At 32.0% G+C, this 105577-nt stretch overlaps 3 protein-coding genes and 1 long non-coding RNA gene across 4 annotated transcripts; 2 read left to right on the top strand and 2 right to left on the bottom strand.

The window, feature by feature from the left end:
• The first annotated feature begins 26970 nt into the window (after positions 1 to 26970).
• stw (laccase) lies at positions 26971 to 37532 on the top strand. The gene is made up of 7 exons (XM_088231700.1): positions 26971 to 27366; positions 27830 to 28114; positions 29198 to 29673; positions 32294 to 32478; positions 34352 to 34547; positions 36249 to 36461; positions 36791 to 37532. The coding sequence occupies exons 2-7, from the start codon at positions 27933 to 27935 to the stop codon at positions 37177 to 37179; spliced, it is 1641 nt and encodes a 546-aa protein (XP_088087826.1). The 5' UTR covers positions 26971 to 27366; positions 27830 to 27932; the 3' UTR covers positions 37180 to 37532.
• Positions 37533 to 39122: 1590 nt separating this feature from the next.
• LOC148278239 (multicopper oxidase 3-like) lies at positions 39123 to 46740 on the top strand. The gene is made up of 5 exons (XM_088231692.1): positions 39123 to 39137; positions 39326 to 39521; positions 40021 to 40233; positions 43282 to 43512; positions 44933 to 46740. The coding sequence occupies exons 1-5, from the start codon at positions 39123 to 39125 to the stop codon at positions 45094 to 45096; spliced, it is 819 nt and encodes a 272-aa protein (XP_088087818.1). The 3' UTR covers positions 45097 to 46740.
• A 2247-nt stretch (positions 46741 to 48987) lies between these two features.
• LOC148278240 (multicopper oxidase 3-like) lies at positions 48988 to 105081 on the bottom strand. The gene is made up of 9 exons (XM_088231699.1): positions 104439 to 105081; positions 94631 to 94978; positions 81857 to 82067; positions 62819 to 62982; positions 57713 to 57864; positions 54961 to 55174; positions 53041 to 53244; positions 50984 to 51119; positions 48988 to 49661 (listed from the first exon to the last, which is right to left on the bottom strand). Exons 1-9 carry the CDS (start codon positions 104560 to 104562, stop codon positions 49427 to 49429), a joined length of 1788 nt encoding a protein of 595 aa, XP_088087825.1. The 5' UTR covers positions 104563 to 105081; the 3' UTR covers positions 48988 to 49426.
• LOC148278241 (uncharacterized) lies at positions 98451 to 102995 on the bottom strand. The gene is made up of 4 exons (XR_015823240.1): positions 102219 to 102995; positions 101878 to 102121; positions 101172 to 101469; positions 98451 to 101085 (listed from the first exon to the last, which is right to left on the bottom strand). It is a non-coding gene; the product is annotated as an uncharacterized LOC148278241 (long non-coding RNA).
• Positions 105082 to 105577: the final 496 nt, after the last annotated feature.

The raw sequence follows: 105577 nt of genomic DNA on the forward strand, positions 1-105577 counted from the left end.
TCTCATTATAACTGTGAAAAACTTTAACTGGATGTATGTACTATTTTTTATATTTTATATTTTATTTTTTTATTTAACAACTATTGTTTTTCCTAAATAAGTCAAATAAAAAAATAAAAAATCCGCTAAGAATTTTCCCGAGGGAGTGTTTTTTGGGATGAAAAATAACCCATGACACTTCACACCTCTCCGGCTGTCCCAATGCAAAATACAAGTCGATCGGTTGCTCCGTTGCGACTTGAAGGAAACAAAAACAAACAGACAAACACACTTTCGCATTCATAATATTAGTATGAACTTTCCGATTTTTTGACAACACAAATCAACATATTACAACAGAGATGAAGAACATCTTAGAGAAGAAAATGTAGAAGTCTAGGCATCCAAATGGCTTAAGATTTAAGTGGCCACCTTACACAATGTATTACATTCACCATTCTGCCTCCTTGTCCCTGTCTACAAAAATTTGGACAAACTTAAAACATTGTTAATACAAACAAAGTTATTAATAACGTAAGAGTATAGAGTTCATATTAAAAAGAGAAGAGAATATACAAGTGTATGTATTTGAAGAGCTTTGTGTGAGTACTCATACTTATTATTCAAAACTTCCATATTACCTTCATAGTTGATTTGCTCGTTCATACTTAGATACCAACTTGTCTACTTAGATAAATTCCTTAAGGGTATATTTGTTGTTTTAAAATAAAGCTCGTCCAGATTTGACAAATGAGTAATATATTTTTGTATGCATTCTAATCGATTTTAGAAATTGTTTTACAAATGCGTATTAGCATTCTTATGTTTTAAGAAAACATTTTAAGTTTGTGGCATTTTACTGTTAGAAAATAGAGTAAAAGTTGTGGTGGAACGGGGTTCGAACCACTGAAGTCTATGATACTACCACTGGACCACTACTCGTCTCAATTACTCTAGTTGGACATGCAGTTTCATTGTTGCTAAACACTGTTGTTTTTAGAACGGATACTAGTTTTAAATCTTTTTTAAATAATTATAAGTGTTGTATTAATTTAAATCCAGCCATCCTGACTGCGAAATATCCGAATAGTTATCAGGAATTAAAATCTCGTAAACGTGTTTCATTGTCAAAACAATTAACTTTGCTAGACATGTTTAAGCGACTTTTAAATGTGATTCCAACGAAGAAGATCCACCCGACGGAAAATTGTACATAAAAAATATTTTCTTACGCACGATAGAAATTAGAGCATTAAATTGTACGACAAAGTTTCATGGAAATATATGAAGAAATAAAACAAAACATTTTAATAAAAACGAACTAGTTGGAATGGCGTCACTAGTTCATATTAATCAACGGGAGACGACTAGAGATCGCAGATGCGGAGGTTTTTTTAGAAATCTAAAATTTTAAAAAGCACATTGCCGATAATACGATATATATTTATATTTTTTTAATTTTGGCTTAGTTTAATAATTTTTTAGCAAATAAGAAAAAACTACTGAACTTCCTCATTTGCTGTATTATTTCAAAAATAATAAAAAAAGCGATCTTACACTAAATTTTGCGTTTTTTTTCAAAAGATTGTCTTTGTTCAAAGGTTAATTCAATAATCCGGACTTCTCCATATACGGATAACGCCTGGAACTCATCAATCCGGATAGTTGGAATTTAACTTACATATTTTTTATTTTTAAATATTTTTATTTATTATTTTATAACAATAAACGTTAAACGAGAAACATCAATAATAATATAACATATTATTTCAATAATAACTGCCGCAAAGTTGTTTTAATAGCAAATTCATTTTCTATTCGTTTTGAAAAAAAATCCGTAGTTTTGTTTACCGCTATTTTACTTTTTACTAATTATGTATTACGCCTTTTTTAAAGCATGTTATGTTATAATCAATATATTTTGATAGCGGCATTTTTAAAGGTCACTTAGTAAAAAGCATTTTAGAATAATAATTAGGACATATTTGCGAACATTGAAATCAAATACGGCAAAAATATTTGTCTCGTGTCCTCGAAATAAACTTTCACGTGTAATATAAATCAGATTCTGATTTACTGTACCAATAACCAGAAATAGCGGATAAATTTAAAACACTTAAAACCAGTCAATTAATTAAATATTTTTTAATTGATTACTTAATAACAAGGCGTGAATTTTTGAACGGTGCACGGGTGATAAATATAAAATTGGATGTTTTATTGCCATTAATGATGTCCAAAAACTGTTAGACTTTTACCGATGTTTATCGATGTAAGTAATCAACTAAAATTTTCCAATTGCCAAATTTGTTTTATCTAATAATTTTAGTCTATAATATAAAGAAATATTAAGTGAATTTTGAACGGTGCATGGGTGATCAATATATAAACAGATGTTTTATTGCCATAAATTATGTCCCAAATCGGTAAGACTTTTACCGACGTTAATCAATACAAGTAATCAACTAAAGTTTTCCAATTGTCATTCCAATTTTTCAATAGGTACTATTCCAGGCGAATGGAAAATACAGTTATGTGTGTGAAATAAAAACTGAATCCTGGACAAGTGTTTTTGACTCTACGTCTGCTCTTTGGTTCAAATCCTGAAAATAAAAATCGAGTGGAGATAAATCCGCGTCGTTGCAAAGTGGTGAGTGCATTTGTTTACTTTTGTTTTGGTGAATTACAGCACAAAACGCCCATGTAACCGGAATCGTAAGACTAATCACCTTACCTTACGTGTGACAAAAATGATCTAGACATGCAGCAATCGAAGTGCCAATGCAGTGCCTTATTCACCACTAGTTACTATGTAATCCACAATAATTTTAAAGTATAAAAAACTTTAAAGCATTTTTTCACTAAGCGCCTTTACGTTACTTATTTAAATCCACCACCTGTGGAGTGAAAAGTCATGTTATCAGTAAATTAGCATAAAACTTTCAACTGTCTCCCTTAATTAGTTACATATATTTTGATACGCACAAAAAGCCTCTAGCTCCACGCTACAGGAAGTGCCGCTTGTTTGCACGATCGTAAACGGAAGAAGAACTTTTTATATAAGATTCCATGCGAATGATTTATAATTTTGTATCCGTAAAACTGGATCAAGCTACCGTGGCTGTTTGAAAAAGATTCTCTTTATTTGTAGAATTTTTTGTAAAGAAGTACTTAGTTTTTTATTCTTAGGGTTTTTTTTTTCATTTTTTAAATTTATTTAAGAATTATATAATCCAAAGTAATACATATGAATTTCATTCCCAAGAGTTCTAAGAGCTCAATTTGGGACTTAAGTAATACTTACATTTTTTTTTAAAAAGCACCTTAAAACAGCAAAGAATCAAAGCAAGTTACCTTTGTAACTAAATAACATAAAAATATTTAAGCCATAAAACTTTTCTTACACTAACAAAATATATACATTAAAACGCTTTCAATAATGGAGGAAGTGGTAAATCTAGAACAAAGGGAGATAGGGTCGTTAAGATCACGTGCTAAATACGTTTTATTACGATAAATACACTGGAACCTCGTTTTACACAATTTCGAAATAAGACGGTCCAAAAATTAAACTTTTTACATTATATTTTTTTTACATAAATTTAACAACGGGTAGTTGTATTATAATGATACTACTCATTTTTTTAATATCTTGCATAGCTCATTTACTTATTTGACATTTAATATACCAAATATTTAAATGATGATGGTGATAGCGAAAAATCTTTGAAGCGGTTTTTTTACAATTAAAAGAAAACAATTCAAAAAAATTAAATCCTGAATTGATTTTTATACACAGAAACCTATACAGCATTATTTTTTTGTTAGTGTGCTTTTTTTACACGGTACTGTGTGGAACGTGCCCCTCGAGTAAAAAGAAGCTCCAGTATATAGTAAAATTACTGTGTAAGTTTGAACATTTATAATCCTTGTAATCCGTCATTGACTAATTTAAATGATCAGCGATCACAGCATTTTTTTAAATTTCCACACGAAGTTCTCATTTCTGATCCAAAAAAGCGATATCAAAAAGGAAAATAATTTTAACGGGATTTATAACACGCGTTATCCTTATTTTATTCACATATGATCCAGAGTCTACCTTGAAAAATGACACAATCAAATATCTGAGTAAAAGTTCCGATAACAAAGGCAGAATTTGATTGACGTCTTTCATTATAAAAATTGCTAGACCTTGATGTGTGTCACTGAAATATTATTACTCTGTGTTGAATTAATATTCTACTCCCATTTTCATCTCTTCCTTATTAAAATATGGCCACGTACTAATATTTCTCGTGTGTCCTCATTTACATAAATATACATGAAATGACTGTTATTAATTGTATCGAATTAATTACGTGTATTTTTTAGTTTTGTCATTGATAACGTTCAAACATTATTTAATTGGCCATATTATTTATACAAATAATTTATTTTAAACGTTTGAAAACACTATCAAATGAAACAAATATCCAACAAACAAAATACATTGTAGTATATCCACACTAATGTTATCAATTCTAAAGTATGATTGTCTGTTTGTTTGTGTTTCTTTCACGTCGCAACGGAGTGACAGATCAGCTTGATTTTTTGCATAGGGATAGCAGGAAAGTTTTCAAGTGTCACAAACAAATTTTTATCCCGCAATAAAATTGCGATTCCTCTGGAAATTTTTTACCGAAAAAATGAATTAATACGTCCCCATAGACTAACGAATAGTCGTTTTTTTGCATAGCGATAGTTGAAGAACCGGTTTTTGATACAGTGGCATTATGCTGTAACTAATTCGTTTCATTAATTCATAAGTATCGCATGAGAGGAAACGAGAGCGAAATATGGTTTTGATTGTGTTAGAATGAGATGGATATATGACGAACGAACGAACTTACGAAATGAAATTGTGACAGAATAAGCCTGCAGGTTTTTTTTCATCCGGATAGAATATGGGGGTATTAGAAGCTAACTTAAATCTCTACTAAAAACGGAAAATTAGTTATTGATGCAAATATAAACCATACATAAAAATCTACCTATCGAAATAATAGCGTAATTTAAAACCGTCTCTAAATCTTGTGAAAACAGATTTCAACTATACTACTTGGCACCACAAACTAATCATTCTCCATTGAGTTAGTAAAGCATAATTAGAAATCTAACAATTATTTTTTCAAAGTTTTTCGCAAATATTTCAGTGCCGCCTTCAATGAAGATTTCTAAGTGTGCTTCTCATACCCTCATATATCATTCCATACGGAAAATTCTTATTGTGAAACGACAAAACTAATTAAAAGGTGTGAAAAACATATTTGAACTCGAAATAATAGACGCTTTGATTTGTCGTAGGAAATGCTATAATAAAATCCATAATCATTTCCCTTTCTGCACCCAGTGGTGCATAAAGCACTGTATTTGTAAACCAAATGCAGCGCATTTCAATCATCTTTTACAATTATGTGGGTGGTCAGTCTAATGCCAATCTATGAGCAATGAAATATTGTAGATCCTTCAAAAGCTCACATCCACCCTGCTAAGAATTAAACCCAAACCCTCAAGAATGGTAGATGGACTCAACTCCACTTGATTTCCTTCTTCAGTATTTTTACCTGAGAGCAGCCATTAAGTCGAAAACACTCGTCCAGGGTTCTGGACCCCGATTACTATGGGAAGTTAACAGAGTTATCTTCGACGGCCTATATATATATTGTGTAAGAAAATGAGTATATTTTCATGCACAATTAAAGTTTCTTCGTTGGTAACTTTATAATTAAACGTGTTCAGAAAAAAAAATTCATGCATATTCCGCTTTTCATACAGAAAACTTAATTTTACTTTGTAGATAAAATCGAAGATAAACGTTAACTTTCCATTGTAATCGGGGCTCTGGTTCCATTTCGCATACAAAACTGTATTTTTCATCCGCCTGGACACAATTTTAAATAAATATTTCATATCAAACATGTCGAGAACTGAACCCAAGACGGGTAGGCAAACGCGCTGACCATTACACTACGGGGCAAACTCGCTGACCACTACACCAAAGTATTTATTTTTAAATGAAAAAAATTTTTTAAAAAAATTACCGCCAACTACACTACAACTACTACTACTCTTACTAACATCACGCCATTTCCCCGTAGGGCTAAGGAGAGCAAATAGACTGCCGCACACGTCCATCCTGGTATATATTTCTGGCTTTTTTCACATTCATACATATTGTCACACATTTCCTTCGGTTTTGCCTGCTTTTGACATGGTCAGACTTGTCATTCTTGGTCGTTCTTATCCCACGTTACCGTTCATTCTCATTCATACCTGACTCATCATTCATCAATCGTAACTCTGTCATACCTTGATTCCCACACATTCGTCTGAGAGATTGCAGTTCGACCGCGTTCACTCGGCTTTCATCCTTTCTCTGCCAGTGTCATGTGTCACTTCCATTCGTAAGTATTGGGACCAAAACTTCGTTGCGCACAGCCAGGTTAGCTTCGATTGAAATATATATTTTACTAGAAATTACTGTACCGAGTGCACCGTTTATATTGTTGCCCGCATTCAGTCTCCTCCAAACATACTTTTTTTTTTCTACTCTTCCATCCTCAAAAACACGCTTCCCCGATACACAAATTCATCTTCTTGTTCGAGACATTCGTTTACATTTATTATGCAATCACTATACGGAGAATAAACAAAAAAACATAATATTGTTATTATAATTTTGATTTCCATTTAATATTTTTGATTCAACTAATGTCTTGAATATCGGTCATAAGCTGGAATTAAGATAAGTTGCATTAGCATAATCACTTACATAATAATTGTTACACTGATTTATAACAGTATCATAAAGGAATCGGCTCTTATTAGTATTTATACATATCTGATATTAGACAAAACTTACTTGTGTAACGCTCAGTTGAAAAAAGATCACATGCTGTATTTAAAACATAATAAGCAGTTATATAATCTTGGATTTTATTATCTATTTTTCTAATCATCACGCATCCGTTAGAGACCAGAGAGAAAACATACCAACAAGAGTGCAACTTTCAAATCTCCTTCGTTTAAAACAGATTGATTCTAGTAATCTCGTTTTGAGCACATATTATAATACATAACATAAAGAATAATAACAGTTAAAATTTAAATGGTGTATGTAAAAGACATGACGTAATTTAGGTATCATTAATTATACACATAAGATACTTTGATATAATCACAACTTTGATATAATCACAACTTTGATATAATCACAACTTTAATACTTGGGTTTTTTGACGGGGTTCACCGTCCCCTTTGAGTAAGTTATTTTGATGAGCTACAAAACTACCACTTCTCCATTAAAATATGTTTGTTTCTGTAAGGATCACATTCATTGAACCATACATGTCATGTACATCTAGATTTTGCTTAGTGAACATGAATCGAAATTGCCTATTGCCCGTGGCCTTTAAAACTTCTAACAACGTAAAGTATAATGCATAAGCCTTTTGCATTGCGCCTTTTATTTTATTTTGGGTCTTTAAGGTTAGCTTGCCATAGTGTTTAGTCAACAAAGAAAAACAGGAAGGTTTAAAATAAAGCTGTTTTTTTTATATAAATTACCAAGATTAAATATAATATAACATGTTAAAACATTTATTAGTAGCATTTTAATAAATAAAAGCGAATTTTTTGACATGCTTCAGATTTCAATTGAACTAGATTAAAGACAAATTTTGACAAATAGCATCAATGAGGAAGTTCAGTGCTACAGGGAATTGGGTACAAAAAACATTTTCTTTCACTCTTTAAAAAATGGAGCATTTAATTGTATCGTGAAGTTTCAGGGAAATGTATGAAAAAAATAACAAAAATGAACTGCTTTGAAATAAGTCACAAGTTCTTTGAAACCAAACAATGATTGAGTGTTGCGATAGATTTTCGGTTCCCGGGAAGCCAACTCACCAGTCAGCAGAACTTTCAAACGAGAACAAGTACGGAGTAATTTCAAAATTACAAAACTTTAAAAAATTAGGTTTTATGCATTTTTTTGCTCTCTGGTCAAGTTTGATTGTATATTAACAAATAAAAATATTTTTTGCAAACATTTTTTTTCAAATGTTGAAGATATTCTGTATTTTTAATATATCTATGATTATTAGATAAAAAAAACATTGCAAACCTGACAAATGTAATAATTTACCAAAAATGTATTGAAGGTTTCATAAATACAATTTATCTCACACAGTAATATTTTAGTTTGGGGTTTTTACTTCTCACCGCAAAAAAACAAACAACGTTAAAATGCATACTACCCTGTTTGGTTTCTCGCCAAATAGGAAATATACTCCGTCGTAATTAAGCAATCTCCCTTACCTGTCAAGTACTGTTAATTATGTGCTGTTTAAGTAATTAATCATTGCAAATCAAGAGTAATTGCATATAGTTATGTCGATAGATACCAGGTAGGTACCAGGTAGGTACTATTGCATACACAGCAACACAATATTCTCTTGTTAAATTGCTCTACAAACCTAAGTCAATACTTGACTAATAATTATTTTAATCTATGTGTTTTATCTACCAAAGGAATTTTAACGAACGCTTTTCAGAAATTCAATTTTTTACACTCCATAAAAGGCGTTGAAATATATACGAATAATCAAGTCTGAAGTGTTAACACATGCTTAATTTTCATATTTTTATTTTCTTTCCCGTTTTATCTACGCCATACATATTTATATTTATTTGATGGACTTATGTAGTCCATTCTAACGATGGTTAATACAATTTCTTATAAGAAATACAAGTACTAATAAAATAAAATACAACTAAATAAAGTTAAAGCTAGGACAAAAAAAAATTACCATCTCAAGACAAGATCCGGTCTATCTTAGTATTTTTTTAAATCCAAAAAGACTTACACCAAAAAAGTTTAGATCTTGTCTCGAGTTTACAATACGACACAATCGGGACATTGGTGCATGCAAGCCATAGTTTGTGCCGTGTTTGAACCGGAGGATTGGAGCATTGAATATTATATGTTTTCCACCATCACTAATAAAATTTGAACATCTACTAAAAAATCTATCACCCATTTGACACTAAAGTGCCCCTAAAACGATTTGTAAAAAACCGAACTGCATATGCCTAACTAAGTAATAAATTGGCTACGATTTAATAACGAGTATTTATGTAAATAATCACAATGGCGTCTTCCAACAGGGGTTAGCAGAGAGGGTAGAACTGATTTGCAATAATTTCACTATATTCATGCATTTTATCCTGGTGACCATCAAAGGAACCGTCAAAGCACTCAGTACCTACTTAGGTCGTAGTTACGCGAGTAGCCTTGCTTATAAAATACTAATCCCACCCCAAAACCATTGCATCTTCTATTTCCATATTTTTGACGTCATCGACGTTTTGTTAAGTTATTTTATTATGACTACAGCCCTCAACTTTTAGGCCAAATAGTAGCGTAACGTAGATTTGTAATATTACGAACGTTTTTGTTCAAGTAAGCAATAATTGAATTTGTTTCTTTCAAAATACGTAATTTTTTTACTCGTTTCACATTAAAATTATTCACTCAGATCTGAGAACAACGGTTTGATATCGTCAAAGTTGCGATAATTGCATAACATGACAAAACGTTTTGCTTATTCATTCAACAGTTTCTTGCGACATTTTGCGGCAAACAACGCTTTATAAAACAGAATGACTTTTAGGATTTTATTTCATTACTGCAAAGTGTAATGTTGAGTTTAAAAATGTAGATATCAATCGCCGACAGTTCTATAGTTGTCGGCTATGCGTCAATCCTAATCCAATGAAGCATATGGCATCCACTAATCGCCTCCAGACAACTCTGTTGAAATACAACCGTGTCGAGTTTGGGAGATATTGTAGGAAATAGCCGGTTGATTAAGGGAGACATTGTGATCGGGGCCAGAAGTTTATCTTTTAAACGCTGAGGTCGGCTCGTCCCACCCACTCTAGGTGCAATTATGGATCTTATGCGGGGTAGGTAATAAAGAAATTTTGGGATTTCATTTTTTGCACGCAAATATATATTTTGCTTCATTTATAGCTACGCTGATTATTTGCTTCAAGTGATTTTCAACATTGTATAAAAAACGGAAAAAAACGAATACGGTTTGATCAATTCAACCTTATCAAGTGTTTTTGGTAAAGCTTAGGGCCGCAATAATGTTCTAAATGAAAATCATAATGTTTGATTGTACGTGTTCATATTTATTTGACGTTTAATGATCAGTGTTGCCATATTTGAAGGAAAGTGTAAACGCATGCAAAAAATAAAAAAAACCCAAAATGACCATTCTCTAGGGGGTACTGAAGGTTCAGAATACCACCCTTTGTGTGGAGCGTGGACTATCTTTTTTAGAATTTCTTAGCACCAAAACTGTTTGGCTAGTTATTCTTTTCCGGCAATAACACTACCGCGTATCCTGTTCAAAAATAGAAAAACTGAAGTTCAGCATCCTCACCACAACAAAGTAAAAGTTTTGAAATGTATCATTGATGAGTCATCAGCTGTTTCCGCCAAATTATCGTTAACAAATTATTATTTGGACTGTATCTACCTCGCGCCTGTCTCGTGGTCTGGTCAGCGCGTTTGCCTACCATGCTCCCGGGTTCGATTCCCGACATCGTTGACATGAAATATTTATTTCCGAAAGAATTTATATAATTTATTGATTGAAATGTTATTAAATATTAATATGTAACTACTTACCGACTTGTCTATGTCAACCGGTTTTGAGGCGTATCCGTATCTTCGTCAGAACACTAAATAAACCAACGTGCAAAATTCACTTTACACCTTTTCCATAATTGTTGCACAAAAATATAAAACCAATATGACATGCATTTAAATAAGCACATGCACTGATTAGGACAAACATGCACTGATAAGATTATGAAAATATTTTATTTTGTTTAAGAAATAGTTCGATAAAAGGCGAGGGGATAAAGATGTTTTGAATGGGATTGCATGTTGGTTCAATTAATGTCTTGACAAAGAGACGGGTACGTCTCGAACCCGGTAGAAATGGAAAAGTCGGTAAGTGGTTATATAAAAATATTTAAAACATTTATTATAAAAAAACATTTATTAATATTATTCCACTGTCTTAGGACTTGCACGTGAAGCATAACACTGATCATCGTAATTGTAACAAAAATGATCAAGATACGCTGCGGTTGGTATATCAAAGCAGTGCACTATGCATGATTTTACATTCTTTTAACGTGATATTTACAAAAAAAAATAAATTGTAAAATGATTTTATAAATAACGCACTCTTTCACACACCCAGAATTTGTACAAATGCAAGTCAGAATTCACCCATTAATAGAACAATTCGCTTGCTGAATACGGCTTCTGCTGATAATATGGATCTATTTTTCTGTACATATTGGCAGTTTAGCAGCTATCTGTTTTCTATTCATTAACTTCTAACTTGTATTTATAGTCTGCATTACATGATGAGTTAAACAGCCAGTAAAGTAATGCAGACTACATTTGTCAAATAAATAACAATCATATTTAAATTATTTTTTTCATAGTCTTCATTCAATAAAATATACACATTATTACAATATTAATACATTATAAAGAAAACAAAATATTTAAATATATTTTGTCCCGATAAACTATTTAATAATAGTTTGTCATCGGGTGCTCAGACATTAGTTTTAATTAATAATCAAATAAGAGAGTACAGACATAATACTGTATACTTATAAAATAATGAACACATATTATTTTGTTTTTGATGCTTTGAAAAATATTATTAAGAAGAAAAAAACTCAACAAAACCAGATAAAAATGGTTTAAAGAAACATTTTTTTGAAAAGTAAAAAAATAGAGTAAATTAATACACTTAAAATTCAAGAATAGCAATTTACTTGGATATATTTTAAATATAGGAAAAAATATAAACACATATGTAAAAAGTGTGTGCTCATAAATGTAATCAAAACAAGATAAAAAATAAAACAAAGTAAATCCAAAATTTTTATTTATATCTCCAGAAAAAAGAATAATAATAAAAAAATTAAAAGTACCTATTAAAATTAAGATCTAAAAAATTTAAATAAAATAAGAAAGAAATAAAAGAAAAGAAAAGGTTAACCTAAGAAAATAACAAAAATGTATTCAATGAGAGATAAAAAATGTTTTACATAAATAATAAATCAATATAGGAACGTTCTGTCTACTAACCACTTTCGTAATAAAAACATAATTTTATTTTTATTATGATATGTTTTCATGTCAAGTGGCTACATATTAAATATTTTTGGAACAATATAATCCAACGTACGTTGTCCATATTTATTTTTAAATTTTGGTACAACAAGGCCATCATGAATCGAAAATGTAATTTGCATAACACAAACAAACACTTGATACGCGATGATATACGAATTAACAGCATAACTGCGAACGAATTCGTAATATAAAATAACGTAAAATTAATATAATATGGACTACAAATTTACCGATTAAATCAAACGAAAAACTTTATCTATTTTTTATCTTTTATATTTAAATATTTGGATAAATAGCAACAATTTTCGCATAAAGTGCATACATACAACAAGAATAACATAAATTTGAATTGTAAAAAAGTATATAAACATTTTTCAAAGGGAATGACATAAATTACTTATTAATTATATGAAATATGATGCCATAATACATAACACAGTAATAAAATTAAATTATTATTAAAATTTTGAGGACGTCATGAATAAAAAGGATTATTATATTATATCAAACCATAATAATGAATACAATAGCAATATTTAGTAGTAAAGTTAAATAAAAATCAATCTTTTTAAATTATAAAACGGTGAATCTTATTTGAACTTCTTATATAATTATTAAATTATAATATAATGTCTAGTAAAACAAAACAAATCACGTTAATTTTATTGGCACGTGCATACGAATTATGTATTATTAAATTTTGTTGCAAATAAAGTTAAATATTTAATTCTCAAAGTTGAAAACGTATGAAAGTTTGTTGTGACGGAACACTTAATTTTTTAGTGACAGCTAGTTTACGTGATTTTGTAAAACCGGTGATGTAATGAGATAACGTAAATCATGACTCATCCATTTTTTACTATATCTAGCTTTCGCTTTCAATCAGCAAATAATTAATTTTATCATGTTCAATAGGGATTTCTCGATCAAAGAAAGTTAATAGAAATACCTACTATCATTTATTTTATATAGGTGCACATCAGCAAACCAAATTTTAAGACTATTAAAAAAAGTAAACACGACTCTACACTAGAGGTATTTTTAATTCTAGGACACCTTTTTTGCTTTGCAAAAAATAATGGCTGTAATAATCTGAAGCGTTTTGACAATGGAATTATTTTAATTATTTTTCTATCTCCCCAGGATTACATTAACTTGAAAAATGCACTGTTTTATATTTTTAAACAGTGGAACTATTTACTTTTGGGGTGCAAAAAAATCTGATTGAATGATTTAAAAAATAATTATTAGGTTATTATTCTTTATTCTGTGTTTTTTTCATTAAATTTTACCCCGCAATATATTATGAAACGTTCATAGTCGATGTTTATAGTATACTCTCTTTTCGTAATGGATGACATTTTAATAATTTATAAATTGGCATAAACACAGCAATTTACAATATTGAAATAATCTGTTATATACCAGTTTTATTGAAACCTCCTTCTGACTTCATTATAAAAGCTTCCGTGTTTTAATTACGTCGCGATCACCAATAACCTCCGCAAACAATTTGTATTATTTAAAAAATACACTTGGATAATTTATAAATACCCATAATTTAAAAATGTTTAAAAGTCTGTCAATCAAAATCATAACATAATAACAAGTATACGTTCTAAAATAAATTAAATTATAGTTTATTGTGTACGGGTAGGTTGCTCATAAAGTAATCACACATTCGCCACAAAAATATTATCTTTATTTTGATGATTTTTTTGGTTTCATGATATAAATCACTTTATTTAGGTTTTTTTGTTAAGACAGAAAATGGTGTTTTTTTGCATTGTGTTGATACAACAACAAAACTCGTGACTTTGCTTTTCTGATTGAGTTATTCAATTATTATTAAAATTTTGCATGACTTGATTTAATGCGTTTTATGACTGATCTTCAATTAATTTTTCTATATTCTGCATTATTCCGAGTGTATGATAATTCAGTCGATCGCGGACAGGTGTAATTGGTAAATTTGATTTATGTAACCTCGTGACAAGCATCCATGGCGTTATTTTCATAATTTTGTGCTTGACAAATACAACGTTATATATCTTTATAAAACATGTTTCTATCAGTTTCGAGTAAAACTGACAGGCAAAGTTTTTTTGAGATGTACCTCGTTTCAATAACGTTTTTTACAGACTGAAAAGTATTTTTGTTTAAAAATGTTTCAAGTTTTTTAAATAGCTATTTGTCATATTATGGAAATTTCTATTTGTTTTTTTAAAAAAAAACGGTTTATCTTTTTCATTTTGCTATTAAAATAAGTAATAAGTGGTCTGTCTCATAGTAATCAACAATAATGAATTTATTGATTTATTTGTTCATGAAAAAAAAACTATTTAATTAACTACTTTATAGATGCATTTTTAACTATAAGGTGGAAATCGCAAAATTAACAACTGATATCTTATAAATTAAGTTATTTTACTAAGCCTAAACGCACAGAAACGCTTAAGCCTTCAAGCCACATTGGAATAATCTTAATTTTATAATTTATTTCCAACGTAATCATTATTTAAAATAAATTACATACATTTTGTATCGAAACCAGTTTCCATGAAAGTAGCTGTTATTTCATTTAAATTACTTTGTTTAACGAATACTTTATGCAGACGAAGAAAGTGATCGTAATAATACTTTATATTTAAGTAATTATTGGAAGTACTATCGATCATAAACTTTATAAAATGTTTTACGTACTTTCTATGGTGACTTGATTTCGCTTTCGTTTTCCATTATTTATTTAATAACTGAAATTTATTTAGATATTGACTTAGTCTGGGCGTGGGTTATCGATAAAAACCTCTACCTACTCAAAATTATCGTTATTTTTAAATTCCGTTATTGTTGTGTGAATTTATAATAGCTTTTTATTTATTTTAGAATCGTTCGATGGTTTAGTAAAAAGTAATTTATTTTATTTCATGTAATATTTGCGTTCATTGTATGTAAATTGATTTTACTTTCTCATGTCTATTCAATGAGTTTGACTGATTGAATGTTATTGCGAATTATTTTAGTGCTTTTTTTTAAGTGGTGGGGGTCAACCATTGTCCAGCGTAGATAGCCTGACCGTCTGTCTCTAGGACAATGTATTGGTCTATTGTCCTGCTATTTAAATTTTGATTCACACTAGGACAACAGGTTCTAAGCTGGAATAAGACATTGTATTGTACAAAGTATTATTGTTATGTCCTTGTGTGATATACGCATAACGTATCGCAAAAAAATTGGAATAGTTGGGGTAGTTGCTGTTTGTATATTGAGTGGTTTATAATATGTATATGTACCGCATGTAACGTATATGTTTGTGTATGTTTTATATATGCATGTAGATGTGCATATGCATACATGGATGACTCAGAGTGTGCATTCGGTATTTTTATTTATTACCAATGGAATTCACCTCCAATAAACACCTCCATGGACGCAAACGCAAATGTTAACGATTATTATTTTCTCATTTAAGTTGTTTTTTTTTGTGACTATTGATGTTTACATCTTTTACCTTATTTATGAAAACTTAATTGGTCTTTTTATGTAAGAAAATCTTTGTTTTTAATACTTTTTATGTGTAATGTACGTTTTCTTAATAATTTTTTTTTTTTTTTTTTTTAAATACCCCAGCAACCTCTATCAAATAAATTTAGCATTACAAAAAACCAGATATTTTATGGGCGTTATTGTATTTTAGTAATGCACAACAATAATTAAATATTATTTAAATAATCCAGTCTAGCAAGTTCCTCGCTCCTAACTTCCTCGTTCAGTGTTCAGACCTATAATTTAATGTATTGGAGCGAAGTACCTACACAAATACTTAGGCAGCAATTAGTTCAAGCTGTTTTCTGGTCTCTCTCACCTCCGCGGCGTTTTCCCTGTGCGGTTGGTGATTTGAGGTACACAGGTGTGCAAATTTTTCAGCATTCTGGGCCTAAAATACTTACGTGCAATTTTGTATCTTAAAAATACCATTTGTTTCATAATGCGTTACTACAGTTTCTCTGAAATTATAAATTGCAATCAGGCAAAGATATTCTACGTGTTTCCGGATTGCCATGTTGCATAAATATGGAGCAATATTTATAGTAGTTAAATCGTGATTTTATAATTAATTTACGGCGAGTTTGTTTAATTACCGCTAGTTTTAAAAACCTACTTACAATGTCAAAATAAGTTCCACTTCTTGACCATCTGATTTTATCTAGACGTTTTGAACTAAGTAACTACTTGATTTTCAGTAAGTTTATTTTCTATACTCGCCTCGTGGTCCAATGGTCAATACGTTCGCCTACTATGCAAGAAGTCCCAGGTTCAATTCCCGACGTGATCGACTTTAAATATTTCTTTCTTCTTTCTTCTTTCTTCTTTCTTCTTTCTTCTTTCTTCTTTCTTCTTTCTTCTTTCTTCTTTCTTCTTTCTTCTTTCTTCTTTCTTCTTTCTTCTTTCTTCTTTCTCTTCTTTCTTCTTTCTTCTTTCTTCTTTCTTCTTTCTTCTTTCTTCTTTCTTCTTTCTTCTTTCTTCTTTCTTCTTTCTTCTTTCTTCTTTCTTCTTTCTTCTTTCTTCTTTCTTCTTTCTTCTTTCTTCTTTCTTCTTTCTTCTTTCTTCTTTCTTCTTTCTTCTTTCTTCTTTCTTCTTTCTTCTTTCTTCTTTCTTCTTTCTTCTTTCTTCTTTCTTCTTTCTTCTTTCTTCTTTCTTCTTTCTTCTTTCTTCTTTCTTCTTTCTTCTTTCTTCTTTCTTCTTTCTTCTTTCTTCTTTCTTCTTTCTTCTTTCTTCTTTCTTCTTTCTTCTTTCTTCTTTCTTCTTTCTTCTTTCTTCTTTCTTATTTCTTCTTTCTTCATTTTTCTTTCTTCGTTCTTCTTTCTTCTTTCTTTTTTCTTTTTTCTTTTTTCTTCTTACTTCTTTCTTCGTTCTTCTTTTTTCTTTCTTCTCGAGCATGTGGACATCACCAGTTGCCTCCAGGAGACCCTGTTGCCAGCCAGCATTCTCATCTTCTCCCGCGTCAATCCCGACTCCCGTAGTTTCACCGAATAAAGTTCAAAGTTGGCCTTCCAGGACGGCGTGAGCCCGCAGATGTAAAGAAGAGGCAACTTGGGTTCAGGTTCTCTTGAGCCATGCACAGCACGTGTTCAATCCAGGTCCTCCGCCGCATTCTCGAGACGCTCGTTGTAGGAGGCTGCTACTTCCGTTCTCGGACTTCAATGTTAGTTATGAAATCGAACCATGTTATGCCTAATACTCCTTAAAAAATTACTCTCAAAACTCATAAGTTTAGTGTTTTAAGCTTTAGTAAGATGCTAAAATTCGCACCCATATAGGTGAACTGGCATTTTACGAAAATATTTATTTAAATGGGTGATTTTTCAAATACAGTTAAAAATATGCAATACCGCATGCAAGTCCATTGGTTTTATCAATCAAAAAAGTGATTTAACATTAATTTATCGCAACGCTTTAAGCTTTTATCACATATGAGATATCTCTTTGCTCTAGTGATGGAATAACCCGTTTAATATCATAATATGTACTGAATTACTTGTTTGCGTCATATTTCATGGCAAAAGCAGCTTTGTTTCGAAATAATTTACCATCACAAGTAAAAACGCCCCGCCATTGTTCGTGTGCATTCAAAATATTATGTCCAATCCACAATGAAGATTCAGCGGTTTAAAAAAAAAATAGATTTGTGAATAGACTATCTAACCAAGCAAAAAAATATTTTTTTTGTATAGTATCTATTATCATCGCTACGATTTTTTAAAGTTTCGTAAATTTTTAATTACTCCGCTCGTGACAACACTAGTTCTCTTCAGTGAGTTGATCTGATTGGTGGGTTAGCTTCCCAAAAACCGGAAATCTATCATAACAATCTATCATCGGCTGATTGAGAAAAACTTGTGACGTCATTCAGTTTTTTAAATTATTTTATACGTTTTAGAGAAACATCGCCGTAAAACGGTTTCATAATATTTCTAGTTTTTTGCGAAGTTCATACATTTTTTCATAAAATACTATTGCGAGATGATGCTGTGTGGCATCACGCCGCTTTCGCTGTGACGTGTTCAACAGCACTGATCCAATGTCGCGCCTCCCGTTAGTGTGGAAGTTCAGTGGAAAGTTGGGAGGGGGAATGCATGTAAAATGTATTGTATGTGAAAGCACGAAATCCGAATGTTTGTGGTTATGGCTGGAAATTAAAAATAGCTAAAGTGCGCGTGCAAATTGATCGACATATTAAAAGTAATGAAACTTTGAAGCGTTAAATTGTGATGTTTGCTAATTATTATTGAAAAAATATGGCAGAAAAATATTTTAATTTTTTAAATACATTCTTAATATAATGAGGTAGGATTATGCAAAAAATGTGACGATCAAGAAAAATTTCAACAATGTTTTGAGTATGTCCAAATGTTTGCAGACTGGCTGGATCTAAAAGAAAAGTATACAAATTGAATAATTGTTTCGGAAGCGAATTGGTTCAGCCGGATGAATTTCACCCACATGATGAAATTTCAACTATTTTACTTCACAAAAGTCAACAGATAAAAGAGTTAAGGAAATGTGGATGTGTAAACATAGGCAGAATGGTGATTGATACACAGTGTGTAAAGTGGACACTTAAACTTGCCAACGATAGGGCATAAGCCCTGTTAATGCCTAGACTTCCATATCCCTTTCTCAAAAATGTTTTCTTTCTATTGAAAAAAAAAAAAAAAGTTATTGAAAAAATATGCTACCTGGGGGACCCTAGATTGACCGTTTTTTCACCGTCCATTCCTGTAACATGTTAAATCTAACGAAAACTCCTTTCTTGATTTTATCTATAATGATTGTTTCAGCCGGATCTTGACAATTGTGCACCTATCGTACATAGTTTTACCATATCTTCGCCTGAGAGATATACTTTCGACAGCATTCAGCCAAATAAAAATGTGACAATAATACGCCTTGCTTAAACCGAGGTACAAAAATATGTTTTCCAAATAACCTTTTTCAATTAAATCTAAAAAACGGTAATTTAGAATCCATTTCATTGTGATTTCACTATTATTAAAATATTAACAATCATTCGATCTAGTTTCATAATTAATTGACACAACTTTGGAAATAAAGATCATTAAGTATTGTTTAACTATTGAACGTTTTTCCCATGATCATAGTTTAAGTGATGAATGGGAAAATGTGTAACAATGCGTACAATACTCGATAATTATAAATAATATTTATTTGCTATCTCGTTCACGTAACGATTGAATTTTTTTGTTTCAAACATCTTGACATCTTTCTCACATTGCCTACATAAAAATGCACTCCGCATTGCTGATTTTCCAAACATTACCATAAAACTGTATATTTCATTGTACAATAAACTAACACAAAAATACCGTATTGAGTGCATGTTCGCATATTTTAATTGGTATTTATGAATACCGATTGGAGCTTCTCGCTACTATCCGTGGCCCTTTTATAGATCCCGACGAATTTACAGATCTGGTGGCTTCCAAAAGGAATTTCGAGGCTTTTAAAAAGTTTTGTATTAATTTCGGCATCATCATTTTAATGTAAATCCGTGAAGAATTCGCATCCCTCATTTCCTCAATCCAATGAAGTCGCCAAAAATATAGCAATCTACGAGAGCTCCTTTGGGAAACTCTTCTCATTCGGCAACGAGCAATTTTATCTTCTATGTGGGCTCCGCCAAGGAGACTTAAGTCCTCGGATCCGCTGAAAGGTATGCGATGGGCAAGATTTTATCATGAAATATTTTCACAAAAAATAAATCTTATAATAAAAGTATATTAATTTTTAGCATTATTAATCTTATTTATTTATTTGACGGACTTATGCAGTCCATTCTAACGATGGTAAATACAATTTCTTTTAATAAATACAGGCACTTATAAAATAAAATACAACCCAATAAAATTAAAGCTAGGATAAAAATAAACAAAATTACTACCTCAAGGCAAGATCCGGTCCATCTTAGTGATTTTTTAAATCTATAAAGACTTACACCAAAAAGGTCCAGATCTTGTCTCGAGTTTATAATACGACACGTGCATGCAAGTCATAGTTTGTGCCGTGTTGATCGAGGAACAGCACATTATTTTTTCGCATCCGGCGGATTGGAACATTGAATGCCATTTGCTCAAGTAACGATGGTACATTAATTAAGCCATTCAGTAAATTAAACATAAATATGGAGTCAATGGTATTTCTACGTTTGCATGTTGCGTAAATATATTTTTAGTTTTACAAATTACAAGAGGGATGGAGAATACCTTAAATAAGATAATATGGAAGTCTAGACATTTACAAGGCTTATGAACTGCCATTGGCTGGTTTCAGTGGCCATTTTACACACTGAGTAACATTCACCATTTTGCCTACGTTTGAACATCTATATTTCTTCAATTGTTCCATTTGTTGATTTTATTGATCTTTTTGGCTATTTTTATCTGGGAAACTTTACGATTAATTAATGAGCATTAAATCAAAATAACCAAATTATCTACCAATTTGGGTTTGCTGATGAAGACAATTCTTTTTACTTATCACTGGCTATAAATTACATTTACTTCAACAAACCAGTTGTTTTTTACATTTGAGGTAAGTGCTTTATCTTAGTCAGAAATCACGACAGCATTTAACTGCCGTTTTTTGTACTTTCATTTTATGTCGCTAGGTTTTTCAGAGACTTGGCTGCGAACATAATTCTGACACGATTTATAGTTACGCCTTCCAATGATATACTGAAGAAATGCAGTTATTGCATCAATTAGAGCGGATGTCTGAAGTTAACGTTGACATTGTGTCATGTATCTTGCATTACGTATATAGTATATAGGCACCACATAGGTCTTAAATCTGTAATGAAAATAGCTTTTTACGACCTAAAGATGAGGAATATCCCAATATTTAGCACACCTTCCATGAATCACTGATCTATTTTGTTGAATGACTACTCTTTCTAACGATTATATTCCTATTAATAATAACATGCCCTATAATACGATTTCACTACTTTGAGAGATTTGGACGTTTTAATTTAAATTTCAAGTTTGTAAATCTAAATATGTCCGTTACACAGTGTGTAAAGTGCCCACTTAAACTAGTCAATGACAGGTCATAAGCCCTGTAAATGCCTAGACTTCCATATTCCCTTCTCAAAAATGTTTTCCCTCTCTGTTGAAACAAATTTAAATATGAATAACTCCCTGGGAGGAAATCCAGCCAGTCTGCAAGCATTTGGACATACTCAAGCAATGTATAACTTCTCTTTGTAATCCTTGAATTATTTATATTAAATCTTCTTAAACATGTTTTTATTAATTTGACTTTTTAACCTTTGGATAGAAGGCATAACTGCTATTGTGTGTAGACTTTATTATGTATTATGTAAGCAAATATGTATTATAAAAGCTTCCTGGGCGTTTAATATATAAAAAATAAAGAAAATAAAAAAAAATCCGTAGTGACGCTGATTAAAATGGCGTCATATGTAAATTACTTTTTAATTTTATTATCTCTATACGAGTTTTGAAGTTTTCTCTCTGTCAAATATGCACGAACATGCTTTATAGTTGTGCGTATCTTGTAGGTACACAATGCACAATTAGTCAGCTTTAAAAAATATTTACTGCCGAACGTTAAATAAGTTCCAATTAACTTAACGTGTTCTTGATTGGTGATTATATAACATACGTACATGATTGGAACGAGTTACATAAAATCTAGCGCCACAGCTTCTGTTATTATTGTAAAATTAAAGTAGGTACCTATAAGATTTATTTTTATAACTTGCAATTTAATTGCAAATTACAACGTTTCCGTAATTGCCTACTTTTACAGCGAAAGTAATTTACGCAGAGTTCAATGATTGATATCTTTAAAAATATGGCAAAAATATTTAGAGTAATATAATCATAATTTATTTTACCGTATTTAGATTAGTTATTGTTAGCAGTGTTTTATATTTATTTTTTTGACAAATTGTAGTCTGCAGTTCTTTACGGGCTGTTTAACCCATTACGCAATGCAGACTGTTAATATAAGTTAGAAGTTAGTTAATTGAAAACAGATAGCTGCTAAACTGTCGATTTATACAGAAAAATAGATCCATATTATACGCAGAAGCCGTATTCAGCAAGCAAATTACCCTATTGATGAGTGAATTCTGACTTGCATTTGTACGGTTTCTGGGTGTGTAAAACAGTGCATTAGACCTCGTTCTAGGATAATTATTGGGAACATACAAACTGATATCTCAGCTCTCAGTATATTTGGATTATATATACTTCCAGAAATCAGCTTATAGAAATGTTTCACAAGAAAAATTTTATGACGAGATTTGAGGGTGTTGTAATCCAGCATCCCTGCTAGAAATAACGATGGATACAAGAATGGATAATTATTATTTTCTTTAATATATAAGTATCGCAAAAATCTCTTTTAAACCTTCTCTATTTAAAGGATGTGGTTTGATTCAGAAAGACCCCAAATTATGGAACAGTATTTTAGTATGCTGCGGACTAGTGTATCATACAATGTGCGAATCGCAGTGGTATTATTAAAATATTTACAGTTTCGAAGTACGAATCCGAGCATTTTACTGAATTTATCTACAAAACCAGTAATATGGGAGTTAAACATGAAATTCGCTTAAAAAATAATAGCAATTTCTTTAATTTGATAATTGCGTGGTAAAACTACATTATTCAACTAACCTGGTCCATGAAGAAGTATAGAAATTGAAAAAATAACATTTTCAGGCGTTGCCTAGTATGTAGGTGAAATAATTCAATTAGATGAATCTCACCCGCATAAATAAAGGTTTCAGCTCTTTAACTTCACAAACATCAACAGATGAAAGAATTGAAGGAATATATATGTTCAAATATGGGCAGAATGGTGAATGTTACACAGTGTGTAAAGTGGCCACTTAAACCAGCCATTGACAGGTCATAAGCCCTGTAGATGCCTAGAATTATATATTACCTTCTCTTAAATATTCTTCATCTCTGTTGAATTATGTTAATATAAACAGCTCCCCAGGGAGTTGAATACAGTCCTTGTCTACAAAAAATTGGATAAACTCAAAATATTGTTGTTTTACATTATTCATGTTGTAAGGAAATAAAGATGTCTCTTTGGAGCACCTTTAGTACACCAATCACAGAGTAAGTGGGTATTTTTTAATTGAATGCTTATAAAATGATTAATCTCGAGTGCCAGTCCAGCGTCGAACTTTAATGCCGTCCATGTCGATAATCGAACCCGAGACCTCTTTCACAGTTGGCAGTAGGTGAACACTTTGACCAAATTGACCACGAAATTCTAATATCGCCTACATTAATAAAGATTTTGGGTCTGATACATAACAAGTAATCATTATACAACATTATGGATAAATTGAAAAAATGTGCATATTCAATGACGTGTTGGTACGTAAATATTCAGTGTGTACAATACGGTGATTACTTAAATCAGCTCGTAAGATCTGCAAATTCTCGGACTAGTTACATTAAAAAAAAACTGCATCTAAATATATACATAAAATATATATTTGTTTCTGAAATAATTATACAATCGAATTTATAATCTATAGGTTCTACAGGTTTGATATATTAATAAATCAACTCGTAGAAATAAAGCTGGTTTTATACGGTTGTCTGGTCACCTTATGACTTAAAAGCTTTCTTTCTTAGCCCAAATAAAGATTGTGGGGATTATAGAACAATGCATAATTCAAAAACTTCACATTTAAGAAAGCGCGGATATTATATTTATATGCTATAATAATACTGAAGTAAAGTAACGCAGTCGGACCTAATTGACATGACGTATGACGCTTTGTGCGTAGGATCATAATATACAAGTATGTCAAAAGCTAAAGTATAAATAATAACATAATATAGTATACAATATACAAACGTATATCCGATCGTGCGATTCTATCAAAAATGATAAACGAGGTGTCTTTCAAGAAAGTTGGGCATGCGCAAATCTTACGGAAAGCCGAAAGCAATTTTTGTTAACATCGTAAAATTGAATCAATCTTACACAGCTTACAATGATGAATTAATAATAAATTTCAACACCTGTAAAAAGTTGCAGTGTCTTTAAAGCCCACGATTCTGATTGAGTTATTAGTTTCTGAGCTCACGAGGTAATTTCAGTGGAACTTTTCTTTTGTAGCAATTATTTCATATTGACAAAATATTTTTAAAAATATATAAATTGGTTAAAAACTTACTAAATTCATTTCAAGTTATCAGATACCCACTACATTACAGTTCGAAATGTATGATATTACATAAGGATTTTATGTTGTTGCTTAAGGGAATTAAATTATATGTATAGAAACTAAAAACAGATGCAATATAAACCCTAAAGATTATGGAAATGGGGAACAAATGTTTAACATTATTTAACCAAATCAGTATGACGTATAAAGATGTTCAAATATAGGCACAACGATGAATGTTACACAATGTGTAAAGTAGCCACCTAAACCAGCCAATGACAGGTCCTTATTACTAAGTCCTGTGAATGCCTTGACTTCTATATTCCCTTCTGTAAAATGTTCTTTATAGCTGTTGTAATATATTAATACTTACAGCTCCCTAGGGGGTTGAATCCAGTCTTTGTATACAAAAAATTGGAAAAACTCAAAACATTGTCAATGATTTATTTGTTTACATAAAATTTACATTACAATTTTAAAATTGTTTAGTTGCAAAATTATTTATTTAAAACTTCAAGTGCGAAGAATAATCACTTTGGTGGACTTGTTGCTAAATCAATATGTTCCAGCCAACCAAAAAACAGACTGATTTAAATTATACAGGGTTTTTTTAATAAACTTTGCAACTGTCAGTTTATTTTACTTATTTTTTTCTTTCTTATAATTTGAACAAATAGTTTTGTTAACATTGTCTGGTTTTTGTTGCTTGCAATTTAATTACTCGTATCAAAAGTTGTAACTCAAGTCAAGTGAAACAGTTACAATGAATTGTATATGAATCACGTTACTTACCAAAGCAACGCTAAAAAACTTAAGGGTGCTTCATAAATCATAATAACACTATCCGCATTGTAAAGAAATAAAGATATTCTTCAAATTCCTTCAAATTGTGTAACGAAATTATAGTAATCTTTACATGATGCTTTTAATTTAGTTTCCAATTTACATATATTATAATATGCTTGTAATACATCTAAGATATAATTTTTTGGAATTCTTAGATCAAAGCTGAGATTGTGTGTTGTTACTATTATATTAATTTCCGTATGGCGCTGATGAAATAGAAAGCGCTTTACTTTTGTATAAACATCTTTAAGCAATTTTAAAAAATGCATAATTCATTTATTCTTTTTTACTCAAGTAACCAAATAAATCTTACCTGTACAACAGTTATGACATAACATATGATTTATATCATATCACGATATGGAATAGTTTGTCTCTGATTTATACGCGTGATCATTGACAGATACAGCGTGAGATAAAAACTAAAACAAGCATAACATTGTCATATTTTCCTGCAATACTTAGGATTACACAATGAAATATTACCATATCGATTTTGACCGTCTAAAAAAGTGTTTAACATTGTTAGGACAAGACTCGATGCGTGTTTTCAATGGTCACAATAAAATATGTGGCAGTTAAAAAGTAATTTAAAATCTCTTTTTAAAATATTATGTCTGTTGTAAAAGCATTAATTCAAAAAATGGCTACGAACGATCGTCTTTCAAAAAGACCAAAAATTGTGTAATTTTTTATATTGAGTTTTTCTACCGACATTTCTTTGTGGAACTGCATTTTTAATTATAATAATAAAAAACGTACATACTTTTATTCCACTTTTATTTTTTTAAATTTATCAGTGACCGGGTTTCGTCGTGACCGACATCGTCTGACGAAACCCGGTCACCGGTAAAAATTTATTAATAAAAGTGGAATAAAACTATATACGTATTTTTATTATTATAATTTTAAAAATTAAGTTTTTGTTAATAGGTCATCTATTACAAAAATTAATGTACATATAATGATTATTAATTTACAAGGCTTAGTTTTGGGTTCTAATAACATATGCTTTCTTCCAAAAATTTCACTGTTATTGTATTAGTTAATTTTTTTTTTTAATAAGTGTTTGACGGATTATCTTTTCTTTGTACCTTAATAAATGTAAATATTCAATTTGTTTTATTTTTATTTTATTTTATTTTATTAGGTAATACATACTAGAAACATACAATTTGAAAGCATTCGTCAATACAATTTTGCATGCATATATATCTTCAATTATAGAATTACACAAAATCGATTTATATATTAAGTTATAATACATATTTTTTTATACAGGATACAATGCAATAAAAAAAAATTGTACGTGTGTACTTATTGAATAAGATTTATTCCTAAGAGATTATTCGCAAAAGCTGAGAGAGTATCATGAAAAATGTCAATTTTATTGTTTCGGCAGTATATATTATATTCCATTCCAGTCATATTGCTACGGAAAATATTTAACGAGACATTTTCACTGCGTGTGTGAAACGTGTCATTATTTTAAATGAAATAAAACTCTTTTTGGTCTAACAATTGTTTAAGAAAGAATGTATATTTTTCAAAACTTGTGTGTTGTTATCATAATCCTTAAATTAAAGTAATTTATTCATTATTTCACAGAAGTCCTTCCTACTGATCAATCAACGTCCGCATCATGGTGGAACGGGGCCACTTCTCCTTCTGACCCGGACTTCTTCTCCGCCACCCACGGCCTGGTGCAGACCCACCCTGGGAAGGCTCCGCTGTCCACCGCTCCTTCGGGATCCTTCAGCTTCGGGGGTGGTGGATCTGGCAAACTGAGCGCTGGGGTCCGAGACAACCCCCTGCCTCCTCTTCCAGCCACTCCGGACTCCAAGTCTCCCTTCAGGCACTTGGACTACACAAGCAGCGCTACTGCTGAACTGAGAAGAAACCCACTGCTGTCAGCTCCTGACGAGTGCGCCAGAGCGTGTAGAGAAAACGAACCCCCAAGAGTTTGCTACTATCACTTTACGCTGGAATACTACACAGTTTTGGGAGCGTAAGTATCTAACTTCCTTTTCTACAAACGGTGCAAACACCTCATCAAATATTTGCCACGAGATCTTGTAAAACAACACATTAAGACCAAACATCTGAATAGTTAAAACGAGAAATATAATTTATGGTACTAATGTCACTTGCTTCTTTTTGAGTGATTTTTCACACGAGTGTTTTCATTGTGTGTATTTTGACTAATATACTTTCTCCGGTCATCCGACATACGAGTACCACCCGTCAGAATATCTTTGTAATGCCTTCGGACATATTATTTCCCGTTTCACACGTTCAAGTTTCACGTAAATTAATTTGAATTTGATCCATTTTACAACCATCATTATCCGGTGTTTATCCGGTGTAGGAGAAAACTATAAATTCTAATAGATCTCTCATTCGGCTCTTTAAACACGTTTTATCGCCGTTTGGTTAAAACAATCAATGAGAAGGTAATGTTTTTGTTTTAGGGCCTGTCAAGTTTGCACTCCTAATGCCACCAACGTGGTGTGGAGTCACTGTCAGTGTGTGCTGGCCGACGGTGTGGAGAGGGGAATCCTGACAGCCAACAGAATGCTACCAGGACCTAGTATCCAGGTTTGCGAGAACGACAAGGTCGTAGTAGACGTGGAGAACCACATGGAAGGAATGGAAGTCACCATTCATTGGCACGGAATCTGGCAGAGAGGATCGCAGTTCTATGATGGAGTACCCTACGTCACCCAGTGCCCCATTCAGCAAGGCAATACTTTCAGGTAAAAATCTTTATTTTAAAAATATAAATAATTAACTCATTGAATTTGTGCAGGAGTACAAGTATTTGGGTATTTTTATAGATCATAATTTTAAATGGGATCGTCATATATTTAAACTTTGTGATCGATTGCGGACTCTTGTGAGTACTTTTTATAAGTAATATTTTATTTTGCCTAAAATCACTCTAAAAATTATTTATTTTTCTTTAGTAGAATCAATAATAAGATATGGCATAAAGTCGTGGGGACATTCGACCAAAACTAATATTAAAATGATCCAGGGTCGTCAGTACTCTATAGTTAAGTGAATTGTACCAACAGAGATTTATGAACAAAGAAGTAATAATGATCTCCTATACAAAACAATAAAAAATCTGCCTGTTCGAGGATTACTGTGGCTTTGCATCATTTTAGAACAATTTAATAGTAATACATTCAAGTTTCCTCTCAATCATAACCATAATACACGCTTCACGTCTAATGATGGCTTGGTAGTACCAAAAGTATGTAATAAGTATGGTAATAGAACTCTCAAATATTTAGTACCTAGCATTTTTAATTTATTGCCGAAAGAACTTAAATTTAACTCACATTGTAACAAGAGCAAAATAAGAGAATGGCTACTCGATCAAAAGTTTATATGTGAATAGTAGCTTATGTGTAAATATTTTAATTTTTCATACATTTTCTTGTATTTCAAAAATAAATTTATAAATTATTACTTGTATATACATGTTTATTCTGATCTTTCCGGCTGTTAATTTACACCTGTTGTTCATTGTTTTTATAAATGTAAATAATATTATATAAGACAATATAAATATAATCTCCACCAACAAGCTACAGAAAGTGGCTTGGTGGGATTTTAGTTTTAGTAAAAAATATAACATTTGATTTTTTTTTTTTAAATTGTAAAAATGTATAATTATATTATTTAAATATAAAAAAAAAATAATAAATGGATCAATACTAATTGTTTGCGCGGTGTTGGTACTTTACCTGCAGCATATATTTTATTTTTATTCAACCGGTTTCTTTTATATGCAGCACGCCAAATCCATTAACACGATTAAATCATTCTAGATATCAATGGACTGGAAACGCCGGTACCCACTTCTGGCACGCGCATACTGGATTACAGAAACTGGACGGTCTCTTCGGAAGCATCGTGGTTCGTCAACCTCCATCTAAGGACCCCAACAGCCATCTCTACGACTTCGACTTGACCACTCACGTGATGTTGCTTAGCGATTGGATGCACGAAGATGCCGCCGAAAGGTACCCCGGAAGGCTCGCCGTCAACACCGGCCAAGATCCCGAGAATGTGCTCTTCAACGGAAAAGGACAGTTCAGGGATCCCAACACCGGCTTCATGACCAATACTCCCTTGGAAATATTCACCATTACTCCTGGAAGGAGGTACAGGTTCAGAATGATAAACTCCTTCTGCACCGTATGCCCGGCTCAGATCACCTTCGAAGGACATTCGGTGACCGTGATCGCCACCGACGGAGAACCTGTCAGACCTGTTCAAGTCAACACCATCATCTCTTTCTCAGGTGAGACTTCGTTTATATAATATAACTTTATATTCCACTGCGTTGCGGAATTTCCAAAATCTTTTGTTTGGGTTAGCGATACAGTTATTCATTTCCGATTAGCAAACGTCGTTCACGGATGAAGAGTTCCCAATTATATTTAAGGCTACCGGCGGAAAAAATTCCGCACTGTGCACAAGTAGATTTATTGGGATGTTGTTACAATTATTTCATTATTTTAGCAAAAAAGTCGTTACTTCATTTATAAGTACGTACTCGTAATAATCGTAACTTAATTTGGTAATTGTAAGTAGATAATAATGGGGCTTAAGTTAGTACACGTCATAAAACTAGGTTTGAAATTTTCATTCCAAAATAGGTATTAATAAAATTTGCTTTACTTTATTTTTATTGTATTCCTATGAGATCATGATAGAGAAAATTGGTTAATCCTGCTTTCTAAACCATACATTCTTAGCGCACAGTTCACAAAAGGTATTGCGTCATTCGAAGAATGACTATCTATTTTTTAAGCTGCCTGTTTTGATAATACACACAATTTTGAAACCCAATGTTTTTATTCCAATCCAGTGAAGTATGACCGACAACCACTAATTGTTGTAAGCTTTTAACTTTCACGGCCATTACGGCTACCGAGAACGAGTCTAGTGATTCGGAATGGCGAAATTCACTCCGGGAACACGAATAAAGCAACGAACACTTAGTTATTCATAACGTACCATTAAAATGATTTATTGCCTGAATTCTGATACATTCGCAAGATTGATGCTGCATGCTTCCGTTCACAGCTGTATATCATATTATTTGTTTAATCTATTTTCACTTTTATTACTATAAGTGTCAGTTTATATTAGTATCCTCATTTAATAATGTAATCAAAGGCATTCTTATTTTCAAATACCCGACTAGTGTAACTTTCCATTCAAGACATAATCATGTTTGCCATCCATAATAAATAATTACTATCTTATTTTCGTCGCTACCGACTGCGCTTTTTTATCCTTCACTTACTCGTGACAAACTCACGCGGAGCTTTCGAACGAGATTTTTTCATTAATTCAAATGTCGGGAAATTCAGCGTTTTACTTCTGAACCACAATGATTTATATTTCACGATCGGTTACTTGGGCATTCCGGGTGTGGCTTTAATAATCGCGGCAATCCTTTATCATACTTATCCGTTCAATAAAATGTGACTTTGATTTTTCTTTTATGTAAATATTAAATCGGTCGCATTGCCATCTACAAGAACAGTTAATAATCCCTCGTGGTGAAGTCGTGAGAGCGCACCTCGCACTCTGCAGGCGCAACATTCACTAGTAATACTTGTACCGGCCATTGTCGTTCCCTTATGTCACTCGTAATTATTAGCAATTCAAAATAAACGCATTGCCAATGCACTCCCGCTATCCAAAACATTGAGTGCACCATTCGTATGCAACAGCTGCCGTGAAACGCAAACCGTTTTGCGATTTTATATATTTTTCAGACACGAGCGTTAATTCCGTGAAAGCCGCGCGGTGTTATGAAAACAAAAAGATTTAAAACAATAACTGTATTTTACAAGCCTACATATTGAAATATCATTTACGATTTTAACTCAATGCGAGGCTTGTCTTTTAACTTTATGATCTCAAATGGAATTGACATTATTACGCCAGATTCCCTTTCCTGTGTGTCTATGGATATTTAAGCATGAACGTACACTAGAATGTGCTAATAATGTATTCCTTTCCCAATAAGACGTAGGCAAGTATTTGTAGAAAGTTCGTGTAATATTTTTTATATTATTTATTGTTCGGTCAGTATATTCTGGAAGCGTGGGTGAGCAGCGGTAAAACTCTTCCAATATCGTGACAGCCGATAAACTCGGTGCCTTTAACCGCCCGCGCCCTTCGTACTTTCGTAGTCCAGGCGAGTCGTGACATTTTAATACAATTGGATAGATAGTATTAAACCTTCACTTTTCCTGCGATCACTCTACAACCCACTCGAACGAACTCCGCAGGATAATGGCCGATATCAAATTATGTGCATTAAATTATAATATCAATTTAGGTAATAATTGAAATGTTAACTCGCCTCCATAAATCGTGAAAAAGCACGCTTGCAAAACAATGAGAAAAATAGTTCTTTGATTGTATCTGTGAAACCGTATTTGCGGATTATTTAAATAAAGTGGTATTAAGCATCAACCGTTTAAAACAATCACAAAAAACTCATTTGTAAGTCCCGACTTAACACCGATAAGCAAGTCGGGACGTGAATATAAAAACAATGAATTGAATATGTATAGGATTCAGTTTCAGTGCTTTTAAGAACGGCATTAATTAATTTAAAAAATACTCGTTAAAAAAATACTCTACAATAAATTACATAGTATACACATACATATAGAAAACAATTGTAATAATATTGTAAAATTCAGTAGGCATAATAATACTTAAAGTATCTAGTACCTATAAGTCAAATATAAAAATGATAATTAAATTTTTATACTGTAATCATTATTTTTCATATTTACATAAACAGTGTGTATTACAGGATTATGGTACAGAGTAAGGAGACAAAAGTACCTAAATATGTTTTGCATCTATTGATATCGTGATTATTATTTTAGGCGAGCGATACGATTACGTCATCGAAGCTAACCAACAACCCGGTGCTTACTGGATCCAACTCAGAGGTTTGGGAGAGTGTGGAATCAAGAGAGTACAACAGTTGGCAATCTTGAGGTACGCCAGAGGACCTTACCAACCATCTACACCAGCTCCCACGTACGACAACGGTCTTCCCCAGGGAGTGGTAAGTCCCAGCACGATATCTCTCGCACCGGTTCAGATATGGGCTTCACACTTTACAATGCCAAGCGTTTTTTCTTCCGCAGATTTGCTTTCGTTATTCAAGTCATGACGTCAAATTTTGCAAGCGTTGTTATGACATGAACTATCATTATATCTTTAGCTTGTTCTTGAAATGAATTCCAACATAAAGGAAGTGCAGCGTCCTTTCATGTCTCGTTGCTGAGAACCCTGATTCTTAGCTCATTGCGCTATACAACCAACACACAATGACTGTCCGCACTGCTTACATTATAAACACATTGTGAAGGTACTATCTCTGAATCATACCGAGATGCATATCTATAAATATTGTCGTGTAGACTCGTTGTTGCATGCTCTTATTATGTTTGTATTTGTCAAATAATTACAAACTGTTTCATACACTACATAGATTAAACCTTTCCGATTAGGATATTGATTTCGCAAGGCTTGTAGAGAAACGTTCATTATCCAACTGTTGTATCGTTTATTACTACTTACTTACGTTTTTCCTCGACAATGCCGTATATTGTTTTTAAAGATACCGACTTTGGAAGGTGCTAAATATTTTATTATAATAAGTCAATGCGCTTTGTGTCATTTATTTCGATTTAATTAAGTATTACGAAATAATTAATTGATGAAACGGCTTTTCGATAAAACTGTAGTAACTTTTTATCCATTTTCAGTGTCTGCATGAACATTAGTATTGCAACATTTTCATCGACTCGCGCTCGCTACAATAAAAGATGTGTAACGTTCTATAGATACAAAACTGTCGAAATCTAATTTCATTAATGTTTCAGTTTAGTGAGTCCTTCAATTAGTCATAGTTTAGGAAACATATTGCCTCCAATTACATTGATACGTCATACTTCTTGCGCAATAGCAACTAGATTACTAGCATTAAGTTCCTATTTCGAACCTAATCCTAAGAGACGTGTACCGGACTCGAATAAAATATTGTATTGAGCAGTGGCGTCTTTGATACCAAATTTCTAGTCAAGCTCAGATTTTAAGGATAAGTATAATATGCGTAAAAGTTAAGTAGGTACCTATAGTAAATAACACAGTACGGACCATGTTTGTAGGCATCTTTGAGCATTTTTATATTGGTTGCTAGTTTTTTATCTTCACAAAGTTTTGATAGAATGCGAATTAAAATACATATTAGGTACTGGTGAATAGCAATGATTTCTTAGTGAGGCTCAGCCTTACTTGCTTCATATGCTCCTTCGTCCCTGGTATTGAGCAGTCTTTTTTATGGTTTATGTTTGAATCGCTGACTTTATCAAGAGTAAAATTAAATCAATTTTCTATTTTTTTTAAACTCTAATTTTGTTTTTTTTTTTAATTGTATCATACAATCACATTTTTGTAGTTAACAAGAAGTTCAATTGTACGGGTTTACATCGACACTTATTTGACTTTGTAGGTTTTAGTGTATAAATATATATAAAAATGTACATTATTTATCATTTGAATATATCATAAGTCACCATGTAGCTGTACATTCATATTATATGTATATAATACCCATTTATATCTTGCTATTTTTATAATACGTATATAGAAAATGTGTGTAAATGAGAATATACCTATAAACTTGTACAAAAAACACGTAACTTAAAATTGGTAGTTAGAAAATTTTAGCATGTAAATACCTACCATCAGATGTGAGGTCTAAGATTGGACATCCGCTGGTTCTGTTATCGGCAGGGTGTGATTATAGGGTGTGACAGACATGGCCGACACCGACGCGACGCTACAGCACGCGACGCGACGGATTTGTCACTTGGACACTCAAGTAAGACCTGTAGAGGGTGTATTTCAGTAGAATGTTGTGTGATGACTAGGTGATGAACCCGCTGGACGCCAGGTGTAACGTTGACAGGGATGACGCCATTTGCGTCAGTCAGCTGAAGAACGCCAGATCCATCGACCCGGCTGTACTTCAGGAAAGACCAGACGTGAAGATCTTCCTCCCCTTCAGGTTCTTCGTGTACAGACCTGAGATGCTTTTCCAGCCAAACACTTACAACAGATTCTTAGGTGAGTTTTACACAATACAAATAATAGTTCAAATCAATGCGTGGGCGGTATTTCCGGGTTCCTACGACTTGCGTGATTATATAGTGTTAGACAAAACTTCCTGATTCTCCGATGTTTTTAGTTTTATTTTACTGTTTGGCCTAACATGGCATAACATGACTTGACATATTTTTTATAGTATGTTTAATGTAACCCTATCGGGTTTTTTTATGATAATAAATCAATTATGAAATTTAAAAAACATGTATGCGATATTTAATTTAATTTAATAATAATAATAATAATCTTTATTTGGCATTTAATAAAATCACATTTACGTAGCACAGAATACTATTATAATATACAATGCATTCATTAAAAAAAATGTTTAACCATTGTTCTTAATGGTACAGTACAATGTACCATGTATACTTTTGAATGTTTGTTTTTGTTGCATCTATCTATGTAGGTAAACCCGTACCAAGATAAATGCATGATGTATGTTGTATGTGTATGGTGTGGTATCAGTAGTGATCACACCAGTAGGCAACACAGCAAAAAGCGATCCACAATCACTCTCTCAAATATTTTTATATTCGCTCGAATGACAGTGGACCTCTCCGCTATCACCACTCACCAAATCTCCCACAATTTCGGTACATGTATCTTCAGATGGGAGTGGATCTCAAAGAAAATTAAGGAAAGCTTTATGTTTCAAACGAATTTATAGTTATAACATATAATAATTATTTACGCGTTTTATTTGCATTTATTTTTTTATTCTTTTATGGGTAAATCAAAATAACCTAAACTTATTGTATCTCAACTGAAAACAGTTTAGGCCTTACAAGAACTGATTTGGCGTTTTTCTATTTTACCGAAAGAGGAATGCCTTAGAATTCCTGCCGAATAATGATTAAGGATAATGATTTACACTTAAACGTTCTTGTCAAGTATAACATTCATTGTAATACACAGGTAGCATCATCATGTCTTGTAATTTATATTATAGGGGTTAGATTGTAGATCTATCTGCTTATCGGTTCGAAGTTTTCGCGTCTTACTCTCAATGCATATATCGATTTTCAGATGTTTATATCACTCATAGAAAATAAATAAATATAATTAACTAATATTACAAACCCACGCCAAGTGTTATATTCACAGATAATATAAAATTATCTATTCAGCGGTTATAACTATAAAAAAGTAATAAAACTTAAAAGCTTTTTTATTAAAATCTTTCATAACTTAAAAGCGCGGCAATAAAAAAATCGTAAGTTTAACAATATGCTCTATTATTGCGTAAGTAGATGGATAAAGAACTCGACGTGACAGTTTTATTGCGATTACGTTGTTAAGGAAAATAATACAGTTTTACATTTGCTTTGATGCGTGTAAAAGAAATAGTTGCGCTTTAACAACATTTCCCACGATTTTATTTTTATTTCACATCCAATGGCAACAACACACTGTGTCACATAGAATACATTAAGCACATTAAGAACATTATTTATTACGTCTGAAAATTATAAATTTATTGTTGAGCGAAATATTTTACACATTATGCTAAAAATACAAATTAAATCGTGAAATAATGGGGTTTACGTGGGTCACGATATTTTGCATTACAAATTATAAAACGTACGAGTCGTTTTTAAGTTATCAATTCTATGATTAATTTTCTTCTTCGATAAAAGTTAACGTCTCTTTTAATTGTAGTGGCACCCCAAGGAGACCACGTGATCAGTTTGGTGGACGAGATCTCTTACCTTTCGGCTCCTGCTCCTCTCCTCACGCAGTATGACGATATCAATCCCGAACAGTTCTGTAATGGAGACAACAGACCAGCCGACTGCGGACCTAACTGTATGTGCACACATAAAGTGGACATCCCCCTCAACGCCATTGTGGAAATTGTACTCGTAGACGAAGGTGGGTTTAAGTTCAGAAAACTTTTACATTTATTGTTTAACTTTTTCTTTTTTATTCGATTCTTCCTATTTATTTACTTTAATATAAAACGTCCGATCTATTTCCGAGGTTTTCATAAATAAAACAATCCAAACTCATGCCTCTCTTTTTTTTTGCACTTGAGCGTACATGTCTGGAAATGTTAAGGTATTACTATATGCAGCATTCATGGGCAGATTTGTTTTGAAATTTCTGTTTGGAGATTTTAAAATTAAACATGAAGATTTGCCTGGTTTCTAGGTAAACAATAGAGGCGAGAAAATGGTTAAATGTTTTTTTATTTGTTGCAGTTCAAATTGCCAATCTGTCCCATCCCTTCCATCTCCACGGATATGCTTTCAACGTGATCGGTATCGGTCGCTCTCCTGATAAGAATGTGAAGAAAATCAACTTGAAACATGCCCTGGACCTCGACAGACGCGGTCTGCTGCACCGCCACCTCAAGCAAGGAGACCACCCTCCCGCGAAGGACACCATCGCCGTCCCCAACAACGGATACGTCATCCTTCGTTTCCGCGCTGACAACCCCGGGTTCTGGCTCTTCCACTGCCACTTCTTGTTCCACATCGTCATCGGAATGAACCTCATCCTGCAAGTCGGGACCCACGCCGATCTGCCGCCCATTCCCCCGGGCTTCCCGACCTGCGGAGATCACCTGCCGCCAATCCCCATCAACTAAGCGCGCCGCGCCATGTATAGAAAAAGACTTATGTGTTCCGAGAGTTTGTGAGTCGGTTTGTTTTTAGGTAATTTTCAAATATACTTCAGATAAGTAAGGGAGATTTTCCGACCACGTCATAGACCGGTTGTTGCCAATTATCTGTTCCAAAGATTCGTCATTCATCCCGGTGCCACTTACAACACATAATGTGCACTTGATATTATTATCCTCTCATTACCCCAACTCTAAACCAAGTATTCTTCATTTCTGATCTTTTAGGGAAAGTTTTGTAAATGATTCACCAACTTAGGAAAGTTTTACAACAGTTTTTTCTTCATATAACACCATCGATCGAATCCTTATTAACAAAATTACGTAAAAATAAATCACACCTAATTAGTGTAATTAGATAATAAAACCTTACTCTACTATTTCTATATTTTCCGTCTTTGACTTTCGTATCGACAGCTTTATTTCTTTTTAAAGTTTTCTTTCTAGTGTTCTTTATTTTTATTTCTTCACTACTAGTTATGTTCCTTTTACTTTTTCTTCTAAATTATGAAATAATATTTCGATGTATTTACTTAATCATGTGCTTTCTTTTTTCAAGTTCTCTACATCTCTACTATACCTTTCTCTTCTTCAACAATTAACACTATTTATATACGTATTCCTATTTCTAGGTGTGTAAAATACTCCATAATTTAAGTGTCTTGTCCGTATTTATTTGGAGGCCCTTATTTATTTTGTTGCTGGGGAAGATCCACTGACCGGCGCCTTACTGCCATTTTGCTATTAATTTTATTTTCATGTTCATCGCAGGTATATTTACGTAGGAGTTTTTTGTGAACTATGTAAATTACGTAATATATCGTGGTGACAAGATAAATTATACGTTTTTGGTGCTTTCTACCTTTAACATAGTAATCTTCTTCCTATTTATAATGAACACCATTGATGTATTTTGTATACATAAGTCGGTTGTAAATATTACGCGTTGCGGGTGCATATAATGCGCTCGGCTGGACCCCTCGGTGGGTGAGTAGTTATGTAAATAATTAATTAGATTTCACTTGGATTAACTTTCATTCTTTATTTCAGTAATTAAAACAATACGAGATTTTAACTTTATATACATTTTTTCCAGGAAACTTGTTATATACTTACAATCTTTCGCCGTAATGTTTGTAAATCTATTTTTACGTTTTCATACTTGTACATAATATTATATTGTTTTACGTGTTTATATTAGGCATCTAACTCATCCATATTTTAGTGCATTTCGTTCGCCATATTTAAAGATGTCTATGTGAATACGATGATTCACCATATTACTATTTAAACTGTTATATTAGTATTTTTCAGATATTTATTAAAATTACAAATATCTGCCGGCTACTAATATATAACAAGGCATTCATGTTGTCTGAGGATTGAGCCTAGTCATCCGACACATCGAAATTTTTTCATGAATTTATAATATAATATTGTTTTTGATAACAATAAAATTATAAAAAAGTTTTTATAAATAAATAATCAAATGATAGTGTTTATTATTTTTATCACCATTTTTATGACCTGAAAATTTGACCTGTCTTACGCAAACTATGTATGTACTGTGTTTTGAAAAACCGTTTTTTCATGGTTTCATTATCCTTATCCTTAAACTCAATAGTTAGAATATCTTATACATTTTTTCAAATGAATTAAAATGAAATTTTTGATACATACCTATAAAGTTTACGTAGAAAGAGTTGAAATATTTACCTGTATTGTAAAGTGCAAAATAAAAATATATATATATAAATATATTAATGCATGATTATTTATCTACACATTGATGACAATATTATTTTTGCTAAATCTTAAACCTTTCTGTAGATATTCTAACTACAGCACACATATTTCCAATGCACTGTGTATATTTCCTAAACCTTTGTATACAGAACAAAATCGTAGGCATGACAGTTCATGTGGTAAAACATGGCCATCAAAAACTTGTAAGTATATCATTTCTGTAAAAAAATGTATAAAACTCAAATATAAATATCACTTTTATAAATACCACGTAGTAAAAAATTAGTTCTGATAAAATAGATTTTGCACTTAATAAAAATGGTGGCAATTAAAAATAGCAATCTGACGTAACGTTTTATTTCTGTAGGTGCTCAATCCTTTGGACGCCATTTGCAATACAAAACGCAAGGATGCTGTTTGCGTGAGCAACTTGAAGAACGCCAAACATATTGACAAGGGTATCCTGCAAGAACGACCGGATGTGAAAATCTTCTTGCCTTTCCGGTTTCTGTTTTACAAACCCGCTGAACTGTTCGAAGCAAACAAATACAACAAATTTTTAGGTACATTTTAATAACATTTTTTTTTGTTTTTAAGATTCAACAAATTCAGCAAATTCATCAAATTTAACATTCAGGTTATGTAATAACCATATAACATTTTCTTAAATATTTATTTATTTAGCTCTATGATAATAAAAATTGTCTAATATTTTATTTTTGAAGAAATATTTGCGTTCATAAGAATTTCATAATCATAAGATTTACCCAAATTTTGGAGGCCATTTTCAACGAATTGTAAATAACTAACTATTAGAACATGGGAATCAAGATGTTCACTTTTGATATCGTGAATTAGATTAATATCTCACCCTCATCAATAAAGGTTTTGGTTCTGTTCTGGTTAAGTCCACAAAAACCACAACCACAACATATAAACAATGAAACCATATGAAAAACCATAATTAAAAGAATGTCAAGAAATTTGTCGACCCTCTCTATGTCGTAATTGAATTGTTGGGTCTATATAATCTGCTTATAATATATTAAATGTCTTCCATAGTTGCTCCCGGAGGGGACCACGTGATCAGCTTGATAGACGAAATATCGTACGTGGCTCCACCTGCCCCTCCCCTCACCCAACTTGACGAGATAGACCCTCAACAGTTCTGTAACGGAGACAATAGGCCAGCGGATTGCGGCGCCAACTGCATGTGCACACACTCCATTGACATTCCTCTCAATGCCATTGTGGAGGTCGTTCTTGTCGATGAAGGTAGGTCCAACTCTGCCAATCATGTCGTAGTATTTATTAAACACTTTATATACATATAAGGGCGGACATATTGCCTTAAGGCAACTTCCTCCTACCTACCTAAACCGTTTAGTTTGAGAAAATAAGAAGTATACAGACATATTCTAGGTATTGATACAGCAGAATCTTTTATACAAAAATCTAAACAAAAATCAACTTAAAATCACTACACTATGAAGAGAGGGGATGGGAAGGAATGAAAGAAAGAGAAAAGAAAAACTCTTTTTTTTTATTAAGGAAAAACAACAGTTGTTATATAAGAATACAAAATATAAAAAATAGTACAAACATCCAGTTAAAGTTTTTCACAAATATAATGAGAGAACATGTTACACAGTAAAGAGAAAACTAATATATTATATGAAACATGAGAAAAAAAAAGAGCTCGTAAGAAGGCGAAGGGATGAGGAAATAGACTGGAGGAGAGGGATTTTCATAATATAGTTGACCAATGTAATATTTTGATATCATAATAAAATAAAAATATTTAGACATTTAAATTTTAGCACATATTCCCGTACCTATAACTTGTAGTGGTGGACGTACGGCAATCTATGGCACTCCCTCCACATACTTGAAAACCATTTTAAAGACCGCGTATCTTCCTATTGGTTTCCATCGTAAAAAAAATGACAGTAAACGAGTTACTCTAAAAAAAAAAAACTTTATAAACCGCGATTTAAATTGAATTTAACTCTACCGCTTTCATTGCCCCTTTCACTGTGAGTCTAGAGGGCTCACGTCGGTTATTGTCATTCTTCGTCACGAGCATATTGCGAACACGAATGTTAGCCAAAACTGTGTTTGCTTGTATTAAATTTAATTACAAAAATCTGTTCACACTTTTATCTTTTTAATAAAGTTAATAACATCAATTAAGATCTGTTATGGCGATATATATGACAATATGTTCAAATTGGCCGTACTAAGTAAGGCTAAGGTCGTAGTAGGGACTACGGGTAGGTGCCCGCTAATAAATTTGTTTTTTTCATTTTTTTTTTGCACCACAACAGGCCAGGAGGCCCAATTACAGTGGTGTAAATACACCAATTAAATAATTACAGAACAACCAGGCTTGAGAAAAATCACATTTTAATTTTTGTTCAAACTCGCCGCATACACCAGCCGTCAACTAGTTAGATAGCGAATTCAATTTCAGTTTCATCACCCCGAGTTCATTTTCCACGTGAATTTAGCAAAAAATTTAGTCAGATTACACTATCCATGTGGTTTTCAGTGGACTGATTTTTTTCAAAAGACACACATGCAATTTCATAATGCTGTATGGATTTTATAATTTACTTGACTTTTAATGGTGTCATAATATATTATATCTCCTCATACCAGCACTTTTTCTGATTGGGAATATTTTGTACAAATAAAATATGTAATTTACTTTAATAAACCACCCTTGAACCGGTAACAATTGCACAGAAATCTTTAATCCGAGTAATTTAAAAAAAACATTTCGTTCTCCGAGTGACTTACTCTTCAAAGAATTTAGAGGGTTTCATATTATTCAACAGTATTTATTTATTACACTTTATATACATATACAATATATATACATATAAGGGCGGGCATATTGCCTTAAGGCAATTTCTTCCTACCTACCCGAACCGTTCAGTTTGAGAAAATTATAAATACATGGACATATTGAATCTTACAATTTTAGACAAAATTAAAAGCGAAGATTAACAAAAATAAATATATAAATATACATATATATATGCTCGTATTGAGAACAGTAGTGGTTACACACATAAATAGTGACAAATACCCAACCTTCAACCAAAAACGTTTTACAAAATACTCCAATAGGGATCTGATACTAAGAGAAGGGGTCAACACTGTTCTGGCATCGAGGCAATACTTTCAATAAATTACGTTGGCCAGAAGGTGTATATTTTTTTGCCATAATTTTGGAAAAGCGGCAGTGTTGTCAATTTAAAGAAAGTGTTGATCTCGCTCTTTCACGACATTGGTCGTAGGGAGCCAGAGATTGATGCATGCCGTGGATTGGTGACTGGATGGTGAAAATAAAACATAATTTAAAAAAAAAAACAATTAGCAACCATGAAGTCTAGCATTTATTAATTAAATTGTGTATCTTTTATCTATTGTTGTGTATGTGCAAAGGTATATTCATATGTGTGTATATATGTAGAAAGTTTATAATTATATTTGTCTGTTCTTTCTTTAAAATAAATTAACTAGTAAATTATAATTATGTATTAAAAGGCTTAGCTTGGAACGGGGAACCCTTGTTAGCTTTGCAAAGTTTTTAACAAATGATAAAATGTCTAAATAAATAAAAAATAAAATAAAAATATTTTATGTAAAGTAAAACTATTTATTTTGTCATAAATAAATAAATCTAAATCTAATCCCGTCTCGGCTATGTAGTATGTATATACCTATCTTTATTTACACCTTTGCATCTTTATAAGTCTTCCTGTTCTGGGGTTGATCGGCCTATTTTCTGGACAAGTAATGATTGATCTAACGGACGACTATTCGACACTATAAATAGTACATATTTGTGTAGTATACTGAACTTATAAATGAATACAACGCAGCTTAAACGATTGACGCCTTCTTATTGTAGTATCACACAATACGCGCAACGTGTTCGTATTACGTAATGAACTAACAAGGAGTAAGCTATCTCGCATAAAAACCAAAAGCTCCATATTTATATGTATTTTCTATCAGATTATAACACTAACTTTGTTTTTATTTGAACCATGTTGACATACGTTTTTATTAATTTTTAACTAGGTAGGTATGTGTCAGAAATAAAATACATATTTCTTTTAAAATGTTCCTCAATAAAATACAAGGCTCTTTAGATAACAAGTCAGATTAACCTAGATACGAACTTATATTGAAAAAAAACATATTTGAAAATTCCGTAGAAAAGTAGAGCACCGCCTTTTTAAAGATAATGTAACTTTGTCATCAAAAATTTAAATTGAAAACGTCAGTATATTTATGTCTCTTTTTCAGTTCAACAAGTCAATCTTTCTCACCCCTTCCATCTCCATGGGCAGGTGTTCACGGTAATTGGGATGGGAAGATCTCCAGATAAAAACGTCAAGAAGATTAACTTGAAGCATGCACTTGACCTTGACAGAAGAGGTTTGCTTCACCGACAATTTAACTTCCCGCCTCATAAAGACACTATCGCAGTTCCTAACAATGGATACGTAGTGTTTAGGTTCAGAGCAGATAATCCAGGTACGCATCATTTTCTAAAACATTTTATTTATTACTATTAGTTTCAATGGTTGACACGTTAAAACCATGCTGTGCAATAAATTGATCCCTGTTTTCAAATATGAGACATACTTTTTCTACGATCGCCAGGGCTTCCCTTCTTGACACAAATTTGAGTCTCGAGACAAAGACCAGACTTGGGGACCAAATCTTGAAAAAATTTCGTGACTTCTTAAGACTTCGAGACTATATATAAAAATAGTGCATGTAGTAAATAATTTACATCGAAGCATACTTTTAATTAAAAGTTTTTAATTAAACTTATTATTAAAATAAAAACAAAACATCCCAACCAACTATCCCTATATCACCAGACGACCAGACATAGATCACAATAGCCTAACTTAAATAACATAACAGAAAAATCTCCATAAATTAATGACTAGTTAAGGGTGAAGTCGGCTAGCCACTTGCAGCTTTCATGCTCCAGATAGAGCTAAGGGAAAATATGTTTCCTGCGCTAGCACATAGATTGTAAAATTCTACCTACTCTTGCATTATTATATTATATAATATGATATTGTCATCATTATATTTTTTTATTAGTATATAAATTACGTTATGGCAATGCATTCTCTATCTCCTCGAGAGAGTTTAGAATCGTCCCGCTAGTCTTGAAATTTCGATACTAGCATCTCGGAAGTCCTCGATACTGAAAATGTCTCGAGAGTCTCAAGTCAGGAATGGAAGCCCTGACCATCGTCCCATTTCCCCGTTAATGTAGACAGAGAGAATGAAATGCCAGATGCATCTATTGTGGCACATATTCTTAGGATTTTTCACTTTTATTCGGCGCCCTCCGTGGTGTAGTGGTCAAGACGTTTGACTCAAGCACGGAAGGTTCCGGGTTCGATTCCCGGTGAGAACGCAAAAATCAAAATGTGATTTTTCTCAAGCCTGGGTGTTCTGTGATGTAATTCACCACTGTAATTGGGCTTCCTGACCTGTTGTGGTGCAAAAATAAAATAAAATACCTTCCCTTTGAATATGTCTAGTTTTGACATTACCAGATTTGTTTACTTGATGCTAGATCTTTTATTAACGTCTTTTACCTTCACTATTGCAATATTTATTGGTTTTACCACTCTATGATGATCCATTCGTTCCATTGGTTCGTTGATGGGAAGATTACTATTTTTCGACAACAGTACCTACGATGCATTATTATTATTATTATTATTATTAAGGTTGTAATTACAGTGAGGTTTATTGAAATAAACCTGAAGGTTCTGCTCTGAAGGGCAATGTTTGTGTTTGAGAACATTTCATTTCCTATACAAATTAGATCTTTTAATTTACTATGTTTTTATGCAAAATAATTTACTTAACCACTTAAAATTTTTGGACTAAATCATTTAAGAAAAATTCATTTCTATTTCAGGTTTCTGGTTGTTTCATTGCCATTTCTTGTACCATATAGTAATAGGAATGAATTTAATTCTACACGTGGGAACACAGCACGATCTTCCACCGATACCTCATGACTTCCCCAAGTGTGGACATCATTTACCTCCCATAGAAGCACCATCAATCGAATACCACTGACCAGTCATCGTTTAGGATCACTTAAAATTATTTTTTAAAACACGCAATGCTCACCAATTTGAATATCATAAGTATAAACTATATTCCCTTCCCATTTAAAAACCACCATGTAATTATAGAAGAACCTTTATTTTTATAATGCTGGTTTAGTACCTTTTAGATTTCTACATAAGAGTACACTTTTTCATTAACACAAAAGTGAGACCAAATTTGTATTTAATTTCTTTAACCACGGGAGCCACTGTTCTAATACAAATTAAATATATCATTAAGTTATAATTATTTATTGTCCCTTAAAGCTAAGAACCAATCGATTCTTATATTTTGAAAGCTTCCTTATATTAATTTAGCCAATGATTCTTCTTTGTTACTTATGACATGTTTTGCTTTGCCAATTTAAACAATTCGCAGATGGGTTAGAATATTTTAATATTAAAAATAAGAAAATATGTAAAGAGCTTGTGTTTATACATTAGTAAATTTGAATCGGGTTGTGGACCTGTGCTCAAAGACTCAAAGGTCAGTGTTTCGAATCGCACTCTACTCCAACTTGATTCCCATTTTCTAATAGTAAGTAATTCACAACTCGTTGGAAATGGCCCTCAAAATTAAAAATTAATATTTTTTTTATTAAAATCATAAGAACGCAAATATTATGTAGATTGTTGTTTTTGAACATTACTATAGTATGAATGAATCGATGAATGCGTTTTATATTATATTTGAATGCGCAAAGTTATGTTTGATATTTTTTTCACAATATTTATCTACTTTGTTACCTTTTTTAAACTAAAATTTACTAATAATTGTGAAACTGGATTCAAACTGAAGTTTGGTTGTTTTGTCTTGATGAAGTTGGTGGCATTGAGATGTTTTTGTATAAAATTATTTTGATTAGTTTAATTTGATAAAAATAATTGTGTATGTTTATATTTGAATTGTTTTTAGTTAGACCTTGTTAAATTTGAAATTGCTCAGAAAATAGTATTATTATATGTGTTAGAATATGATTGTAGCTAGTTTACACAATGATAATATAATATTAATATGTATTATCATTACCTTATAAAACATTAATTTATGAACCGAATAAGGAATTCTTTTTAGTTAACCGTGCAGAATATCGATTCTAAACATTATCTACTCTACAAGGGTGTCCCGTGTCCCCTGTAACATATTATTAAAAGCGAAGAAATATTTGTGCTAGAATCCACCTTATGCTCCCTAAGCAATCATATTACATATTTTGATCTCGCTAATTCCGCATACTAAAAACTGTATATTTTTTTAAGATGATTCAATACATGATCCTAGGTGTGATTGGGCCATATGAATAAGTGTGTTTATTGAGAAACTTTTATAAGAAACCAAATTATTACTAGAACATACTTACGTTATATTTTATAGTGTCGTTTTAATTCTTGTTTAAAATATTTTTTGTATCATAAAGTTCTATGATAGATCCATTGTTTTTATTATGTAAGTTGGTTGATAGTCATTAAAAAATAATCCAGGACAACATCAATACATATTTATACTTATCACTGTATAAGTAACTTATCTTCATCTTCAAATAAATTAAACATTTAATGTGTATATTAATAATGTGTTTGCCATTAAGAATAAATATGTTTTTTTAAAGTATTTTCTTGTTTTATTCAAAGACAACATGATGATGCATGCTATGTTATTTTTATAGATATTTTTATCTTTAGTAATAATAATAGGGTCTTTACAAGATTCATTATTATTTTTATTTTTTAATACGCAAAAAACTGCAATGGTAACGGTGTAACTATTATTTTTGTGTGACTCCGGATAACTTTTCTACCAAGGTTTAAAATATGCATTTTTTTATTTACCCGAAAACGAGACATATCACGCCTCGGAGAACAAACGACACGTATGACTTTTTGGTGCCAAACTTGTAGACAATGTTTATAGAAGTGCAGTCGGCAGTCATAACGCGTGATGCCAACTGCGAGCCGTTTTGTATCTGCTTATTTTTAAACCGAAAATTATAAATAAAAACTTGTTTTGAATACATTGATAGTTATCATTAGAATCGGAAAAATCCAGTCTAAATATATATTATATTTTTAATGTTATTCCCGAGTTGTGGAAATACCCTTTTATCTTGATAAAACTATCTTGATAATTCAGCAAATCAGTGCTTTCTTTAATTTATCAACTCTTGAGATATTTTTATACTATCATATTACCACTTAAATATCTTTTTATTTAGTTAACTTTTTGTACATAGTGTTATTTGTACATTGGCGGACTTATTGCCAAATGGCAATTTCTTCCAACCAACTGTGGCAATATCTTTACACTCAATTTAAAATAAACAAGACACTGCTAACAATAAACAACTATTTTGTACGGAAAATATTTCTAACTAGACAAATCTATTTTTCTTGAAAGAATAAAGTGGTTAAATACATATCACTCTAAACAAATGTACACTATTTAGTATCACTCAGTTTTTGTTATTCCTATTGTATACTGCTGATAGTGTAATATCATAATACTTATTAATATTGTGTCCCTGTAGGGCAATAGCTAATGGTAGTTATTGTGTTGTGTTGTTTTTTTCGCTATCTGACGGATATCGCTTCAATGTATGTATTTTGTAAGAACAGAATTACATCGCTTGAGTGTCATGTTACGCCAGCAATAATTATTCAAGTCTGCGCCGGGGGGTTATGGGCACGTCACAACAGACTTCAACAATATGTTTCTCAAAATTTCTGGCCTTAACACTTTGAGTCACATTTCACTACAGAAGCCGTATCAGCTACAGAAGCCTGTGTTTTTAGCAATTACATTTTTTTTTGTTTGTTTTTAATACATAATTAAGGCAGACAAACTGATTGAATAAACTACAACTTATAGGAATGGTTAAATCAAAGCATTTTATTTTATGGTGAAGTTTCTTAAAAATGCATGAAATATTAATAAAAATGGTTTTAGTAAAAATGAACTACTTTGAACAACGTCATAAGTTCTTGTGAATCAACCAATCAAAACTACAGCGTTGACATGTGTTGTGATAGATTTCCAGTTTCCGATAAGCCATTTTTTTCAACGTTTGGTATATTTTGATAGCTACAGGACAAGAACTAGTGTCATAAGATGTTTTTGGTATAGTTTGATAGTCATTACATCATTATTCTCTTTCCGCACCTAATGGTGCATAGGGCATTGGATTAGTACACCAATTGCAGCGCATCTTAAACATTTTCATTACATGAAGGTAAGGTGATCAGTCTTACGCTTAGTCCAGGGACTACGAAATATTCTAGTGTAAAAACACACTTTTACATAAATATTTCATTTATTTCAACCATGCAGGGAATCGAGCCCGAGACCCGTTGCATGGTAGGCAAACGCGCTGACCATTACACCACGAGGCCGAATCCATTACAATATAGACCAATTTTTTTTTAAAACCACTGAAATTCCTATGTATAATAATATATTAAATTTTATACAGCAAATTTGAATTAGCTTCTATAGACAATTGAAGATAACTCTGTTAACTACCCATTCTAATAAAATCCCAGGTTATTATGATTATCAAATAATGGCTGTGAAATCACAATATGTATGTAATTAGAAGTGACATTTCTAGATTTGGATATTCTGGACTATAATATTAAAAAGATATATTTAAAGTAAAACGACAAGAAGAAAAATTAAATAATACATATTTATTCAAATATATGTACCTACAGATTGCCCGTCAGCCACCACATGCCGCACTCCACACCTGAGGATATGTCTACTTGGCAGTACCCACATACATGGAAAAATTTCTCCTTGCACCTACAGATAAAACTTACATGTAAAATAACTTAAAATAACAAAAATAATAAAACCACATTATTTTTAAATATCTCTGAAACATTTCTATTTATATTGAAATTAAATTATCATATTATCACAATGATAAAAAAAATTATGAAATTGCATATTATAAATGGGTTATATTGTATTTATGTAATTATATAATAATTAACACTGAATAAGAAATTTTGAGTAAAATGCTAAACATAGATTAAGATTTTACCTAATTATCACATTTGGACCTAATAAATAAATACATAATTAGGTACTAATAAATTAATAATATTATCTTCCTTTTATCTCTAAAATTTATTTAATTATTGACAAAGTGTGAGAAAATTTGTAGTAAAAGAAAATTATTAAAGTTACATTGATAATTTAAATGTAAAATACATGCATTCCACAAATCATATTATATCCAAAAAATAAATTAAACTATCTAAATATCATAAAGTGCATAATACAAAACACGATTAATTTAATTGATCAACACATCAGGTGGTTTATAGTTTCCACATTTAGGGAGATTGTTCAATATTTTACTAGGGATTTTGGATTTCACTCTGATGATGAGGCCAGTTGGCAGTGAGGAACCACTACACTCCCGGCACTCCAGAAGCCAGGTTCCAGGATTATCAGCTACTAGTCTAACAACCGTGTATCCTTTATTTGGTACATATATGGTATCTTTCTGCGGTGGATTCCAAAGATTCCTGAAACAGAGCGATAAAATATTTTGTATGTTTTTACTAAGAAGTAAATCAAAACAAATAATACTCAGAGACATTGATATCATATCACCAATTCCCTATCCATACCCAGTGGTGCAAAGGGCACTGCATTGGCACTCCAATGAGGAAGTTCAGAGCTACGGGCAATTAGATATAAATATTTACTTATGGATGTTGCGATACATTTTCGGTTTACGGAAAGCCAACTCACCAATCAGTCGAACTAACCAAAGAGAACTTGTGACATCACAGGCGGAGTAATTTCAAAATTACAAAACTTTAAAAAATCATAGCGCTGATAATACCATACATAAAAACATTTTTAAGAAAAATTTTGGCTTAGTTTAATAATCTATTAACAAATAAAAAACCACTGAACTTCCTCATTAGAGCGTATCTTGTTTAGTTGTTTTTTTTACGTGAAAGGTAAGGTCATCAGTCTTATGCTTCAGTAGCCAGTCCATGAACAATGGGGTTTTTGGTGGTTAATTGAAAAATTCTGATTTTGAAGCTACCTAGTTGTAGGAATAACCCCACAATATATTTTTTGGTTTAATTATTTATTGAAGAAATATCTCAAAATCATCAAAAATGCTGTTAAAGTACTCTACGTGGTCACATTGATATTATTTATATTTAAAGCATTTACTATGTAGTCAATTATTTCAATAAATGTTAGTAAACATTTGTTATAATATAACTTCTTATCGACTTGTCTAAGTCTACCGGTCTTTTGCGACATATCCATCTCTCCGTCGGGACACTAATTAAACTAACCTGCAAATCCCACTATACACAAAAAACCATCATAGGATAGGACACACGCTATTAGAAGCCAATGCCAATGTGCGCTTATAAGAAAGTAAATCTTGTGGGAGCAATAGTTGAAAAGGGGGAATAAAAAAATAATCACATAACCTTTCAATATAATGCACACCTATACATACAATATAATGCACACCTATACATACAATATAATGCACACCTATACACACAATATAATGCACACCTATACATACAATATAATGCACACCTATACATACTAAATTCATGCTCCTTCTTTCTTCCTCTCCCCTTTTTTCAACCATTGCTTTCCAAGATAAAGCATTTTTATTGGAATCGGTGCCAATTATATTATATTATCCTACAAACCACTCTAATTCAAATATAAGAGTTGCATAGAAGGAGAGAAATGGTTTCAATTAAAGGTTCATTCATCACGTCTGTCTCGATTGAAGTTTTAAGCTACACATAATTTTTGTCCCGATATTTTAGTGGGTATGTGAATAATCGTCAGCACGAACCTGAGTATTTTTCCTTCACTATCAATCTCTTCCACTTTTTCTTTGGTCAATCCTTTGTTATAAGACTTTGATGTTGTTAGCACGTACATTGGTTTACCATGAAGGTGGAATGTTTTTGTCGTCTCACTTCCGAAACCTGAAAATATTCAGAAACATTAATGGGTCAAATTGTGGTACAGTGGAACAGTTTTGGAATACAAATCGCCGTGACCATAGAACACCGACAAATGTGCGAAAAATGTCACCTTGACTTTCTTTTATATTTGATCTTGAAAAGGTTTTATAAAGGATATATATTCCAAAAAATCAAATATATAAAACTCACCCAAGTAACAAATGATATATTTTTGTACTTATCAAGGTGGGCGAACAATCACATAATTCAAAATGCCTTACTTTTCAGAAGACAGTTTTTGTGTCTCAAACATTGCGGGAATCAAATCTAACATTAAAAAAAACATCATTTTTCTCCATACTTATAGGAATTGGATTATTGCTAATAATTGGTAATACATAGTTAGGTGATAACTCTCCAATGTTACGTTGTTTATGGTAAAAAGTTAGAAAAGGTTCTTCTCCGAGAAAACTTTTTTTGCAGCAGTTAATTAATAATTTTATTTTGTGTAATAAAGTACATTGATAATATTATCCTTAATAATGTTATTTGACTTATGTGTTTTGGAATTTATGTGAAAATAGTTGCATACTACAAGATAAGCAAATATATATTTTAAAAAATAAAGTTGACTTATGTGATTGTTCCCTAGAAGAAGTAGAAGTCATGACAAAATGTAGAAAAAAATTGTATCACGTAAAGTTGAAGAAAATCACAGGCATCGTTATTCTACAATCATGTCAAAATTACAGATAAAAATTTCACTGTCACCTCTACCACAGCAAAACTCTAATTTTCAAATGAAGTTGTTAACGATCAACTGAAAATAGTGTCTAAATTTTAATATTTATTTGATTCTAATTCTCATAACAAAAATATTTCTTTACACTTAGTAATATCTTGCTTTTAAACCTATCCAAAATTCAAAATAAAAGCCAGTGTATTATTAAATCAAGTTTATTAGTAAGTTAATCAATCGAAATTAGCAGTTCACAATGGAGTCCCGGCACCAACCCTTATGTATGGAAGTGAAATATGGAATTGGAAAAACAAGGATGAAAAAATAAAGTGAATACTCTCAAAATGCATCTCTCTGGCAAATGTGTGGTAAAACTATGTAGGCATAACAGGTGCACAAATGTCAAGATTTGTACATTATGTAAGGCTGAGATAAGCATCGGCCTCGTGGTATAATGGTCAGCGCATTAGCCTGCCATGCAAGAGGTCTCGGGTTCGATTCCCGACATGGTTGATATGAAATATTTATTTAAAAGGGTGTTTTCACACTAGAATATTTCATAGTTCCTGGACTGGTACCTGAAGCGTAAGACTGATCATCTTACCTTCATGTAACAAAAAATGATCTAGATACGCTGCGATTGGTGTTCCAATGCAGTGCCCTGTGCACCATTAGGTGTAGAAAGGGAATGATTGATTGATTGATTGAGATAAGCATCATCGACAAAGTCAAAAAAGGAGTTCTAAGTTGGTTTGGACATATAGAGCGAATAAACGGCAAAAGAACGGCTAAAAACATTTACAGTGTGAATGGTGATGGATGCAGAAAACGAGGAAGACCGAGAAATACATGGCATGCCATATTTAACAAATACTCGAAGATAGACATGACAAAAGTCCGAATAATTGGCATGCGTGCATGAGAAGATGTATGAGTGCAGTTCCCATTACACCATTTGGTGCGTAATAAGAATGATGATGATGATAAATTATTACAAATTATTATTATTTATATTTCAACAAATGCTGTTATCAGATTCCCTCACATTACATTGCACGGCCAACCCCGAGGTAGACGACCCCGGGTAGACCACTAGAGAGATGGATCGGCAGCTGGAAACCGACCTCGCAGGAGGCTAATCCCTCTTGAAAAACAGGCCACAAGCACAAGTTATGGTTTTTAATTTTGTTTATTTATATTTACCTTCATCCACAATAACTAATTCCAGCGTAGCCTTGTAATCCACATCGAGTAACTGAACACATTCAACCACTTTGGCTCTGTATTCTAGGCCTACAGGACATATTGTTCGCTTTATTACGTCACTGTCTTGTGTCAGTATTGGAGCATTTGGGTACATAAAGCTTTTTCCGTTTATTTGAATCACTTGAGTTATATCATCCATAGCTACAATAAAAAGTTTTATATTAGTTATATTATATAAATAACCTTGTGTAAAATACAAATAAGACAGGCTGTGGTCATATGGGTAGTATCACAGAATCCGGAACATAAGCCCGAGGTTCTAACCCCCCTCTAATACAATTTATATCCTATTTTCTAAAACATTTATTTGCGACTAAAAAAGAATGGGCCCAAAATTAAAACATTGTTCTAAAAAATAAGAATAAGAAAAATAAAATAAACATTCTTCTTTTGTTTCCGTTTTTTTTAATTATTACACAAATACTGAAATCAATTTATATCAGTTTATCCGTACCTAAGAGGATAAAACACGGGAGTCCACTTTTGCCGTTTTGAAGTTAAAAATGCATAAATTATTGCAATAAGCTATTTTATACCTGAATAAAACACCGAAGTCCACTTTCATCATAAAAATGATTTTTTAAGTTGAAATAAATATCCGAAGTTCACTTTGTTTTATTACAAAAAACATCATTACTCCCAAATACGCTATTTTAATACGTATTATTTTCAATGAAAGTTACCATTATTTTTCATTTAACTTATAGGTTGAAAGTATATCATTTGGTTCAAAAGTTATGATGTTTTGGAAATCGCACAATCACAAAATCTTCTTTCCTGAACATTTCATTTAATGTGACTCCCGTGGTTTCTCCTTTAAGGTACAAATATTATTTAACATAAATATTTTGATCTAACTGTATCCTACAAAATTAACAGCCATATATAGTTTTAGGTTAATATTCGGAAAGATAAATTAAGCCAGAAATCTTGATTAATTTGAGTTGGTTGTTCTATGTAAATCCAATGTTTGTCTCTGTTTGATTTTTCTATATTGATATGCTATGTGTTATTTTTTTATTTATGTTCCTATTATACTTTAATATTATATTTTATTATTATTGTATCATTATTATTGTTCTATACAAGCTCCTGACGTCACTGTGACCTTTGAAGATCTATTGTGACGGGTCCCCGTAAATAGTTTCTTAAGCCCGGGTCTATAAAGAGCCTGGCTACTGTGTGGAAGGCAAGAGTTTACATTTTGCTAAATCTCCCCCTCCAAGCCCAGATTCATAAAGTATCGGGCTATTAGGCAGGGAGCGAGCTCTTCAACATCCTCGGGTTTAACTAGTGGTCCCTCCGAGGATGAGGCTCCTTTTATGATGCAAAGCATTACACTCACATAGAATGTGAATAGGTGTTTCCTCATCTGTACTGCAGAATCTACATCTAGAAGTTTCGGAAAGATTCATTCTAGCAAGGTGTTTGTTCAATCTGCAGTGCCCTGTAAGGGTTCTAGTGATAACCCTTACTTGATTTCGGCTGAGCTTTTTTAGGTCGAAGGCAAACCTTATTACTGTAGTATATTATTATTCATCCCAACTCAACACAGGTAATTAGTTCCATGGAGTTGAGACTTGTTTCTCAATAAAGTTGATATGAAATATTTATTTAAGAGGATGTTTTTATACTGGAATATTAGTGGAAGCGTAAGACTGATCATCTTACCTTTATGTGATTAAAATGATCAATGCACACAGCGGTTGTGGTGTGGAAAAGGAACGATGATTGTTTATCTAGAAAGATTTGTGCATACCCTTTTCTTCATAAGAATTTCTTTATTTGGTAGTATTATTTTTTATATTTATATTCTGCAATTAGGTTTAAGAGTTCAAATTTTGTTTTTCTACTTACTGATTTCAGATGGATAGAAAGGTGGTACGGGCATGGCATCACTAAGATACCTATATTCATTGTCTTCATCATTAACACGAATTGATTTAGCATCGACTTGGAGATACACTCTCTGTTCACCAATGGGAGAAACGGTAAGATCTGCAGGAGGACCAGTGATGGAATATAACTGCTGACCATATGTCACTTTTTCTTTGATCGCTGCTTTTTCATCCTGTAAATTTAAAAACAAATTTATTACGTCTTTCAAAGCCATTGTAAATGTTTATAGCTATCCTGAGAAATTTAAATAGACACATAATATTATTCCTGATACTGCAATACCGTGTTACTTTTTTTAACAAAAATGTCACACTGAAATAAATTCATTATAGGGACTAAGAACTGTTAGTTTTTAATAATTGCTATTTTTACTCTAAATAATGTTTTTTTTTTTATACTCCAGTGGTATTTTGGTTCTTTAAAATCGCAAGTAATATATTAACAGAACACTTTTTAGGAACCCCAGTCAAAAAAAAAATTTTTTTTTTTAAAAGGAAATCTTGGCATTCTTATGATATACCTAAATATTTCATTTTGAGGGCCATTTTCAACGAGTTGTAAGTAACACACTATTAGAAAATGGGAATCAAGTTAGGGTAGAGTGGGATTCGAACCACGGACCTTTGAGCTGTGAGTTTGAGACGATAATTCAATTGACAGTTACGCGGTATTGAAGTATCACCGAAGGTACGCATAATTACTCACTTCTAAAACATCGTGCTTAAAATGAATTTGAACTATTTTATCTTCTTTTTAACATGTTACAACAGAGATGGATACATTTGACATCTGTAAACTTCAAAATTTTCGAACTCTAATACAGACATTTTGCTTCCAATGCCAAAACCTTGAGCCTAGAGTCTAGATAGTAATGGTTAGATCTACGGGGAGCTAGAGGAAGTTCAGTACTACGGTAAATTGTACATGAAAACTGTTTTCTTACGCTCGGTAAAAATTAGAGCACTAAATTGTATGTGGAAGTTTCTTGAAAATGTATGAAAAAAATGTACTACTTTGAACAACGTCAGTAGTTCTTTCGAATCAATCACTGATAGTGTTGTGAAAGATTTCCAGTTTACTCAAAGCCAACTTACCAATGAGCAGAACTCACCGAAGAGAACTTGTGACGTTACACGTAGAGTATTTTCAAAATAACAAAACTCTAAAAAATCATAGCGCTGATACGATACAAAATTTTTGAAAATATTGCATAATATTTATTTCTTATTAGTCACAATAACAGGTTTTGATATATTTAAGCACTTTATATCAATCATACTGCAACACAGCGGTAAAAAACGGTAATTCACATGAGGCAATATCCATTCTTGGCAGTTAAGTAGTTAATTCACTATCCAAGGTAAAATGAAATCAAAAGGAAAACCTAATTAACACAATTTGAAATGTACGTATTTTTGTAAACAAATACAAAACCATAAAGTGAAGAGGGATTTTATAAAGAAATAAATGGACACAAGTATCTTTGATATAAAAAAGTAGTCATTAAAGAATAATAAGATTCTGAAAATGTGATTTTGTTATCCTGGATTTATCCCTGTAAATGGTTTACAGCAAACACTCGCATCTTCCTTATGGGTTTCGGTTCTCAGTGACTTTTTTAAATATTAATTTTTTTAGTATCATCATTTTCCTATCACAATTGCAGCGAATCACGATCATTCAGTATGAAAATCACGTTTAAATATTTACATCCCCGTCGACCCTGCCAGGAATTAAACCTGTGATCTCAAGGTTTGTAGGCAAATGCTCTAACCGGTACATCGTGATGCGACTTATCTCCACTCGAGGAATTTAACCTAAGAGTAGTCATCGAGTATAAAACACTCTTTCGGGGCTAGAGCCCTAGTACTAGAGTATTATTTCACATACAGAACTGTACCTATTCTTTGTTTAGCCCGGCCATGGGAAAAATATTAAGATATTTCTTTTAGGTGAAATAAATACTCGTTGCAATTTCAGATCCATGAATTAAAAAAAATTCAATTGATTTAAAAATAATGAAGAAATACGGCCGTTCAAACATAAGCAGAACATCGAATGTTATACAATGTATAATAATTGTCGGCCACTATGACAATTCACAACAACAACAACAACAACAAACCATCACGCCGTTTCCCCGTAAGGGTAGGCAGAGAGGAGAGAACGCCACATCACTCTATCTTTGCATACAGATCTCGCTTCTTCTACATTCATACATTTTCTCATGCACGCGCGCCGATTATTCCGACTTTTGACATGTCCATCTTCAAATATTTGTTGGATTTGGTCATGCCATGTCTTTCTCGGTCTACCTCTATTTCTGCATCCATCAACATTCGCATTGTAAATATTCTTAGCCGTTCTTTCGCTGTCCATTCGTTCTACATGTCCAAACCAGCGCAGAGCTCCTTTCTTGATTTTGTCGATAATGCTTGTCTCAGCCTTTCATAAGGTAGGGATCTCAACATTTGTGCATCTATCGTACATAGTTTTACCACACATTCGAATGAGAGATCGCACTTTGACAGCATTCAGCCTACTTTCATCCCTGTTTTTCCAAGTCCATACTTCGCTCCCATACATCAGGGTCGGGACCAGGACTCCTAATTTTGCCTCTTGCGACAAACATTTAATTCACAGGCCTAGTAAATACCCAGATTTAAATAATCCTTTTGTTTATTTGTTTTATTTTTTATTCAATACGTACCACTTCCATTATTTCTTCTGTTTTTTCCTCTTCTCCTTCATAGGTGATGACTGCTTTGTGAATTAAGTTCTCACAAACAGCAAGTCCTTTTATCCTCAGTTCATAGGTAGAAGGTTTCTGATTTGCATTCAAAACAAAGTCCATCCTTTCCCCTGAAAATATTTCAAATTTCAAATTATACTAAATATTTTCATCATCACACCCAATCGTCTGTTTTGTGAAGGTATGATCAGTCTTACACATCAGGCCATAAAATATACGAACTATAAAATATCACAGTAAAAAAAACAGTTTTTAACATTTAATGTGATCTATGTACTGTACCAATCATCATCATCATTTCTCTACCTGGACCCAGTGCTGCAAAGGGCACTGCATTTGTATCTGGATATTTTTTTTACAATTCGACCACTTGGAATAACAAGGTTTCATATGACAATGATTATTTATTATTTAAAACAATTTGTGAACCTTCTTTACAAATTATATTAACCGTTCGAATGCCAGAGCGTATTCGCTTTATTTTCCTTGTTATTGTAGATTTTAGGGCCTAAAATGGATTTTTCGTACTACTTTTTAAATAAAATAATTAATACCGGTCATTTGGCAACGTCGTTAGCGTCGTAACAGTGCTGAAAACCACATTCAACGAATCGCGATTTTAACTTTTAGTGTTTTCCGGTTTTGTGAAATCAAAGTGCAATAAAACGATAAATGTAAGTATTTCTTCATTATTGGTTGTATTTAGGGATACATTTAAAAAATAAAATCAATTAGGTAGTTTTATTGAAATAAAGTAATAGTTGGCGGAATAAATTCTACATGGGTTGTTTTGTAACACAGTTTAGACATTGTTTTTTCCGGTTTATATAAAATTTTATAAATATTTTTAAAATACATAATATTATATGATATGATCACGAGTGGGTAGATTGGTTTGATAATGAACGCCATAAAGAAGGTGCTCATTTTATCCAGTATTTGTTTAAATACCGTTTTACTACCTATTTACTGATGGCCTGAATATCCTACAATGATTTTTATTGAAAAAAAAAGCATGGTTTTGAGATGCAGTCTTTGTCGTTTTTCCGAAGACAAAAGTACAAAATCGCTCTAAGAATGTCGTGCTACAATCGTATAAAGACGTCATTGCAGAGTTAAAAGCACGTAAATACAGTTTATTCAGGTGTTCATTAAACCCTGTCACATCCGAAACCACTATGATCAGTATGAGCCAGAAGACATATTGGCACATTAAAATATTTTTTTAGAACGAATATTTTTTTTAAAAATAAAATATCACAAAAATCAAATAGTTACTTACTTCTGCAGGGCAGAAACGAGTAGCGGGAGGGGGGGGTCTGATACTGCGCCGCGCTCCCCTCACTTTTCCCCTGCAGAAGTAGGCAACCATTTGTTTTTTTTAATATTTTTTTTTTTTTTTTTTTATATTTGTCCTAAATATTTTTTTTAATATGCTAATATGTCTTCTTACCCATACTGGTCATTGTGGTTTCGGATGTGACAGGGTTTAAAGAACATCCTATAAAGGCCAACCAAGAACTGCAATCCATCAGCAATTATGTTCCGTTTGAACGTAAAAATTGCGTTCGCAAAAAAGGCTCAAAAACCAGTGCGCACAGACAAAATGCTCGACAGTTATGGTACATTTTGCGTTCCGTTAGTTTGACATTCGAGCGGTTAAATAAATGGACGCAGTTGTAACTTTTAGCACTTCCTGATACCTTTAATATCCAGTAGGTTGTGTTAGTGTGTACAAAGGAGTAAAGCCTTATATCCAAGGGGTCGACATAGAAGTCAGGTGATCAGTCTTATACTTCTGGTGCCAATCCAGGAACGATAGAATAACATCGGTGTAAAACCACATTTCAAATTAATATTTCATGACGACCTTACAAGGAATCGAACACATGAAGCATGGCAGGCGAACGTGCCAAGCACTACACTGCAAGGTGGACTTATATTTACTCGATTTATTTCATAATTTTCACCCAAAAAAAATCATCGAGTCAAAAAACCGGGATTTTCCTAGATTATATTTCGTACATAGAACTGTATTCTTCATTCCCTGTTTGACATTAAATAATTAGATGTCTTTTACTCTAGAATATTACATTTAACAGTATAGAATTTCAAGCTACCTACACTTAATTGAGATTTGTAACAATACATTTAAATTTAAATCAATGATTTATTGTATATTTTACGTAAAAAGTCTATTCTTTGGGTAAAAATAAATTAATCAAACTTAACTAAAATTATAAAATGTCTTCCTCGGCACGGGTTTTCCCGATGAGGAATACATTGTTAATTCAACTATATAATGTATTGCGTTGCTAGTATTGCGGATTCACAAATCAAAAGTCCGAGGTTCGAAGCCCACTCTACTCCAACTTGATTCTAGTTTTCTAATAGTGAGTTATTTGCAAATCGTTAAAAATGCCCCCTGAAATTGAAATATTTGCGTGAATTATAAGAACATGCATATTGATATTTTTCTAAAAATAAGAAAAATATCGAGATATGCCGTGGTTAGTGTATCGTGCAGTGCCTTCTGCACCATTGATGCGGTTAGGGAAACAATTATGATAGATTTATAAGAAATTGCTCGAAATATTTGCCAAACAAACCAGTATCTAACTGACATGCACTCAAGGTAAACCACGAGTATAAAATTTTTCCTGTATATTTACACCTAACCGGTTTTTAAACATAAATACGAAATGTTTAGCAATAATGCGCCGTACCTTATTTAAAAATTAGTCAATCTACGCCCTTGAACGTGTATAAAATCTACTTGACCTTAGGTACCACTTAGTATAAAAATATTATCAACATATACATAATCCACGTGTAAAATTTCATTACGATTTGAAAATTACAGCCCAAAGTAGACTACGTTTCATCTTAACCCTTTCAGTCGTGAATCTGAAAAATTGTTTCGTATCCGAGCGGATGAAGGACAGTTTTAGTACAGTTTTGTGTTTTCTAGATTATTTATTTATTTATATATCAACGGTTCAATGAACCTTTTACCATAAAAAGTTTTACAGAAATAATCACAGCAGTGAACAATTCATTATGTAATATATAATATGAAATATAACTATATAATTCAACTGCATAATCAAAACTAAACAAATTAGTTAAATAATTTATTTTTTTAAAACTGCAAAAAAAAAACATAACATATCTAAGATAACAATTAACGTGAGAAAATCTTATGTTCTAAATATAAATATAACAAAGTTAAATTGAGAATAATTTAACATGGGTAAACATAAAGTGGCTAGTATTTAGCTAGGTAATAATGAAAAAGAAAAATAATGCTACAATAATACTTTATAAATAATACGTTTTTTGGAGCAATATGAAAGCTTAAATAATCTTAATACCACCTTTATTTTATCAGTTGGTTGGAAGAAGTTGGAATTTGGCAATAAATCCACAAATGTATAATGTAAATATAAAGAAATAAACAAAAATACGTATCCAAGAAAACAAAGTTAATTTTAATAATATATTTTTAAATAAATTCATTCCTTTTCTAAAAAATAACGAGTGAGATTACATTTTAATGCATTAACAGAGTTTGTATTGAATTATGTTTGTAACTATGCATAATTTCCATTTTCATTATTTTTAAAGCATTTATTGTTATTTCTTTGGATTGTTATTCTTATTATTGCTATTGTATTATGTATGTATGTATTTATTAACAAACGCCTTTATTAATAATTTCATCGGGATCGTAGAACAACGACGGATGTGCGAAAAATGCGTCATCAAGTTGTGACATAGTGTCAAAAAAAAATTTAAACCGCTCTCCCATATAAGCATGTTTATAATTTTTTTTTTCTACTCGCATACAACTGAGTATTTATGGCAACACTTAGAATTTTTATTTTTTATTAGCATACATATTTATATATATATAAATATAAATATATTTATATTTTTAAATATGTTTTATTTCTAATTCGATTCTGTGAATAAAATTAAATTTTTAAAATATTCAATTTATTTTTTTATATTTTTTACTTGTTAATTATTATGGCCCTAACACAGCCTAAAAAGCCATAATAAGTTCGTGAATATGTAAACTGAAAATAAATTTGAAATGTATAAATAAAAATGAAAACTTTGTGTGAAACAGAACCAGAATCCCGGACGAGTATTTTCGACTCGATGACTAATCTCAAGTAAAAATCCTGAAAACGAAAATTAAGTGGAGATAAGTCCGCTACGTAGTGTAGTGGTTGGTGGTTTCGCCTACCACCCTTGAGGTCCTGGGTTCAATTCCTGGCCGGGTGGACGAGATATAATTGATTTTAAAGGTGTTTCTAAACTGCAATATTTCATTGTTTCTGGAGCGTAAGACTGATAACCTTACCTCGCAAGTGATAAATTAAGGTACAGCTTAAAATACGAATGATATTACATACAACTAATTATTATAATTTCATTTCTTAACTCTTGTGTAGCTGTGATGTCACACTAGTGTACATACGATACAAGACTTGATATATCTCTCTTATTTTTTTTTAATGATAAAGATTTTTGTAATCTTCAAATAGACATTTTTACACCGAATTTGGTAAGTAAAATTTGCATAACTGTGCTGAATTTTATAACAAAAAATATTTATTCTTGCTAAGCGAAGAATTAATGTAACGCCAATACAGCAATAAATATATATGAAAGAGAGCACGAAGATAGAACTCGGAACAAGAAAGGCGAAAACGCTGTTCTGTGGCCGGTGTTTGTGAGAAAAGAGATACAGTCGGTTATTGACAGAGATGGGGGGTGCGCGCACGCACGTAAGATGACCGGCGTACTGATGATTTTTAATTTATTTTGCATTAACAGGGTTAAATTATTTGCTTATTTTTACAAATTATGGAAAAGAAATTATTTTACAGTATGTATCCATGTTTTTTTTTTTTTTCAACGTCAACTTTAGAATATTCCGTTTTAGCTTCTGGTAACACGATATTACATCCTGCGCGCAAAGGAATTATTTACCACATTCTTAAAGATATTTTTTTTTTATAAACCCAAAATCATCGAGAATATATTTGTTACCTGGAAGTATCACGAATGATTTGGTCACCGTAGGTTTGACGGCCCTTCCATCAGCAGCAATGATTGTAGCGTCGTGTCCAGCCAGCATTACTGACAGCGGACAGTCCAGAGGAACTGCGTTTATCATACGTATTCTATACGTTTCGCCAGCAGATACGGAAATCCTGAAAAATGATCGACATACAAAGGCTTAAAACTTTAAAAGGTCAAATTATTGAAATAAATATATTTTGTTTCCCATCACGATACATTATTCACACACAACCACAGATAATATTGTGGGTATACTGGCAAAAAGCTTAAACTCTCAAATCCCTGTTTTGGGAAATCAAGCATTTAAGTTTTGTTCCAATTTTACTATTTTATATATTATTTAAATATAGTAAGATGTTAAGTGCTCATTTAAGAGCATGTTTTTAATTTTTCCGTTTCTTGATTTTATATTAAGTAAATATTAAGTTTTAAAATTTATAATTAGAAATCAAACACTGATTTGAGTCTACTGAACACTTTATTTTATTTTTATGATTTTTCACATTTATGACATTCGTTTGAAAATGATTATTTTATATTTATGACATTCGTTTGAAAATGCCCTCATAAGGCGAAACAATTGTCACGAAGTTTTTATTTTTATATGTTTATATTTGTAAAAATAAAATAAAGTGTTCAGTAGACTTAAATCAGTGTTTGATTTCTAATTATTAGTTTAAATATGGAGTTCTACAAAATAAACACCAAATCAATCAATAAATATTAAGTTATTTAAAACTTTTAACCTGAATAAAATACCGGGTATACGACTAAACCTTAAATTTATTTTTAAAACTACAGATATATGAAATTTAATATGACTACTTAGTGTATTATGCCAGTTTGTAGACCGTTAAAAACTTTATAAAACTGCATCATTAAGTCAAATCCGCATATTTTCGAGTTAACGTTTTTTGCCAGTAAACCCACGATATTTCAGTGCACACAACCATAAATTCAAAAATTACGATAACTAGGTAAGATATATAGATAGGCGCCGTGGCGCAGTTGGTTAGACGGCTAACTGTGAAACTAGCGTCGCGGGTTCGATCCCGCCAGTTGCAAGAAAGAAATTCAAGAAATATTTTTTTCTCAATTGGTCTGGGTGTTGTGGCGTATTTTTCATAGCTTCTTTCTAAATCCTCTCTTTCCTACCTGCTGATAAGCCTTTGAAATAGAGGCTTAGCGGGTTATTATTTTAAAAATATCAAATAAATGGGTGTTACATGAGCTATGTCCATTTTTTCCCAGCGAAGAGGACAATAAAAAAAATACAACTAAATCTTATGCTTTAGGTGCCAGTCCATGAACAATAAAATACTGGAGACTAGAGCCACCTTTAAAATCAATATTTCGAGCCCACCCTGCCAGGAATCGAACCTGGGACCTCAAGCGTGGAAGGCAAATGCGCCGGCCACTAATAGGCATTTTCACCTAAGAGTAGCCATCGAATCAAAACCCCTAGTCAAGTGTTCTGGTTCTATTTCACAGACAGAACTGTTTTCAATCCACCAGGGCCCCGATTACAATGGGAATTTAACAGAGTTATCTTCTACAGTCAATAAAGAAAAATTTATATGTATGTACGAAAGTGTGTATATTTGTATGAAAATTCAAAGTATCTTCGTCGGTAACCTATAAACGAACATGTTTAGAATAAAAAAATTGTATGCATATTCTGCTTTTCATACAGAAAGCTTACGTTGTAGATAAAATTGAAGATAAATGTAAACTTCCCATTATAATCAGGGCCCTGGACACGGAATGTCGTTAAGCGATTGACAGACAAAATAATTTATTGAGTATTAACATAAGCTGTGTTCGTCTTATTCCAAATGAAAAGAACAAGAGGACACAATAAATTATTACAAATGAGTCATTACTGAAAATTACAACAAATTGGTCAAAAATGTATTCTCTTTCATTATTTTACAATAAATAAGTCAATAGTTCACAGAATCTTCACCGTACACTGCGCAAATATCGCGAGCAGATTTATGAATTGACTTGATTGAATTCGAACAGAAGGAAGTGTCGAAAATGCTCACTTTCGTCTACTTGACATTACACTTTAAAGGCTTGTAACCAAATAAAATAATAGAGGTAACTTAAAAGCAAACACAAAATCCTGTAGAGCAGAATTTTTTTTTTCGAACGACCTTTACCATTTTGTTTTACTTTTGGTGGTCATTTTTAAATTTAGTAAAAAACGAAAACAAATTGTAAAAGAAATCAATATGGTACTTTCACAAAATAAATAGAATTTACGTAGAAAAATATAGAAATAATCATGCATAAAATGTAATTTGATCTTGAAATGCGATATAACATACACATTTTCTTAGTTGGTTTTAATTATTTAATTTACTATCTTGATTTAACAACCGGATTAAAACGACACGGATGTGTAATTTAGCGTAGTAAATATTCTACAAAGATATAATATATAATATAGATAGTTTATCGACTAGACAACACTTTCTACACGTTGGTTTTCTTATCGTCATTTCAAATAAAATTATCATTTCATAAATAATTTGCCAGTACTGTAAACACGATTTATGTTACTATTGTTGGATCTAAATACAATTTCCCTTCATTTAAATGGAGTATTAAATTTCTAACAATAAAACAAACAAAAAAAACTCACTTTCCTTATTAAATTCTAATGACAAATACGACTAACGTAAACTACCAGTTTTAATAATTATGATTCCGTCTGATTTTCTTTTTCTATTGTACTGCGTGCCTATAAACTATTGTATGTATCATAAATTATAAAAACGCTTCTTATACATGTTTTGAACCATTTTTACGATATATTTTTTAAGAGTTGTTAAAATATCAACGTGAGAACATGGAAATGCTTCAAATCATTGTAAACATTAACTGGGTACGGGGAAACTCTTATAATAAAATAAAAGAACTTTGCTTTTCACGCGCTATTTAACATAATATCGTGTTTGGTAAATCATTAGAGCTTTTTTTTATTTTTCTTAAAGCAAAAGTTGCCTATTTTAGTAAAATATAATGAGGAAGTTCAGTGTTACGAAAAATTGGATTTAAAAATGTCTTAAGGCGCGGCAAAAATTGGAGTATTTAATTGTTCAAAGAAGTTTCTCTAAAACTGTGTGTAACAATCAATCAAAATGATTTTATTAAAAAAGAACTACTTCGAACAACGTCATTAGTTCTCCGAAATCAACCAATGATAGAGTGTTGTGATAGATCTCCAGTCACCAGAAAGCCAACTAACCAATCAGAACAACTCATCGAAGAGAACTTGGGACGCCACAAGCGGAATAATTTCAAAAACAGAAAACTTTAAAAAAAATATTCAACATCTAGATATTATGAGAATTGATCAAATAATCAAATTCAATGTTGCCAATGAAATTAACAAAGATATTTTTAAAACAAACTAAAAAAAAATATTTCTTTCATAACTACGCACCAAGAGGATCTAAAAGTATAAGACTGGAAAATAAAAAAAAAACATTTTCCCCGAACTGCCTTATGCACAAGGGAATACAGTTATTTGAACGTAGTTATGCCGAAAGCAGCTAGTCCACAATTTTGAAAAAATGAGATATTGGTGTTATCGGGTGCAGTAATCTCAATTCTATGTTCTGCTAAAAACAGCCAAACCGCTTTCATACAAAAAACTGTAATAATCACCTTCTAAAAATAGTGTCGATCACAAAAATGGCATTTCTCAATTTGCAGAAAACACCCACAACACTAGAACAATCTTACGGTACTTTCAAAATCATTGAAACTGGTCAATAAGATTCTTGTTTATTTTATAAAAAAAACTAATGTTTTCATTGTTTATCATTTGTCAAAGTCAAAAACATTCCAACTGTTGTGTAGATTTAATTATAAACTCTTTTCATAAAAGTGCTATTATCTCAGTTACACTTTTCTATGGCTGGCTGCTTTCTGCATAACTGCGTTCATTTGTGGAAATGCCAGAAAGCATAAAAAATATTATAAATTAAGATAGTGAGTGTACACTAGTAATGAATAATGTTAAAATACGTATAGATGTAAATATTGTGTTGTATATAATACTAGCGGACCCGAAAAACGTTGTCCTGCCTGAACGTTGGCTTGCCTGCTATCATCTTGGAAATATACTTTTTATCTAGGTACTTGTTTGTGATTAAATTTCGGAACTAAAAATTGTTGATATTCAAAAAATATTGAATTCAAGTGCGTACTTGATTATGGTTAAATTCCAAAACATTATTTTTTATTTTTTTTTCAAATATGGCATTCTTTTTGCAAACGTCAAACTCCGGTCGTCTCACCAACAAAGTGGTGTACTTACGTAGGAATACGATTTTTAAAAATGTATTGAATTTAATATTATTTTAGTCTTACCAAAAATCTAATAAAAAGAAATAAATGGGTAGAAATTATTAAGAATTTAAGGAAAGAATCTGATTGAGATCCACAAAAAACAAATGCTGTTTGTAAACATTCAAAAACAAACTCTTTAAGCTAGGGTTTCCTAGGACAGCGGTGCCCGTATTTTAACGGCCGTAGTGAACATTGATGCGGTTGACAGCCGTCGTAACGGTGACTAGAGAGTGGTTTCCTATAAATATGGTGTTGATAACACCGTTAAAAAATAAAACCACTCTCTAGTCACCACTACGACGGCTGTCCACCACATCACCGTTCACTACGGCCGTTAAGATGCGGGCACCGCTGTCTTAGGAAACCCTAGCTTTATACACAAAAAAACAACATCTTTCAATTTTTTTGCAAATGCATTCTCATCGAATGCAACCCTGGAAGATCGATAAATAAATATTTGGCTCATAACTTTTTTTCAACATATTTGATTGAAGATTTTAATATCTACGAACACGCACAGCGCAAAGATCTATATTTCTCTGAAAACCGCAAGTAAATCGGTTAAGAAGTTTAGTAGTACGGTGACATCACACGTACAGAGGAATTATATATTATAAAGATAAAGATAAAGATTAGACTACGTATGTTTATCATATAACTAAATAAATAATAAGATAATACTTCAATGCGATTAAACCCATCATAAACCATAACTACCCTCTTTCTAATGCAATTAAGTATTTAATTCGATTTCACTATCGCTATAAAATCCTTAGTATAAATATCTGCATATACGTGCAATCAGTTTTAATTTAACTCTTAAGTGCAGTCGTTAAGTATGTTTAGTGACGTGTAATGCACCGCACCTTCTATTGAAAGTAGCAGAAGAAAATCTTAATTTTATGGTATCTGAACACCGAGTGTGATAATAAAAATAATAATATCAACATTTATGCAATTAAAAGGCATTGAGAACATTTATTTCATACTTTTTCAATGTAATTTGTATTGGAGACGTATTTAATGTTATTATTATATTTTTATGGTAAATATATTAAAAATAAGTGAACTTTTTTTAAATTAAAATTTTGTCATTATTCCCTTCCCGCACATAATGGTGCATAGGACACTGCATTGGTACATCAACCGCAGCGTATCTTGATCATTTTTGTTACATGAAGTTAAGATTATCAATCTTAAGTATTTCATGTCATCCATGTCGAGAATTAAATCCGAGACATTTTGCATGGTAGGCAAACGAGCTGACCGTTCACAAAATTTGATTAGTCGTTAGTAACTATAGGTTTAAAAAATGAGAATCAAATTGTAATAGATTGGAGAACGAAACGGAGTTAACAAGATTACCATGGACAACAATTTGACATAATGAGGAAGTTCAGTGATACGGGAAATCGGATTAAAAAAATGTTATCTTACGCGGGGTAAAAATTAGAGCATTTAATTATACGGCGAAGTTTTCTGAAAATGTATGAAAAAAGTAATAAAAATCAACCTCTCTGAACGACGTCGCAAGTTCTTGTCAATCGACCAATCAGTGATAGGTTGACCATTTCCGGTTTCCGGGAATCAAACTCACCAATCAGCAGAACTCTCAGACGAGAACTTGTGACGTCACGGGCGGAGTAATTTTTAAAATAACAAAACTTAAAAAAAATATATCGCGATTAGAATACGATACATAAAATATCGGCTTAGTTTGATAGTCTACTAAAAAATTTAAAAATATTTTTAAAAACCACTGAACTTCCACAGTATTATAAATCTTTATTTTTTAATGTTTAAAATATATATATTCTTAGGTATACAATCTCAAAGTCATTTATGTATATAATTTATTTATACTTACTTCATGAGAAATGAACTTAAATTTTGAGAATAAGTCAAAAAAAATACTGTATTTTTAATATTTTCTGCAATAACTTTGTGTATCATTTTAAATTAAATTTGGAGAAATAAAACTTATACTGTGTTTTTTGATACACTCACTTTATTTTTACCAACTAGTTTCGGTAACCAACTGTTACCTTCTTCAGGGTATTTTTATAACTTAAACTTATACTTTGTTTTTTGATACACTCACTTTATTTTTACCAACTAGTTTCGGTAACCAACTTTTACCTTCTTCAGGGTATTTTTATAACTTAAAAATACCCTGAAGAAGGTAACAGTTGGTTACCGAAACTAGTTGGTAAAAATAAAGTGAGTGTATCAAAAAACAAAGTATAAGTTTTATTTTTCCAAATTTAAATTAAAGAAAATACTACCTATGTTAAACTGCAAAATTCGTGTTGAATGAAATTGTTATCTTTTGTATCTTACGTCCTTAGAGTATAAGATTTACGTCACGCGACTCATTTAAAAATACCAACCATTTTTTAATCATCTGCATTTCATACACAATAACGCGAATATTATTTTTACAAAAATATTATCAAGTTGTACTATGTGCGCTTTCGTAATTTGGTGATTTACTGCCCAGTGATATATTATTTGTATTCGATGACTACTCAGTTATTACTTCACAAATGCATCTAACCGTAACAGTAAAAGAATAACAATTATTGACTACACGAAACATTCACTCTCGTGCAATATCTAGAACTCGATACAAGTGCAATACAATGTTATGATGTTAGCTTTGGTGCAAGTATAAAACAAAATGCATTTGATTCATGTTTAAAGGATAAACCTGGTGGTCAAAAAACTTTGTGAGAACGACTCGAAATCGGTAGACATAGAAAAATCGGCAAGTGGTTATATGTATACAAATATTTACTAACGTTTACTGGAAAAATCGGCAAGCGGTTATATCTATACAAATATTTACTAACGTTTACTAAAAAAAATGCTCAATACGTTAGTAGATACCTGAGCTAATACCGTTTTGATTACGTCATACTCGTAAAGCGAAAGACGAGAAGCAAATTTCGTCTAATTTTGACACCTTCAGACACTTACACCAGAAATAAGGCACCACTCGGAAATCTCTTTAAATTAATAATAATAAATCTTAATAACCAATTAATCAAAATAACCAAACAAAGTCAAGCATGACTAAAAGGCGGACTGATTGCTGCTAGCAATTTCTTACCGTCTAACCAATATTTTTTTTAAAATACAATAATAATAATAAAAATTAAATTAAAAAAAATAAATAACACAATATATTATAAATAACCTACAAAGTGAAATGGTTTACAATTATTTTATTATATTGTCATTTAACGTTAATTTGTAAAAATTTAACGAATTCAGTTAAATGGTTCATCAGTTTTAGGGACAAGATTTTAAGAATTTTAATTAGAAATGTATGACTTAATAATATTTTTTAAATAAATATATTAAATGCTCTTATATAGATTATTTGGATATAAATATACGTTTTTTAAAAATTTATTTTATTCAATTCACATTAACGCCCGGAGGGCTTTTTCAAGTGTGGTTTATGGGTAAAACATATAAAGTAAGAAATAAAATATAGCATTAGGTTCATTCAAATACATATAACTAGTAAGAATATAAATATGACATAATATACAAAAATATTGTAAAACATAATTTTAAATATAAATTTAAAATTATAAAAATTAATTAATATATCCAGCAAGAAAAACCATTTTTTAAGGTATACTATTAAAAATGCAATAATACAAATGTCCATTACAATAAGGTCATAGCGGACATTACGCATCTGCCTAAAATGTTTATCGTGTTTATTTTATACCTTTAATATTTCCTTACATATGAAAATAGTTTACTGTGTTTAAATGTAAATGAACATTAGAATGCAAGTACATATTTATAGATTGCCAGAAAAAAACGTACAAAATACGTAAACGTAAATATATTTTATGCGAACCTTTCACAAAAATAGTTGTTTCTGTTCATGTTTGTTAGACAATACGCATTTAACATTAGCGGGTCGTTCCTTTTTTCATAGATCAATTACTATGCCTAGTTAGCAATTAGAAAAGGCGTTATTAGTTTATCTAAAATTTCTAAAAGCACACTTTAATGACTTGGCGCTTTTCGCCATAAATACGAAGATTGTTCTGTTGAATGGTGCAAAATACCAGCTGAAGAGAAATGAAAGTCAATGCCAATAACTTTGTTATTATTAGTCGGGAGCAAGAGAGAAAGGTACAGTTAAGTGAGATACGCATTACTCATACTTTATAAACACACACATTCATGAAACAAAACAAAAAAGCAGCCGCTGAGTACTATATTCAACAAAACGGATGTTGTTGGTGATCTACGTGTAACCTAAAGTCATTTTAAGCAAAAAATAATATATATTTCTTTTGCGATATCTTTTATTCCAACTAGGAACTGCTAATCTTTCTGCTTAAAAAACGTTTTATAATCGTTAAACATATTAAAACCTTTTTTTTTTAATGGAAAAAATATTATATCTTTGAGAAACGCATAAGGCCTAATGTTTAGTCAATACTACCTATTCTTATTGCTTCACAACTACATAATATTATTAGAACCCTGACATCCCTTCATTTAAAAAATAAATAAATTAAATACATCTTTTTATTCCTTTTCTTTCCTTGGTTCCTCTTTCTCTCTCCTTCCAAACTCATAACATGATTCTACATTCCGCATCCTGTAATATGTATAACATAATGTACTATTATTTAAGTTAATATGTGCAAGCCTTATCTCCCCATTAAAAAAACCGCTGTTATTTTCAATTAATTAGGTTTTTTCATCGATTTATATATTTTATTTTTTAGTACAAGTTTTTGACCAACTCTTTTTTTTTGACTTGATTGGCTGGAAGATATTGCTTTGCAACAAGTCCGTCACAAAACTTATTCTTTGTGCTTGAAGATTTAAATAAATAAATAAACAATATATATTCCAAGCATTTTTAAATGGTCGAATGCAGAATTGTTCTTTGTACGCTTGAGGTCTAGGATAAATAAACTAAATAATATCAGAGAAATTTCATATATGACGACGGTGGAAAGGAAAAGATCCTAAGCGACATGTAGCAGCTTTACAGAAAAGCTAATTAAATTAATTTTTTTAATCAATAAAAATATCATTTACCTTTTATTTTGGTATGATTCCTTCATAATTCATTAAAAATTTAAAATGAGGACAATGTTTGACGTTCGATTAATCTGTTAATTTCTAATATTTTGTAGGGTATCTCTTCGATTTAATTACTGCCTCGATTCTTCGAGGCATTGTGTCCACCAAACGCAGGAGATCTTCGAGTTTGATAACCCTGAACCACGAGTGGATGATGGCCTCGATCAACTCCCTTTTATTTCTTGGATTCCGACGCGACACCAGCACTTTTAATTTCAACCATAAATATTCAATGGATTGAGGTCAGGACTATTGTCAGGGCACGGCAGGACAGTGAATAGTAAAGGATGGTCAATGAACCAGTTATGGTTGCTTCGTGCGGCGTGATATGGCGCACCATCCTGCTGAAAGATGCACTGCTCAGAATCCCCTTCGAATAAATCACGAATAATGGGCAGCAGTAATGTCTTTAAGACCACATCTTGTTATTCTTTTTTGGGGTTTATATTACCCTCTATGAGTATCAGACATCCAACACCATGCCATGCCTTGCCATGCTCGCCCACACTGTGGCCGTAGTGGCCGTGGTGGCCGTGGTGGCCGTGGTGGCCGTGGTGGCCATGGTGGCCGTGGTGGCCGTCGTGGCCGTGGTGGTGAACGCGGGCTACAAACCTTCGCCCGGTTGATAACAAACAATTCCGTCCAATTCCTGCGTTCTAATGCCCAATTCAGACGATGTTGTCCCTGATTTTGATACAAATATGGCTTCTTAAGGAATTCTTGCACACAAACCATTTCCAACGAATTCCAATGTTATTAAAAGTTTCCACCTAGTGTAGGTTTTATATCCTTAATAATAAAAAAAAATCCTTACCGCACCTAATGGTGCATAGGGGACTGCATTTGTACACCAAACGCGGCGTATCTTGATCATTTTTTGTAAAAAGAAGGTAAGCTAATCTGTCCTACACTTCAGGTGCCAGCTCAAGGACTTAGAAATGTTAGAGGGTAAAATGACATTTTTTTAAAACAAATATTTCATAATTTCATTTTAAGCCATTTGCATAGTAAGCAAACGCGCTAACCATAAGACTACATTAGGCTTTTTTATTAAAATATATTAATCTTATTATAATCCATTCAAATTCACGTTCAAATTTAAATGACGAGCAACTTCTAACTCTTTTTCATTTCGATTATCTGATAAAACGCCGCGTTGTTTTCGATGTAACTATAAATTAGATACTAACCTTCTAAATAAAATACAAACAAATGCGGGATTGAGAACACTCGGACATCGGGAAATATTTAAACTGCCTTTGTTTTCAAGTAATGCTACATACCACACACCTATGGCCCGGCCTATGGCATGTGGCGGGAATATAACATATTTTCCCGAAACAATAAAATTGTCATTTTTCATGATACTCTCTAAGCTTTTGCGAATAATCTCTTAGGAATAAATTTTATTTAATAAGTACACATGAACATCTTATTTTTTATAGCATTGTATCCTGTATAAAAATATGTATTACAGCTTAATATATAAATCTATTTTGTGTAATTCTGTAATTGAAGATAGGTATATATGCATGTAAATTGTATCGACGAATACTTTCAAATTGTATGTTTTCTAGTATATATCTTGGTTAAATTACATAATAAAATAAAATAAAAATATTATTACTCCCGATCATCATGTTATATGTTCACGCAAGAATTTGTTTTCGGGTGGATTTTTTCGAAATAAGAAACTTTAGTTTTTTACAACACTGGAAGACGTCTCTCAAAAAACTTTCACTCCCATTGCCCCGATGAAAGTATACCAAGAGTAAAATTGAATCAAAATGAAAATGTCTATCTCTATGCTAATATTCATGCTCTTCAAGTAACAGCGGTAAGGAAATCGTGTTTTGCACATACGAACATATTGGCCTACTTAAATTATGAGTCCGAGAACAATGCCGTGTACATATCGCTAGCCCAAAGCAACAATGAGATAAACCCGAAATTTCCGATTTTGAGATACACATGCAGATATGTTAATAACTTAAATAAATGAATATTTTTAAATAATAAAATATTGAAGTTAGATAGTTAACCTATGTAAAACTATAATATTCATGAACCACTTCAAATAATTTAATTTTGTCAGACCCTTCGCCCTCCTCAAAGTCCGATTATCTGAGAATAGGTTCTTCAGAGATGTCTCACTGTTGCTTTGGACTAGTGATATTAATAAGAAATACTTCTATGAAGAAGGTAACAGTAAGAAGTGTGTGACGCTGGCGTAAAAAATAAATAGGCAACTGGCTTCATTTCCTAATGCGAACGGAAGAAACTCTTGTCGCAATACTGTCGTAGGTTCATGAAAATCGTGATAAATTTCGGCATGGACAATGGATGTTTTCACATATAAAACGTTTACCTACTGAATATTTCATTAAGTGTTCCTCTCTCGGCTTGTGACTTGTGACACCTTTACTCTTATAAATAAGATACTCGTGCCTTTTTTACAATATTTTGATAATGTTTAAATGTTTGTAGACGTTGGGTTCTGGATAGTTATTTTATTACTACAATAATTTCCCGATCTCTATAACAGATAGTCAAATTCGCGACTTAGGTGTTATTATTGATACGAAACTAATGTTTAATATTCATATTGAATCAGTCCTGAAAAAAACATAAAATGGTCGGACTTATTATGCTAATATCGAAACCATTTAAACATGCAGAGACATATGAAAAACTCTACAAAACATTTGTTCGTCCCCAGCTAGAATACTGTACTCATATTTGGTCACCTTACTATAATGTAAGTATTAATAGACTAGAAAGGGTACAACTATTTTTTTTAAGCTGGTCGACTACCGGTTAAACATTAACTTTTTTAATCATGTTGAAAGTATGCTGTACCATGGAATAAATTCTCTTAAAAATCGAAGAATAATGTTAGACCAGTTATTTTTATTCAAACTAATAAATAATAAAATTAATTCTCCAAACCTACTTAAAAGACTTCCATTCCGTGGGCCATCTAGACCGACAAGACAAAATCTTCTGTTTTACACTGAAAACGCGTCAACAAACTATGTTAAACAATCTACATTACCTAGAATATGCGGCCAATATGACAATATATTTACCGAGGCTGATATTTTTTGTGAAAATATATGTAAATTTAGGTAAAAAATTATAGAAATATTGAGGGAAGGAGATATTTAACTTTATTATTATTATTATATACATATTTTTTCATTTCGTTTCTTTTACATTTATTATATTGAACATAATTTAAATTATTGTACTAAGTGTAAACAATTTTTTTGGTGTGTGCAAGAGTTTCTTGCACTATATACAAAGAAATTGGCAATATATGTGTACATACTGTTTGTTTACCTAATAAAATAAATAAATAAATTTACAAAAAAAACATTCAATTAAAAAAAAACAAATGGTAGGTACCTTTATAATTATCTTAATAGGTCATTTTATTTATTAATTTATTTATTTACAGATACATAGGTTGTTTATTACACATTATTTGAGGCATAAGGCCCAACTCCGTCGGCCTAAAAGTCCAGTGTTGAGTTGGGACGAGCAATTAATTGACACAGACACATGAGTATATCATCACACATATTATAAAGGATCAGAAACATAAAAATAAAAGCAACAAAATATTTATGTCAACGAAAGTTTTATAGATTCACGGATCCGAGGGTCGAATCCTGCTCTACCACGGCTTTATTCCTGTTTTACAGTACTGTTATTTACGGCTAGGATTCGGATAAATCGTAAGAACGCTAATATTAAATAATGATAATATAAAAATAGTCTATTTGATTTTATTTTTTTTCTTCCTTACTTTAATACATAATTGCTAGGTCTAATGAATTTATCATACTTTATCTTTATAGCGCTTACAACAATTATTTTTACAAATTAGTGACGATGGTATTTTGCATGTATTACCCAAATATTTCCATTTTAGGGGCCATTTTCAACGAGTTGTAAACTCACTATTAGAAAATAAAAATCATGTTGTGGTAGAGTGGGGTTCAAGCCTCGGACCTTTGATTTGTGATTGCGATTGTGTGTAATACATCACTTTTTCACATTCTTAATCGTAATCATATTATCAACTACATAGAAAATATCCTATGTAATCATGTAATCACTTTAAGATGTCGATACTTACTAAAGTGTATCCTGAAATACCCCAGATTCATTTTCTTAATTTCTTAAAATGAAAATCTTGTTCGGATAGATTATTTTATTCATATAAAGTATTGTCACCCGCCTCAATAAAGGGTTTAGCTCTAACTTCACAGAGATCAATAGAAGAATTTAAGAAATATAGATGTCCAAACATAAGCAGAATGGTGAATGTTACACTGTGTGTGTACAATGGCTACTTAATAACAGGTCATAAGCCCTGTATATATATTAGACTAGCCTAGACTTCTATATTCCCTTTCATAAAATGTTCTCCATATCTATTGCAATATATTAAAATAAACATGTACTTTTTAAATTATACGTATGTGCCGAAAACTATTTAAGAAAATAATTGATAATCAACAGTTATTTTTGTTTTTTTTGCACCACAACAGATCAGGATGCTCAATTACAGCACAAAACACCAAGGTTAAAAAAATCACATTGTATTTTTGAATTTTCGCCGGGAATCGAACCGGAACCTTCCATGTTCGAGTCAAATGTCTTTGCCATTACACCACAAAAGCTGCGATACCTACATAATAACAAATACAAACATTAATAATTTTTGATCAGACGGTAAGCTAATAATAATTAGTTTAATTTTCACCACACTCCATCACAGATGTGTTGTAGGATGTTATCTACTATGTAGATATAAATGATTGATCGATTATTTATTGGAAAGTACATAAAATACATAGTTTCAAATTGACTGTCGTGTTGGAAGAAAACAGTAAATTGGAATAGCATGATTAAACATAGTTCAAGCACAGAAGTGTTATTGCCTCCGGAGTAATAATCGATGCGATCGTTGATAAATCACGTAGTAATTTTTATTTTCACAAATTAAATTAAGAATTATTTTTCTATTGTAATAAATTGATTGAATAAGAAAAAGATTTCAAAGGATGTCCGATCAGTTGCGCACATTTCAGTCATTAAGAGGAAACGCGGTCTGATTTTTCTTCATACAAACGTATTCCCGTATTTTATATATTTACCATTGGCGTGTCTTTTAAATATAAATAGTTTATTTTGAGAACTAGGACCATCCAAAAACCCTTAAAAGCGCCTAGTTTTATATGCCGTCTTCGGACGAACGCGAAGGGTACAAATATGATAACTATTTTTGAAAAACGCAAAATGTACCGACACGGAAAATTTCATTCTAATACTCTTTATTTAAAAAAACAGCCAAGAAAGGGTTGAATGAAGCGAGGATTTTGTTGATTTGATTTAGGCATAATCAGTCCGACGTGCAGTCGTCCTTTTAGCACAATGTTCAAATGCCTATTCGTCAAAATTCCCAGACACGCAAATCCTCTTAACACTCGCGTCACAATATTTTTTTCTGTTCCATGCCGGTATCTGCATAATATTTTTTTCAGTACGACAAAAATATATTTATAAATAGACAATTTCAGACGGATCGTTTAAATCAACACAGCACGGTTAAATTGCCTAGGTTGGATTGATTTTTATTTATTACAAAAATAGTGGCAGATTAACGCAATAACCAGTACACCAAAGGCCATAACCAGTAACCCACCCAGAGTTTTCCCTTAAGTGTAGCTACTAAATGAAAAATCAATCGACCCTAAATGTACGGCGTCTTGTGAATTAATACGATTAATAAAATAAGATTTATGATTATACTTAATATTGTTCAATGCAGAGAATAATAACTATTCCCGTATTTTTTTTTTAACTTTCTAAATTGATAAGTTCATTGTATAAATCACATGTTTATTTTTACATTTATTTTGAGCGGTCCCCGTGGGGTAATAAGTAAGACGCTTGTCTCACACACAAAGGGTTCCGGGTTCGATTCCTGGTGAGAACACAAAAAATAAATGTGATTTTCCTCAAGCCTAGGTGTTCTGTGCCGTAATTTACAACTTTTATTGGGCCTCGTTGCCTATTGTGGCGCAAAAATAATTCTTTTTTTTTTTCATTTTTCGCATTAAAGTATAAAACATTAAAAATAATGTGACCTTACTTGAGTAACCCGTGCCGAAGGCACTTAACAATACACTTTGTTTTGCATGTAAGAATGCACATAAAAAATATAATAATTATACCGAGAGAAAATTATTCAATTCCAAAACTGTGAAAAAAAATCTCACAGAATATAAAACACTACAATATACTAAATTTCTCTCTGCGTATATTATTTATATTAAAAAATGTACAAAAATATTAAATGCACACTAGTAAAACGCAATTACCACTTTTGAATGTATATTTATGAACGTTATTTTCTTCGTAATTTTTTTATGAACCGACTACCGCAAAATACAAAAAGTGGCAAGCTTGTATACCAGAAAGCGTCTGTAAAATAAAGAATCGTCAATAAATATTACGTTTCCATAGTTTTTATAAGAAAGATGAATCTTATAGCAAATGGTAAAACTTATTACCAAAGACCGTTAAGGGGTTAAGTACTGCAGTGTAGTAGATAATTCAAAATTGGTTTGGCCGAATGACATCTATTTTACGCCTATCTACCTCCAATACCCATTTTTTATAGCCTTTTAAAACATTTTTTTCCTTTTTATTTTCTATGTTAAAATAGCGCACATATATGAGAAATCAAAATAAAATAAATTACATTAAGGAAATAAGTTTACTTCACGTGTACTAATTATAATATGTAGGTTTATTTAATGTTGTAATACTAAAATAAAACAACATAAAAAAACTGCCTATCTACTATACTTGAACTTGACTTAAACCCGTGAACTGTTGCTTTGTTAAAGGTGGTTTACATAATTACTGAAATCAAGTTTCCAAAGCTAGAATAATAGAGAATAATAATCAAACGCTCAATAAGTGTCTATTTTTCGGTCTGTGATTTCTTCGGCTGAGATACCACGGTCATTATAAACGACTCGCATTAGACGTCGCGCGTCTTGGTTTGAAATCACTTGGAAAGTTAAACACTCACGTTGTACGAAGGAAAACGGCTGAACATGGCCAATGGATGCTTATCAAATAAAGAAACTGTCCAGTTGGAAATATTTTATAAGTATCCATTGTTTACCTTAAAAGTTTGTAATAAGATAATAAAGCACATCTACATTTATAATACAAACATTATCTAAACACATACAAGTTCATTATACACGGCCTACCGAATTTTAAAATATTTTTATTACGTCCAAATCTTCTTATACAAATATTGTTTTTTTTTTATTATTTTAATATTGAGAATTGAATGTGGAAATCTGGGCATTTATAGAGCTAATGACCCGTCCTTGGCTGTTCGTGGATTTGTCCGATCCGTCTGATATTGGCATTACATGGGTTCAGGATTCGACTACCGGTGAGATCACAATTATGAGGAACTTCAGCTCTACGGAAAATTGGATACAAAAATATTTAATAGGGCGCGGTAAAAATTAGAGCATTAAATTGTACGACAAAGTTTCTTGAAAATATACGAAAAAAATATTTTAATAAAAACTAACTCATTTGAACGACATACTAGTTCATATGAATCAACCGATGATAGAGTTGTGGAAGATTTCCGGTTAACTTAGCGTCAACGGACCAATCGGTAAAACTGACTGAGGAGAAGCGGAAGAGAACTTGAGACGTCACACGTGGAGTAATTTCAGAAATAGGAAACTTTAAAAAATCATAGCACTGATAATACGACAGATATTTTTTTGGCTTAGTTTAACAGTCTATTAACAAATAAAAAATAAAATAAAACCACTGAACTTCCTCATTAAATGTGACTTTCATCGTCATCATCATTCCCTTTCCGCACCTAACGGTGCATAGGGCACTGTATTGGTACACCAATAGCGGCGTATCTTGATCATTTTTGTTACGTGAAGGTAAGATGATCAGTCTTACGCTTCAGGCACCAGTCCAGGAACTATGAAATATTCAGGTGTGAAAACACCTCTTCAAAAAAATATTTCGTATCCACCATGTCGGGAATCGAATGTGACTTTACTGAAGCTCAAGTTGTAACCCTTTAAAGCTCGGGTTTCCTAGGACAGCGGTGCCCGTATTTTAACGGTCGTAGTGAACATTAATGCGGTTGACAGCCGTCGTAACGGTGACTAGAGAGTGTTTTCCTATAAAAATTGTGTTGATAACACCGTTAAAAAATAAAACCACTCTCTAGTCACCACTACGACGGCTGTCCACCGCATCACCGTTCACTACGGCCGTTAAGATACGGGCACCGCTGTCCTAGGAAACCCTAGCTTTAGTGGAATCACATATAGGCGAAAAATTACTAGTAATCCTAGGGGTTTTCATTTATTTATGCTTTATTCATTTAGTCATAACATCTTAAGAACTAATAATACTATAGATTGAAATTGAATGCTGGTGGAGGCAGAGAAGGGCGAGTGACGTGTAACGCGCCCTTATATAGGTCCATTGGGCACTGCGCGCATAGACAACAAAACGTTTTTATTACTTACTCTCTGGTCCCCACAAACCCCTTCAGTATTATACGAATGAAAATTACGGATTCTTTCTTCATTCGAATATATATATAAATTTTGTTTTTCAAGTTTAAAAAACATACCAAAGTACCTTACTCTTTATGGTATTTTGACCAATTATACAATTATTTAACCAATCATAATAAACAAAACGAAATCCGTCGTGTATTCTATCCTTAAGGTTAATTTTTAATAAGACTTATTTTTAAATATGAATTATAAGGGCTTAAGAGACAACACTTTTTTAAAGCGTAGTTAATGTAGTAAAAATAAAAACATTAGACGATTAAAAGCTAAAATAACATTTTTAAGGTTTAACCATAAAACGTAAAAAAAACATTTTAAGACATTTAATAATGAATTATTTATCATTAACTTTATAAGGATGTACAAATTTCTTTCTGAACACTTTTCACATATTTTCAACCATCTAGCACGCGTCTTTTTAAAAGAAACTCCGATTTACAATGATAGGGACCTTAAAATATTCATAAATGGAGGATATACGGCAAAAACGAGTTCGTTAGCAAAAAACTAATTTTACAAAAGAGTAAAACGAAGAATAAAAACCTTATTTGTAGGACATCGGGTTCGCATATTTAATCAAATATTTTTTAACTCATTTATTGAACATGTAAAAATTATCTCGTTGCAGTAATGGTCGCATTTTGACTGCGTGTTTGCCAGCCGCGATCCCATATTAATTTCCTACAACTTGTAAGACAAGAAGCCAGAATTTGTTCGTTTTGAATATTCCGTTCTATAAAACTCATTCAGGAGAGAAAAAAAAGGCATTAATCAATTTCTCGAAAATAAAAAAAAAGCAATCAGCCCGTTTTAGCCGAGGACCTTTAGAATGTGAAAAACGAATTACCTCCTTACGTCCCCGCCCCATCCCGTTCGCCCGTCCAGCTCGAGGTGGGCGGGCCGTGCGGTCAGCGCGCCCGCCCCGCCCTCGGGCACGGCGGACACGACGAGCGCGTGCGCCGTGCCCCGGTCGTGCGTGTAGAGGCCGCTGGCGGGCTCCAGCGGAGACGGCTGGCGCACGATCAGCGCGCCGAACACGCCGTGCAACTGCTGCGACACTGAAAGTAGTAACATCGTGTCGTTTTAAAACAAGCAAGATATACTATATATGGATGGAGATGTCAGGGAAAGTAGCCAGGACCGACCACCAGACAAATACGGCATATAATACTCGGAAATCTCCGTTTCTTTAAAATTTTGTATAAATAAAGTTTTAAAAAAAGATAATTGACTACGTTGTGTGTATTTATTTATTAATGCGCTTTTTACATTACAAAAAATACATATATTATTTAGTCAAAATTAATAACCCTTGTTAATGTGTTGGTGCCTGTCGGAGAATCAAGTAAACATTTAAATTACGTTTGCGGTAGTTGGCACACTAGAATAAATAAATAGTGACCGACCGAAGTTTCGGTTTCAGCCAAAAATTGACCGAAACCAGCGGTCGGGAAGTGTCGGATTACGTTCGGCTGTAAGTTATACGAGTATGTATGAAACACTAAACTTTCTTTTACAATTTATATTGAACATGTTATCAATAAATCCTTAAAACTTCTTGGGTTTATTAACAGAAGCACAGCTGACTTCAAAAATATCAATACCCTTAAAACTCTCTTCTGTTCCCTAGTTCGCCCGCATCTAGAGTATTCCTCTGTTATCTGGTCTCCATATTATGATGTTCGCATCAAGAACATTGAATCAGTTCAACATCGATTTTTAAGAAAGATAGGCTGGAGGTTGAGCTTATCCAGAGACCTATATACGTATAAGGAGTTAGAAACTACTTTGAATATATCTTCTCTTCAAGACCGTCGAAATAAATCCGACCTTATAGTCCTATTTAAAATTTTCAACTCACTCTTTGATGCGCCTGAACTACTGAGCTTAATAAAATTGAATATCCCAACTAGAAACCTCAGACAAAACTTACTCTTTCATACCGATAACCATATAACTAACTATGGTTTTCATTCTCCCGCGCCCAGAATTCTTAGGTCTGCCAACAAACATACCAGTCTTGATTTCTTTGATAACAAGTTGTCTTCTTTCAAACGATCACCGAATCAAATTCAATTATAAACACCTCTCTCCCGCTTCCACTCCCACAAAGTCTACTATAAACCATTGAGTCTTTCTAATTTTGTTATAATTTTTTTTTTGTATAAATGTGTCCATAAAAATGCCCATTGGGCGTATATATAAATAAATAACATAACTACGAACCAAAAAGCGCTATAAATAAAAAAAAATACTCATTAAATTTATGCCCTTAATTTAACTGTGTATTTTATTTAACACTTATTTTAATGAATTTGCAAGGTTCAATAATAAAAACGCCTAATTTTGAGCGTTTTCATGTGACTTTCAACTTATTTAAATATGTTTCGGTTTCAGTTTCGGCCGAAATTAGAACGGATTCGGTTTCGGCTGAAAATCTTGTTTTGATCGCTCACTATAAAAAAAACTTATTGTTACGCACATATAAAGCAGAGGTTATTGAAGATTTAATTGGACTCAATTAAATTAAATTGAACAAAACAAAGGCGTACAAAATATAATTACTATCATCATCATCATCATTCCCTTTCCGCGTTTAATGGTGCATAGGTAACTGCATTGGTACACCAATTGCAGCGTATCTCGATTATTTTTGTTACATGAAGGTAAGATGATCAGTACCAGTCCAGGGACTATGAAATATTCTGGTGTAAACATACCCTTTTAAATAAATATTTTATATCAACCATGACGGGAATCGAACATATCGACCATGTCGGCCTCGTGGTATAATGGTCAGCGCACTTGCCTACCATGTGAAGTCTCGGGTTCGAAATATAATTATACCAAATAAAAAGACAAAATATTTTTTTTAAATGTTAAATAACAATACACAAAAACATACAAACAGTATAGACTTATGTACATATATATTATAATATATTCAGCTCTCAACACATGGACATTTTAAAAATATGCAAAATTTTAGACTTTCAAATAATTGTAAAAAATTAGACAGGGCGTAAAGTACCCAAGTAAAATGAATTGACTCGCGTATTTCTTGTTTATAAATGTCTATGAGGCTTTTCTAGATGTAGTATCATAACGTGGATAAATAAAACATAGTTTTACAAATATAAATACAAATACAAAACGCTATACAAAAATAAAAAACTCAAGGATAAAAATCAAATGATTAATTAAACCCTCAATTTATTATTTTTTTAGAATACAGGACTTGATTGTCAACGGCGAGGTATGAAACAAATCAAAATAATCCCTGTATTGATTTGAAAGCCGCTGCATACGGGAAAACAGGCGAATTCAATTAATAATTAGTATAATTAAGACTGAAACAAAAAAATAAATCTAGTTGATTTATGTGGAACACGAAAATATTTCCCGTACAATTTTTTTTTCCGTCTCAATCAAAATATCTGTCTTAAAGCCTGTAGATACTCATGCCCACTAAATACATAAATATATCTGTGCTCATGCCCGTCTAAAGTTTTAATTTTAGACATAAATATCTATAATATGTTTATATTTTGTATGTTAATTGGAATCTACCGAGAAAAAGAGACATGTTGAATAATATATCTTTATAATTATTACACGCTTTAAAAATAATTTAAAAACGTAATATTATTAATAGTGACCGCAGAAAAGTCTAATTTTACTCCGACAAATATCTAATTTCACTGTCATATTTTATACAAAATGTCTAAATCAGTCATGTTTTATGTTCACGTTTAAATTATAGGTTACAACGCCATCCGTGGTACTCATTCAATTGTAAAGGTATGTACATTATACGTGCGTGAGAAAAAAGTTATTTTTTATCACGCGTGTATGTAGGTGCATTATGTTGAATTTAATACAATTGAGCCATAAGAGGAAAACATGTTATTTCCCATTTAGAATCCAGAGATTTCGCAAGGTTTTGCTGTAAATCAAATAAAGTGCTTTAATTTTAACATGTACCTAGGATTGATTACGTAGATACTTTTCTTAAAAAACCTTAGCGAAATTGAAGTAACAAAGCTGATATTATCATGGATTTTATTCAACTACTAATAAAATACTTCCGTTTTATAGTCAGGAGAAATTAGATTACTGAAAAGAAAAAAATATTTGTTTATTTTTTATTGCACCACGACAGCAATGTAAAATCAATAGTTTTTTTTTAATTGTCTATAAAGTGAAAATCTAATTTTCTGTACGAAAATGTGCTTATTTATATACGAAAATTCATAGCGCCTTCGTCAGTAATCTGTACTTGAACAAGTTTCGAAAAAAATCATACGTAAATACAAATTTTCTATTATACTAATATTACCACTATTTGTTATACCTACCTACATTTAAATTCAGTGTACCTATAATTTCAATAAATTATATGAAATAGCAACATCAATTAGAAATTGTTGATAATAATCATATTTAATGAATAATTCATGTTGATCCATGCCACGGATTGGAGAACCTTACTGGATGTCAAAAATAAAATATAAAAAATAAGGAATAATTAAAAAAAATATATATTTATAGATGACAACCATGAAGTTTCGCATAAATAAATTGTCTATGTTTTTATGAATGTATGTATGTGTATGCGCATGGGTGTATGTACGTGTGTGTGTATGTACATGTGTATATATATATATATATATGTGTGTGTATATATGTGTATGTCTGTATGTATATGAATCAAAATGTGTATCCGAATAAGTTTATATTTTGTTTGTCTGTGCTCTATATTAATTTGTTAACTATTATAATATATTAAAATGTAATTGCCTAGCTTGGAAGGGGTATGTACCCTTGTTAGCTGGGCAAAGTGAACATGGAATTGTATTTTGATAAAGAGTGTGAATAAATAAATAAATAAATTCACAATGCTAATGCTAATAATACCATCACTACATTGTATAATTACGTGCTCTCATAACTGCATTTTTAATAAATGCATTTACTGCAGCAATCAACCTTGCGTTGTATGAAAATATTGCGAAATTATATTAGTAGCGCTAAAGTCAACGTACCTTTGTATTTTACACAAAGTTTATATATTTTACGCCACAGAAGCAGACACTAAAACCTAAATAAAAGTCTCAGTTAACAGATTCTAGAATTTATTATATGTTTTATATTTTAATGCAATTACTAAATCAACAGGTTTTCTCAAATGCGTAGGAAGAAAAAAGTTGCCGGGAAAAAAAATTATGGCGGATACATTTTTCGTTCATATAAAATTTTAATTTGTAGGATAAATTGTATAATTACTTGCATACCTGAAATTATTTTACAGTCCAGATTAAACCTAAGGAGTTTTTCATTGATTACTTATACCTACGCGTAAATAATATTAAGTAACCAAGAATGGGGGAAACAATTAAAAATGTTTTACCATGGACATTATTAGTTTTTTTATCTAAGTTTTTTCTTAACTAGATTTTACTTTTATTATATTTAACTACAATATGATACACCAGGAAAAAACAAGATCAAAGATTATAAGGTATGTACAATGAACATTACTCATTCACATAAAAATGTTTTTTTTTTTTTAAAACGATAGAAATAAAAAGTGAACCAGAAACTAAAATACACATGTCTAGTTATCTCTCTCTATCTCCGATGGCGCTAAAGCCCATATCGAGCTTTGGCCTCCTGCAACTTTCGCCTCCAACTCTGTCGGTCCTCAGCCGCCGTCTTCCAATTTACCACCTGGAGAAACTGCGCTGCATCCCTTCTCACTTCATCCTCTCATCTCAGCCTGGGTCTTCCCACTAATCTCTTTACTCCCGGGTGTCGGCTCATTATTGTTTTAGGGACACGTGAGTCAGGCATTCGCAGTACATGTCCGGCCCATCGTAATCTAAGCATCTTCATATGTGCCGAGATGCTCGGGGCCTGGTATATATTGTACAGTTCTTCGTCATACCGAATGCGCCACTGATTATTCTCTCTCACTGGTCCGCAGATTCTTCTGAGTACTTTTCGTTTAAAAGTGTTCAGCATTTAAGCCATCTTTACTGTCAGTGTTAACGCCTCACACCCATATGCCAATCCAGTACGTATAATTGTTTTGTATATGGTTATTTTGGTTTTCCTGTGGACGTTACGTGATTTGAATACTGGCAGCAAAGAAAAGTATGTTTTGTTGGCTGCTGTGATTCTTTTTCTGATTTCTGATGATCCTCATTATTTTCAGTTATACTGGAGCCCAGGTAGGTGAATTGCTCGACCACTTCGAAGGAGTAGTTATCTTTGTATTGGACACAACCTCTTGCTCTGTGCGATGGGTTTCTGCTCTGTGTCATCATTTTTGTTTTATCAACATTGATTTGCAGTCCCACATCTACTTATCTACCTTTGACATTTCTACGAAAAAACAAAATAAATAAACAGGGTGTGGTCCTATCAGTTGTGTCGCGGACTCCGAATAAAGAAGTTCGAATCTCGCTATACCACTACTTATTTCCTATCATTTGTGACTAAAAAAGAGCGCCCAAAATTTAAATATTCGGGTAAATGATAAGAACGCAAATATTTATTTTCGAAAAATGTATTAAAACGGTTTTCGTACATATTGCGAAAATTTCAATCTCATCGCATAAAACACAGTAAGCTCAATTTTTAAATCCAGCCGATATAACAAATGGTTTATGATATCGTTGAATGAGATGTGTGGCGATTCATCAATAGAAACTTGTTAGACAAGATCCACGCAATAAATGTTCACAGGTATGTTAATACGTTTTATGACAGTAATTGATTATTAGAAGTATTGTTACTGTCGCATTTGCCAATCATTAATATGAACAGTTGCATTCTAGATATTGTTTTCGTAAATAAATTTAATTAAAAAATAATTACTTCGTAAGTAGAGAATATTGAAAGTTTATTAACACTCCGTTACTTTATATTGGCTTTAAAGGAATTATTAATTTCCGCAAAACGTATACAGACTGCACGTATAGACGTATACATGTATATACGCTTCTAAAAGAGCAACGACTTTTTCCTCAGAACGGAGAGACCTTTTCAATGCCAATTCCTGAAAATATAAAACTATCGCGTTAATTAATTATCTAATAATTTAACCATTATTAACTGCAAACGTTTTTTTTAAATATAATAATTCATCTGCATACTTAATCTTGTAGATTTATATGGAAATAACCTTAAATCACTAAACATCTTCTACTTAGAAAAAAGTCAGTGAATAAATTATTGTTATATTTATGTATGTTTATTTACTTTCGTTACTCTCCATATCCGGGCAGATGAAGAATACAGTTCTGGTGTGAAATAGAGCCAAAACTCTGAATGAATATTTTCGACTCGATGCTCAGGTAAAAATCGTGAAAAGGGGAAAACGAGTAGAGAGATAAGTCCGCTTCATAGTGTAATGGTCGGCGCGTTCGCGTACTATGTTCGAAGTCCTACGTTTGATTCCTGGACATGAAATATTTGTCTTAAAGGTCCTAGACTGACACCTAGAGCGTAAGTCTAAACACCTTACCTTCCACGTAACAAAGATGATCAAGATACGCCACAATTGGAATACCAGTACAGTCTGTGCACCACTGGGTGCGAATAGGAAAATTAAGATAAAGTATTTCATTGTCTTTTAATTATATTTTCAGAAGGATAACAAACAAGTCATTTATGTGTCGGGGGTGACAACTAAGAAACTTACGATACACAGAGATAATTATAAACCTCAACGAACGGCCAAGCTGAAAACAGAAAGTTGTGGAACTCCATTACGCACATAGCGAGTTTATAAATTTTATTTATTTATTATTTCACGTTATACATAATTTATTTTTTTTAATATTAATACCTCACTGGGCACAACCCGTGTCGAGGCATTCATTTACATGATTTAATATATGATATTTATAGTGCCTAAAAAATATATATAAAATACATGTAAAATATTACATATTCACATTTAAATACACACAGATACATATATAATAGTAAGAGAGAAAAAAAAATTAAAAAAGAAAGAAAAAGAAAACAACATTTTATAATACATATATCATTTAGATTAATTTATACACTGGAACCTCGTTTTACATTTTTTTTAAAAAACATTAATTTAACAATGCGTAACAGTAATACAATTCGTTATTAGAATGCGTAACATAGTTATTTTATTTACTTAACGTATAATATAGTTATATTTGGAAAAAAAGGGGCAATAAATATTATTTTTTTTATAAATAAATCCCGGAATGAATTTTATAGAACAACTTGCCCACCACATAGCGCCCACCGCATCTGAGGACATAAGTCTCCTGGGCGGTGCCCACATACACGGAAAAGTTGCTCGTTGCCAAACGAAAAAAGCTGCCCGAAGGAGCTCTCTGTGATCTAATAGCCTTAGTACCTTTGTGCCGAAAGAAGGTAATCCAGAAGTACATAATATGCACTTCATTGGATTGCGAAAAGAGGGAAGTGAATTCCTCACCGACTGGTATTAAATTGATTGGACATGATCAATACGCCGAAATGATTACAAAACTTTTTAAAAGCCTCGAAATTCACCGGATCTGTGTATCCCACAGGACCTATCACAGGGCCACGGATAGTAGCGAGAAGCTCCATTTGGTAATCATAGAGAGGGGGAAAGCGACAAGACCACATAATGTGTTCAGAAGATTGATTAGGATATCCGCAGCAGCACGAAGGGGAATCAACAATATTGAAAACAAATCATTTGATTTTTATGCAAGAAAATCTATCCAGCGTTGTTTTTTTTTTGTATATTTTTTTTACACGGTACTGGGTGAAACGAATCCTCCGTGTTAAAAAGGGGTATCAGTGTACTGTTTTTTTTATTTTTTATTATTTTATTTTATTCAGAAAACATTCAGTCATACATAAAAAGTATTAAGAACAACGATTTTCTAACATAAAAAGACCAGTTAAGTTTTCATAAATTATGCAAAAGATTTAAACACTAAGTGTGACAAAAAAATAAATAAATAAGAAACTCAAGTGAGAAAAGAATAATTGTTAGCATTTGCGTTTTCCATTGAGGTTTTCATTGGTAATAAATAAAACTACCAAATGCACACCCCGAGTCATCCACGCACACACACATGAACGCACATATAAAACATACACAAACATATACAATACATATACATAGCACAAACCACTCAAGATGTACATTCAGCAACTATCCCAAATAATCAACTCCATGAATAAATTTTCTGTAGAAATGCAACGTGCAGTTAAAAATGTATACATCAATACTGAGTCCATTATAATTTCTACGGGTACGTCTACTGAACGAATTAGTGGTATAATTATTTGTCAATTTTCGCGAGTATATTGATAATCAATAAGGTTTACGTTTTTTATCTCAAGAGTAATAATACGCCACCCGCTCATAGTGAATTATTACTCGGGTTTTAATCTTAGGGCACAGAATTGATACACCAAAAATGTATTGAAATGTTCTTAGTTTTTTTTTAGTTTTTTTTTAAGTTTTATTCATTTTAACAATAAGTAACATACATGATTGTATTTTTGCTCCCGCAAAGCCGAAGCTTGTCTGCGGGTTATATTACATTTTTTTTTTAAATTTTAAGTAAGTACATAGTTTAATAACAATGAAATTAGGTTTTTTTCATCACGATTTTTAGCTGGTATTAAATTGCACAGTTTTGGTACTATACTACCCATTCTTCTGTCACCATAGTAGTTTTTCTGTCGTGGTACCATCAGCTGCTGTGCCGATACTTGTCGGGTCATGATCTGGTGGTTTATTTTGGATTTAAAATTGCAATCGAGGAAATGATCTGTCATTATCTCATACTGACACTGTTTGTTAATTGGCAAAACGGTAACAAAATCAAATAATATTTTATTGTTGTCTTTTGCTTCATTCTTTATTTTTACAGGTACGATAATTTTTAAAATTTGTACCTGTAAGTTCAAGACTCTATCCGTATAAGATTTAAAACTTAGTCCCCATATTCTTAATCCATATTGAATAATTGGGTCAACTAGCCCCAAGTAAACTAGTCTCAGCACTGGGTATGGTATGTATGGTTTTAAATGGTACATGGTAAGTAGGCAAACTCTTAGCTTATTGCAAACTGTTTTTATCTGTTCTTCCCAATTAAAAGTGGAATCTATAATAATACCTAAATACTTATATTTTGATACGTAATCTATTTTTGTGCATTTGCAGTCTTGTAGATTGATATGCAAGCATTCGTGAGTGTGTGCATATATTAACAAATCTTCTTTTGGTCTATTATATGGGGACGTAATGTGTAACGCTTTCGTTTTTTTTATATTTATTGTTAGGCTATAATCATGTGACCATCTTAAAACTTGATTAAAATCCGATTGCAGTTTTTGCTGCGCGTCTATTTGTGAGTCTCCAATAGCAACAATTGCCGTATCATCTGCAAACTGATAGCACAGTGAGTGTTGTATGACATTTGCCATAGAGTTACAGTATTATTTTATATATATGAAGATCACATTATCACCTCGTAAATAAGGAAGTATAGTAGCTTTTTAAATTGTACTTGTTTTTTATATTGTTAAAAGACTATAAAACTAAGGCATTAATAAAATATTTTTAAAAATTTGGATAAAAAAACTTAACCGAGTGCAAGAAAACTTTTTTTTTATCCAATTTCTCGTAGCACCGCACTGCTATTACTTTCATTTTTGAGTTTCCGAGTTCGATTCAAGGCAACGACAAAGTCGACACATTAAAAACAAATCTAAATGAGAATTTTTCAAATTTTAATATATGAATCAAACGCTGATTCAATTTACTAATTTTAATTTTGTAATTGGTATTTGATTGAAATATTAAAATTGAAATATGGGTTTCTACAGAATAAACGCCAACTCAAAATATAAATGAGATTTTAAATTCTCTCAAAGAAATATGGATACGTAAACAGAGGCAGGATGGTAAATAGTATACTGTGTGTAAAGCGACCACTTAAACCTGCCTATGACAGGTTCCCTGCTTTTAAAATGTGCTCTTCAGCAAAGTAAGCGAACGCTGTGTTTTCCTTGAATCAGTCGAAATGTGAAAATCTCAAACTGCTTGATAACTTCACAGTAGGACCTACATCATTTGTACGACACGAAATCTAATCACAATAATAATTAACCTCGAATATTTTTTAGTCATGTCCGTCGCTTTGAAAAATATTTCAACCTTGGCCAACTTTAAAATCACAAATTTTAGGCAAACAATGTAAATGAGAATTTGATGCAAATGTGATTTCAATGATCCGAGAGGCGACCAAACAAGTAAAGGAAGGCCTACTAAAATACTGTAGAGTTCAGATGTGCACTCGCAAAAAATACGGTACCGAACGCTTTTTTTTATTTATAGCAGTAAACAATTGAGGTTAGGCCGACCGCCTTGGTGTGTCTCTTACTAAAGCTAGGGTTTCCTAGGAGAGCAACGCCCGTATCTTAACGGCCGTAGTGAAAGAAGATGAGGTGGACAGCCGTCGTAACGGTGACTAGAGAGTGGTTTCCTAGGAAAACGATGTTGATAACACCGTTAAAAAATAAAACCACTCTCTAGTCACCACTACGACGGCTGTCCACCGCATCACCGTTCACTACGGCCGTTAAGATACGGGCACCGCTGTCCTGGGAAACCCTAGCTTTATGTTCCTTTCATCTTTTAAAAATAACATTGTAAATAATATCTGGAATTGCCATTTTCTGGCATCAGCCAGAGAAGGATTAGAAAAAAAAATCACTGAGGAAATTAAGTGTTTTTTTAAATATTATTTGATTTGTTAATAGACCATTGAACTAAGACATTTTTTTTATCAGCGCTATAATTTTTTTAAGTTTTGTAATTCTGAAATAACTCCGCGTGTGACGTCGGAGGTTCTCTTCCGCTTATTCTCGATCAGTTCTGCCCATTGGTCCATTGACGGCAACCAAACCGGAAATCTTCCATAACTCTCTTAACAGTGGTTGATTCATGTGAACAAGTGACGTCATTCAGAGTAGTTTGTTTTTTTTCGTACATTTTCGGGAAACTGCCGTATAATTTAGTGCTCTAATTTTTACCGCGCGTAATAAAACATTTATTGTATCCAATTTCCCGTAGGGCTGAAGTTCCTCATTGTGTAAACCAACGATATTGTATAAAATAACTACTAAAATCATTCTACAATATTGTTATCGACAAATCTGTAGAGCATTTTTATAGCTAATAATGTCACATGTGGCAACAATTAATGTCATGCGATAGGTTTTAACCCTTTATATACCTTGAACAAAGTGGTACATAAATATACCACCAGAATTTAGGTATTTATTTTCTAATATTTTGTATTTATAATAAGTCGTAATAACGTACACTCGTAGATCAGTCTTCCACTCAGCTTTTTCAAATGCAATTTATTATCTTAAAAAATAACATGTTTCAACACGAGTTTTCACTCTATAAGAGAGGTAGAAACGTTATTATTTATTATGTATGTACCAACCATTTCGTAATTTTATACTGATTTGGTCAAGAATTTTTTTCAATAAGTAAATATAAAAAAAACATTTTTTTTGTTTTACAAAATAAAGTTAAAATAAGTTTTAACACTTAATAATACAATTAAACATTATGAACAAACTAATATTGCTCACCTCATCATAAGTTTAAAACAATTTACCAAACGTATTGATTTCCGAAACGATTGGTTTTACTTGCCTCGTTCGTTTATCGTCTGCAGTTCTGTATTTTCTTAGCCAAGTTTTTACATATGGATTTGGGTTCCAGTCCCTGGCCATGAGTCTAAAATACTGTACCTATACCAAATTACAGGACTTGATCAGTATCGTGGTTCCGTCGTAACGTTCTTCTACTGCGCTTGCAAACAGTTACAGTTATTGTTGTATTAATAAAAATTAATTTAATTATTTTTTTTCGCGTTATCCGTTGGGGATGTTTCGGACCGCAGTGGCTTATTAAATAGCAGACGTGTGGAAGGAAATACCATACGCATTAGCCACCTCATAATAAGAGAAACAATACAAATTTCTTTTATGGCTTATATTTTAAGATACTACAGTAAAAACTATTAGTTTATCAAACCAGCCAATGACAGGTCATAAGCCCTGTAAATGCCTAGACTTCCATATTCCCTTCTCACAATGTTTTCCATCTCTGTTGCAATAAATTTAGATCTAAATAACTCCCTAGAGAGGAAATCCAGCCTGTCTGCAAACATTTGGACATACTCAAAACATTGCTGATTATGTTGAGTGACGTTAGCAGGTGCCACTCAGGGGCAATTTTGAGGCGTTACGAAATTGAACAGTAACGAGCGCTCAATTGATTCAGAAACATCCTGACTAGAAGAAGTATTTCCGAATGATACCGAAGCATCCTGAATGTATAAAGTGTCGGGTATTTATCGAATATGCTTCTATCGAATTTATACTATTGTGTACCTTCATAAAACTAAAAAGCAGCAAGTATTACTGAAATCAGTACCAAGTTACAATGGAGAATAATGTAAGTAGGTTTAAAAGGTATTTAAATAAAGATTAAAAATCAAGAAACACGTTTGTATAAAAATAATAAAAGAGCCTTTACCTGAATGCGCATGGTACAAATATGTTCCAACTTCGTCTGCCCTGAAGATATATTTAAAGCTGGCCCCGGTGGATATGGGGCACTGCGTCACCATGGGCACCCCGTCCATATAAGAACTGGCAGTCTGCGTGACGCCCCGCCAGTGTAGGGCCAGCTCCTGCGGGAGGCGGTTGGTGACCATCACTACCACGAGGTCCTTGGCGCACACCTCCAGCGCCGGCCCGGGCACCCGACCATTCACGGCCATGACGGTCCTGTTGCGGACCACAGAGCCTTCCACCCTGAGCGAGAAACTGCACATCCGGGGTTTCTGTCCGAACTTGCAAGGACCACCGCAATGTTTGACATCTGAAAACGGAAATATAATTATTTATTTTAAGAAACAACCATTACAAAAAAAAAAAACAATAATCACAAATAAACCAAAATTGAAGGCCAATTATACTTTTCAACTGTGTTTTATAGTATGTGTCCAAGCGGATGAAGAATACAGTTCTGTGTGTGAAATAGAAACAAAATCCTGGACGAGCGTTTTCGACTCGATGGTTACTCTCAGGTATAAATCCTGAAAAAGGTAATCGTGTGGGGATAAGTCGGCCTCATAGTGTAGTGGTTGGCGCGTTCGCCTACCATGCTTGAGGTCCCGGGTTCGATTCCTGGAAGGGTCGACGTGAAATATTTGTTTTTAACCTGCTGACAAGCCAGTTTCGCGGTTTAGTGGTTTAAATTATTTTTCTTCTTATATTCTTAAATAAAAATATTAAAAAAGGTGGTTTAACACTGCAATATTTCACTGTCCTTGGACTGTTACCTGAAGCGTAAGACTGATCATCTTACTTTTTTGTAACAACATTTGTAAATATTGCATGTTTCTGGCTAATATTACCATGAATGGTAAAAGCCATAATATTTTATTTTTTTAAAAACTACGGTCATTTATTTTTGTTTGTTTGGATTTAGTGTCGAATTTAGATTGGTCGATTAATTTTTCAAAATGTTTTATCGCGGTTTTTTTTAAGAATTTAATCAATAGTGACCGACCGAAAGAAGATTTTTAGCTGAAACCGAATTTTGGCTTATGTTCTAATTTCGCCCGAAACCGAAACTGATTTAAATAAATTAAAAAGTATTTCGAAACGCCGAAAATTAGGCGTTAAATAAGTTTATTAAAATAATAACATAAAGAGCATCTGAAATCAAAATCTAAAAATAAGTAATTAATGAAATTAATGTGATTTCTGACATTGTTTTGTTGCAGTAATTTTCTCCTAATGTATCAACATTCAAAAATATGTTGCTCTGTTAGTGATGAGCGGAATTTATTTTTAACATAATTAAGATTTGAAAAAACCTTTTCACAAACATATGTTGATCCGAAACTCCTTAAGAACTGCAAGGCCAGGTCATTTATTGCAGGAAAGTCTTCTTTTGGTACCAATATCCAGAAATCTGCAAAATCTTCCGAGGAATGTTGTAGTTTCGAGGATACTTTTTTGGCAAAAAGGTTTTTTAGGGCAAAATGATTTTGTAGCTCAGTGAGTTCTAACTAAATATTGGCAGTATAGCTAATTATTTTAGTCAAACTGATTATGAAGGCATTGATAAAAATATATATATTGTTTCTTACTCTCGAAGTGGGCCATTTAAAATTCGTAGGCGGGCCACAATGTGGCCCGCGAGCCTGGGGTTGAGCAGTATTGTTGTTTACTGTACTTTTTTGGGTTTTAAGAACATAAAACTATCTAGCGTTTGTCTTTGCTACATAATTTTACGTTATTTTTGTTCAGTTTCGTGTACATATAGATTTCATCATATAACTGTTGTAATTGACTTAGGCCGTATATATAATAAATAAATAAATACATAAATATTTTATTTTGGCTTAGTTTGATAGTCTATTAACTTATAAAAAATATATAAAAAACCGCTAAACTTCTTTCCACATCCTCTCTTTCCTACCTGCTAACAATCCTCTAAAAACCGCTTTGCAGGTAATTGCTTTTTTATTAAATCCCCACACTGTGGTGCATAGGGTGCTACCTTGGTACACCAAATCAATAGCACCGAATCTCTATAATATGTTTTATGAATGCAAGGGAATCAATCTTACGCTTCCGGTGTTAGTCCGGGCACGGCTAAATATTGCGGTGTAAAACCACATTTTCGTGAATCATTATTTTTTTATTTAAAAACACGTCAGGGTTATATAAAAATATTATAAGGTCAAATCATATAATGCCTCCTCTGGTTAGTAGATGAGAATATAAATAATGAATGTGCTTTTTAATGTTGATTTTAAATTTCGTCGCGTTAGGGAAACAAGGTTCTATCTAACAAAATATGTTTTTTTACATTGAACTCTTATTATATTTATATTTAAATATCGGTTCTATCTGCATCAAAATTTTAAAGAAAAAAGAAATCAATCTTTAATTATTATTAAGTTTATTAAGACAATATAAATAAAAAAAATTAGATAAAATAATGTCTTTATTTCAAACTTTCATGTCTCAAAAAAATTATGAATCTACATAGAACCTTGTTTCCCCAATGCGACGATTGGTCTCCGATATAATGTTTGTCCAATTCATGGTATTTTTTACTATCTTGCATTTGTCCAAAAACATTTGAAAACAAATTATGAAGAAGTTCAGCGCTATAGGAAATTGGATATAAAACATGATTTCTTACGCGCGGTAAAAATTCAAGCATTTAAATGCCCTACTTCGAACGACGTCTAGCTAATTCATCAATCAGCAGAACTCACCGAAGAGAACTTGTGATGTCACACGCGGAATAATTTCAGAATTACAAATCTTTCATAATCTAATATATATAAAAATAAGTTTATGGTAGTTTGTTCTTTATAGACTTGATAACTACCGGACCGATTTACATGCGGTTTTTTGCAAAATAATCCAATTCACATGACTTAGGCTTGTGAATAATAATATATTCAACATGTTCATCGGAAAAAAGTTCGGAGCGAATATGTGTTTTTCATCGAACCTCAAGGGTTGCATTTGACTGAAATGCATATTTCAAAAACTTCGGATGATGTTGTTTTTTTGAATTAAAAAAAGTTTGTATTTTAACGTTTACAAAAATGAATTATTTTTAATGGATACCGAATTGATTAATTGCCTTACAATTTTTTTAATTTCTGCATGTTACTTTTTTTAAAATGGATTTTCAGTAATGCTTAAATAATTTTAACCGACATAGAAACATTTTAAAAAAACGGATTCTTACACAGAATGCATCACTCAGAGATAATGTAGAACTATTACTAGTTCAGATCTGCCACTTAGTACTACGGCGCCGTAACAACTAATTGACGTTTAGGTATAATAACACATTCCTATTGGTCAAATTTTGTATTTGCGCTATTTCACGTTGGCGCTTATATCCATCGAAAAAAAAATCCGCGGGAAATTCAAAACTTTCCCTAAAAGTTTTTACAGCTCATAGCTTGATCATGAGTAATAGTTAAAAATCAGAAGTATTCACTTTTTTTCCAAATTGTTACTTTTACCACGGATTTTTAATTATTACTACTGATCAAACTACAAGTTTATATTATGAAGGAATTAAAGCTTCTCTATCATTAATGATTCTGCATTTCGAAAATAATGAGTTTTGGGAATTGATTGCCAACCCATAAAATTTAATAAAAAATCTTACTTTCCTTTTTTGTGATTTAAAAGTGAATTCACCACATTTAACAACAAACTTTTATAAAGCAAACTTGCCCTAACACTGATCATTAATGGTAAAGAGGCTTTGAAGACAGAGGAGATGAAAAAAAAGACACTTTATATGGAACATGATTTTTTTAATAATTTAGTTTACGTTGTTAACTTTGATTCAGTGTTAAGTTGGATAAAAAAACGCCAACATGGAACACATACTTAAACATGACAATTTTTATTTTAAGTTCTGGAAAGAAAAACATGCTAATTGAACGCTTCAATACATATATGGATATATTTAAGTTGATATAATACAGATTTATGCAACAAAAAAAGATAACATTGGAATACAATACTTTCTGAAGAGCTAAACTTATTTGAATTCTATATATATATACTTATATAACATGTTTATAGTTTTAATGTATATATTTTAGTCTTTATTCAGAATAAAACATTACATTTAAATTAAATTTGATACAACTTTAAAACGCATAAAAGAAAAATAATGTGTCGTGGTTCAGATTAGGGCTTCCAACCCTGCAGCTGATTTTCAATCTAGGTTTTTGCAGAATGAAAAAAATTCAATCCAGTGAAATCCTCGTATTAGCGGGATCCTGCATGTTTTAATGCATAGCTTAAAGTTCCATTTACAGGAGTACAATATAAAAGATATGAAAATATTGTCTAATAAACAGCATCAACCACATAAGACAATATTCTGGGACAATACAATAATTCCACTTGGATCCTGGGAAAGAACAGTGTTGTATTGTTCACTTGTAAACGGTTGTTATATTTTGTATTTAGTGTATTGTATTATCGAGACATAATCGCAAAAATATTGTAACCAACAAAAACAATATTTTTAAGGAGAACACTAGACTTATTCCTATCAATGAACAAGGAATACACTTTGAGAATCAATCTCTGGACTATTTATTTTATTGATACCATAATAATATCTTGTTAAAAGATATATGACTGTTGACAGATGTGGATAAAAATCTATATCAACCAATACCGTGGGATCTTGCTACAAGTGGGATCAGAAAATCAATAGGGATCCTAGTATAACGGAATGTGCACATACTCCCAGTTCAGAATACATCAACTTTATATAATACAAAAAATTTCAAAATAATTAGCCCCTTTTCACATCAAAATTTCTTTCTGGAAGTTATGATTACAGAAAAATTTAAAAATGATAGAATAGCTCTTATCTCAGAATATAATTGCAACAGCTTAATGCTACTTATTAAAATAATATCTACTTATTGCACATTAAAAGCAAAAATGTCATATTTTGTGTACTGAACAAATAAAGTGAAGTCCATATTTAAAAAAAATACTGTATGTTAGCTAAAAAAAGACATAACATATTTAATTTGCAATAATGATGTGAACAATAAAGGTCCATATTTAAAAGAAATACTGTATTTTAGCTATACAAATACATAACATATTCATTTTGCAACAATAAATAAATAAATAGATCAATAAGAATTGTTTATTTAAAAATATGTGATAAAAACCATCTGTATTTATATGCAAGAGTAAATAAATAACAGTTACTTAAATACAAATTAATGATTTTAAAATACAAATTAATGATTAATATTTTTTGCTTTTTACAACAGCCAATTTTTGTAAAACATTTAGATTCGAATCAAGTAAAATTACTTCTAAAATTACTTACATTCTAAATAGAATCATATTTTCCTGACAATATTTTATTTATTTCCTGTGTCTAATTGAATAGTTGTAATTTGAAAATCAGCTTTACAAATTTTACTTTTATTACATTTATAACCACTCAAAATTTAAATTTTCCTCTATTATATACTGCAAGTTTTTATGGATATTTGATTGAATAAGATTATTTGGATTATTTAAATACCCATTAATACTTTCAATCCACCTTGTAAATAAATTCAGAAGGCTATTATATGCTAATTTTAAATAATAACCAGTTCTCTCTCTCAACAATACATATTTGTGATGAATTGAAGCTTCTGACTGAGTAAGGGATTGTTTGCAGGCCTCACAAATATTGTCACTTAACAATCTACGACAAATCCAACCAGCAGAATATCCATGGGCTCCAACTTTACTTCTCTCCTGTTGAGAGCGTAAAATAGATACATCATGCACAGTAATGCTATTGCATTCTGCTATTAACAAACTAGATAATGACATCCTAGATTCATTATTGAGCTCAGGTTCTGAAAGTAATGTGGGACCATCACGAGAGAAACTTAAAAACTCTTTCAGGTTTAGTATCATGCGCCCTCTATCGTCTTCACAGTTAAGTGTCGGAGAGTGTGACGACAAAAAATTACTAATAAGTGCAGACTTAAAAGTGTTGACAAAGTCTCTGCATGTTGGATTCACATTCTTTCCATTGTACATTCTTATTGTACCAAAAAAGTTTTCCAATGGATCTTGGTTGAGACGTCGCAGAACTAGTTTTTTATTACCAGCCTGATGCAAGTCTGCCCAGAGCCCTTGAACACCTTTGATGGTCAAAATATAGTTTTTTAGAGATGGTACAATCGTCTCTCTTCCTGAATTCAAATTTCATTTTCTTCAATTTGTTAATAGCATCAATCCAAAATGCATGGTGTGTAGACTGCGGTGTAGTAATGTATCTCATTTTACCCTTGGAAAAGTTGGTAGCACCATTTGTACTGTCGGAGAGTTTGTCGAAGAATAAGACGACATCACTGGTGGCTAACAAACTTAATTTTTTGGGTGATGACTCTGAAATAGAAAAAAACAAGTATTTATTAAAGACTAAATATTTTTAATTCATATTTTGATCTCATCCGGCACATTTAGATACATACCAAATTCTGCAGCAAAACGAAGAGCAGCAACCGTCCTTTCATTCAACACTCAGTTGCTTACTTTCATTTTTCGGATTTTATCAGGTATAATGTGTGCATCGTGTATTGATTTCAATAACCTCACATCTCCAATCCTTGCGTCACCGTTCATACACAAAAATTAAATCATTACAACTTGAAATTTTAGCCTCAGTTGATGTATTTTTATTGAGAAAATTATTTTTTAACCCCTTTATCAAATGGGGGAGGTCATAAATTATAAAAACCTTATGACTACATATTTCAAAAAATGTTTCATCTGCAAACAAATTTCAATAAAACATTAAACATAATATAAAACTGAAGTAGTATTATTTAAAATATTTGTAAAGAAAATCTGAATGTAATTTTGCATTTATAAACTAAGGAAATAAAAATAATTCTATCTACCGTTTTAGAAATTAATTTGTAGAATTAATTTTAAATAAAAAACACTTTGTATTTATACACCACATACGAGTTTAATATTAGTTAGTACACAAGTCTTGGGTATTCAGAATTCATCACCCATCATTAGGTGTAAATACAAACCTTTGCAAGTTTATGTTAACATTTGATGATGGGTAATTTTGAATACCAGAACCTTGTTTTCTAACTAATATTAATTTCATGATTGACGTATAAATGCAAAGTTTTTTATTAATAAAATATTAAAAATAATTATTACCATAATCTTTCCCATTAATCAAATACATTCTTCGTGTTTCTTCTCTTAAATATTTAAGTGCTCCAACATTCGTTGCACCTTGGTCACATATACTGGCCTTAATAATAAAACCAGTGTCTGAAACAGCAGCGTACACTTCCCGAATACATTTAACTCAATGGCAGGAGTTGTCCCTTCACAGAAATAGTAAGCAATATCATAAAAAATCTCCCTTATCATAAAAACCAGGGCATGGTCCGCAAATCTGAAATAAGAAAAAAATATATATTCTCAAAATTATGACATTACAAATGGAACTAAATAATTTGTTTGCAATACTAAATTTTTTTTTAAAAACAAACCTGGCTTTTTCTCAATTCCAAAATCGAGAAGCCTTTGGAGTCCTTCATTTTTCACACCAAAAGATAGTTATGGTGACAGCGAAATTATTAAATATTAATTAATATTTTTAAAAAATGCTCGTGTTTGCATTTATTCCTGTTCGGAAACTCAATCCTCCAAGAAGTCTATATAAGGTTCGTCTTGAAGGCGATGCAAAAATTTTCTGCACGAGTATGTAACCCTTGGGAGAGTTTTTCAACAAAGCAAGGGACAAAATTAGCGCAGTTTTGTGGTATATAAAATTTTTATTTTTGCTTCCTTGGCTATATGTTCTTCAGTAAATAAAGCCGGTGCTGCTTCAGGAAGTAGCCTACAGTTTCCCTCAATGAACTTTGCCTGAAAATGTCTTTGACATACGCGAAATGCATAGCGAATTCTACTATGTGATGTGTCTAATTTTGGCAAAGCGATATAGTTTGACGATGTCCCCGGATACATGGCAAGAAAGCATACTACACTTTTTTGACATTGTTATAATTATCACAGGCGAGAAAAATAGAAGAGAAAAGGTGAGAAGACACACGCACGCCGTAGATTTAAGGTTAACACACGTTTTAAATTTAAACCATTTTTCACACGCGCTTTTTGCTTTTAATAGAAGAGAAAAGGTGAGAAGACTGACACAAACCGAAAAAATAACGAAAACAGGACACGCACGCCGTAGATTTAAGATTAACAAAGGTTTTAAATTTAAACCGTTTTTCACACATGCGCCATTTGCTTTTTCTAACTGTGTGACGTCATGATGCGACATCAGCGCTCGTACGTAGCAAGTGCGTAGCGCTTACTCGAAATAGCGATGCGATACTACCAATTCCATTACTACCAACACAAGGGGGGTAAAACTCCATGACTACCAACACAAGGGGGGTAAAACACTTCGCAATAGGGACTGTCACCCCAGTGGCATCACTGTCGGTAAGTAGCGCAGCGTTTGACATTTGCTAAAATAATTCTTTATTTGAAAATAAATTATTTTATGTTTTGAAATTCAACCATAAACAAGTACAAATAGGTACTAGGTACTTAATTAAATTCAATATTTAAATATAAAAAAAAATTGTTTTGGAATTCAATCATAAACAAGTACCTAGGTACTTTTTAATTTTAATTATCCGGACAGTTTTTGCACGCTTTGACGACAGTCATTATTCTTTTTATTATTATTTATTGGCGGACTTATACAGTCCATTCCAACAATGGACAAAAAATACTACGATAAGACAAGATCTGGTATATCTTTGTTCTTTCTTTTCTTTTGGTTTCGAATTCAATGTCAAGATCACGTCAAAACCCATCTGGCGGTTAAAAAATTACAAAATTCGCTTTAAGCATGAGTTGAATGTCATAATTTTAGAATGCTCAGGGTAAATTGCACTCTGAATTTTCTTCCTTAACGCGTATTCTCGTATTTTCTCCATGGATTATGGCACTAGAGCAGTGATTTTTGCACAATTTTGATTTGAGCACGACGAAGACTCTTAGCCAATCACATGAGGAGATAACACGAAAAACTAACCCTTATTACGAATGTGTAAATAGCTCAAAAAATCTAAAATAAATAACGTGTGTCCTTTTTTACTGCTAATAGCAGACAAGCCAACGTTCGGGCAGGACAACGTCTGTCGGGTCAGCTAGTTTTAAATAAAAAATATCTATGTGCCTACATGGGTTTGTAAACGATATCAACATTGTTAATATTGTGTCATCATGTTTTTTTGTCCGCCTCGTGGTCTAATAGTCAGCACGTTTGCTACTTTGCAAGAGGTCTCAGATTCGATTCCTGAAATGATTGGCATGAAATATTTATTTCAAAAGGTGTTTTTACACTGAAATACTTCATAATCCCCGTACACACCTGAAGCGTAAGACAGGTCACGTACCTTTATGTAACACGCTGCAATCGACATACCAATGCAGTGTACTATGCACCATTTGGTTCTAAAGTTTGTTTTTTCACGCACCTATCTTATAGATCTTTATAATTCCAATCGGAAACCAATTGGTATGGGAAATAAATAGCCTTTCAAAAAAAAAAAAAATGTGTATTCATTTCCCACCCGCAGTAGTTTATAAATATGTTAAAATCTTATATTGTTTTCAGTAACTCAACGCTATCTTTTTTTATTTTGTTATATTTCCTTTTTAAAAATGTAAATAAATGAGAATGTATTTTTTACCTGTCAATTTATTTGTGTATCCATAAGCTCGGGCCAAGACTGTGTCGATTGAGGCATCTCCCCAAATTCCAGCGTTTCCTAAAACGCCTAGAATACACACCAAAATCTTCGTAGAAAGCCTCATTTCACCAATAATTATGAGTTACTTGTGTTTTTATTTCAAATGTCCATTAAAAAACGCACAATAGCAAGCACAAGTTCGAAATATAAACAAATATAATCGTAACCTATTAGGCGACACAAAAACTAGACAAATAATAAATTGTATTTTTAACAAGTCATGTTTGTGACATTCAGTATGACTATCTCACTACGATAATATATGATAAAACTAGTAAACAAATCCACGCGCGGACACACGAGCGACCATCAATGAAACCACACGTCCGCCTTAACTGAGAGTTGAACTAAAATAATCGTCAAAGTCAAAAGGTAAAAGCGCAAAACCTGACTTCAGTGTTAATTTTACTTTGAAAAAATTAAAAGTATGTACCAACAAGTTGAAAGTCATTTGGCTAAATACGTAAACGAGAAACAAGTATAAAACATGTATGTATACAAAAAGTAACCTAATATTTAGGGTAAACCGAATTTTACTTTAATACACAATGTCAACTTTTTTATAAAGCTGATTTCTACTAGTACCATTTTACAGCTTTAAAACGTAGAAAACACTTTTTTAGTGTTACAAGTAACGAAAATCCTTCAAGGCGAATATATTTGTAATAATGCTCCCCTACACATCGTATAAACGATTAAATTTATATTTGATTAAGGGCGTTCCTCTCATATATTTTTTTTAAAGATTTTCGGTCAGCGAGTAATGTATGTTGGTAGATGATGTAATAAGGTATATAAAAATAATAATTTTTAAAATTGATAAACAGCAGGTTTCCAAAAAAATAATATTAAAGTTTCAAACCACGTTTAAAAAAATAACAATACGGCAATTTATAATAGCTCAAGCCTATTGAGGGGAAGATCCTTCAGCCCACCATCACGCATAGAGGAAAGTTATTCCCCGGGGAGGAGGATGCATGGACAGAGGCCTTCGAGTCATTTCCACCCCTCAAGATCCCCTCAATACCTCTGTTTTATTTCATTCAAAAATATGTATTTGCGCAAACAATTTACATAAC

The sequence above is a fragment of the Micrasema longulum genome, unplaced genomic scaffold (assembly GCF_059751315.1).
Source record: "Micrasema longulum isolate JH-2025_06_02 unplaced genomic scaffold, ASM5975131v1 h1tg000904l, whole genome shotgun sequence".
In the NCBI taxonomy this organism is placed as follows: Eukaryota; Metazoa; Arthropoda; class Insecta; order Trichoptera; family Brachycentridae; genus Micrasema; species Micrasema longulum.

Coding starts and splice junctions, on each gene's coding strand:
- stw (XM_088231700.1), top strand. CDS start 27,933: ATGCTACCAGGACCTAGTATCCAGGTTTGCGAGAACGACAAGGTCGTA. Junction 29,674..32,293: donor CACCATCATCTCTTTCTCAG/GTGAGACTTCGT, acceptor TTATTATTTTAG/GCGAGCGATACGATTACGTC. Junction 34,548..36,248: donor CACTTACAACAGATTCTTAG/GTGAGTTTTACA, acceptor TTTTAATTGTAG/TGGCACCCCAAGGAGACCAC.
- LOC148278239 (XM_088231692.1), top strand. Junction 39,522..40,020: donor CAAATACAACAAATTTTTAG/GTACATTTTAAT, acceptor TGTCTTCCATAG/TTGCTCCCGGAGGGGACCAC. Junction 40,234..43,281: donor GGTCGTTCTTGTCGATGAAG/GTAGGTCCAACT, acceptor TCTCTTTTTCAG/TTCAACAAGTCAATCTTTCT.
- LOC148278240 (XM_088231699.1), bottom strand. CDS start 104,562: ATGAGGCTTTCTACGAAGATTTTGGTGTGTATTCTAGGCGTTTTAGGA. Junction 55,175..57,712: donor CAGAAGAAATAATGGAAGTG/GTACGTATTGAA, acceptor TTAAATTTACAG/GATGAAAAAGCAGCGATCAA. Junction 53,245..54,960: donor TTTCTATCCATCTGAAATCA/GTAAGTAGAAAA, acceptor TTTTTATTGTAG/CTATGGATGATATAACTCAA.